This window comes from Anolis sagrei, chromosome 7 (genome assembly GCF_037176765.1).
Source record: "Anolis sagrei isolate rAnoSag1 chromosome 7, rAnoSag1.mat, whole genome shotgun sequence".
Lineage (NCBI taxonomy): Eukaryota > Metazoa > Chordata > Lepidosauria > Squamata > Dactyloidae > Anolis > Anolis sagrei.
Window position 1 is genome coordinate 41,672,649 of NC_090027.1, and position 144,179 is coordinate 41,816,827.

The 144,179-nt window shown below is 44.6% G+C and overlaps 1 protein-coding gene across 1 annotated transcript; it reads left to right on the forward strand.

Annotated features, from left to right (window-relative positions):
• Positions 1 to 19,837: 19,837 nt before the first annotated feature.
• On the forward strand, positions 19,838 to 99,689 carry TTC12 (tetratricopeptide repeat domain 12). The gene is made up of 22 exons (XM_060787678.2): positions 19,838 to 19,926; positions 25,057 to 25,146; positions 31,008 to 31,156; positions 34,235 to 34,268; positions 36,738 to 36,815; positions 38,787 to 38,908; positions 41,844 to 41,903; positions 52,121 to 52,192; positions 54,640 to 54,700; positions 56,878 to 57,066; positions 58,951 to 59,020; positions 65,302 to 65,390; positions 69,294 to 69,462; positions 77,899 to 77,991; positions 78,266 to 78,329; positions 81,289 to 81,423; positions 85,348 to 85,452; positions 88,156 to 88,224; positions 90,872 to 90,973; positions 94,858 to 94,957; positions 97,874 to 98,099; positions 99,580 to 99,689. The coding sequence occupies exons 2-22, from the start codon at positions 25,086 to 25,088 to the stop codon at positions 99,650 to 99,652; spliced, it is 2,121 nt and encodes a 706-aa protein (XP_060643661.2). The 5' UTR covers positions 19,838 to 19,926; positions 25,057 to 25,085; the 3' UTR covers positions 99,653 to 99,689.
• The last annotated feature ends 44,490 nt before the right edge of the window (positions 99,690 to 144,179 follow it).

Here is a 144,179-nt window from a genome sequence, read left to right on the forward strand (position 1 = left end):
GAAAATAGGGAGCCATCCTTTGTTCCCTACCAGTTTTCCCCATCTTCTAGGATGGCCAGCAACCCCCTATCCTTTAATCTTCTTCCCAGTTTTCACCATTTACGCTTTAGGGCACGTTTTCCATGTTTTTTGGAAACGGGAGTCCTACCGGAAGTGCCCTTAGGTCATGTGATGGTCTCTATGGGGCTTCATATCCGCAGTGCATGGAAACAGAACCCTAAAATGGTCTGATTGTGGTCCAAAGTTTCACTTATTCAAAGGGTGGGAATTGGGGAAAACAGGTGTGCATGGGCCATAGTCCTTTGGATTGAGTAATGTATACGAACATGGAGTTTTACATTTGGGCCAGTGCATTCATCTAAAATTCATTCATTTGTTTGGGCCTGCTAGTAGTAGTAGACGCTTACTTCTTGGGAGGAGAGCAATGTCCAGTGTCGATAAAATAGTAAAGAGCAGAGACATCAGACTGGCAACAAAGATCCGCCTAGTCAAAGCCATGGTCTTCCCTGTAGTCACCTACGGATGTGAGAGCTGGACCTTAGGGAAGGCTGAGCGAAGGAAGATCGATGCTTTTGAGCTGTGGTGTTGGAGGAAAGTGCTGAGAGTGCCTTGGACTGCGAGAAGATCCAACCAGTCCATCCTCCAGGAAAGAAAGCCCGGCTGCTCACTGGAGGGAAGGAGACGAGAGACAAAGTGGAAGTCCTTTGGCCACACCATGAGGAGACAGCAAAGCCTAGAGAAGGGAATGATGCTGGGGAAAGTGGAAGGTAAAAGGAAGAGGGGCCGACCAAGGGCAAGATGGATGGATGGCATCCTTGAAGTGACTGGACTGACCTTGAAGGAGCTGGGGGTGGTGACGGCCGACAGGGAGCTCTGGCGTGGGCTGGTCCATGAGGTCACGAAGAGTCGGAGACGACTGAACAAATGAACAACAACAACAGTAGTAGTAGTAGTAACTCTCCACGATCCTGGGCAGAGAATGGGCAACATCTAAACAAGATTCCCGTCCCCAGAACATTCCCTTAAGCCTCCAATTTTGTAACATTGCAGTAGCTTAAAATTTCATTTAGAAATATGACATCTAAAGATGTGTGTCTTTCATGAAACAACCAGAGCACTTCCCTATTAGGACACAAAAATGTTCATAGGGAGATAACTGCAATGTCATTTCTTGTGAGCAAAATACAGCCCTCCAAGTGTCGCTGAATTTCACTTCTCCAGCATCATTCTCCATTGGCCATTGTGCCAGGGCTGGTGGGAATTACAGCTGAGCAACATCTGGAGAGGCACACTTTGATACGCTGGTCCTCTATTCAACCCAGCTTGAGTTGGACCACACTTTGGGCCTGTGGCATTGCAAGTTTTGTTGGTTTTGAATCACAACAAACCCCCTCACGCACTTCGGCATTTGGGATATTGAGCTTCTTATGTAAGTTTGCTTCGATGAGCACATTAATCAAAGCCCTTTTTGACAAGCTCAATTATGGTCTGCTCTTCATAAGCACATCCTGGAGGAAGTTGCTCTTCATTTGAATTCTTTGGGGAGAGAAGAGAAAGGCAACCTACCAGAAAACAAGACGAAATTGACCTGATCCAGCTGTGACGATGCTCAGTAGCTCAGGATTCACGGAATATACAGTAGGTTTGGAAAACCAAACTTAAGACTTGTCAATCTTATATTCCAGTGAAATAACATTATCTGTGCAAAAATGCTACTGGAAAAATACCTAAGATGTGTGCAAAACATCACATAATGCCTAGTCTGAAAAACACTTGAAATTATCCAGTCTTGTGCATTAAAATGCAATAAAAAGGTAGATAGGTTTTGCTCTTTACTCCAGTTGGAAAAAATGGCAGAATCGTAGGAAAGCAACATAAAGACATATACGCACCACTTCAGCGTTCCCTTTCCAAGGCACCTGCATCTGCTTTGACGGCACCCACATTTCAGTGGCAGCATCTTTTCTAATGAACTCCTTGTGGCTTGCTTCTTCTAAAGATTAATGCAAGGCCCTGAGAGGCGTGTGCCTCAATTTATGGTGTTGTACATCACATGCCAGTGTGTTGAAATGATGAGTTTGCTACCTCCAGCGCCAAGGGTTGGGCTCAGTGACAACACAGGCTAAAAAACAACACGGAGTTGCTGCTTTTTGCTTCAGATACTCATCAATCTCAAGTTCCCTCTCCTGGCATCCAGACAGCAAAAGCCATTGCTCAGTGCCTAGAAAGTCTTCTCATGCCACAGAACTGATTGGGGAATAAATCTCTTCTAGGCACTGAAGGATGGATGGGTAAATAGGTTGGCAGATAACTCACTCTTCTGCCACTGGCTTAGCTGCTCCTTTTTGTAAAACGGAGGCATTTGATTAGGATCTTCTCCCGAACTTTAAATGCTAGTCTTCTTCCTTGTCTGCTGAGTTTGGTGTCAGCCTTGCAGGTCTTCCTCAGAGTGATCAATAGCACCAGCCGCTGGTAATTCCAACATCGGGAGTCAGCAAAAAGATGGAGCAAGTAACAGTATTCCCTCTCTTATCTTGGGGGTTATGTTCCAGGACCACCCCTGAAAAGTGAAAATCTGTGAAGTGGGGACACTATACATGCAGAGGCGGCCCTAGGTAATTTTCAATGGTAAGCAAACAGTATTTTAGATTCTTGTGGGGTTTTTTTTAGCTATATGGCCATGTTCTAGAGGCGTTTTCTCCTGACGTTTCACCTACATCTATGGCAAGCATCCTCAGAGGTAGTGAGGTCTGTGTCAGCAGAGCCATACATCAAGGGAACCACTGACCGCATAGGGAAGCTGATGAGGAAACACAACATACAAACAATCTACAAACCCACCAAAAAAATCCAACCAATGCTACGTTCAGCAAAGGATAAGAGGGATCCTCTCACCTCTGCAGGAGTCTACCGTATACCATGCAGCTGTGGACAAGTCTACAGAGGAACCACCAAACGCAGCAGCCTTGCCCAGACATGCATCAAGGAACATGAAAGGCACGGCAGACTACTCCAACCAGAGAAATCAGCCATAGCAGAGCACCTGAGGAACCAGCCTGGACACAGCATATTATTTGAGAACACAGAAATGCTGGACCACTCTCACAACCACCATGTCAGACTACACAGAGAAGCCATTGAAATCCACAAGCATGTGGACAATTTCAACAGAAAGGAGGAAACCATGAAAATGAACAAAATCTGGCTACCAGCATTAAAAAACTCTAAAATTACAACAGCAAAACAGCAGAGAGGAAACAACCAGGCACATCTTAACACCTCTCAACAAAAGATCCCCCCAGGCTCAGCCAGGCCTTTCAATGCTAATGAAGGTGGTCAGTTAAAACATTCACACCTAGCTCCAGCAGAGAAGAGTTCTTTGCCCCACCCCAGTCATTCCACAGATATATAAACCTTTTTTTCCTACTTCCAACAGACCTCACAACCTCTGAGGATGCTTGCCATAGATGCAGGCGAAACGTCAGGAGAAAATGCCTCTAGAACATGGCCATATAGCCCGAAAAAACCCACAAGAACCTAGTGATTCCAGCCATGAAAGCCTTCAACAATAAACAGTATTTTGGTCCCCCCCCCCCCCCCCAACCAATCACTGATATATATTTTCTGTTCATCGTGGGAGTTCTGTGTGCCATATTTGGTTCAATTCCATCATCGGTGTTCAGAATGCTGTTTGATTGTAGGTGAACTATACATCCCAGTAACTACAACTCGCATATGTCAAGGTCTATTTTCCCCCAAGAGCACCTCAAGAGTGCCCCTGGGCAAAATCAACTATGCTGCAAATGCTTACTTTGCGTAATGGGTTGAGCTACCCCTGTATACATGTATATCGCATTCCAAGGGTGAGGCAGAAGCGAGGAGAGATTTAAAGGCACTGCGCCCCTTTTCTTTTGCTAGCTATCTCTGGGTTGCTTTGCAATCTCTCTTGATTGGCTGCCTCTCTCCTGAGGGAGAGGGCGAAACCCCCTTCCACACTCCATCGTTGCCAGGAGGCGGGATTGGAATGCCGCTCTGGGCAACGGCAACCATTCATAAACTGGGAGGCAAAAACCCGCAAAAAAGTGAGTTCGCGAAAAGCGAACTGCAAAGTAGCAAGGGAACACGACATCAGTTTCAAGCATGGCACCATTCCTGTGACGGAAGAGTGATATATTAAGGTTCCACAGATTGGAAAGGAAACTTGAGAGCTTTGAGAGAAGAGACAACAAAGGACGCATCCAGCAAAGACAGATTCTGCGCAAAACGAAAACCTTGGAAGATAACAGTCTTTTCCTGAACATAAGCTAATGCCCTGGAGAAAGGTGGCATTTTCTCCACACACATCTCCCCGCAACCTCAGTTTCCTCTCTGTCAAGCAACCAGAAGGGCTTCTTGTCAACCTCCCCCCTCCCTTGGCTGCTTGTTTACTCTTTCCTTGCCCCAGAAATTGTGATTAGAAATGGAGATGAGATGGGTTGCTTGGTGCTGCCCAGTGCTCCTGAGCTCATCCGGCAACCTGTCAAGCGCTTATCTTCTACAGCTGGATGAGCTCTTAATAAGTTTTAGGAGTGATTGGCAGTCCTAATTACATACAGACCAAAGTTGTGAATGTGGCAAGGAATCGGGAGAGCTGTTGGAATGGCAGAAGGTGGATGGGTGGAAGGAAAAGGTTGTTTGCTTGCTTGGCCTTTCATTTCCAGAGATCAATACTTTTGAAGCCTGCCGTTTTCCATACACCAGCATTTCTCAACCTGGGGGTCAGGACCCCTGGGGGGGGGGTGCGAGGGGGTGTCAGAGGGGTCGCCAAAGACTCATCAGAAAGGTGGAAGGTGAACTACATCTCCCCTAAATCACTGTCAATTCATCCCAAATCCCTCCAGGACATTCTGTTGGTCATTGGGGTTCTGTGTTGGAAGTTTGGACCAATTCTATCGTTAGTGGGGTTCAAGGGACTCTTTGATTGTAGGTGAACTATAAATCTCAGCAACTACAACTACCAAATACAAAGCTTTAATTTCCCCAAACTCCACCAGTGTTCACATTTGGGCATATTGAGTATTTGCGTGAAGTTTGGCCCAGATCTATTATTGTTTGAGTCCACAGTGCTCTCTGGATGTAGGCGAACTACAACTCCAAAACTCAAGGTCAATGCCCATCAAACCCTTCCAATATTTTCTGTTGGGCATGGGAGTTCTGTGAGCCAAATTTGGTTCAATTCCGTCATTGGTGGAGTTCAGAATGCTCTTTGATTATAGGTGAACTATAAATCCCACCAACTACAACTCCCAAATGACAAAATCAGTCCCCCCACCCCACTCCACCAGTATTCAAATGTGGGCTTATCGGGTATTTGTGCCAAATTTGATCCATTGAATTAAAATACATCTTACATATCAGTTATTTACATGATGATTCCTAACAGTAACAAAATTACAGTTATGAAGTAGCAACGAAAATAATTTCATGGTTGGGGGTCAGCACAACATTTAGAACTGTGTTAAGGGGTCACAGCATCAAAAAGGTTGAGAACCACTGCCATACACCTTGTTCAAGTGGGTTGCAGTCAAACTCTCTGAAACCTGTCCCAGCGTTCTTCAAGAAGCAAGTCAACAGAAGAAATTGGGAAAGGCAGTCCTCTCTCTCGTTCTCTCTCTCAGTCATATACACAAATTCCCCCGTTACACAAAGCTGAATGGAGGGAGGGACTGTGAGTTAGGCAGTCAGAGAGAAGAGAGAGCTGGCCTCAAGGCTAGTAGGGCTTTGTAGTGTTTCCCTCAACTTCCATCCAGAATCCCTCTCAGCCAGTCTCCACTCAAGCACAGGCTTACTCAGTTGGCCACTCTTTAACCACTTCATGTTTCCATCCAGTGAGTTGTATTGTTAAGTGGAAAACAAGCTATGTGGTCCCGTGGTAACTCTGGAGGCTCCCTGCAGCTTACAAAATATATGAGAATTGCTGACCTTTAGAAATTATCAAGCAAGCAAGAGCAGACATGATCTGCCACAGGGCAAAATATGGAGAAGAAGATGCAGCAGAATGAAGGGAGAGCATTGCAAGAACCCTAGTAACTCTGCACTAAGGTTTCCCACACACAGGGTGTTGCACTTTGGCCCTGAAGCCTCTTTTCGCCACAAACCATACACTGTGCAGATAATCCAATGTAAGAGTTTATTAAAAGCAGAGTATAATAAAAGCTGGATATATGAAAAGCAAGCAAATATAAAGAAGAATCAAAGTTCAAAAGGTTATGTCCATAAAAATCAAAAGTCCAAAACTCCTTTCTGAGAATGTCTCCAAAACAATTCCACTGAGAAATGCAAAGACAAGGTGTAAAAATCCTAAACAGGAAAAACTATGCCTCACAAGACCAGGATGCAGTGGCAGCTTGAAAACGTGGTTACATGACTCTCATGGCCCATGACACCGAGAGCTCTGTACCTGAATGCAGAGTTGCTCTCACAAGGATTGTATCAACATGAACCACTTTTAAAAAGGCAAAATCCCTCCCATGAGATCATTTCTTTTGCACCTGCTTTCCCTCTCCTTATCTCTGAGCCGTTTGGAGAAGCAAGTCCTTAAATGCAGGTGCTGTTGTCTCAACTCCAATATCTGTGACCTTGACAAACATTCATCTCCCACATTTTCCTCAGTCTACCCTCTGGCAGGTTCCCATAGGACAGTGTTTCTCAACCTGGGGGTCGGGACCCCTGTAGGGGTTATGAGGGGGTGTCAGAGGGGTCGCCAAAGACCATCAGAATTTTCTGTTGGTCATCGGGGTTGTGTGTGGAAAGTTTGGTCCAATTCTATCGGTGGGGTTCAGAATGCTATTTCATTGTGGGTGAACTATAAATCCCAACAACTACAACTCCCAAATGGCATGGTCTATTTTCTCCAAACTCTACCAGTGTTCACATTTGGGCATATTGAGTACTTGTGCCAAGTTTGATCCAGATCCATCATTGCTTAAGTCCACAGTGTTCTCTGGATGTAGTTGAACTACAACTCCAAAAACTCATGGTCAATATCCACCACACCTTCCCAGTGTTTTCTCTTGGTCATGGGAATTCTGTGTGCCAAGTTTGATTCAATTACATCATTGGTGGAGTTCAGAAGGCTCTTTGATTTTAGGTGAACTATAAATCCCAGCAACTCCAGCATTACCAAATGACAAAATCAATCACCCCCAACCCCACCAGTATTCAAATTTGGGCGTATCGTGTATTTGTGCCAAATTTGGTCCAGTGACTGAAAATACATCCTGCATATCAGATAAAACACAGACATGTGCCTTTCACCTTAAGAACAGACAAACATCCCGAGCTCTGAGGATTACCTGGGAAGGAATCCCATTGGAGCATTGCAGCGCACCCAAATCCCTGGGAGTCACTCTGAACCGTTCTCTGACCTACAAGAAGCACTGCCTAAACATCAAGCAAAAAGTGGGTGCTAGAAACAATATCATACGAAAGCTGACTGGCACAGCCTGGGGATCACAACCAGACACAGTGAAGACATCTGCCCTTGCGCTATGCTACTCTGCTGCCGAGTATGTATGCCCAGTGTGGAACACATCTCACTACACTAAAACAGTGGATGTGGCTCTTAATGAGACATGCCGCATTATCACGGGGTGTCTGTGCCCTACACCACTGGAGAAATTACATTGCTTAGCCGGTATTGCACCACCTGACATCCGCCGGGAAGTAGCAGCCAATAGTGAAAGGACCAAGGCAGAGACATCTCCAGCTCATCCCTTGTTTGGGTATCAGCCAGCACATCAACGACTTAAATCAAGAAATAGTTTTCTTAGATCTACAGAGACACTCGCTGGAACACCTCAGCAAGCGAGAGTCCAAAAGTGGCAGGCTCAAACCCAGCATCTCAATCCGTGGGTGATACCAGATGAGAGACTACCTCCTGGGCACACAGAAGACTGAGTGACTTGGAAGGCGCTGAACAGACTGCGGTCTGGCAGCACGAGATGCAGAGCCAATCTTAAGAAATGGGCTACAAAGTGGAATCCACGACATGCGAGTGTGGAGAGGAGCAAACCACTGACCACCTGCTGCAATGCACCCTGAGCCCTGCCACATGCACAAGGGAGGACCTTCTTGCGGCAACACCAGAGGCACTCCAAGTGGCCAGATACTGGTCAAAGGACATTTAACCAGCTACCAAGTTTGCAAAATTTGTGGGTTTTTGTTTTGGTTTGTTTTTTTAAAAATCTGTTTGCTTGTTTTGTTCTGTTAGAAATGAAATACAATGTTCTGGTTGCGGATGACACAATAAATAAATAAATAAATATCAGATATTTACATTATGATTCATAACAGTAGCAAAGTTACTATTATGAAGTAGCAATGAAAATAACATTATGGTTGGGGGTCACCACAACATGAGGACCTGTACTAAGGGGTCGCAGCATTAGGACGGTTGAGAACCACTGCCATAGGAACAGCCTTCACCATTCTCTTGGGAACTGCCCAGAGATTCCAAAACATTTCTCTCTGGGCCCTCTGAATCTCTTCCAGACTCCCCTTCTTCATCTTCTGAACACTCAGAATCTGATCAGGCTACAACAAGGAGGCCATTAGAAAGTGAACCACCCTTCGCTAAAAGGTGCCTGTTCTCCAAAAATTTGTTTGGGTGGCTCCAGTTACAATAATAAATTGAGGGAAGGACATTTCTTGAGGATACCATTGACCCATTATGCAGCCACACATGTTCACAGTTATTTAAATACTTCCGGTCTTTTGGTTTGGATGTTACTACATTGTGCAATGGATTTTAGTAGTTTTGACTCACTGGTTCCATCAAATGTGCCTGACGAAGGACCACCATTTAACTTCCAATTTCAGAATAAATGAATGTCACCAATGTACAAAGTAGAAGAAAAGATGTCCCAGTCCTTGTCTGAGCCAAAATAAAAATGCTTCACTGCATGTTTATGAGGGGTGTATTGTTCTGTCGCACGCTGGGCCTGTAAAGAATTTCCTTTAGAACAGGACGTGCAACCTTTGCCCAGTGAGAAGCCAGGGGGCCCAAGAGAAGTTCTCAGAGGTTTTCCACCACAAATGATCTTTAGATGGCTTCTGAAGTATAACAAAGTCCTTTATGAATGAACAATCAAACAGAAACTTTTCTTGTCTTCAATAAAGTTTAACCAAATGCTTCCAGGCTTTTATGCAACCAGTGGCTTCCTAAACTTGCCCACGAAGGACAGGCAACTGTCTTCAATAACTTCTTCTTTACTTTAAAGGAAAATCCCCATTTTAACTTCTCCCAGGTTGACTGTAATCTAATCCTTACTGATGTGGGCTCTGCTACCGGGTCGAACTGCTTCTCGAGCACCGAGTGGACCTACCAGTAAAGGCTTGGATATTCTCCAGCTGGAGATCTTTGGTCTTCCAAACTGTTACCCTCCGAAATTCTTCAAAGCTTTAGGGCTGTTTCCCTGGAAATCTTTAGAATCTCTGGAGGCTCTTAAGACTGTTCTCCCCCGGAAAGTCTTAAGGTTTGAAGCTTTTGTACAGGGGAAGCTTGCACACGTCCTGTACATTAGTTTTCCTTGCTGAGACTAACTAAAAAATGGCTTCCTTCCCTTCCCAATTGCTCTGAGCAAGGAGCGGAACCAAAACGTAATGATGATGGACAGGTGACTTGCCCTATGACTGCAACCAAAGGAAGCCACCTTTCTGCAGAACCCCTGAAACCTAGGACTGCAATCAAACATTTAATACAAAGCAAATAAAGTTGGAGCTCCTGGTACAGCCGTATCACCACAGTGTATGGATGGGGGAGATGGGCAGATTTTCTCCCATAGGTAAAAATGCATTTTAAAAGCAAACAAACCACTATTACCAAATGTTTTGAATACCAGTTCCAAACGTGACTACACATCACTGCATCTTCCCACTGGTGTATATTAAAAGCATCAATATTGTGGAGTTATTGGCTTGGCTTGCCTAGTAACAGCTGTAAGGATGTTTTGTAGTCACTGAAGATGACAGAAGCGGAAACAATAGAAGAATGGGAAAGAAAAATTATGATTATGCTATTGTGGTGAAGTTAACAGATTACATTAGAGTCGAAAGAAAACTATAATAGATTTAACGGAAAGCTGGGATTCTCCGTCAGTTCCTGGAGTACAAAAGCATATGCATGATCAAACAGTAGCCATGTAATTTATTTATTACCATTTAATAGCTATACATGTACTGACACAAGAATCCTTTTATAAATTTCACTGCCATTTGGATTAGGAAACATGAAAATATTATGGCCACAATGCAACGTAGACTCTGCTTATTTACACTGCAACCAGGGACCTAAGGATGATCTAGTCAGTGCTGGAAGCAGTCAACAATGGAGCAACTGATCCACCTATATTCCGACCTATGCGCATTTTGGGAAGGTTGGTTTGGAATATTTGTAATGAGATAGAGCAGCAATCCATGGGCAAAGGCAGGGGTCATGTTCAAAGAAAGCACAACACTTTATAAACATAGAATCATAGAATCAAAGAGTTGGAAGAGACCTCATGGGCCATCCAGTCCAACCCCATTCTGCCAAAAAGCAGGAATATTGCATTCAAATCACCCCTGACAGATGGCCATCCAGCCTCTGTTTCAAAGCTTCCAAAGAAGGAGCCTGCACCACACCCTGAGGAAGAGAGTTCCACTGCTGAACGGCTCTCACAGTCAGGAAGTTCTTCCTCATGTTCAGATGGAATTGAACATGAGTTTGTAGTTTGAAGCCATTGTTCTATTGTGTCCTAGTCTCCAGGGAAGCAGAAAACAAGCTTGCTCCCTCCTCCTCCCTGTGGCTTCCTCTCACATATTTATACATGGCTATCATATCTCCTCTCAGCCTTCTCTTCTTCAGGCTAAACATGCCCAGCTCCTTAAGCCGCTCCTCATAAAGCTTGTTTTCCAGACCCCTGATCATTTGAGTCGCCCTCTTCTGGACACATTCCAGCTTAGAGTCAATATCTCTCTTGAACTGTGGTGCCCAGAATTGGACACAATATTCCAGGTGTGGTCTAACCAAAGCAGAATAGAGGGGGAGCATTACTTCCCTAGATCTAGACACTAGGCTCCTCTTGATGCAGGCCAAAATCCCATTGGCTTTTTTTGCTGCCACATCACATTGTTGGCTCATGTTTAACTTCCTGTCCATGAGGACTCTAAGATCTTTTTCACACGTCCTGCTCTCGAGCCAGGCATCATTGTCCCATTCTATATCTTTGCATTTCATTTTTCCTGCCTAAGCCAGTCAACCAAACAGAAGATGAACAGCAACAGTAAAAGATATATTTTGAACCATTAATTCCTCAATTCACACCTCAAACTTTCCATTGTATTTCTTTATTTATTTGTTTATTTTTTTCTGGTATTTCTATCCCGTCTCTTCTCTACCCCAAAACGGGGACTCAGGACTTACATAGGCAGCAATTCGATGCCGTTACACGAACAATTAATACAATAACGATTAAACAAACCATCAAACCATTAAAATACATAAAATACATAAGCCATTAATTAAACAATATAAAAACACTTGTTACCAAATAGAATCGTGTCCTCATGTAAATCGCCTTTCCAATCCATTTCCACTAAAGTGCTAATTTATGTCTGCTGACCAAAAGCCTTGTCCCATAGCCACAATTTTACTTTCTTCCTGAAAGCCAGGAGAGATGGGATTGATTGTGTCTCGCTCGGAAGCACGTTCCACAGGTGGGGGGGCCACCACTGAGAAGGCCCTGTCTCTCGTCCCCACCAGCCACATTTGTGATGTTGGTGGGAGCAAGAGCAGGGCCTCCCCGGATGATCTTAGATTATGAAGTGGGATGTAGAGGCAGATGCGTTCAGACAAGTAAGCTGGGCCAGAACCGTATAGAGCTTCCAGTGCTAATTAAGCTTTTCGCATCTCAAAATTTGCAGCTACCCTTCAGTATGAGAGACTGTGCCTCTTTGCAGGATCCAGGGACATACCTTGGCCAGGGCTGCCATCCAGTGGACAGCTATGACTTAACATTTGGCTCCACAGCAAGCTTCAAATCTCTCTCTCACTATGGCATCCATAGTGGAGCTGGAAAGGTAATATGACAAGGTGATGGCATTTAGACATATGTTGGAACACTCAATTTCTATCTGCTTACATGGAAATGAGAACGTTGGAGGTGATTATTTTGTAGACATGGAAGTCCAATCATTTGCCTGGAAGGTGCAAGAATTCAGAGTATAGATCAGGAAATGGGGAAACTTGGGCCCTCCAGGTGTTTTGGACTTCAACTCCCACAATTCCTTCAGTATGTGGATGACATACTCATAGCAGAGGTATGGGCCAACTTGGGCCCTCCGGGTGTTTTGGACTTCCACAATTCCTTGAGTATGTGGATGACATACTCATAGCAGAGATATGGGTCAACTTGGGCCCTCCAGGTGTTTTGGACTTCAACTCCCACAATTCCTTGAGTATGTGGATGACATACTCATAGCAGAGATATGGGCCAACTTGGGTCCTCCAGGTGTTTTGGACTTCAACTCCCACAATTCCTTCAGCATGTGGATGACATACTCATAGCAGAGATACGGGCCAACTTGGGTCCTCCAGGTGTTTTGGACTACAACTCCCACAATTCCTAAAAACCTCAGGACTTTCCTTTCCCCGCTCAGCCGCTTAAGCTCAGGATGGGGCTTGAAGCTGTTAGGAATTGTGGGAGTTGAAGTCCAAAACACCTGGAGGACCCAAATTGGCCCATGCCTGTTATAGATGGATAACCGAATACATCTGGAAACGGTTGACCCTTTGCTCTGGGAATTCCACTGTTGACCCAGAAGACCTTCCCTTTTGAAAGGGAGATGGCTGTGACTACTGCTGTGTGTCCGCAACGCTCATCAATTCCTACTAGAAATATATCATCGCTAGGAGGAACATAGTGGACTCTGCAATCACAACTAATGACTCATTTGGCATTCTGGCATTGAAGGTGTCTGTTTAATAGCACAAGAACATGTAAGGTGGGAGAGGAATGATTACAACTGGGATTTAACTCCGGAAGAACAGTTAAAATGGATGTTTGGGAGGACAGGCACGCGTCAGGCTAATGGGTGAGAGCTTAGAAAAATCACTTTGGCACATGGGTCTCAGTTCCCCCCTCCTCCTAATTAATAATGTTGTGCAGACTTAGATAAAGGATTCAGAACCTGATCAAAGCATGAAGAAGCAGCGTGTGAAGAATTAATGTTTCTGGGGCATCTGGGAAGAGATGAAGGTACGCTCAGGTGGGAGGATGGATGGCAAGGGGGGAAATGGGAAATCAGACCTAGAATTCCAGCTGTGGCTCCATGCAAACCACTGCAGAGTGGTGTAAGGATTAGATGACAGCTTAGAACAGTATTTCTCAACCTTCCTGATGCTGCGACCCCTTAACACAGTTCTTCATGCTGTGGTGACCCCCAACCATTACATTATTTTCGTTGCTACTTCACAACTGTAATTTTGCTACTGTTATGAATCATCATGTAAATATCTGATGTGCAGGATGGATTTGATACAAATATGTGATATGTCCAAATTTGAATACCGGTGGGGTGAGTGGGGAGGATAATTGATTTTGTCATTTGGGAGTTGTAGTTCCTGGGATTTATAGTTAACCTACAATCAAAGAGCATTCAGACCTCCACCAATGAGGGAATTGAATCAAACTTTGGCGCACAGAACTGCCATAACCAACAGAAAATACTGGAAGGGTTTGGTGGGCACTGACCTTGAGTTTTGGAGTTGCAGTTCACCTACATCCAGAGAGCACTGTGGACTCAGACAATGATGGATCTGGACCAAACTTGGTACGAATACTCAATGTGGCCAAATATAAGCACGGATGGACTTGGGGGGGGGGGGGGGGGGATATACCTTGACATTTGGGAGTTGTAGTTGCTGGGATTTATAATTTACCTACAATCAAAGAGCATTCTGAACCCTACAAATGATAGAATTGGGCCAAACTTCTCACATGGAACCTTCATGACCAACAGAAAATACTGTGTCTTCTGATGGTCTTTGGTGACCCCCCTGACATCTCCTTGTAACCCCCCTCCCCCGTGGTCCCAACCCCAGGTTGAGAAATGCTGGCTTAGAAGGTTGCATTGTGGAAGTAATTTGTTGTTCCTTGTTGCTATTTTTAATTCCATTTGAACTAGATGACCCTTGGGGTCCCTTCTAATTTCTATGAGTCTGTTTCTTTAGGCAGGCATGGGTGAAATTCAGCCCTCCCTCCAGGTGTTTTGGACGGCAACTCCCAAAATTCCTAACAGCCTTAGGCTCCTTCTTTTTCCTCCTCGGCCAATAAAGCAGAAAGGAAAGCAAGGGCATGAGGCTGTTAGGAATTTTGGGAGTTGAAGTCCAAGACACCTGGAGGACGGGCCTAAATTGGCCCAAGCCTGTTTTAGAGATTAGCAGAAATGTCAGATAGACAATGCTAAAAGTTTTTCAAAGGACCAAAAAGGAAAGGTGTGGACAAAGAAATCCCAATGTGAAGATAGAGAAGAGTGGTCTTTAGATGAGCAGACACTTCCATCTAGTGGCCTGTCTCCAAATTACATTTTACTCCTTCTCTTGTTAGAAATATTTCATCGTTTTTTTTGCAAGGGAATGTAGAGCAATTGATGCCCGAGGCAGCTCAGAAAACTGTGACCTTCTCCCAAAGTAAAGGTGCAAAGATAGTGCCCTAAACCAGTCATGTTATATTGACAGAAAACCCTCACATAAGGAACAAATACTACCATAATAAATCAAATATCTAACAGTTTGGCATCTTTGGATAATGTGAAGAATCTGCTTCTTGAAGTGGTTGCCTCAATCTGATGACCAGCAAATATAAGAGTTCTGTTATGTGATTTCAACTCTGCTAAAAATTCAGGTTCAGGGCCTGCAGCTCCAAGCTTACAAAGGACTTCATAAGACACAGAGGGGCTGAAGGCCATCACCACCCCCAGCTCCTGACTGTGAGAGCCATTCAGCAGTGGAACTCTCTGCCCCGGAGTGTGGTGGAGGCTCCTTCTTTGGAAGCAGGCATGTAGCCGGGGGGGGGGGGGGGGGGGGGGGGCTCGGGGGGCTTCAGCCCCCCCCCGAAATTTTCATAGTGGTTCGCGAAAAGGCCTGACTGGTGCATTATTTAAACTGTTATGTCTATTCATATCATGATCTGATCACCATACTCAATATATCCCATATGCATGGGGGTATTGGGGTAATGATACAAAAGGTTTGCTAGGCTAGACCCTCTTTCACTCAGACTCAGCCCCCCCCCCGAAACTCAGCACCCCCCGAAACCCCCCCTGAAAAAAAATCAGCCCCCCCCCCCCCCCCCGAAACGAAATCCTGGCTACGGGCCTGTTTGGAAGCTTTTAAGCAGAGGCTGGATGGCCATCTGTCAGGGGTGATTTGAATGCAATATTCCTGCTTCTTGGCAGGGGGTTGGACTGGATGGCCCATGAGGTCTCTTCCAACTCTTTGATTCTATGATTCTATGATTCTATGATTCCTTCAAGGTCAATCCAGTCACTTCAAGGATGCCATCCATCCTTGGCCAGCCCCTCTTCCTTTTTCTTGAGTATATGTTTGTTGTTGTTCATTCGTTCAGTCGTTTCTGACTCTTCGTGACTTCATGGACCAGCCCACACCAGAGCTCCCTGTCGGCCGTGGCCACCCCCAGCTTCTTCAAGGTCAATCCAGTCACTTCAAGGATACCATCCATCCATCTTGCCCTTGGTCGTCCCCTCTTCCTTTTTCCTTCCACTTTCCCCAGCATCTTTGTCTTCTTCAAGCTTTCCCCTCCCCCCCCCCCCCCCCCCCCCCACAATGTGGCCAAAGCACCCCATCTTGGCCTCTACTATTCTTCCCTCCAATGAGCAGTTGGGCTTTATTTCTTGAAGTATGGACTGGCTGGATCCCCCTACTGTCAAAGGCACCCTCAGCACCCCCTCCAACACCACAGCTCAAAAGCATCTATCTTCCTTAGTTCAGCCTTCCCTATGGTCCAGCTCTCACATCCGTAGGTGACCATGGGGAACACCACTGCTTCAACCATGCGGATCCCTGTTGCCAGTGTGATGTCTCCACTCTTCACCATTTTATCAAGATTGGTCATTGGTCTCCTCCCAAGAAGCAAGCATCTCCCAATTTCCTGGCTGCAGTCTGCCACTTCCCCATGCTTTTCCCCTCCATTTCCCAGTTGTCAATCATTCTTGTTGCCATAATCGTGGTTTTTTCTGAAGAACTGCAACCCAGGCTTTGCACCTTCCTCTTTCACCTTGGTCATAAGGCTCCTCAGCTCCTCCTTGCCTTCAGCCACCAAAGTGATGTCATCTGCATATCTAAGGTTGCTAATGTTTCTTCCAGCCATTTTAACCCCAGTTTTGAACTCCCCAAGCCCCGCACATTGCATGATGTGTTCTGCATACAAGTTGAATAGGTTGGGTGAGAGTATACAACCCTGCCAGACGCCTTTCCCAATCTTGAACCAGTCTGTTGTTCCATGGTGGGTTCTGACTGTTGCTACTTGGTCCTTATACAGATCCCTCAGGAGAGAGACAAGGTGACTTGGTATGCCCATACCACCAAGAACCCGCCACAATTCACCACGATCCTCACAGTCAAAGGCTCCAGAAGAGTCAATAAAACAGAAATAGATGTTTCTCCGAAACTCCCTGCCCCTCTTCACCATCCAACGGCTATTGGCAATCTGGTCTCTCGTTCCTCTTCCTTTTCTGAACCCAGCTTGTCCATCTGGCAACTTTCTCTCTGTGTATTGCTGGAATCTTCCTTGCAGGATTTGGAGCATTCCCTTCCTGGCATGAGAAATAAAGGCCACTGTACTGAAGTTTGAGCAGTCTTTAGCATTTTCCTTTTTTGGTATGGGGATAGAAATGGATTTTTTTCCAGTCTGATGGCCATTTGAGTATATAAAATATATCATATTCATCCACTAACAATGCTAACAATGCGGCCATTTTAGAGCAAGCCTTGCCAATAAGGAGTTAAGGAAGAACTGTGTTCAATGTAACTGGTTCCTTTTGGGAGTCCAAACAAGCCCGGTTACAACGAAGCCATGGATATTTACAAACATCCTAAAGAGCGAGAGTGGAATTTGCTGTTTTGGTGCAAACAGGGCCATTGTTCTTTGTTAATTGTGTAACATTAGAAAATGTTGACCATTTCCGCTACCTTGGCAGCCAAAGTCAACATCGACACCGAAATACATCACCGCCTGAGCTCTGCGAGTGCAGCTTTTTCCCGAATGAAGCAGAGAGTGTTTGAGGACCGGGACATCTGTGGGGATACCAAGGTGCTTGTCTATAAAGCTATTGTCCTCCCAACCCTGCTCTATGCCTGCGAGACGTGGACTGTCTACAGACGTCACATGCAACTCCTGGAACGATTCCATCAGCGCTGCCTCCGGAAAATCCTGCAAATCTCTTGGGAAGACAAGTGGGCAAATGTCAGCGTGCTGGAAGAAGCAAAGACCACCAGCATTGAAGTGATAGTCCTCCGCCATCAACTCTGCTGGGTCAGCCACATTGTCGGGATGCCTGACCACCATCTCCCAAAGCAGTTGCTCTACTCTGAACTTAAGAATGGAAAATGGGATGTTGGTGGGCAGGAAAAGAGATTGAAAGATGACCTCAAAGCCAACCTTAAAAACTCTGGCATAGACACTGAGAACTGGGAAGCCCTGGCCCTTGAGCACTCCAGGTGGAGGTCAGCTGTGACCAGCAGTGCTGTAGAATTTGAAGAGGCACGGATGGAGGGAGAAAGAGAGAAACGTGCCAAGAGGAAGGCGCGTCAAGCCAACCCGACCGGGACCGCCTTCCACCTGGAAACCAATGCCTTCACTGTGGGAGAAGATGCGGGTCAAGCACAGGGCTCCACAGCCACATACGAATCCATAAGGAAACCCATCATGGAAGACCATCTTACTCGTCCAACGAGGGATCGCCTAAGTAAGTAAGGGAGTCCGGTTACAACGAAGCCACGGATATTTACAAACATCCTAAAGAGCGAGAGTGGAATTTGCTGTTTTGGTGTAAACAAGGCCCTTGTTCGTTGTCCCCCTTGTTTTGTTTCTGACTGGAGTTGTCTCGCCTTCCCTGACAAATGGTTTCCCTCAAAACACATCAAGAAATGCCCAAAAGTAACAGAAACGTATCAAGGGACAGATATATTTGTATTCTAGTAATACAAATAACTCTGCAAAAAAGCAATGGAATGAACCGAATGAATTTGGCGCAAATTGTGGCACAAATGTCAGACCTGCCTACAGCTTTTTAAATCTAAATGCTGTTTGGCCCCAAGATGAAAATATAAATGTATTTTATTGTCTTTATTAGTAGTACTGATTTATATTATGCTCTCTCTGGAAGACAACACAGGTCACGGTCTCTTTCTTTTAAGGTTATATGTTTACTTTCATGTTGAATGCTTTAGTTTTACTGCTTTCAAACTGAGGCCAGCTTGGAAATTTGAAAAAATAACGGTCACACGCATGCGCAGAGCGCTCCCCCCGCCAACGGACAACCAGCCCTTTCCCTCCTTCCTCTTTCTGGTCGGCTTCATTTGCATAACCACGCCCCCTCGTGGAAGGGGGAACGCAGACCTCTTTATCTCTAGCCAGTGTCATTTGCTTAGCCACGCCCCATCTCCGCTTGACAACTTGCCTTATTTACATAGCCACGCCCGCTTTCCGCCTTGTCTTATTTAGATAGCCACGCCTCCCCTGCAAGAGGTGAACGCACAATCCCTCCTTTTTCTAATCTGCCTCGTTTGCATAGCCACGCCCTCTGCTGCAAAAGTGGGTAATGCAGAACCCCCCTTTCTAACCGTTCTTATTTGCATAGCCACGCCCCCTCGTTTGCATGGCTCGCCCCTTCAAGAGACGATTGAAGTTTTTTCTTTCTAGTCTGAGTGATTTGCATAGCCACGCCCTCCTCGCGCAATAGGGACGACCGCAGGGTTCCGCCTCATTTGCATGGCCACTCCCCCCGCAAGATACGAATGTAGCCTTTTCTTTCTAGTCTGGCTGATCTGCATAGGCACGCCCCCTCATTTGACTGGCCACTCCCACCCCGCAAGAGACGAATGTAGTCTTTTCTTTCTAGTCTGGCTGATTTGCATAGCCACGCCCCCTCATTTGCATGGCCACTCCCACCCCGCAAGAGACGAATGTAGTCTTTTCTTTCTAGTCTGGCTGATTTGCATAGCCACGCCCCCTCCTTTGAATGGCCACTCCCACCCCGCAAGAGACGGATGTAGTCTTTTTTTCTAGTCTGATTTGCATAGCCACTTCCCCCTCATTTGAATGGCCACTCCCACCCCGCAAGAGACGAATGTAGTCTTTTCTTTCTAGTCTGGCTGATTTGCATAGCCACGCCCCCTCGCGCAAAAGGGAGGACCGCAGCGTTCCTCCTTTTTCCAACAGGCCTCATTTGCATAGCCACGCCCTACAAGGGGCGAACGCCGAATGCCTCCTCTTTCTAGTGTGCTTTATTTGCATAGCCACGCCCGCCGGCGCAAAAGAGTCGAAAGCAGAGTCCCTCCTCTTTCTTCCCTGCCTCATTTACATAGCCACGCCCTCTCGCGCAAAGGGAAAGACGCAGATTTCCTCCTCTCTAACCTGTCTCATTTGCATGGCCACGCCCCCTGGCGAAAGGGGCGAATGTAGTCTTTTTTCTACCCGGCCTCATTTGCATGACCACGCCCCCTGGCGCAAGGGGCGAATGCAGTCTTTTCTTTTATTTGCATGGCCACGCCCCTTGACTGGTGTACTCTAAGGCGGTTGCCATGGAGACCCTTGGACGCTGGAGGAAGAAAGGGAGAGGAGCGGCCTGGCTCGAGTTCTTTGGAGACTCCTCCTGCGCTCAGAAGTAGGCTCTCTTGCCTCGTCCCTCTCTTCTCTGCCCCTCTCACCCCTTCTGAAGGGAATTCTAGTTCTTTTCCAAGCAAACATTGGGTCCTCAGCTCTTTTGCACTTCAACTCCCAGAAGCCCCAGTCCGTTTGGCCAGTTGCTAGGAATTCTGGGAACTGGAGTCCAAAACGTTGGAAAACAACAGGTTGGGAAGAGGGGAGGAAAGATGCTTCGGGAACATTGATATTCTGAGACCCTCGTTGTGTATTCTATATTACCTGTAATATCACTAATAATATTGCAGTCTAGTGGTTTAGTACAATATGTTAATATATAATTCTAATATTGTGCTAGCCTTATACTATAATATATTGTATGCACATATACAATACTAGCCATCCCCTGCCACGCGTTGCTGTGGCCCTCATAGGGGTTCTGTGTGGGAGGTTTGGCCCAATTCTATCATTGGTGGTGTTCAGAATGTTCTGTGATTGTAGGTGAACTATAAATCCCAGCAACCACAACTCCCAAATGTCAAGGTCTATTTCCACCAAACTCCACCAGTGTTCACATTTGAGCACATTGAGTATGTGTGTCAAGTTGGAGCCAGATCCATCATTGCTTGAGTCCACAGTCATCTCTGGATGTAGGTGAACTACAATTCCAAAACCAATGGACACTGCTCACCAAACCCTTCCAGGTCATGGGAGAACTGTGTGCCAAGTTTAGTCCAATTCTATTGTTGGTGGAGTTCAGAATGCTCTTTGATTGTAGGTGAACTATAAATCCCAGCAACTTTGTTGTTCATTCAGGTGAACTATAAATCCCAGCAACTACAACTCCCAAATGTCAAGGTCTATTTTCCCCAAGCTCCACCAGTGTTCACATTTAGGCGTATTGAGTGCTTGTGCCAAGTTTGGTGCAGCTCCATCATTGTTTGGGTCCACAGTGATCTCTGAGTGTAGGTGAACTACAACTCCCAAACTCAAGGTCAATGCCCCTCAAACACTTCCAGTATTTTCTGTTGGTCAAGGGAGTTCTGTGTGCCAAGTTTGATTCAATTCCATCATTGATGGAGTTCAGAATGCTCTTTGATTATAGGTGAACTATAAATTCCAGCAACTACAACTCCCAAATGACAAAATCAACCCCACCCCCAACCCCACCAATATTCAAATTTGGATGTATCAGGTATTTGTGCCAAATTTGGCCCAGTGAATAAAAATACATCCTGCATATCAGATATTTACATTACAATTCATAACGGTAGCAAAATTGCAGTTCTGAAGTAACAACAAAAATGATGTTATGGTTGGGGGTCACCACAACATGAGGAACTGTATTAAGGGGTCGCGGCATTAGGAAGGTTGAGAAACACTGCCCTAGTCCGTTTGGCCAACGGCTAGGAATTCTGGGAACTGGAGTCCTAAACATTGGAAAACAACAGGTTGGGAAGAGTGGCTCTTTGCAAAAGGGGAGGAAAGATGCTTAGGGAACATTGATATTCTGAGACCCTCGTTGTGTATTCTATATTACCTGTAATATCACTAATAATATTGCAGTCTAGTGGTTTAGTACAATATATTCATATATAATTCTAATATTGTGCTAGCCTTATAATATATTGTATGCACATACACAATATATCATAATAATATACAATAATGTAATATGCATATACAATAATATAATATATTGGATATACATATACAATGTATTATAACAAAATACAATTTATTTGTCGTGTCAGGGCAACCAGTCGATGATATTACATTTCTAACAGAACAAAGCAAACAAACAGACAAAATACAAGGAAATCAAATGACTTGACAATGGAACTGGACAAAGCTTGAGAATAAGGAGATGCTAATGATATTGTTTTTATTGCTCTTGTGGTTTATTTATTTGTCGTGTCAGGGCAACCAGTCAATTGTATTACATTTCTAACAGAACAAAACAAACAAACAGACAAAACACAAAATTTGCGAGTTTGGTAGTTGGTTAAATGCCCTTTGACCAGTATCTGGCCCCTTGGAGTGCCTCTGGTGTTGCTGCAAGAAGGTCCTCCATTGTGCATGTGGCAGGGCTCAGGTTGCATTGCAGCAGGTGGTCAGTGGTTTGCTCTTCTCCACACTCGCATGTCAAGGATTCCACTTAGTAGCCCCATTTCTGAAGGTTGGCTCTGCATCTCGTGGTGCCAGAGCGCAGTCTGCTCAGTGCCTTCCAAGTCGCCCAATCTTCTGTGTGCCCGGGGGGAGTCTCTCATTTGGTATCAGCCATGGATTGAGGTTCTGGGTTTGAGCCTGCCTCTTTTGGACTCTCGCTTGCTGAGGTGTTCCAGCGAGTGTCTCTATAGATCTTAGAAAACTATTTCTTGATTTAAGTCGTTGACGTGCTGGCTGATATCCAAATAGAGGGTGGGCCAGAGATGTCACTGCCTTGGTCCTTTCACTATTGGCTGCTACTTCCCAGCAGATGTCAGGTGGTGCAATACCGGCTAGACAGTGTAATTTCTCCAATGGTGTGGGGTGCAGACACCCTGTGATAATGCGGCATGTCTCATTAAGAGCCACATGCACTGTTTTAGCGTGGTGAGATGTGTTCCACACTGGGCATGCGTACTCAGCAGCAGAGTAGCACAGCGCAAGGGCAGATGTCTTCACTGTGTCTGGTTGTGATCCCCAGGTTGTGCCAGTCAGCTTTCGTATGATGTTGTTTCTAGCGCCCACTTTTTGCTTGATGTTCAGGCAGTGCTTCTTGTAGGTCAGAGCACGGTCCAGAGTGACTCCCAGGTATTTGGGTGCGCTGCAATGCTCCAGTGGGATTCCTTCCCAGGTGATCTTCAGAGCTCGGGATGCTTGTCTGTTCTTGAGATGAAAGGCACATGTCTGTGTTTTAGATGGGTTGGGGATCAGCTGGTTTTCCCTGTAATAGGCAGTAAGAGCACCAGCATGCAAGCAAGCAAACAGTATACAATAAGAGAGGAAAGAGAGAAGGAAGGAATGTCAAAAGGGAAGGAAGGAAGGAGAAGGAAAAAGAGAGGGGGAAAGAGGCAAGGAAGGAAAGACGAAAAGGTGGAATGGAAGGATAGAAGAAGAAAGAGGGAGGGAGGAAAGGAGGAAGGAAAGACAAAAGGGAGGAAAGGAGGGAATGATGAAAGGGTAGAAAGGAAGGAAGGGAGGGAGGGAGGGAGGGAGGGAAGGAGGAATGGATGAGAAGGAAAAATGGACAAAAGGGTGGAAGGGAGGGAGAGAGAAAGAGCGGAGGGAGACAGGGAAGAGAGAAGGAAGGAAAGACAAAAGGGAAGGAAGGAAGGAAGGAGAAAGAAAAAGAGAGGGAGGAAAGAGGCGAGGAAGGAAAGACGAAAAGGTGGAAGTGAAGGATGGAAGGAGAAAGAGGGAGGGAGGAAAGACAAAAGGGAGGAAAGGAGGGAAGGATGAAAGGGTAGAAGGGAAGGAAGGAAGGAAGGAAGGAAGGGAGGGAAGGAGGAATGGATGAGAGGGAAAGATGGACAAAAGGGTGGAAGGGAGGGAGAGAGAAAGAGCGGAAGAAGAAAGGAAAGAGAAGGAAGGAAAGGCAAAAGGGAAGGAAGGAAGGAGAAGGAAGAAGAGAGGGAGAAAAGAGGCAAGGAAGGGAGGACGAAAAAGTGGAAGGGAAGGATGGAAGGAGAAAGAGGAGGGGAGGTAATGAGGCTGGAAAAATATAAGAAAAGACTTGGAAAAAATGGAAAATTTTAAATTTATCTCTTCTAGGAAGGACAGCATGCGTGAAAATGAAGATATTACCAAAGATGATCTTTCTTTTCCAAAATCTACCAATAATAAGAAACCAAAACCTATTGAAAGATTGTTCAGTTTGCATTTCTGATGAAATAAGTAAAAAAGGAAGATCTCTTCAGCCAAGCCATAAAACCAGAGAAAGAGTGTCTCATATTTAATGGGGTCAAGCAAAGGGCTGGAATATAAAGGCCAACCTGCTTGAAGATTCGGTCTAGCCTTACGTCCCATATTTTATGGTGGCAGCAGGTGAGATTGAAAAATAAAAGGTCCACCCTGCCACGTGAAAGAACAAAGGAATGAGACAGGGTGCGTCTCAGCCACAAGAGCGAAGTTTCTGGAGTAGAACAGCTACTTTCAAAGTATTCTTCATTTATTTATCATGTCAGGAGCGAACCAAAACAGTTGTATTGCATTAAAAACAAACAAACAAACAAACAAACAAACAAACAAAACACTAAGTTTGCAGGCTTAGTATTCTATTAAATGTCAATAGACCAGTAGCTGGCCACTTGGAGTGCCTCTGGTGTTGCCGCAAGAAGGTCCTCCATTGTGCATGTGGCAGGGCTTGTAAGTGGTCTCTGGTTTGCTCTTCTCCACACTCGCATGTCGTGGATTCCACTTTGTGGCCCCATTTCTTAAGGTTGACTCTGCACCTCGTGGTGCCAGAGTGCAGTCTGTTCAGCACTTTCCAAGTCGCCCAGTTTTCTGTGTGCCTAGGGGGGAGTATCTCATTTGGAATCAGCCATTGATTGAGGTTCTGGGTTTGAGCCTGCCACTTTTGGACTCTTGCTTGCTGAGGTGTTCCAGCGAGTGTCTCTGTAGATCTTAGAAAACTATTTCTTGATTTAAGTCGTTGACGTGCTGGCTGATACTCAAACAGAGGATGGGCCGGAGATGTCGCTGCCTTGGTCCTTTCACTATTAGTTGCTACTCGCCGGCGGATGTCAGGTGGTGCAATACCGGCTAATCAGTGTAATTTCTCCAGTGGTGTAGGGCGCAGACACCCTGTGATAATGCGACATGTCTCATTAAGAGCCACATCCACTGTTTTAGCATGGTGAGATGTGTTCCACACTGGGCATGCATACTCAGCAGCAGAGTAGCATAGCGCAAGGGCAGATGTCTTCACTGTATCTGGTTGTGATCCCCAGGTTGTGCCAGTCAGCTTTCGTATGATATTGTTTCTAGTGCCCACCTTTTGCTTGATATTGAAGACCGCACAATTAAACAGGAAATCACACTTTCAAACCAGGAACAGAATACTTTTTTTTTTTCAAATGTTGTCACATAGTGTAATGCTCAATCACCCACAAGGTGGCAAGCTTTAAACACTGGAGAATCACTCCCTTCTTGTTCTCTCTCCATACAGGTTTCTATCTTCTGCATTTGGGGGTCAAGATGGCTAATTCGGAAATGGAGCAGGATTTGCAGCGGTTCCTTCAGAACGTAGATGAAGTTAGTGAGTAAAGCCTAATTAAATTGAAACCGGGGAATATTTTTGACAGAGCCTCTTCTGCAGGACCACACTTTCAAAGAGTGACAATTAAGGTGCAATTCCTACAAGAAGCCAAGTCTTTTCCGGGGAAGAAAGACCCCACTCGCTTCCCCCTGTTGTGCCAGTCAACCCAGAGTCACACCAAATCTATTTCCGGTGCTTAAGATCAACTGGAAGTATAAGTATACTATCTAAGATAAAGAGAAGGGCTTCTCAGCTTTTGTTTGGATTGTAGCTTCCATAATCCTGTAGCATTCTGGATAGGAATGATAGGAGTTGCAAGTCAACAGCATCTAGTTCTTACCATCCTTTGGAAGGGCCTCTTGCCTGGCGTCCAACATTGAAAAGCAAGATATATGTTGACAAATAGAATGTAGTTTTGTTTATTTATTGTGTCAAAAGCGAATTGAGGATACAGTTGTCAAGTATTTAAGAAACACAAAAGTTAAAAACTTGGCATTTATACTAGATTTCCTTTGACCAGTAGCTGGCCACTGGGAGTGCCTCTAGTGTGGCTGTGAGAAGGTCCTCCATTGTGCATGTGGCAGGGCTCAGGCTACATTGTAGTAGGCGGTCTGTGGTTTGCTCTTCTCCACAATCGCATGTTGCGGACTCTACTTTGTGGCCCCATTTCTGAAGGTTGACTTTGTATCTCGTGGTGCCAGAGCGCAGTCTGTTCAGCGCCTTCCAAGTCGCCCAGTTTTCTGTGTGCCAGGGGGGTCTCTCATTTGGTATCAGCCATTGATTGAGGTTCTGGGTTTGAGCCTGCCACTTTTGGACTCTTGCTTGCTGAGGTGTTCCAGCGAGTGTCTCTGTAGATCTTAGAAAACTATCTCTGTTCAGCACCTTCCATTCTTCTGTGCACCCAGGAGGGAGTCTCTCATCCGGTCTCAACCACTGGTTGAGGTTACAGGTTCTAGCCTGCCACTTTTGAACTCTCGCTTGCTGAGGTATTCCTGCGAGTATTTCTGCAGATCTTAGAAAGATATTTCTTGATTTAAGGCGTTGACTTGCTCACTGATATCTGAACAGAGAATGGGCCGGAGATAGAATCCTAGAGTTGGAAGAGACCTCGTGGGCCATCCAGTCCAACTCCATTTTGCCAAGAAGCAGGAAAATCGCATTCAAAGCACCCCCAACAGATGGCCATCCAGCTTTTGTTTAAAAGCCGCCAAAGAAGGAGCGTCCACTAAATTATTATTATTATAGAGTTATTATTATTATTATTATTATTATTATTATTATTATTATTTCATGCATACCCTTCCCTTCTCCCCCCAAAGGGGGACTCAGGGTGGCCTCACATAAGCAGCATATGATGCTATCAACATATAAACAACAAGAATTATAATTAAAACAGTAAAAATAATTAAAAACATTATACAAATTCATTTAACAAGTTCCTTTAACAATAAATTGACATGCCAATTAAAACCAAGACCAAGCCAGGGTAAATCCAATGTCGCAGATGTCCTAAATTTTCTTTCCAATTGCCACTGAGCTCTAATCGAACACCAGGTCCCAAAGCCAAGTCTTCAGTTGTCTTCTAAAGGACAGGAGGGAGGTGGCCAACCTGATGTTCTTAGGCAGGGAGTTCCACAGAGAGGGGGCCACTGCTGAGAAGGATCTGCCTCTCGTCTCCAGCAACCATGTTTGTGAAAGTGGTGGGATCAAGAGCAGGGTCTCTCCTGACGATCTTAAGCTTTGTGATGGTTCGTAACAGGAGATACGTTCAGACAGAGCATATCTTCTGCTGAACAGCTCTTACAGTCAGGAAGTTCTTCCTAATGTTCAGACACAATCTCCTTTCTTGTAGTTTGAAGCCATTGTTCCATTGCATCCTAGTCTACAAGGCAGCAGAAGACAAGCTTTCTCCCTCCTCCCTATGACTTCCTTTCACATATTTATACATGGCCCTCATCAGGTCTCCTCTCAGCCTTCTCTTCTGCAGGCTAAACATGCCCAACTCTTTAAGCCACTCCTCATAGGGCTTGTTCTCCAGACCCTTGATCATTTTAGTCGCCCTCCTCTGGACACATTCCAGCTTGTCATTATCTCTCTTCAATGTCAGAGCCTTGGTCCTTTCATTACTGTCTGGTACTTCCCGACTGACGTCAGGTGGCGATGAAAGTAATGAAAGTAGAGTGTAGTCACCACTGCACCACCGGTAGCCCAGTGCTTTATTCAATCCTTTTATACAGTGGAATAACAATGACAAGAAATACGCAGAACCTTTAGGTCAGCCGATTAAAATGCTCACCAATTTGACCTGTTGCACCACCATTGGACTTTTAACTGCCTTGGTTCTGTCCTATGGGACTTATAGTTTGGCAAGATACTCAAGCTCTTGGGTTGTATGCCCTTTGATAAACTGCCAATCCCTAAATTGATTCTATGGGAAATAAATCAGCTCTTTCTGCGGTTGGTGATGACAACTCTGTGGCCTCTAGTTTCCATGGATGTTTAATCATGAGTTTATATTTACATTTGTTGTATTGTTAAATAAGAATCCTCCAGCCTTTGTCTGCAGCAAATCTAGAGGGCTAGAAAACTGGCCACACAGACAATCTGCAATTATTCATTTTTCAGTCCCTCGCAAGTGGAATTTAGAGGAGGAAACGCTCAGTAAAGTGTTTTAAAAACAGGAGATGACTGATTGGAATACTGCTTTATTTCGGCATGATGGTGCAGACGTATGATAATGAATGCTCAGATATTAGATCAGAAGGAAACAAGACGATTGCCGCCGCACCTGAAAGTTCTTCTCTCCGCCATCCTTTGATTTATTTGTTTTCTGTTTTGTCAAAATTGCCTTTAAAAAAATGAAGGGAGCCAATGTTCTCCCAGCGATCAAAAATTTAAAAGCTTTCTGGGCATCTTGACAGTCATTTTCATCCGAAACGCCTTGGTGCAAATAATTCAGTGTTTACAACCTCAACGTCTCTTTGAAGTAGGTGGTCCAAAACCTGAGAGCCAGAAAAATCGCACAGAGCTCTTCAACATGCAATTGGGGTGAGGAAACGCATTATAGCAAGACAATAAAAGAACCCAAAGAATCCCCTCGCTGCCATTCTCACACGGATAGATCCATGGCAGATGTGTCAGGCCTCTAAGGCATCATATCACCCAAAAAATGTCCTCTGGTCCACGGCCCAAAGGTTAAGAACCACTGTAATGAACAGACACAAAAGCATTATGTCTCCCCAGGAATTTCTGTTTCCCACAAAGCTGTGTTGATCTATTTGCTCTAATCTGCAAGCATGCTTCCTTGCTTAGTTAAGTATCACCAGGTGCTGTTTTCCCATGAGATTTTCTCATCTATTCCTCTTTGCTAAATTCCTTATCTAGAGAGGATGATTCCAACTCCTGTGCCTGGCCTACTTCGCGTTTTGCTTTTAGTGGACTCGCTGTTTCGCAGGTTTTTTTAAAAAAAATAAAATAAAAATATATTGCTGCATTTTGCTGTTTTGTGGGTTTTTGCTGCTGCCTGTCCTGAATTGCCCTTCAAAAACAGCCTTAATACAATGTTGAAAGTAAAAGACTAATGCTTTACTTCAGCAAACACAAAGGATAAGCAAATGCCATTGAAAAGTGCAAAAGAAAGCAAGGAAGTCTTAATCCAGACACAAATTAAAGTCTCTTACGAAGTCCCAAAAGAAACACCAGTCTTCCATCAGACCACAGACGATGAACTAAGTCTTTAGCAGCAGACACAAAACAGATTCCATTGGAGTGAAAACAGCAGTATCAGGGTCATTATTACCAGCGCAAGCTGACTACTCCTGCCTCAGATTCATAACCCTGAATTCCCCACATAGGAGGTGCTAGGGCGTCTCCCAATTAGCTCAGCGTTTTTAGCAGCTATTCCGGCTGAACGCCATTTGTGCTCTGTCTCTTTTCATCTCTCTAGAAATGTGGGCACTTTCAAACCCTCATCATCTGATTCTTCTTCTCCCTCCAATTCCTGAGCACTTCCCTGCTCCCCCTTCCTCTTCTGAAGATGAGGAATCCCCAACACTGCCACTCTCCGAGGTGCTTTCCCTCCTCAGTCCTCCCTTCCTCCAGCCTTGAAGGGCATTCCCGTCCTTTCCTTCACTTTATTTTAAATTTATAAAGGCTTAAAATAGTGTATAACTACTAAAATAATGTATAAATATTAAAATAAATGTAGCATCTCTACATCGTGGTTTTTCATTTATTGCAGGAGGCCTTGGGACGTAACCCCCGCAATAAGTAAGGGAACACTGTACATTCTCAGACCCTGCATCCATGCTTGCATCCTTCTCTCAGACGGTTTCACTTTCTTGGCCTGTATCAAAATGAATCTAGGAAGTCCACAATCCTGTCTGACTCTAAGTCATCAGTGAACCCATTAGGCCTTGGTTGCTGTGACTGTTGCTGAGCTACAACAATTGCTAAACCACATAATCAGTTAAAACACTCTGGAAGCTTACTGTTATTTTTTTTTAATGGTGCCCACAGGTGCACAAATGTGATGGCGCGAGTGGCGCCACCTATGTGTAGAACTGTTCATTGCAAGATTTAAACTGTTGCATCATGCTTAATCCTGCCTTTTTACCCTGCTTATGTATGGTTGGATTGATTGGCTACTTATAGCTGTCAATCAGTATTGTTTGGCTCCAGCTCTTCCTGGAGGAGGAGAGTGCTTCCCTTTTCATTCAACCATCAGAGTTTCTCTCGGATGGATGTGAGTAAGAGACTTGGCTCTAAAAGCCCCTGCTTAAATTACCTCTCAGCACCAGTTCTGAGGTTCTTACCCTTGAGAATTATGCTTCATGTTCAGACCAACCTGAACGACGTTGGAAGTCTCAAGTGCCTTCAAACTGGTTCTTTTGGCACTAGAGGAAGATCCTGAGTCTTCAAACATAGGCCATTTGAACTGGGGTTGTGGTTTACTCTGGCATTCACAGCCATTGAGGAAAGAAGAAACAGGAAAAGCTTCTCAGCTACAAACTCCTTGGGCTTCAGAGACTGTAAAGTATATTTCCTTTATCCCTGTTGAAACATCTAGCTTATGCCTGAGAAAGATAACTCATTGTGAGCAATAAATACAATTTCGAGTTATCTGTTGTGTTTTGGTCTTTGGGAGTTCTAGTTTCCTATAGAAGGGCAAGAAGCAATCCCCTGGGGAAAGATGCCACGCCCATGCCTCTCCCATTAACAGTTATAGCCCCCAGGCACGATGGCGCAACAAAGATGACATTGAGGTTCAAGAGGATGCTTAGTTCTTCTAAGTGCGGAAGTCAAGTGTGGGATTCCTTTTCCTAATACTAAACATTTTCCAAATCTGGCTGAGGCATATCCTGTGAAAGTTGCGCTCCTTCTCCCACAGATCTGCCAGTTTTCTCAAAAGCGGGCTCTAGACATGTTTCTGGGTTCCTCAGTATTCTGAAATCAACCAGAAGCAACCCATTGTGGTCCTGGCCCTTCTGGAATGCTGCACTTGAACAAGCTCACTTTCTGATGTTCCTTTGGTGCTAGGCAAAGAGTGCTTATCCTTCCCAACATCCAGCCATGCAATTGGAATACCTTTAATCTTCCTCCTCTGTTTCTTGTATTCTTATACTTTTAGTCATCTGCCTGTTTTTTATATTTATTGACATATTTGTTGGCTTACTTGTTTTGTGCTTGTTAGTAGCTCTGAGGGCTTCATGGCAAAGCTGTGAGATATCCGCTTCTGAGACAGATAGATGGATAGATAACAATAGAAACCAGCTTGCTGGGCCCACAAGACACTGGCTCCCAATTTTGTCTGGAAGCCTATGCTGTTCCAGTGATTGGTTTGTCTTTCCTACTGTTTCCAGCCAACTTGATTCAAGCCATGAATTCGACCATCCCAGTCCAGGCGGAAGTCATCGCAGAGGCAGAGAAATTGCTCAGCTCCATGGAACTCAAAGAGGGGAATAAAAGGAAGCCGCAGGTGGACAGGACAGTCATCAACACGCGAGCACCGGTACATATATTCTCTTTCTCCCTTTTATCTCTCCATTTGTCCCTGCTTTTCTGGGAAGCCATTGGGGGGATTTGAGCAAATGCACATCCTGTCTTTTAGGGATTATATAGCAACCTGAGGTGAAACATCTAATTGTAGGCTGCCAGTTCTGTCTGTTGTCAATCTCTTCTGTGGCCGGCACGGACGTTTTGCCGCGTGTGATGATAATTGCTAGATCGTTTTGCCAGGGTGATTTCAATCTCCATAAAATTGCAAAACATGGTGACATTGCGTTGAAACCTTTTTTTCTCTTGAAAAAATAATGTGTATTACTTCATTAGACGGACAGATCCATCTAATTTTATAGCCTTTCCCTGCTGTTGGTGTTTTGTCCTCTTCTGCTTTGTCCTCAAACAGTTGAGGCTTCTCCAACACTTTTCAGGTGCAGCTGGCAGGAAACGGTGCCGCGTTTAGGCAGAGGAATCTCAAGGTGATTCTCATGGTTCTCAGCCTTTGGTCTTCCATGTATTTTGGATGTTAACATCCAGAACATAAAGCCATTGCCCATCAAGACTGGGGCTTCTATCAGAATTCTCTGCAGCTCCAGAGGTTGAGAAGCACTTCAGATTGCGGTCATTTCAAAACAATTTTTTTGATATGTATTAATTGTAAGATCTCTTGAGCCTTTGTAAAACATCTCTACCAAACATCTATCAATATCAGTGACTTCAGCCATGGGGGGTGGGTGGGGTGGGTGGTGGTGGTGTTGTTGTCGCTCCATCTCCCATGCCAAGGAACTTTATTGTTCTTAGACGCTCTCCCAATCGAGTTGCTGGCATGGCATGTCCACCTTTTATTACCTCCCCACTTTAAAGCAGTACCTATTTATCTACTCACATTGCTGTTCTTGAACTGCTAGGTGAACAGAAGCTGGGCTGACGGTTGTGAGCTCACCTCAACCTGGACTTGAGGTGTCAATCTTTCAATCGGCAAGATTTTCTGCAGCTGGCAGTTTAACCCACTGTGCTATAGCTCAGCCCCAGGAGAACATGCAGTCCAGTACATCCATAGCACACTGGCTGTCCTAAATGTTTCTTCTTCTTCTTCTTCAACCTGGGGATCACAACCAGATACAGTGAAGACATCTGCCTTGTGTTATGCTACTCTGTCGCTGAGTATGCATGCCCAGTGTGGAACGCATCTCACCACGCTAAAATAGTAGATGTGGCTCTTAATGAGGCATGCTGCATTATCACAGGGTGTCTGCACCCTACACCACTGGAGAAATTGCACTGCTTAGCCGGTATTGCACCACCTGACATCCACCGGAAGTAGCAACCAATAGTGAAAGGACCAAGGCAGAGACATCTCCAGCTCATCCCTTGTTTGGGTATCAGCCAGCACGTCAACGACTTCAATCAAGAAATAGTTTTCTAAGATCTACAGAGACACTCGCTGGAACACCTCAGCAAGCGAGAGTCCAAAAGTGGCAGGCTCAAACCCAGAACCTCATTCAAAGGCTGATACCAAATGAGAGACTCCCCCCTGGGCACACAGAAGACTGGGCGACTTGGAAGGCGCTGAACAGACTGCGCTCTGGCACCACGAGATACAGAGCCAACCTCAAGAAATGGGGCCACAAAGTGGAATCCTCGACATGCGAGTGTGGAGAAGAGCAAACCACTGACCACCTGCTGCAATGCAGCCTGAGCCCTGCCACAGGCACAATGGAGGACCTTCTTATAGCAACACCAGAGGCATTCCAAGTGGCCAGATACTTGTCAAAGGACATCTAATCAACTACCAAGCTTGCAAACTTTTTGCAAGCTTGGTTTTGTTTGTTTGTTAAATAATGCAATACAACTGTTTGGTTTGCTCCTGACACGATAAATAAATAAATATTCATACTGCTGTTTTTGAACTGCTAGGTGAACAGAAACTGGGCTAACGGTTGTAAGCTCACCCCAACCTGGACTTGAGGTGTCAATCTTTCAATTGGCAAGATTTTTTGCAGCTGGCAGTTTAACCCGCTGTGTTATAGCTCGGCCCCAGGAGAACATGCAGTCCAGTACATCCACAGCACACTGGCTGTCCTAAATGTTTCTTCTTCTTTTGTTGTTCATTCGTTCAGTCATCTCCGACTCTTCGTGACCTCATGGACCAGCCCACGCCAGAGCTCCTTGTTGGCCGTCACCACCCCCAGCTCCTTCAAGGTCAGTCCAGTCACTTCAAGGATGCCATCCATCCATCTTGCCCTTGGTCGGCCCCTCTTCCTTTTGCCTTCCACTTTCCCCAGCATCATTGTCTTCTCTAGGCTTTGCTGTCTCCTCATGATGTGGCCAAAGTACTTCAACTTTGTCTCTAGTATCCTTCCCTCTAATGAGCATTCGGGCTTTATTTCCTGGAGGATGGACTGGTTGGACCTTCTTGCAGTCCAAGGCACTCTCAGAACTTTCCTCCAACACCACAGCTCAAAAGCATCTCTCTTCCTTCGCTCAGCCTTCCCTAAGGTCCAGCTCTCACATCCGTAGGTGACTACAGGGAAGACCATGGCTTGGACTAGGCAATGGATCTTTGTTGCCAGTCTGATGTCTCTACTCTTCACTATTTTATCGAGACTGGACATTGCTCTCCTCCCAAGAAGGAAGCGTCTCCTGATTTCCTGGCCACAGTCTTCTTCTTAGGATGGATTTAACTGCAGAATGTACTGCAGCCTGCTTTATTCCTGCTTAAGGCACCAATCCAGCTTTGCAATTTGCCCAGACAAAGTGTCTTCCAGAATCCCTTTTGCCAATTTAATTGTTATATTCTATTACCTGAACTCATTTGATTTGTTTTCCTCCCTTCTTATGGCTTTTTAAAGCTATTGTCTGAATTAATTTGACAGTTTTGGAAACATGGTTCACCTTTTGGCGGTATGGGGCCATTAAGGAGTCGTGTTTTAAATGGCTTTGAAAAAGGATTCTGGTTCATTTTATGGGATTTTTAAAATCATAGACCAAGATTTCTTTAAAAGGCCAAGTCATATTGTGTGCTACATGGCACCTTTTCTTTCCCAGAACTTCCAACTAATGCCTTGTTTTGATCCACCTGTTTTAGGATTTGCCAAATCACGAGGAAATGATGACTCAAGGTAAGACGCTGATTGATTCAGTTCTTGTGGGTTTTTTCGGGCTATATGCCCATGTTTTAGAGGCATTTCTCCTGACGTTTCGCCTGCATCTATGGCAAGCATCCTCAGAGGTGAGGTCTGCTGGGAAAAAGGGGTTTATATATCTGTGGAATGACCAGGGTGAGACAAAGGACTTTTGTAAGTTGGGCTAAGTGTGAATCTTTCAACTGACCACCTTGATTGATTGATTGTTCAGGGAGATTTTGAAAGAGAGGAATCTCAGAGGCTGAATACATGCTATTTCTAAGGTTGTGCATATTTTCATTTTTAATTCATTTTTCGGATCAAATTAGTTAAATTCGTGCATACGGATAGATATTAGAAACATGCAGGAAAGGTGGGGAGAATTTAGAAATCGAAACCCTCACCAATCATTTTTGTTAAGATTCTGTAACATTCGGACGCCTCCCAAGGTCAGTTTAATTTTTAGTATAAATATTAAACAACTTTGGTAAAGCCAAGAGAACATCAAGTGTTTAAAAACCAATCTTGTTCTTCTAAGAAAGACACTGCGGGTGGGAGTAGCAAAGTTAATGGACAGAAGACTGAGAACAAAACATTCTGGGATATGTAGTTTGGGAAGGCGAAAAATGCAGAAGGCCCTGCCCTCAACTACATTTCCCAGAATGCAGTGCTCAGCGTCAGAAAGCCCCTGTGCCGGCAGGACTGAAGACCGACAGGTCGCAGTTTCGAATTCGGGGAGAGGCGGATGAGCTCCCTCTATCAGCTCCAGCTCCTGATGCGGGGACATGAGAGAAGCCTCCCACAAAGATGATAAAAACATCAAAATCATCCAGGCGTCCCCTGGGCAACGTCCTTGCAGACGGCCAATTTTCTCACACCAGGAGCAACTTGCAGTCACTCCTGACATGAGAAAAAAAATCTAGTGATCATAATAAATAAAATTATCGAATCTGTAAAGAGGACTAAAGCAAGTAAGTAATAGTATAAATCTGTGCTAAGTTGAAGTTCTGAGGTTGTGTGTCATAATGACAGACAGGCGTTCAAGAGGATTGCTTTTGTCACTTTTTTGGGGGACAGTTTTTGTCAAAACTTTTTTAAATCCCCCAAAATCTGTAAATGTTTGAATCTTTCTGAAACTTCTGGGGATTGGTGCCCTGGTTATCTTATGCATTGTAGATCAAATTCAAGTAGTAGGTTTTCTTTTAAAATGTTGTTTATAAAAACTTTGAAAATTCCCCAAAACTCCATGGATAAGTGAAACATTCTGAAATTTGGTGTGCTAACAGTGGCCAATGTGTTCTATCACTGTAGCAAGTTTTATCCCAATAGTTTTAAAAATGGAGGAAGGAGCCCCTGAAGTTTCTCTAATTATAGTAATTATGTGTAATTACTATTTATTTATTTATTTATTTTATTTACTTTATTTGTATACTGCTCTTCTCAGCCCTTAGGCGACTCAGAGCGGTTTACAACAGTTTCGGGATACACAATACAAAATCATTAGGCATTTAAAAGCAATACCATCACAAATCATTAGACATCAGCATCAATACATAAGTACATCAATATAACAAATCCATCAGGTTTCATCAATGAAATCAGAATCCAAACTCGTTATCCATTATTCCGTGTTCCGATAATCAGTCAATCAATCACACTGTTTAGTCGAATGCCTGTTCAAACAGCCAGGTCTTTACTTTCCTCCGGAATGCCAGCAAGGAGGGGGTCGATCTGATATCTGCAGGAAGGGCGTTCCACAGCCAAGGGGCCACCACTGAGAAGGCCCTGCCAGGCGTGCTTGTGAAGCCGGCGGGATCGAGAGCAGGGCCTCCACAGAGGATCTTAATGTCCTAACTGGTTCATAGGAGGAGATGCATAACAAAAATAGTAACAAAAATGTGTTACTCCCTTTATAGTAACAAATTGTTCATTAACTATACTTTAGAAACCGAGTTTTGTAATGACTTTGGAACCATTTTAATGGATCACACATCCCTAATGTTTACTGTGGCGGGACAAGGATTGGTCTCAGGATCTGCCTTCTTTTGTGCCCTTCGCTCGTCGTCTTCTTTTGTGTTCTGTTAATAGTCTGGAACATTGAAATTGCCTCTTCGAATTCAGCGACATCTTATGCAACTGAAGCAATATTTCCTTTTCAATCCCAAAATCAGAAATAGCTTTCATCATCTTCATATCCATCTCAATCAGCTCGCATCTTCACTGTGTTAGAAAGTCAGTTTATTTAAATCCCTTCTTTGTCCAGAAATTAGAGAGAGACCCAGTCCCTTGGAAACGTAGCTTTGCTCAAAGTCTGTGATTAAGTCCACTCTCAGTGTGAGTCTCTTTAAATATGATTTGGGGCCGCATTAATGAAACGTCCCCTTTCAGATTTCCATTTCTGTTAGAAATTTTTTTTGCTATGTAATTCTTTTTAAATGGTCCCATTTCCACCCTCTTAATTTGTAGATGGCTTCATGGCTGCTTTAGAAAAGGATGCTGAAGAGCGAGCGAGGAGAAGGAAGGAAAACGAAGCCTTTGCAAGTGGTAAGGGTTTGGTCATGTAGGTGGGAGGTGTCAGGAAAAGAAAAAGCAGGTACAGTGGGATTTCATCGAATCATAGAATTATAGAGTTGGGAGAGCTTGTGAAGTCAGACAAAAGTAAGCGCTAGGTTCTGTCAGAGTAGCGTTTCTCAAATTGGGGGTCGGGAGCCCAGGGGAGGTCATGAGGGAGTGTCAGAGGAGTCTCCAAAGACCATCAGAAAACACAGTATTTTCTGTTGGTCATGGGGGTTCTGTGAGGGAAGTTTGGCCCAATTCTGTTGTTGGTGGAGTTCAGAACACATTTTGATTGTAGGTGAACTATAAATCCCAGTAACTACAACTCCCAAATGTCAAGGTCTGTTTCCCCCAAACTCCATCTGTGTTCATAGAATCATAGAATCAAAGAGTTGGAAGAGACCTCCTTGGTCATCCAGTCCAACCCCATTCTGCCAAGAAGCAGGAATGTTGCATTCAAATCACCCCTGACAGATGGCCATCCAGCCTCTGTTTAAAAGCTTCCAAAGAAGGAGCCTCCACCACACTCCGGGGCAGAGAGTTCCACTGCTGAACGGCTCTCACAGTCAGGAAGTTCTTCCTCATGTTCAGATGGAATCTCCTCTCTTGTAGTTTGAAGCCATTGTTCCGCGTCCTAGTCTCCAAGGAAGCAGAAAACAAGCTTGCCCCCTCCTCCCTGTGGCTTCCTCTCACGTATTTATACATGGCTATCACTTCTCTTCTCAGTCTTCTCTTCTTCAGGCTAAACATGCCCAGCTCCTTAAGGTACTCCTCATAGGGCTTGTTCTCCAGACCCTTGATCATTTTAGTCGCCCTCCTCTGGACACATTCCAGCTTGTCAATATCTCTCTTGAATTGTGGTGCCCAGAATTGGACACAATATTCCAGGTGTGGTCTAACCAAAGCGGAATAGAGCATGGGGAGCATGACTTCCCTAGATCTAGACACTAGGCTCCTCTTGATGCAGGCCAAAATCCCATTGGCTTTTTTTGCCGCCACCCAAACTCAAGGTCAATGCTCACCAAACCCTTCTAGTGTTTTCTGTTGGTCATGGGAGTCCTGTATGCCACAGTTGGTTCAATTCTATCATGCTATTTGATTGTAGGTGCACTATAAATCCCAGGTACATCCATCCATCCATCCATCCATCCATCCATCTATCTATCTATCTATCTATCTATCTAATCTATGGCTGGATGGCTCTTTTGTCAGGAGGACTTTGATTACGTTTTCTTGTCCTAATGAAGGGAGATGGATTGGATGGCCTTAAGTATTTTCTGTTGGTCATGGGGGTTCTGTGTGGGAAGTTTGCTCCGATTCTGTCGTTCATGGGGTTCAGCATGCTCTTTGATTGTAGGTGAACTGTGAATCCCAGTGACTACAACTCCCAAATGTCAAGGTCTATTTCCCCCAAACTCCATCTGTGTTCATCTTTGGGCATATTGAGTGCTTGTGCCAAGTTTGGTCCAGATCCATCATTGTTTGAGTCCACAGTGCTCGCTGGATGTCGATGAACTACAACTCCCAAACTCAAGGTCAATGTCCACCAAACCCTTCCAGTATTTTCTGTTAGTCAAGGGAGTTCTGTGTGCCAAGTTTGGTTCAATTCCATTGTTGATGGAGTTCAGAATGCTCTTTGATTGTAGGTGAACTATAAATCCCAGCAACTACAACTCCCAAATGACAAAATCGTAGTTTTTTGAGTGATGGTCACTCCTTGTGTTGTGAGATGTTTTGTTGCCAAATTTGGTGTGATTTCGTTCATTGGTTCTTTTGTTTTTAAGGCACTCATTATGCACAGAGCATTTTTATATAGAGAGATTTGCAGCACAAATTCTAGCAATTCACTAAGAATAAATGGGCACCTTTTTGGCCTCTGCTCTGCGTTCTTTTTCCTTTCCAGATCTATAGACATAAACCTAAAAGAATTATTGTCTTGTATGATTATTGTCCCTGCAGCACTGAAAGACAAAGGGAACGATGCCTTCAGCAAAGGAGACTATGAAGCGGCCATTGAGAAGTACACAGAAGGCCTAAAAAAGCAGAAGGACATGCCCATGCTGTACACCAACAGAGCCCAGGTCAGCCCAGGCACCACAAATCCCATTCCTTTTCCAGTGAAGACCTGCACCAATGTGTATTTGCTGTTGCCCTAAATCACTTCCTTTAAGCCGCTCGTGTGCTGGAAGCAACTGATCCTGCTTCTTTATCTATTGTTGTACCGCGAAATACTGACTAATAATAATAATAATAATAATAGTAGTAGTAGAGTTATCCTTAAAGTAAGGTTGTTGTTGTTCATTCGTTCAGTCGTCTCCGACTCTTCGTGACCTCATGGACCAGCCCACGCCAGAGCTCCCTGTCGGCCGTTACCACCCCCAGCTCCCTCAAGGTCAGTCCAGTCACTTCAAGGATGCCATCCATCCATCTTGCCCTTGGTCGGCCCCTCTTCCTTTTGCCTCCCACTTTCCCCAGCATAATTGTCTTCTCTAGGCTTTCCTGTCTCCTCATGATGTGTCCAAAGGACTTCAACTTTGTCTCTAGTATCTTTCCCTCCAGTGAGCAGTCGGGCTTTATTTCCTGGAGGATGGACTGGTTGGATCTTCTCGCAGTCCAAGGCACTCTCAGCACTTTCCTCCAACACCACAGCTCAAAAGCATCGATCTTCCTTCGCTCAGCCTTCCCTAAGGTCCAGCTCTCACATCCGTTGCTTATTTGTTGTGTCAGGGCACCAGTCGATTATATTACATTTCTAACAGAGCAAAGCAAACAAACAGACAAAATACAAAATTTGTGAGTTTGGTAGTTGATTCCTTTGACCAGTATCTGGCCACTTGGAGTGCTTCTGGTGTGGCTGCAAGAAGGTCCTCCATTGTGCCTGTGGCACGGCTCAGGGTGCATTGCAGCAGGTGGTCAGTGGTTGGCTCTTCTCCACACTTGCATGTCGAGGATTCCACTTTGTGGCCCCATTTCTGAAGGTTGGCTCTGCATCTCGTGGTGCCAGAGCACAGTCTGTTCAGCGCCTTCCAAGTCGTCCCGTCTTCTGTGTGCCTAGGAGGGAGTCTCTCATTTGGTATCAGCCATTGATTGAGGTTCTGGGTTTGAGCCTGCCACTTTTGGACTCTCGCTTGCTGAGGTGTTCCAGCGAGTGTCTCTCTAGAACTTAGAAAACTATTTCTAGATTTAAGTCGTTGACGTGCTGGCTAATACCCAAACAGGGGATGAGCTGGAGATGTTTCTGCTTTGGTCCTTTCACTATTGGCTGCTACTTCCCGGCGGATGTCAGGTGGTGCAATACCGGCTAAGCAGTGTAATTTCTCCAGTGGTGTGGGGCGCAGACACCCTGTGATAATGCGGCATGTCTCATTAAGAGCCACATCCACTGTTTTAGTGTGGTGAGATGTGTTCCACACTGGGCATACGTACTCAGCAGCAGAGTAGCATAGCGCAAGGGCAGATGTCTTCACTGTGTCTGGTTGTGATCCCCAGGTTGTGCCAGTCAGTTTTCGTATGATATTGTAAAGTAAGGTTACAAGGCATGTAGCCCTTGTGGGGAATTTTCGTGGGGGAAGTCCTGCAGCAGGAAGCCAGCAGAAGCAAACGAGTGGAAGCAAACTTGTGCTCCAGCTGCACCTGTACCTTGGGAAGTCTGACTTGGCCACGGTAGTCCACACTCTGGTTACAGCCCATATAGACTACTGCAATGCTCTCTACGTGGGGTTGCCTTTGAAGACTGTTCGGAAGCTTCAAATGGTCCAACGTTCAGCAGCCAGGATACTGACAGGAGTGGCACTCAGGGAGCATACAACTCCTCTATTGTGCCAGCTCCACTGGCTGCCAGTTTGCTACCGGGCACAATTCAAAGTGCTGGCATTAGCCTATAAAGCCCTAAACGGTTCTGGCCCAACTTACCTGTCCGAACGCATCTCCTTCTATGAACCCGCTAGGATGTTAAGATCATCTGGGGAGGCCTTGCTTTTGGTCCCGCCTGCTCTCGGTCATGCAATCATGCTGGCCACATGACCTTGGAGGTGCCTATTTACAATGCCGGCTCTTCAGCTTAGAAATGGAGATGAGCACCAACCCCCAGAGTCAGACACGACCGGACTTAATGTCAGGGGAAGGCCTTTACCTATGTCCTTATGGGTGCCTTTTATTACCTCCCCGTTTAAAGCGGTACCTATTTAGCTACTCACATTTCTTTTTTTCAATCTGTTAGGTGGGCAGGGAGCTGTGGCTGACAGTGGGAGCTCACACCTGACACAGGCTTGAACTGCCAGCCTTTCAATCAGCAGGATTTTCTGCAGCTTAGGGGTTTAACCTACAGTACTATTATTATTATTATTATTATTAGTAGTAGTAGTAGTAGTAGTAGTTTTTCTTCACACATTTCCCAAAACTCGATTGGCTTACCTTGGCACTATTTCTTCATAATAGAATACCTATTTTCTCACAAAATACTCTGTGTTCCTTTTCTGAGGTCTTACAAGCTTCCTTTGTACCAGGAACAGGGCATTCTCTGGGCACCAAAGTGTTTTGTAAAGTCATGGTTCTGCAATAAAAGAAATCGGAGACTCTTTAAACAGCTTATGGTCCCATTCATAATTCATCTTGTTTGGACACAAATGACAGCTAGCACTTTTAATTGATTCTTGGTTCCTTTTGTGAGCTGCCTCGGGTCAAACTCCAGGAGAAAGATGGCATATAAATGGCATTAATAAATAAGAATAATCCTCCGGCCTTGGGCATAGCTTGGCCCACCTCTCCTTGTTTTGCCTGGCTTCCCTTTCCTGGTGTCGCTGTGATGTTAATGACACTTGGACATGGAAAGAAGGGAACGAAGAAGCAGCTGTCAAAGGCTTCTTCACCTAAACCAACTTCCATAGCTTTTGCTTTAATTAATTGGTTGCCACAGGGTTGAGTGCTTTGAGGAAGGAAAGCTGCACAGAACGGCCTTGCCTTTCCATGAGCGACTGCTTCAGCTTATCCATCTGTTTTTGGCCCCTTTCGTTTCAGGCTTACATCAAGTTGCAGAAGTATGACCAAGCCATCAACGATTGCAACTGGGCTTTAAGGGTAAGCTCTGCTTCCATTTCCATCCAAAGTGGGAAAGTAAGCAACCAGAGGAGACGAGCCGTGCTTCACGGTACGGCTGGTTTTGGATTAGACCAGAGATTTAAAGGGAAGGACATTTGCATTTTCCACGCTTTGGTTCACACATTTTGCACATCTCCATTGGGTTTTTTTCTGCCATTGCAGATGACAGAATGGGCCACACGCTTAATAACAGGGAATTGAATCTGGAATGACTTTTGTGTGAGCCCAGCCTCTGATTTGGACTCATCACAAGACACTTAGATCCTCTTATCCCTGTCTCCTATTATATGAAATGTAAATCTTGTGGCGTCCAAATGGAGTATGGATTCAAATAATAATAATAATAATAATAATAATAATAATAATAATAATAATACCTTTATTTATACCCCGCTACCATCTACCGAAAGACTCGATGCGGCTTACAAGAGGCCGAGCCCAAATACATCAATAAAACAACAACAACAATAAAGCAAAATAAATGAACTCATAAAACAAAGCAATAAACATTAACAAAACATCATGACGCATTAAAATCTGTGGCAGGGTCAAAATAGGGCATCCCCCTCACATGTTCTCAGAAATAGTCTCTACTTTGTATTATTATTACTATTATGTTATTATGAGGGTTGAATGAAAAGTAGTGCCTCCACCTTCGTAACTCCTCAACAGATGGCAGTAGTAGTATGCGGCAGGTACTGGCTTGTTCAGTAGACTCTCCTCTACTGTTCCATTTTGGTGGGAAGCCGTAGCATTGAACGGTTGTGTCGTTAAAGTGAGAAGTATGGAACCCTGCGCAGACGGTTGGTCAATGTGACTTAAGCAACGCATGTGGCAGGTACTAGCTTGTTCAGTAGACTCTCCTCTACAGTTCCATTTTGTTGGGAAGCCTTAGCATTGAATGCTTGTGTTGTTAAAGTGAGAAGAATGGAACCCTGTGCAGACGGTTGGTCAATGCGACTTAAGCAACATCTGTGGCAGGTACTGGCTTGTTCAGTAGACTCTCCTCTACAGTTCCATTTTGGTGGGAAGCCTTAGCATTGAACGGTTGTGTCGTTAAAGTGAGAAGTATGGAACCCTGCGCAGATGGTTGGTCAATGCGACTGAGCAACGTATGTGGTAGGTACTGGCTTGTTCAGTAGACTCTCCTCTACAGTTCCATTTTGGTGGGAAGCCTTAGCGTTAAACGGTTGTGTCGTTAAAGTGAGAAGTATGGAACCCTGCGCAGACGGTTGGTCAATGCGACTTAAGCAATGTATGTGCAGGTACTGGCTTGTTCAGTAGACTCTCCTCTACAGTTCCATTTTGGTGGGAAGCCTTAGCATTGAACGGTTGTGTTGTTAAAGTGCGAAGCATGGAACCCTGCACAGACGGTTGGTCAATGCGACTTAAGCAATGTATGTGGCAGGTACTGGCTTGTTCAATAGACTTTCCTCTACAGTTCCATTTTGGTGGGAAGCCTTAGCATTGAACGGTTGTGTTGTTAAAGTGTGAAGTATGGAAGCCTGCACAAACGGTTGGTCAATGTAACTTAAGCAATGTATGTGGCAGGTACTGGCTTGTTCAGTAGACTCTCCTCTACAGTTCCATTTCGGCGGGAAGCCTTAGCATTGAACAGTTGTGTTGTTAAATTGCAAAGTATGGAACCCTGCACAGACGGTCAGTCAATGTGACTTAAGCAATGTGCAGTCATTGAATTCTTGACAGCAGAAGGTGTCCACCCCAAAGGAGATTCATCAGAGAATGCAAGCTGTTTATGATTATTGTGTTGATGTGAGTACTGTGCATTGTTGGGCAAGTAAGTTTAAAGATGTTGAGGTGGGAACATCTGATTTGGCAAAAAAAGAGTTGGATATCCTGTGACAGCAACCACCGAGTTTCACAAGCAAAAGGTTGACAGATTGATTCAGGATGATTGTCGTATCACTCAGAAATTTCAAGCATAATCGGCATTTCACAAGAACGTGTGGGTCACATTATTGCTTTGCTTGGCTATCGGAAGATCTCTGCACGATGGGCTGCGGAAACAGACTTCTTCCATGACAGCTTCAGAAAACCTGTTCACTGTTGGCAGAAATGTATCCAATTGTCTGGTGATTATGTGGGAAAGTGAATAGTGGTAGTTAAAGAGCACATTCTGCGTTTGATTTATTAAAATATTCCGATCCAAACCCAAGTAACGAAGATGGAGGCATTACTTTTCATTCAACTCTCGTATTATTTGATACACAACAAGATGAGTATTTAGCAAACAAGATCACTATGTTGGCTTTTGTATTGGATCACATGTCGGACACTTCCCAAGTGTCTAGGATTGTGTGATGCATCGGCAAATAATGCATGCAGATCTGAGTCGGGTGGCCTTTTGCAGCTGACTGATGGTAATTTTGTCAGCACCAATTGTTTTTAAGTGCAGGCCAAGGTCTTGAGGCACTGCACCCAGTGTTTCGATCACCACTGGGACCACCTTGAATAGCTTGCACCAGAGTCTTTGCAGTTCGATCTTGAAATCCTCATATCGTGTCAGCTTTTCCAGTTGATTCTCGTCAATCCTGCTGTCACCTGGGATTGCAACAACGACGATCCATACTTTGCTTTTCTCCATGATTGTGAGGTCAGGAAGTTGTGCTCCAAAACACTGAATTCGGAAGTCCCAGAGTAGTTTTAAGTTTCCATAGCTCTTTTTGGTAACCACAATTTTTGGGGTTCCGATCTATAATAGCAGCTCATGACAGTTTGCTGATTCTATGTTCTTCTTAGTGTTTTAAGCCTGCTTCTTGAGTTTTTTGGGGCACTGATTCGGAAAAGTGCACTGGATCGACCACATCAGCTATAGTTTCTTAAATATGGTCATCATAGTTTTCTATGGGTGGGCAGATGGTGACTGATAGATGTCTCAAAAACTAGAGCTGATTGGGGGCAATTGGGGCCATTTTTGGAATCAGCAGGTCAAATATATCCAGAAACAGGGCTAACATTAGAGGCACCAAATTGTGTGTTGATGGATTCCTATTGAGTTCTCAGTGAGGCAGGGAGCTGTCCAAGGTGCTTGAGGAGCTGTACTCTTGCTCCCTGGCGCAGTCCTTCTGCCACTTCCAGCACCAGGGTTGGCCACATGTTGTGTACACATGGGGGGATTTGGCTGTGAATTCAGGAGAATGTACAGCTCTTGGAAGAACTTCCTGACTGTGAGAGCTGTTCAGCAGTGGAACTCTCTCTCTGCCCAGGAGTGTGGTAGAGGCTTCTTCTTTGAAGGCTTTTAAGCAGAGGCTGGATGGTCATCTGCTAGGGGTGTTTTGAATGCAGTAATAATAATATTTATTTATTTGACCAGTCATATGACCATTTCAAAATAGAACACAAGTAAAAAAAACAAGGCAAAAAGGTGAGGACAGCAGTTGACCTTCTATTTATAGTCAGAATCTTATTTTCCTGGTTCTTCTTTTAGGAAATCTGCTCTTTTCTTGATAGCTTTCAGAATAAAAAGGCTTACTCTGATGACGCTGGATCTTTCCTGCCCTTGCAAGAGGAATGTCAGAAGATCATTTTTGTTGGGGGACCTGCAGTTGGATCATATTGGATATAAATATCACTCTCGCAGTTCAGAATATGCTGGACAGCCAATTAAGAAATATTCAATATCTTCCACTGTTTATTCTCCCCAGATGCAGAATCTCTCCCTTCTTGGGATGTTGCAGTAACGCCCGGTTTGCATCATAATACCGAGTTGTTCCAACCTAGCCCTAGTATATATTCTTCTTAAGGGTAGAGGAAGTGGAATAGTTAGGTAGTGCTCTAAATGAATATTCCTTTTGGGAAGCTAAAAACCTTGTGGCTGAAGACCTACCTATGCTCTCTAGGTCCAGCTGTGCATAGACATCCCGAATGCAATTGAATGCAAATTTCCTGCTTCTTGGCAGAATGGGGTTGGACTGGATGGCCTATGAGGCCTCTTCCAACTCAATGATTCTAGGACTCTATAAGCCCTCCCATAACATCATTTCTCACACACCTGCTTTTCTGCTGCTTAGCTCTAAGCACCTCCCCCCCCCCCCCCCCACACACACTGCCACTGAAAAGGTGGCACCTGATGGTGGGATTACTACTACTATTATTACATATTAAGTTCAATACACCTTACTTCCTGGTAAGGATTGCTGCCTAAAGTGCACAACATATATACGGCAAACATTCAGTTCTGGGACATAAAACCATAAATATATACAAACATTAAAATCACCTATATTCACATTAACAGTTGCTTAAAAACCATCGCAGGACACCATTTTGCCTCATTGCACTGCCCCAAAGCCTTGGTCCCACAGCCATCCTTCTGAAGTACAGGAGGGAGGGAGGTGATTGCCAGGGGGCAATCACTGAGAAGGCTCTGTCTCTTGTCACCGCCAAACGCGTCTGTGATGGTAGTGGGACCTTTCCAGAAGATCTTAGTTTCCGCAGTGGTTCGTAAAGGGAGATGCGTTCAGACAGGTAAACTGGGCCGGGGCCGTTTAGGGCTTTATAGGCTAAAGCCAGCAAGCTTTGAATAGTGCCCAGTAGCAAACAAGCAGCCAGTGGAGCTGGCGTAACATGGGAATTGTGTGTTCCCTGTATGCCGCCCCAGTTATTAACCTGGCTGCCTCTCATTGGACTATTTGAAGCTTCCAAACCGTCTTCAAAGGCAACCCCATGCAGAGCGTGTTGCCGTAGTCTATCCTGGATGTAACGAGAGTGTGGATCACCATTCCCAAGTTGAAGGTGTTGCATCAGTTCCCAGTAATGTATTAACCTTAAACTATTTTCCTCTCTTAAGAGATCTAGACAAGCCTTCCTTAACACCTATTCTGCCTTTTGATTCAAAACTTCAATGGGAAGTTATCCACTCCGGGGAAAGGAAGGATTAACATTCATGCCTGCACAATGTGAAACTAATCTCCCAGCTTCTCATTTGTTTCAATTCAAATATTTAATCAAAGATGGATGTAATTAATGATAAATTAATTACTTTGCAGCACCCCCAGAGTTCTGTGTCAACACCTCAACTTAGTATTCTAGTTCAATTCATTCTGCAAATGTGACATTCGCTTCACGCTCGAGCAAGAAACCGCTCAACCAATGTCGCATGCTAAGTGGGTTTCAAAATCCTGATTTCCATTGAATCGGGGTCTTCCTGAAATACCTTAATGGTTTTTGTTCAGTTGTATTCATGGTCTTCTTCCGGGCTTTCATCCTGGGATCCGTCTTCAAGAAATAGTCCTTTTCTCAGTATTTGGGAGCGGAGAGAGAGAAGGCTAACTTTCTTGTTAGCAGTTGTGTTTGTTAGACACATACACACACTCAATATGAATGCATTCTGCCCTGTTGCTCTCCTTGGTGAAACCTGAGTCCTTCATTCCAACTCTAGGAAAAGAAAATGACGATGAGATGCTTTTGGGGGGATATTTATTTGTCGTGTCAGAACAACCAGTCAAATTATATTACATTTCTAACAGAACAAAGCAAACAGGCAGATTACAAAATTTGTGAGTATGAGAGTTGATTAAATGTCCTTTGACCAGTCTCTGGCCCCTTGGAGTGCCTCTGGTGTTGCCGCAAGAAGGTCCTCCCTTGTGCATGTGGCAGGGCTCAGGGTGCATTGCAGCAGGTGGTCACTGGTTTGCTCTTCTCCACACTCGCATGTCGAGGATTCCACTTTGTGGCCCCATTTCTGAAGGTTGGCTCTGCATCTCGTGGTGCCAGAGCGCAGTCTGTTCAGTGCCTTCCAGGTCGCCCAGTCCTCTGTGTGCCCAGGAGGGAGTCTCTCGTTTGGTATCAGCCATTGGTCGAGGTTCTGGGTTTGAGCCTGCCACTTTTGGACTCTCGCTTGCTGAGGTGTTCCAGCGAGTGTCTCTGTAGATCTTAGAAAACTATTTCTAGATTTAAGTCGTTGATGTGCTGGCTGATACCCAAACAGGGGATGAGCTGGAGATGTCTCTGCCTTGCTCCTTTCACTATTGGCTGCTACTTCCCGGCGGATGTCAGGTGGTGCAATACCGGCTAGACAGTGTAATTTTTCCAGTGGTGTAGGGCGCAGACACCCCGTGATAATGCGGCATGTCTCATTAAGAGCCACATCCACTGCTTTAGTGTGGTGAGATGTGTTCTTTACTTAGAGCAGAGAAGGCAATTTTGCGTAGTTGCCAGCCCACAAGAGAGGCTACTCATCCCTTTCTCCACTTACTTAAAAGGAGAATCTCACAATCTCAGTGCTTTTAGGCTGGAAAACTGTTGCCTCTGCTTTGCATTATATCTGTCTGTGTCTGACTTGTAAATTGTCCTCCAAGTGTCTTAGACTTATGGCGTTCCATGATTGTGTTTCCTGCCTTTTCCCAATTGGTACATTCACACCACGGTTTCAGAGTTGCAGCACTTGGATTTTCCTCATGCACACCTTCTGACTGTATTAGTTTTGACATTCTTTTGTGTCTCAATCAAGATAAAAGTGGGATAGTTGTTATTATTTGATGCATAACAAGATTAGTCCACAGCAAACATGAACACTGCTGGTTTTTGTATTGGATCATACGTTGGACACTTCCCAAAGGTCTAGGACTATGTGATGTATCAGCAAATAATGTGTGCACATCCGAGTCGAGTGGCATTTTGCAGCCAACAGGTGGTGATTTTGTTTTCAAGTGCAGGCCAAGGTCTTTAGGCACTGCACCCAGTGTGCCGATCCCCACTGGGGCCCCTTTGACTGGCTTGTACAAGAGTCTTTTACAGTTTGATCTTTAAATCCTCATATTGTGCAAGCTTTTCCACTTGCTTTTGGTCAATTCTGCTGTCGCCTGGGATTGCAACATTAACGATCCATGCTTTGGTTTTTTTCCATAATTGTGATGTCAGGAGTGCTGTGCTCCAAAACTCTATCAGTCTGAGTTTGGAAGTCCCAGAATAGCTTGATGTGTTCATTTTTCGTAACTTTTTCAGCTTGTGAGCCAACAGTTCTTTGTCGCTGGCAGATGGTATTTGTGGCACAAGTTCCAATGGACTTGTGACACAAATACCGCAAATACCAATAATAAGTTGACAGTAGATTCCAAGTGTAGACTCTGCAAAAAGATTGTGCAGATGGACTACAAGCAGAGGCAGAATACCATTGCTCAGATGATCCATTGGAACAAATATGGATCGTCAATGTTGCAATTCTGGTGATAGCAGGATTGAAGAGAAACAACTGGAAAAGTTGACATGATACGAGGATTTAAAGATTGAACTGCAAAGACTGTGTCTCAAGCCAGTCAAGGTGGTCTCAGTGTTGATCGGCACAATGGGTTCAGTGCCTCAAGATCTTGGCCTGCACTTAAACACAATCGGCACTTGTAAAATTACCACCTGTCATCTGCAAAAGACCATCCTACTTGGATCTGCACTCAGTATTTGCCGATACATCACACAGTCCTAGACACTTGGGAAGTGTCCGATGTGTGATCCAATACAAAAGCCAGCAGAGTAATCTTGTTTACTATGTAATGTATCTAATGATGATGATGATGATGATGATGATGAAGAAATACATCACACAGTCATAAATGTTTTGGAAGTGTTCGACTTGTGATTTTGTTATGTGAAATCCAGCATATATATCTTGTTTGCTGTGACATACTGTGTTTTTGTGTCAGAATAATAATAATAATAATAATAATAATAATAATAATAATAATGTATTGTCAAAGGCTTTCATGGTCGGAATCACTGGGTTGTTATAGGTTTTTTCGGGCTATATGGCCATGTTCTAGAGCAGTGGTTCTCAACTTGTGTTTTGGCCTACAACTCCCAGAAATCCCAGCCAGTTTATCAGCTGTTAGGATTTCTGGGAGTTGAAGGCCAAAACATCTGGGGACCCACAGGTTGAGAACCACTGTTCTAGAGGCATTCTCTCCTGACGTTTCCCCTGCATCTATGGCAAGCATCCTCACTACCTCTGAGGATGCTTGCCATAGATGCAGGCGAAACGTCAGGAGAGAATGCCTCTAGAATATGGCCATATAGCCCGAAAAAACCTACAACAACCCAATAATAATAATAATAATAATAATAATAATAATAATAATAACTGTTTCTGGCTTGGGCTGTGCACTTCCCAAAGTCAAAAGGTCCATTAGCAGCACTCCACATTGGCCAACCTGCCAGCTGAGCGTGAGTGATTGTTTCCCGTACGTCTCCCCCATGAACCCTTGCAACCGAGAGTGCCTTTGAGCTCCCAGCAGCAGTCCTTTTCCTCTGAGACGAGCAGAAAGAGTAATGTTCACTTCGGAGTGGAACTCATGAAAGCTTTCCAAAAGATTGTTTCCCTGGCACTTGTCAGGCCATAAGTGCCATTGATTATAGGGGGCTACATGCAACAGCAAGGGCAGCACAATGCCACAAAACTACAGCCTTTCCGAAAGTCTAACGGCAACCTGCCAATGTAAGCCGTGGCCTCATTTTGGTATAATTTCACCTGGGTGGTGCTTTCCATGTCCTGCAAAGGGACATAATTAGAAATCAGAGCAATCTATATTGACTTCACGTAACTCCAAGGAAAGCTTCACTGCCTTTTAATGTTGTTGTTCAGACTGTGCATTTTGTTAACAGCGCTGGAGGAAATGTGTTGTTGAAGGCTTTCATGGCCAGAATCACCGGATTGCTGTGAATTTTTTGGGCTGTCTGGCCATGTTCCAGAAGCATTCTCTCCTGACATTTTGCCCACATCTATGGCACCGGGATTGTGGCACAGCTGGCTGAGTGTCAGGTCATGAGTTCAAAGCCAGCCCAGGTTGGAGTGGGTTTCCAACCAATTGTGTAGCCTGTTGTCGACCTTTGCAACCCGAAAGACAATTGCATCTGTCAAGTAGGAAAATTAGGTACCACCTTAAAGTGTGGGGAGGCTAAAATAACTGATTTATTAGGCCATAAAGAAGACTCCAGCAAGACTCCAGTGGGGAAGCATGCGGGGAATGTGGAAGTGCTTCATCAGTGTCACAGATGGACGATAAAAGCGACAGCTCCCCTAGCGGCCAGAAAAAATTAAATAGCCTCTGTGTATGTCTGTATATGTTTGTATGTTAAAATTGGCATGGAATGTTTGCCATATATGTGTTCACTGTAATCGGCGGGATGAGAAGGGCGGAATATAAAAACTGTAAATAAATAAATAAATAAATAAATATGGCAGGCATCCTCAGAGGTTGTGAAGTCTGTTGGAAACTAGGCAAGTGGGGTTTATATATCTGTGGAATGATATCCAGAGTGGGAGAAAGAACTCTTGTCTGTTGGAGGCAAGTGTGAATGTTGCAATTGGCCATCTTGATTAGCACTGAATGGCCTTGCAGCTTCAAAACTTGGGGGAATCCTTTGTTGGGAGGTGTTAGCTGCCCCTGATTTATTTTTGTCTGGCATTTCCCTGTTTTTTGAGTGTTCTTCTTTATTTGCTGTCTTGATTTTAGCATTATTTTTAATACTGGTAACCAGCAGCCAGGCTTTGAAGCTTCAAGGCTATTCGGTGCTAATCAAGGTTGTCAATTGTAACATTCACACTTGCCTCCAACAGACAAGAGTTCTTTCTCCCACCCTTGGCATCATTCCACAGATATATAAACCCAATTTTCCAAGTTTCCAATATACCCCACAACCTCTGGGGATGCCTGCCATAGATGTGGGCGAAATGTCAGGAGAGAATGCTTCTGGAACATGGCCAGACAGCCTGGAAAACACACAACAATCAATTGAAAGTAATGTAGTACAGTAGTGCCTGGGTTTCAGCTGCCCTGATGCATATTCAAATGGAGAGAGCAAGTATTGGTAGAATATAGCCTTCTAGAGGTGGTTCGACTACAGTTCTCTGGCTCAGCTGATTAGGACTCATGGGAGTTGTAGTCCATCCACATCTAAAGGGCTGCAATTTGCCAGAGCTTGGGCTGGAATGCAGGTTCTTCAAAACTGGGATCGATTCTTCTCTGATGTCTTAGTCAACGTTTATAGTACATCTTATAGTACAGAGGAACGGTAGGTTCTGGGCAAACGCTCAAACATCAAACTGGCCCAATGATCTGCTTTGTTTATCAATTTTCTAAAATAAACGCCAAACTCACCAACAAGCAGCAGCCATTTGTGTAGACTGTATCACTTTTGGGAAATGGGTGCCTGCCTGCTTTACTCAATCATTCTGTTCATTGCAGTGCGATGAAAAATGCATCAAAGCCCTCTTCCACATGGGGAAGGCATACTTAGCCCTGGAGAAGTACAGCAAGGTAAGACCCCCATTCAAATCTCAGATTCATGCCTGTTCTTATGTTTCCATTTATTCCTGTGCCAATATGGAGGGTCTACACTCACTTAGGATCTATTAAGCCTTCTAACGCTCAGGTTGGGAGTCCTGGGTGGGGGGATCGTAAGGGGGTGTCAGAAACTATCAGGAAACAGTATTTTCTGTTGGTCATGGGAGTTCTGTGTGCCAAGTTTGGTCTAATTCTATCCTTTGTGGGGTTCAGAATGCCCTTTGATTGTGGGTGAACTATGAATCCCAGTGGCTACAACACAAAAATGTCAAGGTCTATTTTCTCCAACCTCCATCATTGTTCACATTTGAGCGTATTGAGGATTCATGCCAAGTTTGGTCCAGATCCATCATTGTTTGAGTCCACAATGTTCTCTGAATGTAGGTGAACTGCAACTCCAAAACTCAAGGTCAATACCCATCAAACCCTTCCAGTATTTTCTGTTGGTCATGGGAGTTCTGTGTCCAAGTTTGGTTCAATTCCAGCTTTGTTGGAGTTCAGAATGGTCTTTGATTGTAGGTGAACTATAAATCCCAGTAGCTACAACACCCAAATGTCAAGGTCTATTTTCCCCAAACTCCACCATTGTTCACATTTGGGAGTATTGAGGTTCCATGCCAAGTTTGGTCCAGATCCATCATTGTTTGAGTCCACAATTCTCTCTGTATGTAGGTGAACTACAACTCCAAAACTCAAGGTCAATACCCACCAAACCCTTCCAGTATTTTCTGTTGGTCATGGGAGTTCTGTGTCCAAATTTGGTTCAATTCCATCTTTGTTGAAGTTCAGAATGCTCTTTGACAGGGGCGGCTCAGACCATTACGCAAAGTAAGCATTCGCAGTATAGTTGATTTTGCCCAGGGGCGCTCTGAGGTGCTCTTGGGGGAAAATAGACCTTGACATATACGAGTTGTAGTTACTGGGATGTATAGTTCACTTATAATCAAAGAGCATTCTGAACTCCCCCAATGATGGAATTGAACCAAATATGGCACACAGAACTCCCACGATGAACAGAAAATATATATCAGTGATTGGTTGGGGGTGCGCCAAAATACTGCTTGCTTACGTTGAAAATTACCTAGGGCCGCCTCTGCTCTTTGATTATCGGTGAACTATAAATCAAATGTCAAGGTCTGTTTTCCCCAAACTCCACCAGTGTTCACATTTGGGTGCATTGAGGATTCATGCAAAATTTAGTCCAGATCCATCATTGTTTGAATCCACAGTGCTCTCTGGATGTAGGTGGACTACAACTCCCAAACTCAAGGTCAATGACCACCTTTTTTGTGGGTCATGGGAGTTCTGTGTGCCAAGTTTGGTTCAATTCCATCGTTGGTGGAGTCCAGAGTGCTCTTTGATTGTAAGTGAACTATAAATCCCAGCAACTACAACTCTCAAACGGCAAGGTCTATTTTCCCCAAACTCCACCAGTGTTCACATTTGGGTGCATTGAGGATTCATGCAAAATTTAGTCCAGATCCATCATTGTTTGAATCCACAGTGCTCTCTGGATGTAGGTGGACTACAACTCCCAAACTCAAGGTCAATGACCACCTTTTTTGTGGGTCATGGGAGTTCTGTGTGCCAAGTTTGGTTCAATTCCATCGTTGGTGGAGTCCAGAGTGCTCTTTGATTGTAAGTGAACTATAAATCCCAGCAACTACAACTCTCAAACGGCAAGGTCTATTTTCCCCAAACTCCACCAGTGTTCACATTTGGGTGCATTGAGGATTCATGCAAAATTTGGTCCAGATCCATCATTGTTTGAGTCCACAGTGCTCTCTGGATGTAGGTGAACTACAACTTCAAAATTCAAAATCAATGACCACCTTTTTTGTGGGTCATGGGAGTTCTGTGTGCCAAGTTTGGTTCAATTCCATCGTTGGTGGAGTCCAGAGTGCTCTTGTAAGTGAACTATAAATCCCAGCAACCACAACTTCCAAATGCCAAGGGCTATTTCCCCCAAATTCCACTAGTGTTTGCATTTGGGCATATTAGGGATTCATGCCAAGTGTGGTCCAGATCCATCATTGTTTCAGTCCACAGTGCTCTCTGGATATAGGTGAACTACAACTCCAAAACTCAAGTCCCAAATCCTTCTAGTGTTGTCTGTTGGCCATGGGAGTTCTGTGTACCAAGTTTGGTTCAATTCCATTGTTGGTGGAGTCCAGAGTGCTCTTTGATTGTAGGTGGACTATAAATCCCAGCAACCACAACTCCAAAATTCATCCCCTCTGCTGATAGTATTTGCATTTTTCCAAGTGGACCTTTGTATTTGGCCTAGTGTTGGCCCTGGGCTACAACCTGAAGGAAATTTAGGAAGCCAAGAGGACAGTGATACAATTTGATTGTGTGGAACTGTCACCATTGAATTTGGAATCTCCTTGATTTACTCCTCCTATCCTTGTGCTTTTTAGTCTAGAGAGTGCTACCTGAAGATTTTGGAAATCGACCCCCAAAAGGAGAAGCTGTGTAAAGGTAAGGGAAAGAGGACCTGTGCTTTTCTGTTGTTGTGGTGGTTACCCCAGGCATGGGCAAACTTGGGCCCTCGCTCCAGGTGTTTTGGACTCCAACTCCCACAATTCCTAACAGCCTACCGGCTGTTAGGAATTGTGGGAGTTGAAGTCCAAAACACCTGGAGGGAGGGCCCAAGTTTGCCCATGCCTGTGTTACCTTCTTTCCAGCTGGAAGCCAAAAAGGGCTTCATGGGTTTGAAACGTATTTATTTATTTATTTAAAGTTTTTATACCCTGGTGAAAGGTATAAGCAGCCAATAGTGAAAGGACCAAGGCAGAGACATCTCCAGCTCATCCCCTGTTTGGGTATCAGCCAGCACGTCAGCGACTTAAATCTAGAAATAGTTTTCGAAGATCTAGAGAGACACTCGCTGGAACACCTCAGCAAGCGAGAGTCCAAAGGTGGCAGGCTCAAACCCAGAACCTCAACCAATGGCTGATACCCAATGAGAGACTCCCCCCTGGTCACACAGAGGACTGGGCGACTTGGAAGGCGCTGAACAGACTGCGCTCTGGCACCACGAGAGATGCAGAGCCACCCTCAAGAAATGGGGCCACAAAGTGGAATCCTCGACATGCGAGTGCGGAGAGGAGCAAACCACTGACCACCTGCTGCAATGCAACCTGAGCCCTGCCACATGCACCATGGAGGATCTTCTTGTGGCAACACCAGAAGCACTCCAAGTGGCCAGATACTGGTCAAAGGACATTTAATCAACTACCAAACTCACAATTTTCATATTTTGTCTGGGTTTTTTTTTTTTTTTGCTTTGTTCTGTTAGAAATGTAATATAATCGACTGGTTGCACTGACACGATAAATAAATAAAATAAATACCCCGGTCTTCTGAACCTCCGAGGAGGGACTCAGGCCGGCTTACAACATAAGAGTCAATACAATAAGAAAAACGTTATAAATCATCAATATAAAATACATTAAAATACAATTATACAATTCATACAGGTTACAGCAAAAATCAGTTCATCCAAAAGAATCACAGATTCATTGCCATACGCCAGAAAGGTCAGCAGTTATTGACATAGTCATCATTCTGCAAATGCAGTATCCCAAAGCCATGTTTTTACCAGCTTTCTAAATGTCAGGAGGGAGGAGGCAGATCTAATCTCCATCGGGAGGGAGCTCCAAAGCCGAGGGGCCACCACCGAAAAGGCCCTGTCCCTCGTCCCCACCAAACACGATTGCGAAGGCGGTGGAACCGAGAGCAGGGCCCCTCCAGAAGATGGTAATAACCTTTACCAGCTTTCTAAATGTCAGGAGGGAGAAGCAGATCTAATCTCCATTGGGAGGGAGTTCCAAATCTGAGAGGCCACCACCGAAAAGGCCCTGTCCTTCGTCCCCATCAAACGCGATTGCGAAGGCGGTGGAACCGAGAGCAGGGCCCCTCCAGAAGATGGTAATAACCTTTACCAGCTTTCTAAATGTCAGGAGGGAGAGGCAGATCTAATCTCCATCGGGAGGGAATTCCAAAGCTGAGAGGCCACCACCGAAAAGGCCCTGTCCCTCGTCCCCACCAAACGTGATTGTGAAGGCGGTGGAACCAAGAGCAGGGCCCCTCCAGAAGATCGTAATACCAGCTTTATAAATGTCAGGAGGGAGAGGCAGATCTAATCTCCATCGGGAGGGAGTTCCAAAGCCGAGGGGCCACCACTGAAAAGGACCTGCCCCTCGTCCCCACCAAACGCGATTGCGAAGGTGGTGGGACCGAGAGCAGGGCCCCTCCAGAAGATCTTAATAACCTTGATGGTTCGTAGGGGAGAATCCGTTCGGACAGGTAAACTGGGCCGGAGTCGTTTAGGGATTTATAGATCAACACCAGCACTTTGAATTGTGCTCGGAAGCTGATTGGCAGCCAGTGGAGCTGGCGCAACAGAGAAGTAGTATGCTCCCTGTACCCTGCTCGTGTTAGTAATCTGGCTGCCACTCATTGTACTAGTTGTAGCTTCCGGGCAGTCTTCCGAGGCAACCCCACGTAGAGAGCATAAGGATACGAATGTAGGGTTCGTATCCTTATGCAAGCATCAACATCTCAAGCAGATCTCTGCTAGATTGAACCCCATTTGCATTCGATACACAGCTTGCACCCTCTTTCTTTCTCTGTCTTCCCACTTGGGCTTCCAGGTTGCATCGAGGAAGTCGACGCGGAGGAAAAAACGAAGCGCGAGGAGCAGAGCGCCAAGGAGGCCTTTGAATCGGGGAAGAGCACAGCGGTCTTTGTGAGCCAGTTGCTGGAGAAGCTCAGCGTGCCCGATAACAGCCCCTCCTACTACGCAAAAAGGATCAGGATCTTGACCGCCGCAGTGCAAGATTGTGAGTAACTCTTATCTTGCTGCTGCAGAGAAATTGTGTGACGTCTCCTTATGGCAATGTAAAAAATATTAGCCATGGGTTTTAGATTTGGGGAGGTGCTTTGCCCACCTGACACATATACTAGAAGCTTCAAAGATGTGTCCAGAGGAAGGTGACTAAATGATCAAGGGTCTGGAGAACAAGCCCTATGAGGAGCGGCTTAAGGAGCTGGGAATGTTTAGTCTGAAGAAGAGAAGGCTGAGAGGAGATATGAGAGCCATGGGGGACGATGAGGCCTGTTAAACATGAGCCAACAATGTGATGTGGCGGCAAAAAAAAGCCAATGGGATTTTGGCCTGTAACAATAGGAGCATAGTGTCTAAATCCAGGGAAGTCATGCTCCCCATGCTCTCTTCCGCTTTGGTTAGACCACACCTGGAATATTGTGTCCAATTCTGGGCACCACAATTGAAGAGAGAGATTGACAAGCTGGAGTGTGTCCAGAGGAGGGCGACTAAAATGATCAAGGGTCTGGAGAACAAGCCCGATGAGGAGCGGCTTAAGGAGCTGGGCATGTTTAGCCTGAAGAAGAGAAGGCTGAGAGGAGACATGATGATAGCCATGTATAAATATGTGAGAAGAAGCCACAGGGAGGAGGAGGGAGCAAGCTTGTTTTCTGCTTCCCTGGAGACAAGGATGCAATGGAACAATGGCTTCAAACTACAAGAGAGGAGATTCCATCTGAACATGAGGAAGAACTTCCTGACTGTGAGAGCCGTTCAGCAGTGGAACTCTCTGCCCCGGAGTGTGGTGGAGGCTCCTTCTTTGGGAGCTTTTAAACAGAGGCTGGATGGCCATTTGTCAGGGGTGCTTTGAATGCAATATTCCTGCTTCTTGGCAGAATGGGGTTGGACTGGATGGCCCATGAGGTCTCTTCCAACTCTTTGATTCTATGATTCTATGATTCTAAGATAGAATTATAGAATCATTGAGTTGGGAGAGACCTTGTGGACCATCCAATCCAACCCCATTCTGCCAAGAAGCAGGAAAATCGGGCCAGAGAGTTCTACTGCTGGACAGCTCTCACAGTCAGGAAGTTCTTCCTCATGTTCAGGTGGAATCACTTTTCTTGTAGTTTGATGCCATTCCTCCATTGCATCCTAGTCTCCAGGGCAGCAGAAAACAAGCTTGCTCCCTCCTTCCTATGACTTTCCCTCACATATTTATACATGATTATAGTTTGAGGGTTGGGGTGTGTGGTAGTTGTCTTAATCCAGGCATAGGCAAACTTCAGTCCTGCATTCTGATGTCTTGGACTTCAACTCCCACAATTCCTAACAGCAGGTAGCAGACCTATGCAAGTTTGAATTCCAGTAGGCTGCTAGGAGTCAGCTGCATTAAGATCACTACTGACCAAAAGGTCATGAGTTCGAAGCCAGCCCGGGTTAGAGTGAGCTTCTGGCCAAAATTGTGTAGCTTGTTGTCTACCTTTGCAGCCTGAAAGACAGTTGCATCTGTCAAGTAGGAAATTTAGGTACCACTTATATGGGGAAGCTAATTTAACTGATATACAAGGCCATAAAAATCTCCAGGAAGTATGCAAAGAATGAGGAAGTACTTCATCAGTGTCACAAATGGACGGTGAAGCGACAGCTCCTTTGGTGGCCAGAAGCTGGAATGTTAAATAGCCTCTGAGTGTTTGTCTATATGTGTTGCGTGTCTATTGCATTGAATGTTTGCCATGTATATGCATATTGTAGTCCGCCCTGAGTCCCCTGCGGGGTGAGAAGGGTGGAATATAAATACTGTGAATAAATAAAATAAATAAATAAACGCCTGGTTTTGAGCAGACAGGAGAGCCTGCCTTCCCATTATCTGAAGTGGATATCTTTCAATGTATTACAGGCACCGAGCAGACCTTGTTTCGGACAAACAATGGATTCAGTGTCATCAATGACAACGAGGTCATCAGACGGTAAGGGCTTTCATCAGCGGGAATGGTCGGGCGTTGCAGGACAAAGCAGGGAGGCAAGATGGTTGGCAAGTAACATAACCACCTGCCTGAAATTCAGAAGGCCTGATGAGCTGATAGTGAAGCAGCCGATTGTGAAGCCACCCTGACCTTTGTGTGTCCTCTGTGCGCCTACCTCAGATTTAGCCTTTTAGAGTTCCCAAACCTGAGAGGAAGAGCAGGTTAGAGACACACAACACAAATAGGATATAGACCAGGTATGGGTCCCTCAAGTTATTTTGGACTTCAACCCCCACCAATCCTAACACTAGTTTGCGTCTGGTGTTACATCTAGAGCAGGCATGGGCTAACTTGGGTCTTTCCTCCAGATGTTTTGGATTTCAACTTAAGCAGTTGAGGGGGAAAAGGAAAGGGCCTGAGGCTGTTAGGAATGGTGGGAGTTGAAGTCCAAAGCACCTGGAGGGAAGGCCCAAGTTTGCCCATGCCTTTGTCCTCTTGGAACTGGACACTTCAGTCAACCAAAGGATCATCTGCATATCCACCTTGTGGGAGCTGTAGTCCAAAACACTTGGAGGGAAGGCTTAAGCTTGCCTATGCCTTTGTCCTCTTGGAACTGGACACCAGTCAACCAAGAGATCATCTGCATACCCACCTTGTGGGAGCTGAATTCCAAAACACCTCAAGGGAAGGCCCAAGTTGGCCCATGCCTTTGTCCTCTTGGAACTGGACACCAGTCAACCAAGGGATCATCTGCATACCCACCTTGTGGGAGCTGAATTCCAAAACACCTCGAGGGAAGGCCCAAGTTGGCCCATGCCTTTGTCCTGTTGGAACTGGACACTTCAGTCAACCAAGGGATCATCTGCATATCCGCCTTGTAGGAGTTGAAGTCCAAAACACCTGGAGAGAAGGCCCAAATTTGCCCATGCCTTTGTCCTCTTGGAACTGGACACTTCAGTCAACCAAAGGATCATCTGCATATCCACCTTGTGGGAGCTGTAGTCCAAAACACTTGGAGGGAAGGCTTAAGCTTGCCTATGCCTTTGTCCTCTTGGAACTGGACACTTCAGCCAACCAAGGGATCATCTGCATATCCACCTTGTGGGAGCTGTAGTCCAAAACACTTGGAGGGAAGGCTTAAGCTTGCCTATGCCTTTGTCCTCTTGGAACTGGAGACTTCAGTCAACCAAGGGATCATCTGCATACCCACCTTGTGGGAGCTGAAGTCCAAAACACTTGGATTGAAGGCCTAAGTTTGCCCATGCCTTTGTCCTCTTGGAACTGGACACCAGTCAACCAAGAGATCATCTGCATACCCACCTTGTGGGAGCTGAATTCCAAAACACCTCAAGGGAAGGCCCAAGTTGGCCCATGCCTTTGTCCTCTTGGAACTGGACACTTCAGCCAACCAAGGGATCATCTGCATATCCGCCTTGTGGGAGCTGTAGTCCAAAACACTTGGAGGGAAGGCTTAAGCTTGCCTATGCCTTTGTCCTCTTGGAACTGGAGACTTCAGTCAACCAAGGGATCATCTGCATACCCACCTTGTGGGAGCTGAAGTCCAAAACACTTGGATTGAAGGCCTAAGTTTGCCCATGCCTTTGTCCTCTTGGAACTGGACACCAGTCAACCAAGAGATCATCTGCATACCCACCTTGTGGGAGCTGAATTCCAAAACACCTCAAGGGAAGGCCCAAGTTGGCCCATGCCTTTGTCCTCTTGGAACTGGACACCAGTCAACCAAGGGATCATCTGCATACCCACCTTGTGGGAGCTGAATTCCAAAACACCTCGAGGGAAGGCCCAAGTTGGCCCATGCCTTTGTCCTGTTGGAACTGGACACTTCAGTCAACCAAGGGATCATCTGCATATCCGCCTTGTAGGAGTTGAAGTCCAAAACACCTGGAGAGAAGGCCCAAATTTGCCCATGCCTTTGTCCTCTTGGAACTGGACACTTCAGTCAACCAAAGGATCATCTGCATATCCACCTTGTGGGAGCTGTAGTCCAAAACACTTGGAGGGAAGGCTTAAGCTTGCCTATGCCTTTGTCCTCTTGGAACTGGAGACTTCAGTCAACCAAGGGATCATCTGCATACCCACCTTGTGGGAGCTGAAGTCCAAAACACTTGGATTGAAGGCCTAAGTTTGCCCATGCCTTTGTCCTCTTGGAACTGGACACCAGTCAACCAAGAGATCATCTGCATACCCACCTTGTGGGAGCTGAATTCCAAAACACCTCAAGGGAAGGCCCAAGTTGGCCCATGCCTTTGTCCTCTTGGAACTGGACACTTCAGCCAACCAAGGGATCATCTGCATATCCGCCTTGTGGGAGCTGTAGTCCAAAACACTTGGAGGGAAGGCTTAAGCTTGCCTATGCCTTTGTCCTCTTGGAACTGGAGACTTCAGTCAACCAAGGGATCATCTGCATATCCGCCTTGTGGGAGCTGAAGTCCAAAACACTTGGAGGGAAGGCCTAAGTTTGCCCATGCCTTTGTCCTCTTGGAACTGGACACCAGTCAACCAAGGGATCATCTGCATACCCAACTTGTGGGAGCTGAAGTCCAAAACACCTGGAGGGAAGGCCCAAGTTGGCCCATGCCTTTGACCTCTTGGAACTGGACACTCCAGCCAACCAAGGGATCATCTGCATATCCACCTTGTGGGAGCCTAAGTCCAAAGCACCTGGAGGGAAGGCTCGTTGGCCGATGCCTTTGTCCTCTTGGAACTGGACACTTCAGTCAACCAAGGGATCATCTGCATACCCACCTTGTGGGAACTGAAGTCCAAAACAGGTGGAGGGAAGGCCCAAGTTGGCCGATGCCTTTCTCCTCTTGGAATTGGACACTTCAGTCAACCAAGGGATCATCTGCATACCCACCTTGTGGGAGCTGAAGTCCAAAACACCTGGAGGGACGAAGTTTACCCATGCCTGATTTAGACTCTGCCTGATTTAGACTCTGCTCTGGGCCAGAGCCAAAGCACTCAGATTGCTTTCGGCGGAAGTGTCCTTGCCAAAGGCAGCATATGCAGAGTTGCTTTACGCCAGAGGTGGATGAGAACTTCCCTTTGTGCCTTTGATAGCACCGCTGGAAGCTCTTTCCTCTCCTGGGTCTCTCTCATCTTTAGAATCAGGGGAGGAGGGGATATTCCTTCAGGATTTATCCTTTCATGACAGTCCTGCTAGTTGACTCAATTTGGCAAGTCAGGCACTGCGGCGATTCTTTAAGAGCTTTTTCAGTTCCCTAAATCTGATCAAAGACATGCTGAATTCACATCTTTGGGAAAGCGGATCAAGGAGAGAGATTTGTGGCGTGTATAAATGGGGAATGTGTTTCTGAGTGAAAACAGTCAGTCCAGAAAACAGTAATGTGAAGAACACAGCATCTCCCTTGTGAGAGCAAATGAGAAAAACAGAGGTGGAGAAGTGTCAAAGCTTAGGGGTGAGCTTCTCTTGCGCTTCTGCTGATATTTTCTTCCTGCTTTGTTCAGAAATTTGGAAAAAAGACATTCTCTGAGATATTTGGAAGCTCCTCACCACTCCTCTCTTACAAGGGCCGTTGATTAAAGATTTCTCCTGACCCACTTCTGTTTATCACAGGACGCTGAAACTGCACATGTGTAATGATATCAGTCTCTATAGGTTACATGCCAATTTACAACTCAGAACTGAGAATGGTCTTCATGTTATAGGTGCTGAAGTAGAGTGAGGTTTGAGAATTGATCCAATGGAATACAGAACAATCCTCAAGTTCCTTTACTTGAAAGGCCACACATCAAAGGAGATGTTTGATGAGAGGAAAGAGGCTGTTGGTGAGGTTTCCCCATCTTATGATGGAGTCAAGAACTGGCATTGTCAATTCCAATGTGGTCTGTCTTTGGTGGAAACAGCTCCAATTCCAGGTGACCCCACTCTGCTATTGATGAACACACCGTCCAGCAAGTGGAGGTTGCCATTTTGGGAAATCTCTGCATAACCATTCACCACCTGGCCCAAAATGTCAAGATGAGTGTGGGGTCCATGGAAAAAAAAACATCAAAGACCATTTTCACATGCATAAGGTATCCACTCACTGGGTCCCCCGGCTGCTTACACCTTTCTAGAAGCAGGAACGACTCAAATGCTCTCAGGCTCTCTTGACAATGATGTGCCATGGAAACCAGGAGGACTTTTTCAACAGATTGATCCCACAAGGTGAAAGCTGGGTCCCTCATTCTGATCCTGAAGCTCAAGTCCAGTTGATGCAATGGAACATCCTGGCTCACCTCCTCTAAAGAAGGCGCATGCCCAGTTCTCAGCAGGCAAGGCCATGCTCACAGGATTTTGGGACCAGCACGGAGTAGGATTGATGGCTTTCCTAGCAAAGGGGACCAGGATCACTGAGGCAGACAAGACTTCACTGTTGCAGAAATTGTGGGTGGCCATCAAAACCAAGTCATGCTCTACCAAAGGTGTCCACCTTCTGCAAGATAATACACCAGTTCACAACTCCCATGTGGCCCAAATGGAAGAAGCATGCTCCTGTGGCTTTGAAATTTGACCACATCCCCCTTATCCACCCAATCTCGCACCATCGGACTTCCATCTCTTTCCAACAAGGAAGTTATTTGTGAAGGGCGAGCATTTTTCAGAGCTTGAAACTCTGATTTCCAAAATCACAATGTGGCTTTTGGAGCAACCTGTCGACTTCTACAAGGGGCTTACAATTGCTTTAAAAAATGGGAGAAGTGTGTGTCTCGAGGTGGCACCCATGGAGAGAATGACTCAGAGCTGGGCCAAGTTTCATTGCTCTCAGTCCACAGGAAGTGGAGCAGGGGAACATCTTTCATTAACTCCTCTTGTAGCTTTTGTTTAAACAGGGAAGATATTACTAAATGTACGTCACAATCCCAATGATTTGGTCCTTTGGTGGACTTCCCTAGAAATGAAAATTTTGCAACACGGAATAGCTAAGTAAACAGCATCAACAGACTGAGCAATAGCGACCATACCTCGTGAAGGCGGATCTGGCCAGGGTGGTCCATGCCTTAGTCACCTCCAGATTGGACTACTGTAATGCGCTCTACATGGGGCTGCCCTTGAAAACGGCCCGGAAATTTCAGTTGGTCCAATGGGTGGCAGCCAGGTTGTTAACTAGTGCTCCTTACAGGGAGCGGTCAACCCTCCTGTTTAAGGAGCCCCACTGGCTGGCTTTCATTTTCCGATCCCAATTTAAGGTGCAGGTGCTTACCTACAAAGCCCTGAACAGTTTGGGACCTGCCTACCTGCGTGGCCACATTTCTGTATACAAACCCACACGATCTCTTTGATCATCTGGAGAGGCCCTTCTCACGTTCCCACCTGCATCGCAAGCACAATTGGTGGGGACGAGAGAGAGGGCCTTCTCGGAGGTGGCTCCTTGACTCTGGAACTCACTCCCTAAGGATATCAGGCATGCCCCATCTCTGGCAGTCCTCAGGAGGAGCTTGAAAACATGGTTGTTCCAGTGTGCCTTCCCAGAATGATGAACCCTTAGCATTATGTCCTCCAAAAGCACTTTATATCGATTTAGGACTGCTTGTATGTCTCCTTCAACGCCCCACCTTCTTTGTTTTGTTCATGCCTAGCATTATTTTTTAAACTTCAATTACATTTGGCCCAGCCATAGATTTTAAATGTACACTGTATCTTGTTTAATGTTTATGCTATTTGTGTATGATATTTATTTTAATTGCTTTGTAATGTGTCTGTTATTGCTTGTATTGCCTGTATTGATGTCCCTTGAGTTCAGGCCCTGGCTTATATAGGGTAAACGGAAGCAGAACAATGGGCCACTAATTGCTGGCCTGCACTGCTGGCTAAAAGAATGTAGCCTCGCCCCGCCTCTCAAACAAAGCAACACTCAAAGCAGCTAATTTTAAACACTTACTCAGATTTCTAGTGCCCTCTAAGACAAGGCTTAGCCTGAAGCAGAAGGGAACAAAATGGCTTCTTGCTTCCTCAACTTCTGTGATTCTATTGATTCTATGATGTGTTATGGGCTTGGCCTCATGTAAGCTGCACCAAGTCCCTTGGGGAGATGGTAGCGGGGTATAAATAAAGTATTCTTCTTCTTCTTCTTCTTCTTATTATTATTATTATTGCTATTTCGCTCCCTTGACTATCTGGCCTAATGAAGCATCTTGCATAGCCTCCATCAGTTCAAGGCCATGCCTTGCTTGTTCCACGTTTCCTTTGCTTCGTGGAACCAACACTCTTTCTAAGCTGGGTGTTTCCTTGAATCCTAATGGACCCATTTCTTTTCTAGGCTCCTCCGCTCCAAGACCAAATCACCTGCAGATGTGGAGCTGACTCTGTCCGTTCTCCTCTTATGGCAAGCAGTTTGCAAAGGGAATGGTAATCAACATGCATTTATTTCAATCTATTTCTAGTTAGACTTTGGCAGTGTGTTTGGGGAGCATTGTTTTCAGTAAGCATCACCCCTGAGTGGTTCTGATGATGTAGTCCCTTCTTTGCTCTTCTCCAGGAAATGGATTGAACAAAGAGGTCCTTCTCCAGCTATCTTCATGGGGTTTTTTCCCCATTATGCCAGGGATCAGCATCATATTTGTGTCCCTTGACTGCACCTATTCAATTTCTTCTGGAAACTCACTGTGATTTGGCAGCAAATGGCTCGTGGGTCGCAAACCACCACTTTGAACAACACTGGGGTAGAATGCATTACATTCGCTTTGTGAACGTAATGAGGCTTAATTCACTCTTCTTCCCATCTTCACTTCAAATGATGCTTGAAAGGTGGCATTACACGATCCGTGAATTGTTTCTCATTCATATACGAGGGTGGGTCAAAAAGTTTTGCCTCCTGTGTCATAGAAATGTTACGAATGAACATACAACAGCAGAAGTTGTGCCAAATCATAACCTGAATTGTCCTCTACGCAAAAATACCGTTCAACATAGTCACCATCCATTTGTACACATTTGTGCCGTTGTTTAACTTAGGCACCAAAACCAATTTGGAAAATTCAGGGTTTTGCTTAATGATCCATGATTTTCAAGTTGTTTCAACATCATTCAAGTCATTGAATCTGAAACCACGTAGGTTGTCTTACAGAGGACCAAAAAGGGAAAAGTCAGAAGGGGTGGATCCTAAGGGGACATAGATAGTGGCTAAAGGTACATTGTGACATGAATTATAAACCATACATAGAGAAATAATATCTATGAAACAAAAATAATATAATACAGCTATTCTTTGTTGAGCAATATACCCTGCAAGGAGTTTTATTCTGTGGTGAGTATAGGAACAAAATGACTCAACCCATTACTAATATAGCAAGTCCATTGGTCAGGTGATAGTGACATCATCATCAGTTCAGAATACATTGGGGTAAAACCTACTCTGTTATAAAAAGCAGTCATATGAATTGGTGTTATTTAACCCTTTTGGATGTTCTGTTTGCAGGATAAAGATCCAGAAAGATTCCCGTTGTAAAAGTTTAGTTTGGAAGTCAGTGTATTTGGGTGGAGTAACCACCTCTAAAATCTGTACTTGAAATGATTCAGGGCTGTGGTTCAGGTCCACAAAATGCTTATACAGGATGGAATCAGTAATTTTTTTCCTGATTTTACTTTTGTGCTCAATGATCCTGAGCTTGACTTCTCTGCTTGTCTCACCAATGTAAATAAGTGAGCAGGGACAGGTGATGGCATATACTACACCTTCAGTGGAGCAGGTAGCAAAGTGATTGATTCTATACTGAGTTTTAGTGTGCTGGTTCTGAAAGAACTTAGTTTGTACAAACTGTGAACATATAGAACAGTGAGGACAAGCATAGTTTCCTATTAGAATAGGTTTAGAGATCACTGGCTTAGGGTCTGTATCTGAGTGAATCAAAATATCCCTAATGTTTTGTGTTCTCCTATGAGCAATGAGGGGGGGGGGGGGTCTCTCACAACCTGGTACATCTCTCACCAATTGGAAAAAGAAAAAACTAGATCAGTAGAGTAAGGATCCCGGTCCTGGAGTTGTTGTTGTTGGCGGGATGGACTTAGCAGCTGCAGGAGAGGCTGGTGTGGCAACAGGCAATGTGGCGCTCAAGCAGATCTGCAATGAGGTGGCCGAGAAGTGCCAGAAGCTCTTCCAGGACTTCCTCGAAGAGTTCCAGAACAGTGATGGTGAAATTAAATACTTGAGAGATGCCAAGGAATTAATCTGCCCAGAGAGAAACACACTAATTGTAAACTTTCAGGATCTGGAACAGTCTAACCACCATCTAGGAGGAGTTCTACAGAATCTATCCTTTCTTATGTTGAGCTGTAAGGACATTTATCAGAGACCATGGAAATGTCCCTCCCAACAAGGACTTCTGTGTGGCTTTTCAAGACCTGCCTTCTAGGCACAAAATCTGAGAATTAACTTCAGCTTGCATTGGCTCACTAATGTGTATTAGCGGGCAGGTGGTTCGCACCCACCCTGTCCACCCGGAGCTGGTAAGTGGGACTTTCCCATTGTGGCCCCTGTGAATCGCACATATGGTATTTCTTGCGCCTGCACAGACAGTTTTGAATCTTCTAGAAAACTTATTAGACACTTTTAGGCAGTAGCCCCACCCACTCTCCCCTTGAGTGTATATATATATAGCCAGTGGGAGAGGCTACTGCCTCAGATCCTTTCATCCGCCGGCATTGCAGCAGCTAGGAATCTTTCTCTCATTTTTCTTCATCTTTGACTTTGTCATATCATGCAAACATAGTCCAGTAGCTATGGAAGAAAGAATAGTTAGAGCAATGGAGGTATTACTTTTTGACTCACCCTCGTATGAGATGCCGGGTTCTCCTTTCCCAAATGGCACGAGTGAGGCAATGGAGGAGGAATGAAGCCAGGAACAGTTTTCCTTCCCATTGCTTGAGCAGAGGACAGAGCAAGATTCTGGTCTCTGTGTGGTTTTGGGAACAGATACGTGATTGCCAACAAGGACTTTCGGAAAGCTGAAACTATCTTTCATGTGGGTTGTTGTAGGTTTTTCGGGTTGTATGGCCATGTTCTAGAATAATAGAATCATAGAATCAAAGAGTTGGAAGAGACCTCATGGGCCATCCAGTCCAACCCCATTCTGCCAAGAAGCAGGAATATTGCATTCAAATCACCCCCGACAGATGGCCATCAGCCTCTGTTTAAAAGCTTCCAAGGAAGGAGCCTCCACCACACTCCGGGGCAGAGAGTTCCACTGCTGAACGGCTCTCACAGTCAGGAAGTTCTTCCTCATGTTCAGATGGAATCTCCTCTCTTGTAGTTTGAAGCCATTGTTCCGCATCCTAGTCTCCCGGGAAGCAGAAAACAAGCTTGCTCCCTCCTCCCTGTGGCTTCCTCTCACATATTTATACATGGCTATCATATCCCCTCTCAGCCTTCTCTTCTTCAGGCTAAACATGCCCAGCTCTCTAAGCCGCTCCTCATAGGGCTTGTTCTCCAGACCCTTGATCATTTTAGTCGCCCTCCTCTGGACACATTCCAGCTTATCAATATCTCTCTTGAATTGTGGTGCCCAGAATTGGACACAATATTCCAGGTAAAGTGGTCTAACCAAAGCAGAATAGAGCATGGGGAGCATGACTTCCCTGGACCTAGACCAGTGATGGGCAACCTTTTGAGCTTGGTGTGTCAAAATTTTCCAAAACCCTGAGCATAACTTGGGTGAGGTGTCAACTTCGAGAAAAAAACCCCCATAATTTCGCAATATTTGTAGTTTAAATAAGAAAAATGTATATTCCATGCTGAGTTATGGAGTGAACAATGCTCAAATGTGCAGATGTTAAATTTGTAGAGCCTTTTACAAATTTAAGGATGGAATTAGACTGGCTTTTATACGGTGTACTTCGCTGTATGCGGCCGCATGTGGCCGTGTGTCATCAAAAATAGCTATGCGTGTCAGTGCTGACACGCGTGTCATAGGTTCACCATCACCGACCTAGACACTAGGCTCCTCTTGATGCAGGCCAAAATCCCATTGGCTTTTTTTGCCGCCACATCACATTGTTGGCTCATGTTTAACTTGTTGTCCACGAGGACTCCAAGATCATTTTCACACGTACTGCTCTCGAGCGAGTCATCCCCCACAGAGGTTGTGAGGTCCTCTGAGGATGCCTGCCACAGATGCAGGTGAAACGTCAGGAGACAATACTTCTAGAACATGTCCATACAGCCCGAAAAACCTACAAGAACCCAGTGATTCTGGTCATGAAACCCTTCAACAATACATATCTTTCCTGTATGTGTGTGTGTGTTTTGCCCTGCAGAGGAGAACCAGCGCGTCCTTCTAACTCACCCCGACGTGAACTTGCAGCTTCCAAGCCTGTTGCTTTCGGAGAGCCCCGAAATCCAAGAGCAGTGCCTGGGCCTGCTGTCTCTCTATGCGGATACCGAGAGCGGGAGGAGTTTACTGGTCCGACACCTGGACACCACCAAGTAGAGTATTGCCTTTGAAAAATTACGCATCCAGGGTAAATTATGCATCAGATGAAGGCGAGATATAAATATATCAACATAGGCATAAAACGATATGTATTGTTTCCACCAGATTTGCTGCTTCCCCGCTTCCCTCCTGAATCCTACTGTTCGCCATCAAAACAAACACCTGCTCTGGCAAACTCCAATAAGGTTTCAGGAGCCAGAAAGAGTGGCGTAGGATTAGGAGAGGATCGTAATTTTTGCCCTGGTTGGATACCAGAGTAAACAACCCTATCTTGGCCTTGTTGCTGGGACTTAACATAATTTTCCTGCTGCCCCATTTTGGGTTGGCAGAAATGGCGCATCGTATTCCAAGTCCTAATCAATATTTTGTCGCCTTTTAAGTTTACCTCTAGATTTGACTCCTGGGGCTTATGTTTCACTCCTCGGTGTTTTGTTTGGCAGAGGAAAACATTATTTATTTACTAGCCGTCCCACACGTTGCTGTGGCCCAGCCTGTGTTTTATGTGTGTATATATGTGTGTGTATATATGTGTATATATTTGTGTATTTGTGTGTTTATATGTGTACATGTATATTGTGTATATATGTGTTCTTGTCTATATGCATATTTGTGTGTATATATGTATGTATGTGGATTTATATATATGTGTGTGTGTGCATGTGTATATCATAGAATCATAGATTCAAAGAGTTGGAAGAGTCATCCAGTCCAACCCCATTCTGCCAAGAAGCAGGAATATTGCATTCTAATCACCCCTGACAGATGGCCATCCAGCCTCTGTTTAAAAGGTTCCAAGGAAGGAGCCTCCACCACACTCCGGGGCAGAGAGTTCCACTGCTGAACGACTCTCACAGTCAGGAAGTTCTTCCTCATGTTCAGATGGAATCTCCTCTCTTGTAGTATTTGTGTATATATGTATGTGTGCATGTATATTTGCATGTGTATATGTATATATGGGTATATGTATGTGTACGTGTGTATATTTGTGTGTGTTTATGCATATGTATATGTGTGTGTGTTTGAATGTGTGCATATGTATATGAGTGTATGTGTATATGTATATATGGTGTATTTTGGGTTTTTTTTAAAGTCTGTTCCACTGGGGTTTTGTGTATGTGCATGTGTGTGTGTGTTTATGGGTGATGGACACTCGTTTGGCTGTTAGGTGTATTGTGTCCAAATTTCGTGTCAATTCGTCCAGTGGTTTTTGAGTTCTGTTAATCCCACAAACGAACATTACATTTTTATTTATTTACTAGCTGTACCTGCCAAGCGTTGCTGTGGCCAACCTTCCCTTTCTCTCCTTCTTTCCCTCCCTCCTTCCTTCACTCCTTCCTTCCTTCCTTCCTTCCTTCCTTCCCGTCTTTCCTTCTTTTCTTCCTTCCTTCTCTATCTCTTTCCTTCTTTCCCCCTTTTTCTTTCTCTTCTGCTCTTTTCTTCTCTCTTTACTTCTTTCCTTCTCTCCCTCTTTCTCTACATCTTCCCCCTTCCTTCGCTCCCTCATTCCTTCTTTCTTTTTTTCTTTCCTTCTCTCCCTTCCTTCCTTCCTTCCCCCTTTTTCTTTCTCTTCTGCTCTTTTCTTCTCTCTTTCCTTCTTTCCTTCCTCCCTCTTTCTCTACATCTTCCCCCTTCCTTTGCTCCCTCTTTCCTTCCTTCTTTCCTTCTCTCCCTTCCTTCCTTCTCTAACTTTCCTTCCTTCCCCCTTTTTCTTTCCCTCCTTCTTTCTCTCCTTTCTTCCTTCTCTACCTCTTTTCTTCCTTCTCCCTTTCCTTCTTTCTTAGCCTCCCTCTTTCTTTCTTTTCTTTTCTTTCTTTCTTTCTTTTCTCCGGTTCCCTCCTTCTTTCTTCCTTTTTTCTGTATTGTCATTTAGCTTTTTGGGGCTTTTAAAGTCTCTTCTGCTGTGTTTTTCAGTGTTTTTATGAGTGAAGACATACATTGGGTTGTTAGGTGTCTTGTGTCCAAATTTGGTGTCAATTCCCCCATTGGTTTTTGAGTTCTATTAATCCCACAAACGAACATCACATTTTTATTTATATAGATTTATTTATTTATTTATTTATTCACAGTATTTGTATTTCACCCTTCTAACCCCACAGAGGACTCAGGGTGGATTACAATGCACATATATATGGCAAACATTCAATGCCATAGAGACACAACATATATAGACAGACACTCAGAGGCTATTTAACATTCCAGCTTTTTCATGAGGGTATTCTGGCCACCGGGGGAGCTGTTACTTCACCGTCCATTTGTGACACTGATGAAGTACTTCCTCATTCTTTGCATGTTTGCTGGAGATTTTTATGGCCCCGTAAATTAGTTAAGTTTGCCTCTCCACATAAGCGGGACCCTGTGGCTACTAGCACCGGGACTGTGGTGCAGCTGGCTGGCTGCACATATACATGGCAAACATTCAATGCCATAGACATACAACATATATAGACAGACATAGAGGCAATGTAACATTCCAGCTTTCCAGCTTAATGAGGGTATGCTTCATTCTGGCAATAGGGGGAGCTGCCACTCCACCATCCACTTGTGACACCGAGTCCTTGATGGAGTACTTCCTCATTCTTATGCACACTGCTGGAAAATGTTTTCTGTGGTGTCGTAAATTACTGTATATACTCAAATATAAGCCTAGTTTTTCAGCCCTTTTTTTAGGCTAAAAAGTCCCCCTCGGTTTATACTCAAGTCAAGGTTATTTATTATTTTACTCTGTTGTTGTTGTTGTTGTTGTTATCATTTCATTTATTATTTTATTCTATTTATTATTATTACATTTATCATTTTACTATTATTATACATGTATTATTTTACTGTATAATTGTTGTTATTGCTACATTCATTATTTTACTCTTTTTATTATTATTATTGTTATTATTACATTTATTATGTTACTCTCTTTATTATAATTGGAAGGATACGTAAGCACATTTACACTGAAGAAGGTAAATAATCAGAGTTGGACAGTCTTATCTTAAATTACCATTTTTGTAAATATTCAAAAATATATAATCTATTGATTTCTCAATTAATGTAATTTAATTTACTTACTTACTTTATTTCTATACCGCTTTTCTCAGCCCTCAGGCAACTCAAAGCGGTGAACAACATCAGTACAAAACATCACAAAACAAGTATAGGGCAATTAAAAACAATTATCACATAAATCATTAACATCAGTATAACAATCATTAGGTATCTATTTTTATTTTGCAATTTATCAGTAGCTGCTGCATTTTCCACCCTCGGCTTATACTCGAGTCAATCTGTTTTCTCAGTTTTTTGTGGCAAAATTAGGTGCCTCGGCTTATATTCAGGTCGGCTTATACTTAAGTATATATGGTAGTGAAATTAGCCTCCTCGCATAAAGCGGTACCTAAATTTCCTACTTGACAGATGCAACTGTCTATTGGGCTGCATAGGTGAACAGCAAGCTAGACTATTAATGGACGGGAGCTTACTCTGACTGGGCTGGTTTCGAACTCATGACCTCTCGGTCAGTAGTGATTTTAATGCAACTGGCTACTAACTAACTTCGCCACAGCTATCAATCCAGTCTTGCAAGCAGGGATGACATACTAAAGCATCTTTGGGGAAAACAGGGAGCCTGCTTTTCTTTAAATATTCTTCCTCGGCAGCCTCCTTGATCTCTCTTGCTCTCTTTCTGATAGTTTTCATGCCTTACTGCTAAGCTGGTTGCCGCAGAAAAGGCTGATAACAATTGCTGGAGGTCTGAACTGATGGTATTGCTGAGGGCTGCAAGTTAATCTGGCCTGATCTGTAAGAAAACTAAAATGCAAAATAGCATAGACCTGGCCTTAGCTTCTTCAGGAAAGCACAAACAATCCCTTTTCCCCTTCCAGCTACAGGTTTGCCAGTTACAAAGCAAGCAAACCATCCCAGGCAAAGAACAGAGCCTGCCTCCGGGGAAAACACGTACTAATTGTGTAATTAAAAACAAATGACTTTGTCCTCCTATGCCGAAAGCTTCGCCAGCAGTTAAAAAAGAGTTCACTGCATTGAAGCAGTCTTAGTCTTGCTGTTGTAGTCTGAATTTGTGCTCATTACTTTAGCAAAGCCAGTTTGAAATGTTCCACATTTCTACATCGCGATGCTGTATAGAGCGGCATTTTGCGAAAGGTATTAGTTGAGGTACGAAAACAGTTCAAAAACATGCAAATGTGAGTAGATCAATAGGTACCGCTCCAGTGGGAAGGTAAAGGCGCTCCATGTAGTCATGCTGGCCACATGACCTTGGAGGTGTCTATGGACAACGTTGGCTCTTCAGCTTAGAAATGGAGATGAGCACCAACCCCAAGAGTCAGACACGAGTGGACTTAATGCCAGGGGAAAACCTTACGTATTAGTTGAGGTGGGTGTGGATAAGGTGCGCGTTTCTTACCTTAGCATAATTCTGCAGTTGTGGCACCAAGCTATCAGTATAACTGGTTGTGATTAACATAAACTGGAGAGTAAAGGAAGCACTTGTGTTTACCTAGCTGTTGAGGCAGACCTCACATCAATGAGTCGACATTTGGAACATCAAGATCATGCTTCTGTCTATATTTGGAGACATTGACATTCAGGATAATTCCTAGAATTGTAGTGTCACCATAGAGCAGGCATGGGAAAACTTGAGCCCTCCCTCCAAGTGTTTTGGACTTCAACTCCCACAATTCCTAACAACCTAAGGCCCCTTCCTTTCCCTTTTCCCTTTCCTTTTCTGCTTAAGTGGCTGAGGGGGAAAAAGGAAGGGGCCTGGGGCTGTTAGGAATCGTGGGAGTTGAAGTCCAAAACACCCAGAGGGCCCAAGTTTGACCATGCCTGCTAAAGAGATACAAGGCAACAAAAGTGTGTCTTTACTTAGCTTTGCTACTTTGAGTGCTCAGAAGATGAGGAAGGGGATGCTTGGATAGATTCAGAGGGCCTAGAGGAGGACAAAAGTGGCCTAGAAAGAGATGTTTTGGAATCTCCTGGCAGTTCTCACGAGACTGGAGAAAGTGGCTGAGAGAAATGTGGGAGACGAATATTGTCTGGGTCAAGGCACTTGGAAATGCATAGACAGAGCATGCAACAAAGACTTGCTTTTCCCAGAGGCTTAGAGATAAGGAGCAGAAAAGCAGGTGCATGAGAAATGATGTTATGGGAAGGAATATAGAATCATAGACTCATTGAGTTGGAAGTCTCTCCCAACTCAATGATTCTATAATTCTATCTTAGAATCATAGAATCATAGAACCAAAGAGTTGGATGAGACCTCATGGGCCATCCAGTCCAACCCCATTCTGCCAAGAAGCAGGAATATTGCATTCAAATTAACCCTGACATATGGCCATCCAGACTCTGCCTAAAAGCTTCCAAAGAAGGAGCCTCTACCACACTCCAGGGCAGAGAGTTCCACTGCTGAACAACTCAGAATTGAGGTCTTTTAAAGTGGTTCCTGCTGGTACAATCCTTTGTGAGAGCAACATTGTATTCAGGTGAACAGCTCTTGGATATATTTATGGATTGACTCTGGGGACTGTATTTGAAAACATTTTGGACTCTTGGCTATCTTGGAAATCACCTTTGAACTTTGATTCCCTTTTTGAAATTTGAAATTGAAATCTGTTCTTCTTTCTATAAACTTCTACTTCCTGAATTACATGGACAGAGTATGGTTGTGGTGGAAAGGTGTTTCAGAGCTTTAGTGCAACAAATACTGACAAAGTTTCAGGAGAAATTGAGGGAGGATGATGGGAGCTATAGTTCACCCACATCCAAAGACCTATGTGTATCCTACATCCCGGGAACCATATGTACATCTCATGGGTCCCAGTTCTCAGTGTCTATGCCAGAGTTTTTAAGGGTGGCTTTGAGCCCATCTTTAAAACTTTTCCTGCCCAGGTATTTAAGTTCAGAAATGAGCAACTGCTTTGGGAGACGGTGGTTGGGCATCTGGACAATGTGGCCGGTCCAGCGGAGTTGATGGCGGAGGACCATCGCTTCAGTGCTGGTGGTCTTTGCTTCTTCCAGCATACTGACATTTGTCTGCTTGTCTTACCAAGAGATCTACAGGAGTTTCCAGAGACAGCACTGATGGAATCGTTCCAGGAGTTGCATGTGACGTCTGTAGACAGTCCACGTTTCGCAGGCATATAGCAGGGTTGGGAGGATAGTAGCTTTATAAACAAGATCCTTGGTCTCCCTACGGATGTTCTGGTCCTCAAACACTCTCTGCTTAGTTCTTGTGGGTTTTTTCGGGCTATATGGCCATGTTCTAGAGGCATTTCTCCTGACGTTTCGCCTGCATCTATGGCAAGCATCCTCAGAGGGTCTGTTGCAATTAGTACAATGGGTTTATATATCTGTGGAATGGTTGGGGTGGGGCAAGGAGCTCTTCCCTGCTGCAGTTAGGTGTGAATGTTAGCTAATCACCTTCATTAGCATTTGAAGGCCTGCCTGAGTCTGGGAAAATCTGTTGCTGGGAGTTGTTAATCTGTGCCTGGTTTCTTCCTCTCTGATGTTTAGCTGTTAAAATTTTAGAGTTTTTTAAAACTGGTAGCCAGATTTTGTTCATTTTCATGGTCTCTTCCTTTCTGTTGAAATTGTCCACATGCTTGTGGATTTCAATGGCTTCTCTGTGTAGTCTGACATGGTGGTTGTTGGTGTAGTCCAGCATTTCTGTGTTCTCAAATAATATGCTGTGTCCAGGCTGGTTCATCAGGTGCTCTGCTATGGCTGACTTCTTTGGTTGAAGTAGTCTGCAGTGCCTTTCATGTTCCTTGATGCGTGTCTGGGCGCTGCGTTTGGTGGTCCCTATGTAGACTTGTCCACAGCTGCATGGTATACGGTAGACTCCTGCAGAGGTGAGAGGATCCCTCTTGTCCTTTGCTGAACGTAGCATTTGTTGGATTTTCTTGGTGGGTTTGTAGATTGTTTGTATGTTGTGTTTCCTCATCAGCTTCCCTATGCGGTCAGTGGTTCCCTTGATGTATGGCAGGAACACTTTTCCTCTGGGTGGATCTTCATCTTTACTCTCGTGGTTTGTTCTTGGTCTTGCAGCTCTTCTGATGTCTGAGGTGGAATATCCATTGGCCTGGAGAGCCCAGTTGAGGTGGTTCAGTTCATCTTGGAGGAGGTGGGGTTCGCAGATTCTTTTTGCACGGTCTGCCAAGGCTTTAATGGTGCTTCTTTTTTGACTTGGGTGATGGTTGGAGTTTTTATGTAGATATCTATCTGTGTGTGTGGGTTTTCTGTAGACGGTGTGACCCAATTGTTGATCTGGTTTGCGGATGACTAGGACATCTAGAAAAGGCAGTCTTCCTTCATTTTCTTTTTCCATGGTGAACTGGATGTTTGGGTGGATGCTGTTAAGATGGTCCAGGAACCTGTTGAGTTCTTCATCTCCATGGCTCCAAATGGTGAAGGTGTCATCCACATATCTGAACCATATCGTGGGCTTTTTGGTTGCTGTCTCCAGGGCTTGTTCTTCAAAGTGTTCCATGTAGAAGTTAGCTATGACTGGGCTGAGAGGGCTCCCCATAGCTACTCCATCTTTCTGTTCGTAGAATTCATTGTCCCACTGAAAGTAACTGGTGGTGAGGCAATGGCACTCATCAACCAGAGGTTCCCAGAAGACATCACGGCTCTGTTTCACCATTGACTCAGACACGCATCAAGGAACATGAAAGGCACTGCAGACTACTTCAACCAGAGAAGTCAGCCATAGCAGAGCACCTGATGAACCAGCCTGGACACAGCATATTATTTGAGAACACAGAAATGCTGGACTACACCAACAACCACCATGTCAGACTACACAGAGAAGCCATTGAAATCCACAAGCATGTGGACAATTTCAACAGAAAGGAAGAGACCATGAAAATGAACAAAATCTGGCTACCAGTTTTAAAAAACTCTAAAATTTTAACAGCTAAACATCAGAGAGGAAGAAACCAGGCACAGATTAACAACTCCCAGCAACAGATTTTCCCAGACTCAAGCAGGCCTTCAAATGCTAATGAAGGTGATTAGCTAACATTCACACCTAACTGCAGCAGGGAAGAGCTCCTTGCCCCACCCCAACCATTCCACAGATATATAAACCCATTGTACTAATTGCAACAGACTGCACTACCTCTGAGGATGCTTGCCATAGATGCAGGCGAAACGTCAGGAGAAATGCCTCTAGAACATGGCCATATAGCCCGAAAAAACCCACAAGAACTGAGTGATTCCGGCCATGAAAGCCTTCGACAATACACTCTCTGCTTAATTTGGAAAAATGCTGCACTCGCAATGCCCAGGCGGTGTTGTATTTCGGTGTCAATGTTGACTGGGCTATATAGATAAGTGGATTGTATTTCTTTATTTCCTTTATTCCTTTATACTCTGCTGCAGTCGTAGGCCATAATTGGCTTGTCGTCTCTGTTTGCCAGGTGGCTGCAGCTCTTCCTGTCTTTCATCAAGCTTTCTGACAAACGGGCCCGCTACGCCATGAACCTGCTGATCGGCTTAATCGCAGAGGATAAGTAAGTCCTGCTCCTTAAATTCCACACGCCTGGAGAAGTGAGTTCAACACTTAACTCAATACATACTGAGATAGATAACAAAAACATAGGTAGTTTCCCCAGAGCAGGTTGTTTGTCCTGTGTCAGGGAAGACTGAGGTGAGACACCTTTTACAAGTTGAGAAGCAAACGATTCAGAAGAGTCCAAGATCTCGCACAGTATAGTGGAAAAGCTTTGTTTTCATGCGTCCTCCCTCTCCCTCAAATCCTAAAATCCACTCTTGTTTCACTAACAGGTTCAAAATCCAGTGCCGCATCAAGCTTTCCACGGAGGCTTTGCCACTCTTCATAGAGTTGCTGGTAGGAAAATCTCCCTCCCTGAATTTTGCTGCAGTTTCTATATCGAATCTTTATCTGGAGAGAGGAATGAGGGGAGGAAATGTACAACTGAGATGTTTTCTGTAGACAGTTTTGGATCCTCAGATCAGTCAGATGAATGGTCAAGGCAGCTACTGTGGTGATGGCTTGAGTCTATAGCAAGCTGGGAATTTGGTTTTGTTTGGTTTTGCTTTAGCCTTGCGTCGTGTCTTGAACAGTCCAAAGCCACCTGCTTTGTAGGTGTTTGACTGTGGAATTCATAATGTGGAGAGAAAGAATAACATCCCGCTCTCTGCAGTTCTGTGATTTTCTTCTGCAAGGCTTGTGGCATTGAGTTAAAGAATTGCCTCACATCCCAAAGCCTACTCTCTATCTTTCCTTGCACAGCGGCCCAACAGCTCTTCCTTTGGACTTTTAAAGTACGAAATAATATTTAGAAAACTCAGTCAAGCAATGTATAATAATAATAATAATAATAATAATAATAATAATAATAATAGGCAAAGACTCTGGCACAAACCACTCAAGGTGGTCCCAGTGGGGATTGGCACACTGGGTGCAGTGCCTAAAGACCTTGGCCTGCACTTAAACACAATTGGCACTGACAAGATTACCATCTGCCAGCTGCAAAAGGCTACCTTACTGGGATCTGCACACATTATTCGCTGATACATCACACAGTCCTAGACACTTGGGAAGTGCCCGACATGTGATCCAGTACAACAACTAGCAGAGTGGCGCCCCGGTGGCACAGAGGCTTAAATCCCTGTGCCGGCAGGACTGAAGACCGACAGGTCACAGGTTCGAATCTGGGGAGAGGCGAATGAGCTCCCTCTATCAGCTCCAGCTCCTTATGTGGGGACATGAGAGAAGCCTCCCACAAGGATGATAAAAACATAAAAATCATCCAGGCGTCTCCTGGGCAACATCCTTGCAGACGGCCAATTCTCTCACACCAGAAGCAACTTGCAGTTTCTCAAGTCACTCTCGATACGACAAAAAACAAAAAAAAAAACAAAAAAAAAAACCAGCAGAGTGTCTGCTGTGGACTCATGTGTTGTGTTTCTAATAATAATAATAATAATAATAATAATAATAATAATAATAATAATAATGTGAATACCATAGAAACACAATCCAGAGCAGAAGACAAAACTGGAGAAAGAAGGCTCTCCATGGACAGTTTCTGGCAAAAATTGAGAGCCAAATTGACAAAGGAAAAACATGGCTGTGGCTCACAAATGGAACTCTGAAAAAGGAGACGAAGGAGGGCCTGATTCCGGCCGCCCAGGAACAAGACATTAGAACCTAGGCCATCAAAGCCAGGATTGAAAAGTTGACAATAGACCCACAAATGTAGACTCTGCAAGGAAGCAGATGAAACAATAGATCCCATCCTCAGCTGCTGCAAGAAGATCGCGCAGACAGACTACAAGCAGAGGCACAACACTGTTGCTCAGATGATTCATTGGAACTTGTGCCACAAACACCATCCGCCTGCGACAAAGAACTGGTGGGATCACAAGCCGGAAAGAGTTACAGAGAATGAAGACACCTAACTCCTCTGGGACTTCTGAATTCAGACAGACAGAGTTTTAGAGCACAAGACTCCCGACCTCGCAATCGTGTTAAGAAACAAAGTATGGATCGTCAGTGTTGCAATCCCAGGTGACAGCAGGATTGCAGAGAAACTACAGGAAAAGCTGACACGATATGAGGATTTAAAGATCGAACTGCAAAAACTCTGGCACAAGCAAGTCAAGGTGGTCCCAGTGATGATCGGCACACTGAGTGCAGCGCCTCAAGACCTTGGCCTGCACTTAAATACAATCAGCGCTGACAAGATTACCATCTGCCAGCTGCAGAAGGCCACCTTACTGGATCTGCAAGCATTATTCGCTGATACATCACACAGTCCTAGACAGTTGGGAAGAGTCCGACGTGTGATCCAATACAACAGCAAGCAGAGTGACCTTGTTTGCTGTCTTGTTGTGTTTCAAATAATAATAATAATAATAATAATAATAATAATAATAATAATAATACACTCTATTTATTTTCCACTTTATTTCCCTGGAGGGACTCAGAGTGAATTACAGTTGTACATATATAAGGGAAACATTCAATGCCTTTTTACACAGTGAACAACCACATACAATACACAGACAAAGGTAAAGGTCTTCCCCTTTCCATTTCTGGCATCTGGAGGCTGTGCTCAACTCCAGCCATGGGGAGGTGCTCTTGTTCTATTTTTTAATGCTGAGGAGCCTGTTTTACATAGACTTCCTCTGATCATTATCGGCATGTTTGCATGTGGCACCCCTTTACCTCCCAAGCCAAGGCGGTACCTATTGATCTACTCACATTACATGCTTTTGAACTGCTAGGTAGGTAGAAACTAGGGCTGATAGATGGGAGCTCACCCTGACTTGAGGCTTTGAACTGCTAACCCTCCAATCAGCAGATTTCCTGCATCTAGCAGAAATCTAGCTCCAGTCAATCATGACCTTGGAGGTGTCTACAGACAACGCCAGCTCTTTGGCTTAAAAATGGAGATAAGCACCAATCCCCAGAGTTGGACACAACTAGACTTAATGTCAGAAAACCTTTACCTTTACTTTACTAGTAGTTTTAACCTCTGGGTTACCCCAAGCCCTCTTACCCCTACCCAGCAGTTGGTGGCTGGTTTCTCTAAATCTAAACCCCACTACCCAGACTTTCTTTACAAAATAAAAACCAGAAATCAGGGAATCAAAGGCAGGTTTTCTCCTCACATAATAGTCGCAACCCCCTTATGATTAAAAAAGGGAGGAAATTCGACTATTATGCAATGAAATATATTAGTTTTAATAGAGGGGATTTCCTAAAGGCAGCTGATAACTATTCTTTGAGGATATTGGTGTCCTAACAAATACCCTCTTCTTATTCTTGTTTCCAAAAGGGTTCAGTGGAGACGTTGAATGAAGTGGTCCTGGCGCAGTGCATTGCTGTAATGGGAGACCTCTGCTCCGATGTGGTCATCCAGATGCAGATGGCCGAAAGCCAGGAATGCTGGGAGGCCTGCGTGAAGTTTGTGGTGAGTGGGCATCCTATGGTTAGATCGCCTGAGTTTATCCTCAGTTTATCACAAAACATCTTGTATTTCCCTAGGCTGAAGCCTTCTTCTGCTTCCATCTTTGGTAAGTAGGGGTGGGAATGGCTGGCCTTCAAGATGTTATTAAGTTTCAATTCCCAGTGTTCCTTACCTTTGGCTGTACTGACTACTTGGAGGTCACCTCTGTAGGAGTATCTATCATCTTGTCATGCTTACAATCCTTTTCAGAGTATTCCTGGAGGGTCGCACACAGATGGTGAAGCTAGGGGAAACCTTCTCGGACCCTTGCCGTTTGACCTGTGGGGTCCCACAAGGTTCCATTCTGTCCCCCATGCTTTTTAACATCTACATGAAACCACTGGGAGAGGTCATCTGGAGTTTTGGAGTTGGGTGCCATCTCTACGCAGATGACGCCCAACTCTACTACTGTTTTCCACCTAATTCCAAGGAAGCCCCTCGGGTGCTGAACCAGTGCCTGGCTGCTGTGTTGGTCTGGATGAGGATGAATAGGCTGAGGATCAATCCTGACAAGACAGAGGTCCTCCTGGTCGATCGTAAGTCGGATCAGTGTATAGGGTAGCAACCTATGCTTGATGGGGTTGCATTCCCCCTGAAGTCACAGGTCCACAGCTTGGGTGTCCTCCTAGATTCGTCGTGAATGCTTGAAGCACAGGCGTTGGCGGTGACTGGGAGGGCCTTTGCACAATTAAAACACAACCATACCTCGTGAAGTTGGATCTGGCCATGGTGGTCCACGCCTTAGTCACCTCCAGATTAGATTATTGCAATACGCTCTATGTGGGGCTGCCCTTGAAGATGGCTCTTAAATTTCAATTGGTCCAACAGGCAGCAGCCAGATTACTAACTGGAGCAACTTACAGGAAGCGGTCAACCTCCCTGTTTAAGGAGCTCCATTGGCTACCGTTCATTTTTTGGTCCCAATTCAAGGTGCAGGTTATAATAATAATAATAAAACTTTATTTCTACCCCACCACCATCTCCCCAAGGGACTTGGAGAGGATTACATGAGGCCAAGCCCAACAAAACATCAATAAAACAAGACAGCAATAAGCCAAAAACAATACAATTAGCATAAATCACATATAAACAATAACGCACAAGATTTAACAACCTATGGCCGGGCCAAATGTAATAGTTCAAAATTAAAAAATAAACGCTGGGCATGAACAAGGTAAGATATATCTGGTAGGAGGGTTTTAAAAGAAGTTTATTTATTTATTTATTTGTCGTGTCAGAGCAACCAGTCCATTATATTACATTTCTAACAGAACAAAGCAAACAAACAGAAAAATACACAACTTGTGAGTTTGGTAGCTAGTTAAATATCCTTTGCCCAGTATCTGGCCACTTGGAGTGCTTCCGGTGTTGCTGCAAGAAGGTCCTCCCTTGTACATGTGGCAGGGCTCAGGTTGCATTGCAGCAGGTGGTCAGTGGTTTGCTCTTCTCCACACTCGCATGTCGTGGATTCCACTTTGTAGCCCCATTTCTGAAGGTTGGCTCTGCATCTCGTGGTGCCAGAGCGCAGTCTGTTCAATGCCTTCCAAGTCGCCCAGTCTTCTGTGTGCCCAGGAGGGAGTCTCTCATTGGGTATCAGCCATTGGTTGAGGTGCTGGGTTTGAGCCTTCCACTTTTGGACTCTCGCTTGCTGAGGTGTTCCAGCGAGTGTCTCTGTAGATCTAAGAAAACTATGTCTAGATTTAAGTCGTTGGTGTGCTGGCTGATACCCAAACAGGGGATGAGCTGGAGATGTCACTGCCTTGGTCCTTTCACTATTGGCTGCTACTTCCCGGCGGATGTCAGGTGGTGCAATACCGGCTAAGCAGTGTAATTTCTCCAGTGGTGTAGGGTGCAGGCACCCCGTGATAATGCGGCATTATCAAGAAGTGAGGGGAGCGCAATCCAACAAATAGTTAAAGTGCATTCTGAGGACATTTTACTGGGAATTATTTCCTTATTCAGGGAAAGCACACTGCAACAGCCATGTTTTCAGGCTCCTCCTAAAGACTGCCAATGTTGGGGTATGCCTGATATCCCTGGGAAGTGAGTTCCTGAGCTGGGGGGGCACCACCGAGAAGGCCCTCTCCCTCGTCCCCACCAGTCACGCCTGCGAAGGAGGTGGGAGTGAGAGCAGGGCCTCTCCAGATGATCGAAGCCCTGAATGGTTTGGGACCCGTCTACCTGCGCGACCACATTTCTATTTACGAACCCACGCAATCTCTTCAATCGTCCGGAGAGGCCCTGATCTTGCTCCCTCCCCCCTCGCAGGCACTGTTCTGGAACAGCTGTTCCAGGAGCTTCAATTTTATTTGCTTTAAATTAAATTTTGGTTTGCAATCCCAGGCTTGGGATTTTGCAGCAGGGTGGCTTCCTGTTATAGTTTGCAATCATAGGGCAAGCCACCTGTCTATTTTAGTTAGGATCCCTGGTTCCACCCCTCTCTGGGTTTTTTGGAGGGAAGGGGCCATTTTTCAATTAGTCTCAGCAAAGGAAGTCAATGCAGAGGATGTATACAGATGTCCTCCTGTGCAAAGGCTTCATCGCTTAAGACTTTCCGGGGGAGAACAGTCTTGAGAGTCTCTAAAGATTCCCAAAGGTTCCGGGGAAACAGCCTTACAGCCCCGAGGAATTCCGGAGGGAATAACAGCTCTAACCATCAAAGCAGCTAAGTGATTACAAGCTTTTTGATAGGTTCGCTCGGCGTTGAGACGCAGTTCAGCCCGGTAGTGAATCCACATCAATAAGGTTTAAGTTCACAGCAGCCTGGGAGGAGCTAGAAAGGGGAGTTTTCCTTTAAACAAGGTTTTTGAAGATAGTGCCTGTTCCCTGTGAACAAGATTGCAAGAGCCAAGAGACTGTTAAGAAAGCTTTACAATTCCTGTTTATTCATCAATAAAAGACTGTTATATTTAAGCTCAAGCCTCATAAAGACTGTTTAATAAGGGAAATTTCTCTAAAGGCTTCTTTTCAGGGGCCCTGGCTTCCCACTAGATCCAAGCCATACATCCTCTCTTAAAGGCACTTCATTTCAGGTCCAGCGGTGACAGAACAGGCGCACTTGGTGGGGAGGAGGGAGAGGGCCTTCTTGGTGGTGGCCCCCCGTCTCTGGAACTCACTCCCCAAGGACATCAGGCAAGCCCCCACATTGGCAGTCTTTAGGAGGAGCTTGAGAACTTGGTTGTTCTAATGTGCCTTCCCTGGATAAAGGAAACAATACCCTGATCTGACCAATTTTCTGCAAAATGTCCTCTGAAGCACTTTATCCACCCATTGGAGTAATTCCCAATATTACCCTCAAAAAACCTCTGTTTAGACATACTCTACCCAGTGTTTTAGATTTTTAATTTAGTACATTTGGCCCTCCCCACAGTGTTGGATTCTTGTATTTTAAATTTTCTTTTTTTATTGCTTATGTGTTATTTATAATATTTATATTATTATTATTATTATTATTATTATTATTATTATTATTATTATTATTATTATTGTTTTTGCTGATGTATTATTGTTGGGCTTGGCCTCATGTAAGCTGCCCCGAGGGGTGGGGTATAAATAAATTATTATTATTATTATTATTATTATTATTATTATTATTGGTTGTTTCCAGAAATAAAGTTTCTTCCTCACAAATGAGCACTCATGGCCTTGTCTTTGGATGTGTGTTTTTTGAAAGGATAGTCAGTTGGAAAAGGAACTTGGTGAGTGATAAATCAACCCAATAGAGGTGACCTCTTTTAACAAATGGACTCTCCTTTAATAGTCTCAGTCTCATCCAGAAGCTGCTTTGTGATGATTTTGTGCACACCAACTCAATTGTCATTTCGTCTGTGGGTTCCCCATCCTGCTTTAGAGAGGAAAGGAATGCATTGCCTTCTCTTGTTTGTTCAGGATGAATGCTGGGTGGAAGGCAAGATCACTCAATACCCGGAGAGTCTGTATGCAGTGCTTGGCTTAATGATGAACCTCTCCCTACAGCCCAGCTTGGCTGTTCAGGTAAAGTACCTCTGAGGATGCTTGCCATAGATGCAGGCGAAACGTCAGGAGAAAAATTTCCTCCAGAACATGGCCATATAGCCCGGAAAAACCTACAATAACCCAAAATAAAGTACTGCTTGTAAAGTCCATTTCCCAAAACAGAGCTGCATTTTAGCACTTCTTGTGAACCTCCCTGCTTCTTTGGGGCCTTTTATATTCCTACAGAAACAAAGGTAATCAATGGAAACTCAATGTATCATCATTTTGTCCTTCAATTTGCTCAGGGCGATATGCATCTTGTCATTCCTTAGATCCTTGCCACAAATCATATATAGGATAAGTTACATTATTGTTGCGCTCCAGGCCTGGAAACACCTATGACCACCACACCACACCAGAGTCCAGGGATATAAGCAAACAGTTTATTGTGTGTTTGTGTGTGTGTGTATGTATGTATTAGGCCTGGGTAACAACGGAAAAATTTGTTTCTAAAATCGATTTGTATTTGGGGTTTTTTTTTGTTTCGATATTTAAAATAATTACAAAATTTTCCCTTAAAAAAGTTCGATATTTACGAAATTTCGTAAATGTGAAAAAATTACAAAACATTAACGAATCGATTTCCGAAACAATAACGAATTGATTCGTTAATGGCGGGCGCGACCGCGAAATACGCTAAAAAACCTCCAAAAACTTCTGAAGCTTCCCTCTCCCTCTGTTGTTGACTGTTGGTGTGATATTATAATTTTTTTTCACTAATTAAACAAAAAACTTGCCCCAGACATGCGGAAATAATAACGAAACGACCTCAGAACAATAACGAAACGAATACAATAACGGAATACGAAGCATTTACAAAACTTTTTAAAAATTCGTTTTATTAAAAAAATGCTCCAGAATGGTTCGTTATCGTTTTGTAATTGAAAAAAATAACGAATTATTAACGAATTACAAATTAACGAAACGAAACCGCCCAGCCCTAGTATGTATGTATATATATATATCCACACATACACACTAGCCATCCCCTGCCATGTGTTCCTGTGGCCCAGTCTGTGTTAATGTGTTTTGTGTGTGTGTATATATTTATATGTGTGTATATATTTGTGTATATGTGTGTGTTTGCACTGGGATTGTGGCGCAGCTGGCTGAGTGTCAGCTGCAGTAAGATCACTCTGACCAAAAGGTCATGAGTTCGAAGCCAGCCCGGGTTGGAGTGGGTTTCCAACCATTGTGTAGCCTGTTGTCGACCTTTGCAACCCGAAAGAAAGTTGCGTCTGTCAAGTAGGAAAATAAAGTGTGGGGAGGCTAAATTAACTAATTTATGAGGCCATAAAAAAAGACTCCAGCAAAAGCATGCGGGGAAAGCGGAAGTACTTCATCAGTGTCGCAGATGGACGATGAAAGCGACAGCTCCCCTGGCGGTCAGAAAAAGTTAAATAGCCTCTGTGTATGTCTGTATATGTTGTATGTCAAAATTGGCATTGAATGTTTGTCATATATGTGTACACTGTAATCCGCCCTGAGTCCCCTGCGGGGTGAGAAGGGCAGAATATAAAAGCTTTAAATAATAATAATAATAATAATAATAATAATAATAATAATAATAATAATAATAAAAAATTATATATGTGTGTGTATGTATGTATTTGTGCATTTGTGTGTTTATGTGTGTATATGCATGTTGCGTATATGTGTGTGCTTTATATACATATTTGTGTATATTTTATTATTTATTATTTTATTTACATTATTTCTATCCTGCCCATATCAGCCCGAAGGCGACTCATATATATATGTGTATATGTATGTGTATATGTATTTGTGTGTGCACGTGTGTATGTATATTTGTGTGCATGTGTATATGTGTGTATATATGTATATTTGTGTGTGCAAGTGTATATGTATGTATACGTGTATGTGTATATATTTTTATATTTGTGTGTGCTTGTGCATATATATTATATATATGTGTGTGTGTGTGTATATGAATGTGTGCATGTGTATATGTATATGAGTGTATGTATATCTGTATATATGGTGTATTTTTGGGTATTTAAGTCTGTTCTGCTGAGGATTTTGTGTGTGTGTGTTTTTAGGGGTGATGGATACTTGTTGGACTGTTAGGTGTATAAACCTATTAGTATTTCAATGGGAAGTGTGGGCCTGCTTTTGGCTGATGAGATAGGATTGTTGTTGTTGATGTTGTTGTGTGCTTTCTAGTCATTTCAGCCTTGGGTTGACCCTGAGCGAGGGCTGGGTAAATGAACTTGGAGGGCCGTATCTGGCCCTCGGGCCTTAGTTTGAGGACCCCTGAGTTAAACCACCAGCCTCTAGTGGCTGATATACAACAACTATAAAGTAAGGACTGCCCTGGAGACTAGGACTCAGTGGAGCCAGGGTTTTGAATGACAGGAAAGGAGATCCCACTTGAACATTTGGTAGAACTTCCTGATTGTAAGAAGAGCTGTTCAGCACTGGAACTCTCAGCCTCAGAATCCAGTGAAGACTCCTTCTTGGGAGGCTTTTGAACAGACACTAAATGACCATCTGTTGGGGGAGCTTTGATTGTGTTTTTCCTGCATGGCAGAAGGGGGTTGGACTGGATCACCTTGGGGTCTCTTCCAAATCGGTGATTCTGTGACTATCCAACTTGAGTAGTTTTGTTTTGATTGAGAACCTTGCTGTGGGTGAGCATTCTGATCCTAACTCTTGTTTCAGGAAATTGCGGAAGAAATAACTAAGAGATGCATGTCCCTCCTCAACAACAAGGAAGAAAGAATTGTGACTGTAAGTATTACGCTGTTTGAGCATGGGCAGGACAGTGATGCGCAAGAGCGACTAGAAGGAACCCATCTTATGGGTTTAGACCTCATAAAACAAACTGTGTTCTCTTCCACATTAATACTGGGAGGAAAGCAAGCAAGTATTGTACACTGTAATTAGTTTGTGGGTTGCTGTGAGTTTTCCGGGCTGTCTGGCCATGTTCCAGAAGCATTCTCTCCTTAGGTTTCGCCCATATCTCTGGTAGACATTCTCAGAGGTTGTGAGGTCTGTTGGAGACAATGCAAGTGGGGTATATATATATATATATATATATATATATATCCATCCCAGTGGAATAATATCCAGGCTCAGAGAAAAAAACTCTTGTCCATTGGAGGCAAGTTGGAATGTTGCAATTGGCCACCTTGATTAGTACTGAATGGCCTTTCAGCTTCAAAGCCTGGCTGTGTCCTGCCTGGGGGAATCCTTTGTTGGGAGGTGTTAGCTGTCCATGATTGTTCACTGTATGGAATTCCCCTGTTTTCTGAGTGTTGTTCTTTATTTGCTGTCCTGATTTTAGAGTTTTTTTTAATACTGGTAGCCAGATTTTGTTCATTTTCATTGTTTCCTCCTTTCTGTTGAAATTGTCCCCATGCTTATGGATTTCAATGGCTTCTCTGTGTAGTCTGGCATGGTGGTTGTTAGAGTGAGTTGTTGTGAGTTTTCCAGGCTATCTGGCCGTGCTCCAGAAGCATTATCTCCTGATGTTTTGCCTGCATCTATGGCAGGTATCCTCAGAGGTTGTGAGGTCTGTTGGAACTAGGAAAGTGGGTTTATATATCTATGGATTGACCGGGGTGGGACAAACATAAACAAAATGGGGTTTATATATTTCTGGAATGATGTCCAGGATAGGAGAAAGAACTCTTGTCTGTTTGAAGTAGGTGTGAATGTAACAATTGGCCTCCTTGATTAGCATTTAATGGCCTAACAGTTTTCAAGGTCTGGCTTTTCACTGCCTGTCTCAACAGACAAGAGTTCTTTCTCCCACCCTGGACCCTCCACAGATATATAAATCCAAGTTTCCAACAGACCTCGCAAACTCTGAGGATGCCTGCCAGAGATGCAGGCAAAACATCAGGAGAGAATGCTTCTGGATCATAGCCATGCAGCTCAGAAAACTCACAGCAACCTGGCAATGAAAGCCTTCGACAACACACTATAACTAGCATTCACCTGCAGTTTAATATCCTGATTGACCTGCAACCAGTAATGTATAATACAGGCATGGGCCAACTTTGGCCCTCCTCCAGGTGTTTTGGACTTCAACTCCCACAATTCCTAACAGCCAGTAGGAATTGTGGGAGTTGAAGTCCAAAACACCTGGAGGAGGGCCAATGTTGGCCCATGCCTGTGTTGAAGCCCAAAACACCTGGAGGAGGGCCAAAGTTGGCCCATGTCTGTGTTGAAGTCCAAAACATTTGGAGGAGGGCCAAAGTTGGCCCATGTTTGTGTTGAAGTCCAAAACATTTGGAGGAGGGCCAAAGTTGGCCCATGCCTGTGTTGAAATCCAAAACATCTGGAGGAGGGCCAAAGTTGGCCCATGCCTGTGTTGAAGTCCAAAACATTTGGAGGAGGGCCAAAGTTGGCCCATGCCTGTGTTGAAGTCCAAAACACCTAGACGAGGGCCAAAGTTGGCCCATGCCTGTGTTGAAGTCCAAAACATTTGGAGGAGGGCCAAAGTTGGCCCATGCCTGTGTTGAAGTCCAAAATACCTAGACGAGGGCCAAAGTTGGCCCATGCCTGTGTTGAAGTCCAAAACATTTGGAGGAGGGCCAAAGTTGGCCCATATCTGTGTTGAAGCCCAAAACACCTGGAAGAGGTCCAAAGTTGGCCCATGCTTGTGTTGAAGTCCAGAACACCTGGAGGAGGGCCAAAGTTGGCCCATGCCTGTGTTGAAGTCCAAAACACCAGGAGGAGGGCCAAAGTTGGCCCATGCCTGTGTTGAATTCCAAACATCTTTAGGAGGGCCAAAGTTGGCCCATGCCTGTGTTGAAGTCCAAAACATCTGGAGGAGGGCCAAAGTTGGCCCATGCCTGTGTTGAAGTCCAAAACATCTGGAGGAGGGCCAAAGTTGGCCTATGCCTGTGTTGAAGTCCAAAACACCTGGAGGTGGGCCAAAGTTGGCCCATGCCTGTGTTGAAGCCCAAAACATCTGGAGGAAGGCCAGAGTTAGCCCATGCCTGTGTTGAAGTCCAAAACACCAGGAGGAGGAGGGCCAAAGTTGACCAATGCGTGTGTTGAAGTCCAAACATCTGGAGGAGGGCCAAAGTTGGCCCATGCCTGTGTTGAAGTTCAAAACACCTGGAGGAGGGCCGAAGTTGACCCATGCCTGTGTTGAAGTCCAAAATATCTGGAGGAGGGCCGAAGTTGGCCCATGTCTGTGTTGAAGTCCAAAATATCTGGAGGAGGGCCGAAGTTGGCCCATGCCTGTGTTGAAGTCCAAAATATCTGGAGGAGGGCCGAAGTTGACCCATGCCTGTGTTGAAGTCCAAAATATCTGGAGGAGGGCCAAAGTTGACCCATGCCTGGTATAACAGCATAGTCCTCATGCACTTCCATCCAAGTCCCAAAAGGTGAGCCAATCACTGACCATTTGTTTTTCGTTAAGCGAGCCGTTGGGCTTCTCAGCCGCATCCTTCCTGGCAGTCTAGTGGCGCTGGAAGAGGCCATGAAGCAAGGCGTGGTGAAGAAAATGGTCAAGTTCCTGAAGGTAATTCGCCAGTTTCGGCTTTTTACTGCGCCCACGGAAGTGTTGTTCTTGTTGCAGTGCCCTTGAAGGCTCTCTGTAGTGCATGAACAAATACTCCTCCGCATCTTCTCACCTAATCAGATACAAAGGGTTTGGAGTGCCAAATGCACACGTTGCGTGTTGTGAATCAACAGGAACTGGAATTGCTCACGAGATGTGCCCCTCATGTTCCTTCTTGGCTGGTTGCATCCCTATAAATAAAAATGTAATGTTCGTTTGTGGGATTAACATAACTCAAAAACCACAGGACGAACTGACACCAAATTTGGCCACAAGACACCTATTTATTTATTTCCTATATTTGTACCCCGCCCTTCTCCCCTCCGAAAGGGGTCTCAGGGCGGCCTCACAAAAGCATCATACGATGCTAGCATCATAAAAACAATCACAGTACAATCAAAATGTTAAAAATTGAAACAACAATTAAAACAATTAATTAAGACACATCCATTAAAATCGAAATCCAAAAATCAGTCTGGGTCAATTCATTGCCATAAGTTGTGTGATCTTCTTCCACTTGTTTCTCACTGATCAAACGCTTGGTCTTGATGTTCCTTCTAAAAGACAAGAGGGATATGGCCAATCTGATATCTCTAGGGAGGGCGTTCCATAGGTGGGGGGCCACTGCTGAGAAGGCCCTGTCTCTCGTCCCCATCAACCATGTTTGCAATAGTGGTGGGATCGAGAGCAGGGCCTCTCTTGAAGATCTTAAACTTCATGATGGTTCGTGGCAGGAGATACATTCGGACAGGTAGACAAGACCTACTAACCCAAAAAGTGACCATCACTCCCAAAAATTGATTTTGTCATTTGGGAGTTGCAGTTGCTAGGATTTATAATTAACCCACAATCAAAGAGCATTCTGAACTCCACCAATGATGGAATTGAACCAAACGTGGCCACATACACAGATACATATCTTCCCTTTTACGAGGGTTGAATGAAAAGTAATGCCTCCACCTTCGCTACTTGGCTTTGGATGGGAATATCTTAATAGAAACGCAGAAATAATCCTTAGAATGTGCTCTTTAACTTCCACTATTAGCTTTTCCACATAATCACCAGATAATTGGATGGATACATTTCTGCCAATGGTGAACAAGTTTTCTGAAGCCGTCACTGAAGAAGTCGACACTCTGTTTCCGCAACCAGCGTCTCACAGTTCTCTCATCCTGGGTCCCCATCGTGCACAGATCTTCCAATAGCCAAGCAAAGCAATAATGTGACCCACACATTCTTCTGAAATGCTGATTATGCTTGAAATTTCTCTCCGATACGATGATCACCCTGAATCAATCTGTCAAACTTTTGCTTGTGAAACTCAATGGTTGCTGTCACAGGATATACAACTCTTTGTGTATCACGCAAGTCAGATGTTCCCACCTCAACATCTTTAAACTTTCCCAACCAACGATGCACAGAACTCACATCAACACAATCACCATAAACAGTTTGCATTATCTGATGAATCTCCTTTGGGGTGACACCTTCTGCAGTCAAGAATTCAATGACTGTGTTGGGACTCAATCTGTGTATGAACCTGAGCCTGAATCTCTGATTGTATTGCTTAATGTAGATGTTAATGTTGTTGGGCCAAGTTTGGATAGTGAGGCTGAAGTGATCAATGAGGACGAGGCTCAAGATGGCGACACTTTGGACAGTAAAACCCTACAGGCTTTGATTTAGAGGCTTCAAGGGAAAAGCCAAGTTCTCATGAGAATATTTCTGTCAGACCAAGAGAAGAAAATTCACTTCCTTTTCCTCCTGGCTGAACTTGCAAGATAACTTGACACCTGGTTGGGTCAATGATAACAGCCGCAGCTCAGAGATAAGCCAGAACCACAGGGAGGCTTAATGTTTAGGTAGATCTGAGAGAATCTGACAACTGAAACCAAAGATAAGAGTTCGCCGGAATCAGTTTTTGGGATTTAAGAGTGCCCGTGAGGGGGATTTCCTCAGACCAAGCATTGTTTAGTATCAAGCACAAACCTCCTGGGTTTTCCAGTTTCCAGTGGTCTGGTCTCTACGGGAATTTCTGGCTTCAAGTGAGAGTTAGCTGGGACTAATCTGTTCATGGATTTCTATTGAGAGTTGTTTGGACATTATTGCTTTGGATTTTCTGCAAGCTTTCTGGACATTGCTGTTTGCTGTTTTGATGAAGCCTTGATGAAAATACATAATAGACATATTGGAAAATATATTTGATGTAACCATATTAGAAATAGGAGTTAGAAAATATATAGTTCACAAAGAGAAATGTATGTATGCATGGCCATTTCACTTGACTTCTTAAAAGCTGCAAAATTAGAAACGCCAGCATCTAGGAAAGGAATGTCTCAGGCCTGGCATATTTCAAGAGGCCAATAAGATACGGTACCAGGCACCTTATTGTGGGCCTGACTAATGAAGTGTCCATTAGGAGATGTCAGGAAGACCTTATCTCAGGATGGATGGAGAAACTTGCTATCAGGTCCAGCAGACATCCTGGCGCTGGGGTTCATTAATAGCCACTCTTTAGATAGAACACTAATGAAGATTGACAAGGTGTTGAATTTGAAAATATGCTATTGAAGTCAATGTAAAAGTAGAAGTTTGTGACGCACATTGTGATGTCTATATGATGCATGAATAATTATTTCAAATAGTATATAAACTCAGCATTTCCTTTGTTCTGTACCCTTCTTTCCTGGCTTACCAGGGGGTCCATATCCGGTTAGCGCCAACCGAGAATAAAGTGTGCTTTCCAGTTCTCAGGATCTCTCTTTGTCTCTTTTCCTCAAACCTTCTCCCTGCCATTTCAGTTTCATTTTGGCTTTTTTACCTTTGGACTTCTATCTATTTTATATTCATCATTCAATCAAAAGGATTGTATTTTTCCTAAACAAAGGCGTCGTTTATTAATTTATTTATTATTTATTTATTTGCTTTATTTCTATACCGCATTTTTCAGCCCAAACAGGCGACTCAATGCGGTTTACAAGGTACAAATGATCATAACAGTGTCAGTGCAATTAAAAACACAACAAATGTAACAACAGGATCAACAACACCGATCCACAACAATTAACAAACAACATGAAACAAACATAGCGCCTCAGTGAAATCAGATCCGAACTCATAATCCTTGTGCCATTCCTATTAATGACAAGAGGGCCCTGTTTCCAGCTCTGGAGTGCAACAGACTGCACGTTGCTTAAGTTGCATTAACCGACCGTCTGCACAGGATTTCATACTTCACACTTTAACAACACAACCGTTCAATGCTAAGGCTTCCTGACAAAATGGAGCTGTAGAGGAGAGTCTACTGAAGAAGCCAGTACCTGCTGCATACCAGTACTGCCATCTGTTGAGGATCTACGAAGGTGGAGGCATTACTTTTCATTCCACCCTCGTGTTATGTGTATAGAAAGATGAAAAGCTATGTTAAATGTCCCAGGAATATACAGAACAGGAGATAAATTTCCAGGGAACTGAATCATTCTGAAGCTGGCTGTTTAGACGGACTTCCTAGCCATGTGAAAATAGAGTATCTATAAACCGGAAAGACTTTTCTCCCTCTCCTGTTTAGTGTGCAGAGAAATCAATACTTTAATAGATATATTCCCTTCTCAGCAGTTCATGTATGGAAATGCCCCTGAAGCAGTGTCATGAGAACTACAGAGTTATTCTGGTGTCCGTGCTAAAAGTCATGGTGTTTGAATCCTGCACAGTTGCATGTGAACTAAAGAGGGGAAAGGATAACACACTTATGACGTGGTGCCTTTGTGTAAATCCTCCAACAAACAACTCTCTGGCTCTGCGGCCTTTTCCTGTTTGTTTTCTCTTTGCCTCTCTTTGCCTTCTAGATTGGAGAGGAGACCACATCTGGCTATGCCTTGAAGACCCTGGCGGTTTGTGTCAGAAACAGCCGGCAGGCTGTGGAGCAGCTTGTGAAGTCAGACAAAAGTAAGTGCTAGGTTCTGTCAGAGTAGCGTTTCTCAAATTGGGGGTCGGGACCCCAGGGGAGGTCATGAGGGAGTGTCAGAGGAGTCTCCAAAGACCATCAGAAAACACAGTATTTTCTCTTGGTCATGGCGGTTCTATGTGGGAAGTTTGGCCCAATTCTATCATTGATGGGGTTCAGGATGCTCTTTGATTGTAGGTGAACTTCAACTCCTACATGTCAAGGTCTGTTTCCCCCAAACTCCACCAGTGTTTACATTTGGGCGCATTGTGTATTCGTGCCAAGTTTGGTCCAGATCTATCATTGTTTGAGTCCACAGTGCTCTCTGGATGTAGGTGGACTACAACTCCAAAACTCAAGGTCAATTCCCACCAAATCCTTCCAGTATTTTCTTTTGGTCATGGGAATTCTGTGTGCCAAGTTGGGTTCAATTCCATCGCTGATGGAGTTCACAATGCTCTTTTATTTTAGGTGAGCTATAAATCCCAGCAACTTTAACTTCTAAATGTCAAGGTCTATTTCCCTCAGACTCCACAGTGTTCACATTTGGACATATTGAGTATTTGTGCCACGTTTGGTCCAGATCCATCACTGTTTGAGTACACAGTGCTCTCTGGATATAGGTGGACTACAACTCCAAAACTCAAGGTCAATGACCACCAAACCCTTCCAGTATTTTCTGCTGGACATGGGAGTTCAATTCCATCATTTGATTGTACAATCTGGGAGTTGTAGTTGCTGGGATTTATAGGTGAACTATAAATCCCAGCAACTTCAACTCCTAAATGTCAAGGTCTATTTCCCTCAGACTCCACCAGTGTTCACATTTGGGCATGTTGAGTATTCATGCCAAGTTTGGTCCAGATCCATCATTGTTTGAGTCCACAATTCTCTCTGGATGTAGGTAGACTCCAACTCAATGCCCACCAAACCCTTCCAGTATTTTCTGCTGGACATGGGAGTTCAATTCCATCATTTGATTGTGCAATCTGGGAGTTGTACTTGCTGGGATTTATAGGTGAACTATAAATCCCAGCAACTACAACTCCTAAATGACAAAATCAATCTGATCCAACCACACCAGTATTCAAATGGGGACATATCGGGTATTTATGAAAATACATCCTGCATATCAGATATTTACATGATGATGCATAACAGTAGCAAACGAAAATAATGTTATGTTTAGGGCTCATTAGGAAGGTTGAGAACCCAAGCAGATTTGCAGAACTGTGTCCCTTTTGTGTTGGCTTATTATGGCTGCCATCTGTTCTCAATATCCCAAGAAGTGGGACTTGCGTGCCTGTTTTCCATCTATGAAGTAGTCAGATTCCTGTGAGTTTTCCGGGGCTGTCTGCCCATGTTCCAGAAGCATTCTCTCCTGACGTTTTGCCCACATCTGTGGCAGGCATCCTCAGAGCTTGTGAGGTCTGTTGGAAACTAGGCAAGTGAGGTTTATTTATCTGTGGAATGTCCAGGGTGAGAGAAAGAACTCTAGTCTGTTGGAGGCAAGTGTGAATGTTGCAGTTGGCCATCTTGATTAGCATTGAATGGCCTTTCAGGTTCAAAGCCTGGCTGCTTCCTGCCTGTGGGGATCATAGAATCATAGAATCAAAGAGTGGGAAGTGACCTCATGGGCTATCCAGTCCAACACCCTGCCAAGAAGCAGGAATATTGCATTCAAATCACCCCTGACAGATGGCCATCCAGCCTCTGTTTAAAAGCTTCCAAAGAAGGAGCCTCCACCACACTCCGGGGCAGAGAGTTCCACTGCTGAACGGCTCTCACAGTCAGGAAGTTCTTCCTAATGTTCAGATGGAATCTCCTCTCTTGTAGTTTGAAGCCATTGTTCCATTGCGTCCTAGTCTCCAAGGAAGCAGAAAACAGGCTTGCTCCCTCCTCCCTGTGGCTTCCTCTCACATATTTATTCATGGCTATCATATCTCCTTTCATCCTTCTCTTCTTCAGGCTAAACATGCCCAGCTCCTTAGGCCGTTCCTCATAGGGCTTGTTTTCCAGACCCTTGATCATTTTAGTTGCCCTCCTCTGGATGCATTCAAGCTTGTCAATATCTCTCTTGGATACTTTGTTGGGAGGTGTTAGCTGGCCCTGATTTATTTTTGCTTGGTATTCCCCTGTTTTTTTTTTTTTTAGTGTTCCTCTTTATTTACTGTCTTGATTTTAGAGGTTTTTGCAAATACTAGTGGCCAGCAGTCATACTTTGAAACTTCAAGGCTTGAGGCAAGTGGGAATGTTGCAATTGGCCATCTTAATTAGCAACAATTTTTTTTGTAATTAAAATTACAACAGCAAAACAACAGGGAGGAAACACTGGGTTGTTGTAGGTTTTTTCAGGCTATATGGCCATGTTCTAGAGGCATTCCCTCCTGACGTTTCGCCTGCATCTATGGCAAGCGTCCTCAGAGGTAGTGAGGTAGGGAGGAAATAATCAGGGACATCTAATCACCTCTCAACAAAAGATTGCCCCAAGCTCTAACAAGCCACACCAAACAACTGCCAGGCCATCAAATGCTAAACAAGATGGTCAGTTGAAACATTCACACCTAGCTCCAGCAGACAAGAGTTCTTTGTCCCACCCTGGTCATTCCACAGATATATAATCCCTTTTTCCTAGTTCCAACAGACCTCACTACCTCTGAGGATGCTTGCCATAGATGCAGGCGAAACGTCAGGAGAGAATGCTTCTAGAACATGGCCATATAGCCCGAAAAAACCTACAACAACCCAAAAATAATTTAATGGTTGGGGGTCACCACAATATGCACAACTGTAATAAGGGGTCCCAGCATTAGGAAGATTGAGAATCATTGCATGAAAGAGATGGCGATTCCTTCCCTCCTGCACTGATATTTGACGGCATCTCTTTTCCCTTTCTTCTCTTCTCTTTGTCTCCCCAGAATGTAGCACATTACTGAAACGCCTGCGTTCTCAGAACGAAGGAGTGGCAGGAAACGCGGCCTTCTGCCTCGGGAAGTGCCTGGAGGTCCCTGGGACGGCCACGGTTTTGCTCGACACAAATGTTGTGAAAATCCTCTTGAAAGTGGCCGGGAGGGAGGCGGAGAAGACTGCGGTGCAAGAGAACGCTGCCATCGCTTTAGGGAAGCTCTGCACCGCCGATGCCAGGCAAGTCTTCCTACAGGATCGTGCTGAATATTTATGGGCTCCTGAGCTGATGGAGGGAGCCCACAGTTGCATACGAGAGGAAAGGGCCTGAGGCTGTGAGGAATGATGAGAGTTGCAGTCCAAAACACCTGGAAAGAGGGCCAAAGTTTGCCCATGCCTGGGTGTGTTTTTTTTTTTATTTCTCGTGTCAGGGCAGCCAGTCAAATATATTACATTTCTAACAGAACAAAGCAAACAAACAGACAAAATACAAAACGTGTGAGTTTGGTAGTTGATTAAATGTCCTTTGACCAGTATCTGGCCACTTGGAGTGCCTCTGGTGTTGCCGCAAGAAGGTTCTCCATGTTGCATGTGGCGGGGCTCAGGCTGCATTGTAGCAGTTGGTCAGTGGTTTGCTCTTCTCCGCACTCGCATGCCGAGGATTCCACTTTGTAGCCCCATTTCTGAAGGTTGGCTCTGTATCTCGTGGTGCCAGAGCGCAGTCTGTTCAGTGCCTTCCAAGTCGCCCAGTCCTCTGTGTGCCCAGGGGGGAGTCTCTCATTTGGTATCAGCCATTGGTTGAGGTTCTGAGTTTGAGCCTGCCACTTTTGGACTCTCGCTTGCTGAGGTGTTCCAGCGAGTGTCTCTGTAGATCTTAGAAAACTATTTCTAGATTTAAGTCGTTGACGTGCTGGCTGATACCCAAACAGGGGATGAGCTGGAGATGTCTCTGCCTTGGTCCTTTCGCTATTGGCTGCTACTTCCCGGTGGATGTCAGGTGGTGCGATACCGGCTAGACAGTGTAATTTCTCCAGTGCTGTAAGGCGCAGACACCTCGTGATAATGCGGCATGTCTCAATAAGAGCCACCTCCACTGTTTTAGTGTGGTGAGATGTGCTCCACACTGGGCATGCATACTCAGCAGCGGAGTAGCATAGCGCAAGGGCAGATGTCTTCACTGTATCTGGTTGTGATCCCCAGGTTGTGCCAGTCAGCTTTCGTATGATATTGTTTCTGGCACCCACTTTTTGCTTGATGTTCAGGCAATGCTTCTTGTAGGTCAGAGCACGGTCCAGAGTGACTCCCAGGTATTTGGGTGCGCTGCAATGCTCCAGTGGGATTCCTTCCCAGGTGATCTTTAGAGCTCGGGATGCTCGGGATGCCTGGGTTACATAGCACTAATTCTCAAGTGCATAGAAACAAGCCTCCATTGGAGTTGCGTTCCATTGCCAAGGCAGATGGAGAGCTTCTCCTTCAGCATCTTGAAGGCAATGGATCTCCAGACCTTTGGGATAAGCCCACAGCGTTGTTGATTCTTCCCATAAGTACAGCAAATAATCGCTCTTCTGTTTTGTTTACGAGGCACTCCATCGCATCGAGGTTTCTTACGAACCTGAATCTCACATCTCTCCCCAATTCACTCAATTCAGAAGTCCACCTCTTGGTCCCTTTTGCAATTTTCTCTCGTTTCAACTTACTTTTCCGACGCCGTGTTTTGCAGGCACACCAGTCGGTTGCGGGAGCTGAATGGGATGGCGGTCCTCAACGAAGCCATGAAGCATGTGCAGCACTGATTTTCAAGACTCTTTAAAATGTTCTACAGTTTTTAAAAACAAAAGCAAATAAAGATGTTGAATAGGATGGAAAGGAGTGATTGGTTGGTGCCTGGTAAAGTATGACAAAAATGGCAAGAGCAAAAGAAGCGCTTGGACTGAAATGTTGTGTTTCTCTCTCTCCCTCTTTTTAATATTACTGTTGCAACCCAGATCAGGAAACAAGACCATAAGATATTAATCCACCACACTTGACTGTCGGCAAAAACAATCCTTTTTTATTGATGAAAAATAGTTACAAAATAGAGGAAAAGACAAAGTCAAAAAGCCACAGTAAAATTCAGCAGTCAGGAATATCTCTGAACTAGATCAAAATTCCAAAAGTAACACTATAAAAACCTGGAACCTGTTAGCATTTCACTAACTGTACTTGGAAACTAGAAGCCTCTGGGAATGCAGGCCATGGGAAATGGGAAATCTGCCAAGGTATTGCCTCAATCGAAACGATGCTTGATCTAACGAGACAGCCCTGGGAGAGACACTTTAAACTAAAGAAACTGTTTCGGGACACGCCTCCAGGCTTTGAAGCTTGTGCCTCCCTTTCCTTTAATCTGCTTGACCTTCGCAGACTGCGATTCACTCCTGTTTTTCCAAAACTGTCCTTTTCTATCCTCATTAAAAAAAGGCAGGTGCTAGCTCCTCTGGAGGAGCAGGGCCTCCCCAGAAGATCTTAGACTCCGGAGTGGGACGTAAAGGGAGATCCGTTCGGACAGATACACTGTCCTTCCCAGCCTTGGTGTGCGACAGGCATGTTTTCTGGGGCACTTTTTACCTCCCTGCCAAAGGGATACCTATTTATCTACTCACATTGCTGTTTTCAAACTCCTAGGTAAGCAGAAGCTAGGGCTGACAGTGGGAGCTCACCCCATCTGTAGCTTGAACTGCCAACCTTCCATTCAGCAAGCACCGGGATTGTGGCGCAGCTGGCTGAGTGTCAGCTGCATTAAGATCACTCTGACCAAAAGGTCATGAGTTCGAAACCAGCCCGGGTCGGAGTGGGTTTCCAACCAATTGTGTGTAGCCTGTTGTCGATCTTTGCAACCCGAAAGACAGTTGCATCTGTCAAGTAGGAAAATTAGGTACCACCTTAAAGTGTGGGGAGGCTAAATTAACTGATTTATGAGGCCATAAAGAAGACTCCAGCAAAGCATTCCAGCGGGGAAGCATGTGGGGAATGCGGAAGTGCTTCATCAGCGTCGCAGATGGACGATGAAAGCGATAGCTCCCCGGCGGCCAGAAAAAGTTAAATAGCCCCTGTGTATGTCTGTATATGTTTGTATGTCAAAAATTGGTATTGAATGTTTGCCATATATGTGTACTAGGCTTGGGTAACCACGGAAAAATTTGGTTCTAAACTCGTTTTGTTTTTAGGGGGCCCTTGCGTTTTTTTTTTTTAATAATTCCGAAATTTTCCTTTTAAAAATTTCGAAATATACGAAATTTCGTATAATTACGAATCGATTCGTTAATTGCAGACGCGATTGCGCAATATGCTAAAAAAAAACCTCCAACTGGGACAGGGGGAACCTCTGAAGCTTCCCTCTCCCTCTGTTGTTGACTGTTGGTGTGATAAAACAAACAACAACTATAAAACTTGCACCAAACATGCGAAAATAATTACGAAATAATTACGAAATAAATTGAAAAAATTGTTTCGAATCTAATTTACTCCTCACACTATTCCTGCATGGCTCAATATTGGATCGTAAGCTAATTTAAATACGAATTGATAACGAATTATGAAATTAACGAACGAAACCGCCCAAGCCTAATGTGTACACTGTAATCCGCCCTGAGTCCCTTGCGGGGTGAGGAGAAGGGCGGAATATAAAAGCTGTAAATAAATAATAAATAATAAATCTTCTGTAGCTGGTGGTTTAACCCACTGTTCTAGCCACTGAAACTACAACACCCGCCATGCTAGCTACTGAAACTACAACACTCGCTAACTGCAGCTTCTCTGCCTCTCCCGTCTCCAGGGATGTGACCTAAATGGGGATGTCAAAGGGAAAAGGAAAGCCCAGGCAACGCTGAGTGAGTTTCCAATCTCCCTTTTCCCTCTCCTTCCTTGACATTTTCAGATAGCCATTGTGCCAAGAGCGGCAGATGTAAAATTATATGTCATTATCATCTCCTCTTAGGCGCAGCTGAGGAGTGAATTAATCTTCTCCGCTTCGGAGATGGCACTCTTTAGCACAAGTGGAGCTTTCTTCTCTTGCTCCTTCAAGCCTCGTACAATGAGGGCCTTCAGAGAGATGCTTTTTCAGCCTACCCGGACTGCAGGTCAGGCTGCGGACCTTCGTGCATCCCTCTGTTATCGGTGTACTGCTTCTGGGAACAATCACTCTGTTTATTATGGATGCAATCTCTGATTTCAGCTTTTCACATTCAGAGGGAATACACCTCAAGGTTGCATAAACACTCTTAACCTTCTTGGTCTCATGCTTTCTGAATAAGACAGAATAAGTTCTCCCAAGACCAGAATTTATTCATGTATGTATGTATGTATGTATGTATGTATGTATTTATTTAATGGCCATCCCCTGCCACACGTTGCTGTGGCCCACATGGGGGTTCTGTGTGGGAGGTTTGGCTCAATTTTATAATTGGTGGGGTTCAGAATGCTCTTTGATTGTAGGTGAACTATAAATCCCAGCAACTACAACTCCCAAATGTCAAGATTCTATTTACCCAAAACTCCACCAGTGTTCACATTTGGGCATATTGAATATTCGTGTAGAGTTTGGTCCAGATTCATCATTGTTTGAGTCCGCAGTGATCTCTGAATGTAGGTGAACTACAACTCCCAAACCAAATGACACTGCCCACCAAACCCTTTCAGTATTTTTGTTGGTCATGGGAGAAATGTGTGTCAAGTTTGGTGTTGCATCCCAGTTCAAGAAACGAGACCATAAGATTAAATCCACCACTCTGGACTGTAGGAAAAGCAATCCTTGTTTATTGATGAAAAATTGGTTACAAAAGAAAGGTAAATGCAGAGTCAAAAAGCCACAGAAAAACACAGTAGTCAATAGGATCTTTGAACTTGAGCAAAACTTCAAAAGCCACAAAACAATAACCAGGAGTCTGTTAGTCTTTTACTAACCATGAACTTGGAAACTAGAAGCCTCTGGGATTACTGGCCATGGAACACAGGAATTCTGCCAAGGCACAGCCACAGTCCCAAACATTGCTTGACCTAAAGAAGCACCCGGCAGGAACCCTCTTAAACCAAAGAAGCTATTCTTAGAAACGCCCCTTGACTTTTCTGTCTGTGCCTCTTTCTGCTGTAAGCGCTGTGACCTTCGTAGAAACTGGGAAACATTTCTATCTCTGACTATCTGTTCTCTTCGGTCCTCATTAGAAACCCCAGGTGGAGAGATATCACGGCTAACTTCCAAAACATTCTCTTTCAGCTGTTGGGTTTCGTTTTCATCCCCACTGACCTCTGCATCAACAACAGATTCCACACTGTCAGTCAGGGAGAGCTTGCTCAGTTGGAAAAACTATCAGAGAATCCTGTTCACACAGATCAGGATCAGGCTGAACCCCAACATTTGGTTCAATTCTATTGTTGGTGGGGTTCAGAAAGCTCTTTGATTTTAGGTGAACTATAAATCCCAGCAACTACAACTCCCAAATAACAAAATCAATTTTTTTGAGTGAAGGACATACATTGGGTTGTTAGGTGTCTTGTGTCCAAAGTTGGTGTCAATTTGTCCAGTGTTTTTTGAGTTCTGTTAATCCCACAAACGAACATTACATTTTTATTTATATAGATATTCCACCCTTCTCATCCCGCATGGGACTCAGGGTGGATTACAATGCACATATACATGGCAAACATTCAATGCCATAGACACACATGTATAGACAGACACACAGAGGCTATTTTACTTTCCAGCTTCATGAGGGTATGCTTTGAATTCCAGCCACCGGAGGAGCTGTTGCTTCACCATCCACTTGTGCCACCGATGGAGTACTTCCTCATTCTTTTGCACGCTGCTGGAGAGTTTTATGGCGTCATAAATTAGTTAATTTAGCCTCCCCGCATAAGCGGTCCCTACATTTCCTACTTGAAAGATGCAACCGTCTTTCGGGCTGGAAAGGTCGACAGCAAGCTAGACAAATAGTCGGGAGCTAACTCTGACCCAGACTGGCTTCAAACTCACAACCTTTCGGTCAGTAGTGACTCCCAACCAGCTGTGCCACAACCCGGTCTTTAACAAGCTAGTGCGGGCATGGGCAAACTTGGGCCCTCCAGGTGTTTTGGACTTCAACTCCCACAATTGTGGGAGTTGAAGTCCAAAACGCCTGGAGGGCCCAAGTTTGCCCATGCCTGAGCAAGTGTCTTAATAATGCCAACTACTTATTTCCATCGTGGTCAACTGTGAATTGCACATATGGTAGCCCAAGTTTGCATATATCTGAGCAAGTGTCTTAATAATGCCAACTACTTATTTTCCATCGTGGTCAACCATGAATCGCACATATGGTAGCAATGGGATGGATGGAATCCTCTAGGTCCAAACTTTAGCCTTTTGCTAACCATTTGCAATTAGGTTTCTTTTCGTTTCAGGGCTATGGAAAGCCAGCTTGATTGAAGGATCAGCCTTAGCTACAGGCATTATTTCCCAAATATTTATTATTACAGGTGCTGATTCTAAATGCAGAGCTTCACAATAAAGGAGCTGTTGATGTCCCTAGACTGGATTCAGATCTATGAAGGAAGGATTTAATGAACTTCAGGTTAAGGCAAATCTCTTAGAATTCAGAGCAAAAGGTGCTGCTTTGCTAACATCCACTGCCATGGCTCAACTTCAACTTAAGAGAGAACATGGGAAAAGGTGAAGAGCTTCTTCAAGTAGGGATTCAGTCCGAGCCCCGACATTAGCTTTAATGGGAGCTTTGTGGCTTTTGCTTCTGAAAGTTTGCAGAGCTATGATTCACGGATACTATTTGCCTTGAATAGCAAGACCATCCTGATGTTTTGTTTCTCAGGTTGAACTTCAGACAGAAATGCAAGCTGAGGTGTGGTTGATGGGGACGAGAGAGAGAGCCTTCTCTGTGGTGGCTCCCCGGCTCTGGAGTACCCTCCCAAAAGAGATTAGGTTAGGCCCCACCCTTGACTCCTTCTGATCCAGCCTAAAAACATGGATTCTTAATTTTTTTAATTTATTTACAGTATTTATATTCCGCCCTTCTCACCCCGCAGGGGACTCAGGGCAGATTACAATGTACATATACATGGCAAACATTCAATGCCATAGACACACAACATATATAAACAGACACACAGAGGCTATTTAACATTCCAGCTTTTCATGAGAGTATTCTGGTCACCAGGGGAGCTGTTGCTTCACCATCCATTTGTGACACTGGTGAAGTACTTCCTCATTTTTTGCATGCTTGCTGGAGATTTTTATGGCATCGTAAATTGGTTAAATTAGCCTCCCCACATAAGTGGTACCTACATTTCCTACTTGACAGATGCAACTGTTTTTCGGGCTGCAAAGGTCGACAGCAAGCTACACAAATTGGTCGGAAGCTCACTCCAACCCGGGCTGGCTTCGAACTCATGACCTTTCGGTCAGTAGTGATTTTAATGCAGCTGACTCCCAGCCAGCCGCACCACGGTCCCGGTGCTTAAGCAGGCTTTTGGCCTCGAGAAGGCCAACATGGGCTCATATGAGGCTGACACTCTGGCACTTTAGTTGTGAATTGATGGCAGCTAGTTTTAACTACAGGTGGTATGCTTTTTTAAATTGTTTTATTTTATTTTATTTTATGTGTTGATAGTGGTTGTTTTTATAATTTTTACGTGATATTGCTTTATACTCATGTACTATTTATGTTATATACTGCTTTTGGAGTGCCTTGTAAGCCACTCCGAGTCCCTTTTGGGAGATGGTGGCGGGATATAAATAAAAAGGATGATTGTTATTATTGATGATGATGATGATGATGATGATGATGATAGAGATAGGCCAGAGTCAACAGCTGCAGAAGAGATAGAAGATGTTTCTCTTGAGAACCGGCCTTTCAGTTCTTCTCAGCGTTCAGAGAATGGGGAGTTGCCCCATGATATGAGCTTAGGTCTCCGGACAGAGAGAGCTAAAGAAAGGTTAATGAAAAGGTCAGAAAGAATGTGCAAGAAACAGTCCTTGAAACACAGATGTAGAAAAGATGATCTCATGTTTGTTGGGTCAAGTTCAAGCTTAAATTAGGTGCTGTTTCATGGGGCTCTTCAGAGTAGACAACATCGGTTTAAAATCATGTTCATGACCCGCTCTCAAGTTTGCCTATGTTCCTGAATGGATTTTTGCCTTGCTTAAGTTCTTGTTTTCTTGCTATGGATTTTTGACTATGCTTTGACTTCTTGGATTTCCATGTACCTTGTGATTCTGGACTTCATGTACCTTGCTGTTCTGAACTTCATATATCTTGCTGTCTTGGATTTCAGGGACATTACCATTTTGGACTATTGGACTATTGCTATTTTATAGCACCTTTCTTACTGCCTTCTGGGAAATGCCTTTCCCCCCTTTTTGTATTTGCCTTTTGTAAATAAACTTCTGACATTATCAACTATGGGATTCTGTTTGATGCTGGGTGGAAAGGTGTTCCTGACCTAGTGTGCCACAAGAGCATAATCTGTCAGACCGAAGGAACATTTGTGAGACAAAGGCAACTCCTCACCAAAATTAATGTTATTCTTTCCTGGAATTTTAAGATTCAAGCAGGTACTGTGCAGAGAAAAATTTACATCTCTGAAAACATGCCAATGTTAACATGTAATTAAATTATCCATGGAATTAAAATCTGCAGAAGTAGCGCAGTCTGATAAGCTGGTACTCTGTCCCTCTCGCTGAGACGGGAGTATCGCCAGCTTATAACTCTGATCCTTCTCATTATGTAACGTGGGTATCTCTCTGCGTGAAAACTCTCGAGAGTTTCCTGGTTAGTGGTAAATCCTGACAGCACAGTGATTATTTTTCTAAAAGAGTCCCACCGGATGTCTTGCTCTGTCTAGCAAAACAGAGGTGTTAACTCCTTTAAACCTCTCTGCTTTCCTCCTGCCTATCCTCAGCATTTCATTGCACGGAGATTATAACTTTTCTATTTGGTAAAATCTTTTTAAAGCATTTCTGCTGTTTTAATCTCCGCAAATTTCGAGGGTAGTTTACAGTCAAGGTGAACGGGAACGTTTCTAATAAGTTTGTTCTGCAAAGAGAAGAAGAGACATTGTACCGTGCCTGTTTGTTGGGGATGTGCAACACAGCTTGTGCAAAATCGACCATATTTACTTGCATCTAATGCTCACCTTTTTTATTTTTTGGCTAAATTGCCTTGCCAAAATTAGAGTTTGAATTAGATTTGCATAACACAATCATCTTAGTGCTCAGCCGGTGTTGCACCACCTGACATCTGCCGGGAAGTGGCAGCGAATAGTGAAAGGACCAAGGCAGAGACATCTCCAGCTCATCCCTTGTTTGGGTATCAGCCAGCACGTCAAAGACTTAAATCTAGAAATAGTTTTGTAAGATCTATGGAGACACTCGCTGGAACACCTCAGCAAGCGAGAGTCCAAAAGTGGCAGGCTCAAATCCAGAACCTCAACCAATGGCTGATACCAAATGAGAGACTCCCCCTGGGCACACAGAAGACTGGGCAACTTGGAAGGCGCTGAACAGACTGTGCTCTGGCACCACGAGATGAAGAGCCAACCTCAAGAAATGGGGCCACAAAGTGGAATCCACGACATGCGAGTGCGGAGAAGAGCAAACCACTGACCACCTGCTGCAATGCAACCTGAGCCCTGCCACATGCACAAGGGAGGACGTTCTTGTGGCAACACCAGAGGCACTCCAAGTAGTCAGCTACTGGTCAAAGGACATTTAATCAACTACCAAGCTTGCAAACTCTGTGTCTTTTGTATGTTTGTTTGTTCTGTCAAAAATGTAATACAACTGCTCGATTGCCTGACACGATGAATAAATAAGTGCTGAGCCAAAGCCAAAAGGGAAGTTGCTTCCAAGTGTTGCACCTGGAGCTCCTCTTTGAGGGACCTTATCTCTAATTTAGGAGTCTCTGGTAGCCGCTGAGCTGCTGAACTTAGAATCATAGAATCCTAGAGTTGGAAGAGACCTCATGGGCCATCCAACCCCATCCTGCCAAGAAGCAAGAATATTGCATTCAAAGCACCCCTGACAGATGGCCATCCAGCCTCTGTTTAAAAGCTTCCAAAGAAGGAGCCTCCACCACACTCTGGGGCAGAGAGTTCCACTGCTGAACGGCTCTCACAGGAAGTTCTTCCTCATGTTCAGATGGAATCTCCTCTCTTGTAGTGTGAAGCCATTGTTCTGCGTCCTAGTCTCCAAGGAAGCAGAAAACAAGCTTGCTCCCTCCTCCCTGTGACTTCCTCCCACATGGCCCTCATCATGTCTCCTCTCAGTCTTCTCTTCTGAAGATACAGAATGGGGGAGGCCTGGCTCGAGAGCAGTACGTGTGAAAAAGATCTTGGAGTCCTCGTGGAAAACAAGTTAAACATGAGCCAACAATGTGATGTGGCGGCAAAAAAAGCCAATGGGATTTTGGCCTCCATCAATAAGAGCATAGAGTCTAGATCCAGGGAAGTCATGCTCCCCATGCTCTATTCCGCCTTGGCTAGATCACACCTGGAATATTGTGTCCAATTCTGGGCACCACAATTCAAGAGAGATATTGACAAGCTGGAATGTTTCCAAAGGAGGTTGACTAAAATGATCAAGGGTCTGGAGAACAAGCCCTATGAGGAGCGGCTTAGGGAACTGGGCATGTTTAGCCTGAAGAAGAGAAGGCTGAGAGGAGACATGATAGCCATGTATAAATATGTGAGAGGAAGCCACAGGGAGGAGGGAGCAAGCTTGTTTTCTGCTGCCCTGGAGACTAGGACGCGGAACAATGGCTTCAAACTACAAGAGAGGAGATCCCATCTGAACACGAGGAAGAACTTCCTGACTGTGAGAGCCGTTCAGCAGTGGAACTCTCTGCCCCGGAGTGTGGTGGAGGCTCCTTCCTTGGAAGCTTTTAAGCAGAGGCTGGATGGCCATCTGTCAGGGGTGATTTGAATGCAATATTCCTGCTTCTTGGCAGAATGGGGTTGGACTGGATGGCCCATGAGGTCTCTTCCAACTCTTTGATTCTATGATTCTATGATTCTATGATTCTATGAAGGCTAAACATGCCCAGCTCCTTAAGCCCCTCCTCATGGGGCTTGTTCTCCAGACCCTTGATCATTTTAGTCGCCCTCCTCTGGACACATTCCAGCTTGTCAATATCTCTCTTGAATTGTGGTGCCCAGAATTGGGCACAATATTCCAGATGTGGTCTAACCAAGGCAGAATAGAGGGGTAGCATGACTTCCCTAGATCTAGACACTATGCTCCTATTGATGCAGGCCAAAATCCCATTGGCTTTTTTGCCGCCACATCACATTATTGATTGAAAGGTCACAGGTTCATATCTGGGGAGTGGGGTGAGCTCCCACTGTTAGCCGCAGCTTCTGCCAACCTAGCAGTTTGAAAACATGCAAATGTGAGTAGATCAATAGGTACCGCTCCAATGGGGAGGTAACAGTGCTCCATGCAGTCATGTTGGCCACATGACCTTGGAGGTGTCTACGGACAACACCGGCTCATCGGCTTAGAAATGGAGATGAGCATCAACCTCCAGAGTCGGACACAACCAGATTTCATGTCAGGGGAAAACCTTTACTTTTACCTATCTCCAATTTAATGGCTATGCAACCCTGGGATTTGTAGTTTGGTGAGGCATCAACTCTCTTTGGCAGAGAAGGCTCAAGACCTTGTCAGACTACAGTTGCCAGGACTCCATGGCATTGAACCAAGGCAATTAAAGTGCATTCATTCAACCAGGAGGGCCCCACCTAGAAGTGACATTAACACTGTGGGTCTTAATATGTTCTAAAAAATTACCGTTATGACGGCTGAGAGTTGCGGAGGGAGAAGGAGACGGATAATTTAAGGGATTAGTGGCATCAGCCAACTTAACTGTTGCCTCCCCTGCTGCAGTCCTGGGCAAAATCCCTTTTGCAGGGTTAATATTCTCATTGGGAATAAATCCCCCGTTGACGTCAAGGGAGGATTTTCTCCCAGCGCAAAGGCTAACAGTCCAGAGGGAAAAGGTCTTTCTTTCCTTTCAAGGGAACAACAAGGGTTAAGACAAAAGATTGTGTTGACTCTCTCTACTTTCTTTGGATCGAACTGAACCGGTGCTTGGCAGCAGTGACAGTCCGGATGAGGGCGAAGAAATTGAAATTGTATCCCGACAAGATGAAAGATCCCCTGATCAGTCGTAAGGTGTTACAGGGTATAGGGGTACAGCCTGTGCTGGATGGGGTTGCACTCCCCCTGTTCTGTCGCCGCTGGAGCCGAAATGAAGTGCTTAGGCTTGCATCCAGCGGGAAGCCAGGGCCCCCGAAAAGAAGCCTTTAGGAAAATTTCCCTTATTAAGCAGTCTTTATGAGACTTGAGCTTAAATATAACAGTTCTTTATTAATGAACAAACAGGCTTAACAGTCTATTAGCTCTTGCAATCTTGTTTACAGGAAACAGGCACTATCTTCAAGAACTTTGTTAAAAGGAAAATTCCCCTTTTTAGCTCCGCCCAGGCTGCTGTGAACCTTACTTACTTAGGCGATCCCTCGTTGGATGAGTAAGATGGTCTTCCATTATGGATTTTCTTGTGGGTCCGTATGTGGCTGTGGAGCCCTATTCTTGCTCTGCATCTTCTTCCGCAGTGAGGGCATTGGTTTCCGGGTGGAAGGCGGTCCCGGTTGGGGTTGGCTTGACACGCCTTCCTCCTGGCACGTTTCTCTCTTTCACCCTCCACTCGTGCCTCCTCAAATTCTGCAGCACTGCTGGTCACAGCTGTCCTCCAGCTGGAGCGCTCAAGGGCCAGGGCTTCCCAGTTCTCAGTGTCTATGCCAGATTTTTTAAGGTTGGCTTTGAGCCCATCTTTGAATCTCTTTTCCTGTCCACCAACGTTCCGTTTTCCGTTCTTAAGTTCGGAGTAGAGCAACTGCTTTGGGAGATGGTGGTCAGGCATCCGGACAACGTGGCCGGCCCAGCGGAGTTGATGTTGGAGGACCGTCACTTCAATGCTGGTGGTCTTTGCTTCTTCCAGCACGCTGACGTTTGTCCGCTTGTCTTCCCAGGAGATTTGCAGGATTTTCTGGAGGCAGCGCTGATGGAAACGTTCCAGGAGCTGCATGTGACGTCTGTAGACAGTCCACGTCTCACAGGCATAGAGCAGGGTTGGGAGGACAATAGCTTTATAGACAAGCACCTTAGTATCCCTATGGATGTCCCGGTCCTCAAACACTCTCTGCTTCATTCTGGAAAAAGCTGCACTTGCAGAGCTCAGGCGGTGTTGTATTTCGGCATCGATGTTGACTTTGGTGGAGAGGTGGCTGCCAAGGTAGCGGAAATGGTCCACATTTTCTAATGTTACACCATTAAGCTGTATTACTGGCATTGGAGAGGGATTGGCTGGCGACTGCTGGAACAGCACCTTGGTTTTCTCAATGTTCAGTGACAGGCCAAGCTTCTCATATGCTTCTGCGAAGGTGTTTAGAGTGGCTTGTAGATCTTCTTCTGAATGCGCACAGACGACATTGTCATCAGCATACTGGAGTTCTATAACAGCTGTTGTTGTTAAACCTGACTGACTTGAGTCCACTACCGGCTGAACTGCGTCTCAGAACCTAGCAGATGTATCAACAGGCCTGTAGTCACTTAGCTGGTTGATGAGCAGAGCTGTTATTACCTCCGGAATTCCTCAGGGCTGTAAAGCTGTTTCCCTGGAACCCTTTGGGAATCTGTAGAGGCTCTTAAAACTGTTCTCCCCCAGGAAGTCTTAAGAGACGAAGCCTTTGCACAGGAGGACGTTTGTGTACATCCTCTGCATTGACTTCCTTTTTGAGACTAGCTGAAAAATGGCCCCTTCCCTCCAAAAAACCCAGAGAGGGGCGGGACCAGGGAACCTAACTGTTATTGACAGGTGGCTTGTCCTATGAATGCAAATTATAACAGGAAGCCACCCTGCTGCAAAATCCCAAGCCTGGGATTGCAGACCAACATTTAATTCAAAGCAATAAAATTGGAGCTCCTGGAACAGCTGTTCCAGAACACCCCTGAAGACACAACTTTGCAGCTTGGGAGTTCTCCTGGATTCATCACTGAGCCTGGAACCCTAGGTTTTGTTGGTGCCAGGGGAGCATTCACACAATTAAAACTTTTGTGCCAGTTGTGCCCGTACCTTGGGAAGCCAGACTTGGCTACAGTGGTCCATGCTCTTGTTACATCCCATATAGACTACTGCAACATGCTCTTTGTGGGGCTGCCTTTGAGGACTGTCCGGAAGCTTCAAGTGGTCCAACGGGCAGGGCAGCAGCCAGATTGCTCACTGGCACATTGTACATGCAGCATACTATCCTCATGTTAAACCAGCTCCATTGGCGGCCAGTCTGCTACTGAGCACAATTCAAAGTGCTGGCTTTAGCCTATAAAGCAATGGTTCTCAACCTTGCTAATGCCATGACCCCTTAATCCAGTCCCTCATGTTGAGGTGACCCCCAACCATAATATTGTTTTCGTTGCTACTTGATACCTGTCATTTTACTACTTTATAAATCGTAATGTAAATATCCGATATGCAGGATGCATTTTCCATTCACTGGACTAAGTTGAGCACAAATACCAAATATGCCCAAATGTGAATGCTAGTGGGATTGGGGGGGGGGGGGGGAGGATTGATTTTGTAATTTGGGAGTTGTAGTTGCTGGGATTTATAGTTCACCTATAATCAAAGAGCAATGGATTTAAACCGAACTTGGCATACAGAACTCCCATGACGATTAGAAAACATTGGAAGGGTTTTGTGGGCATTGACCTTAGGATTGGGAGTTGTAGTTCACCTACATCCAGAGGAGTGCTGTGGATTCATGCAATGGTGGATCTGGACCAAACTTGGCACGAATACTCAATATGACCAAATGTGAACACTGGTGGAGTCTAGGGAAAATAGACCTTGTCATTTGGGAGTTGTAGTTATTGGGATTTATAGTTCACCTACAATCAAACTCCATTAATGGAGTTCAGAATGCTCTTTGGTCATAGGTGAACTATAAATCCCAGCAACTACAACTACCAAATGACAAAATCAATTTTTTGAGTGAAGGACATACATTGGGTTGTTAGGTGTCTTGTATCCAAATTTGGTGTCAATTCATCCAGTGGTTTTTGAGTTCTGTTAATCCCACAAACGAGCATTACATTTTTCTTTATATAGATATGGGATGAAGCCACTTGAAGGGGATGCTTCTCAAGACTGTTATGAATTTGGCAAAAATGTGGATTTCAAGTGCCGGTTGTATTTTTTGTCCCCATCTGGCAGCATGAGGAGACAGCGGCAGAGACTAAAGGCCAAAGGGATACCCACTGAATCGACTGATCCGCCAGAAATAGCATTTTCAGTGTTTGTGGCGGATGAGTCACGTTCGGTTTGTGACCCACTTGGGGATGTGGAAACATTTGCAGGAGTTTCTCGTTCTTGAGACACCATCCTCTGCAAAGAGTTCTCTGCTCCCAAGTGAGAATAGGAAAACAAACCTTGCTTTTCCCCTCAAGGTTTGAATGATTCGCTCAGAGAATGTTTGCCTTTTTCCTCTCCATGTGAAGCAAAGAATGTGTGCGCCCAGCTCAGTGAACCTTCAGTCCCAGCTTTGGGGGGAAAAGTGAGATAGCAATGAACAATGGTGGGGGAAATGGGATTTTGGTCTGCATTAATTTTGCCCTGCCTAGTGTCTAGATCCAGGGAAGTCATGCTCCCCATGCTCTATTCTGCCTTGGTCAGACCACATCTGGAATAGTGTCCAATTCTGGGTACCACACTTGAAGGGAGATGTTGACAAGCTGGAATATGTCCAGAGGAAGAGGGTAGCTCAAAGGATCCAGGAGCTCAAAGGATCCAGGAGAACAAGGCCTATGAGGAGTGGCTGAAAGAGCTGGGCATGTTTAGCCTGCAGAAGAGAAGGCTGAGAAGAGACATGATGAGGGCCATGGATAAGTATGTGAGAGGAAGTTCTAGGGAGGAGGGAGCAAGCTTGTCTTCTGCTGCGCTGGAGACTAGGATGCAATGGAACAATGGCTTAAAACGACAGGAAAGGAGATTCATTCTGAACATCAGGAAGAACTTCCTGACTGGGAGAGCTGTTCAGCAGTGGAACTCTCTGCCCTGGAGTGTTGTGGAGGTTTCTTCTTTGGAGGCTTTTAAGCAGAGGCTGGATGGTCTTCTGTTGGGTGTGCTTTGAATATGATTTTCATAGAATGCTAGAGTTGGAAGAGACTCCAATGGGGTTAGACTGGATGGCCCACAAGTTCTCTTCTAATTCTATGGTTCTATGATTTTATAAGTTGAATCTACTCCAGGTTATAATATACTTCTGGTTTTAAAGGAGCTATCCAAAGTTCTGAAGGGTAGCTCTCTCATAGGTTGAGGACTTTGGATAGCTCCTGGGAGAGCTGTTCATCAGTGGAACTCTCTGCCTGGGGTGTGGTGGAGGCTCCTTCTTTGGAGGCTTTTAAGCAGAGGCTGGGTGGCCATTTGTCGGGGGTGCTTTGAATATGATTTCCCTGCTTCTTGGCAGAATGGGGTTGGACTGGATGGCCCACGAGTTCTCTTCTAATTCTATGGTTCTATGATTCTATAAGTAGAATCTACCCCAGGCTTTAATGTACTCCAGGTTTTAAAGGAGCTATCCAAAGTTCTGAAGGCTAGTTCTTTCATAGGTTGAGGACCTTGGATAGCTCCTGGGAGAGCTGTTCAGCAGTGGAACTCTCTGCCCCGGAGTGTGGTGGGGGCTCCTTCTTTGGAGGCTTTTAAGCAGAGGCTTGGTGGCCATCTGTCAGGGGTGCTTTGAATGTGATTTACCTGCTTCTTGGCAGGGGGTTGGACTAGATGGCTCACAAGTTCGCTTCCAATTCTGTGGTTCTATGATTCTATAAGTGGAATCTACTCCAGGCTTTAATGTACTCTAGGTTTTAAAGGAGCTATCCAAAGTTCTGAAGGCTAGCTCTCTCATAGGTTGAGGACCTTGGATTGCTCCTGGGAGAGCTGTTCAGCAGTGGAACTCTCTACCCCGGGATGTTGTGGTGGTTTCTTCTTTGGAGGCTTTTAAGCAGAGGCTGGATGGCCATCTGTCAGGGGTGCTTTGAATGTGAGTGTCCTGCCTCTTGGCCGGAAGGGGTTGGATTGGATGGCCCACGAGGTCTCTTCCAGTTCTACGTTTCTATGAATCTATATACTTCAGGTTTTAAAGGAGCTATCCAAAGTTCTGAAGGCTAGCTCTCTCATAGGTTGAGGACCTTGGATAGCTCCTGTGAGAGCTGTTCAGCAGTGGAACCCTCTGCCCCAGAGTGTGGTGGAGGCTCCTTCTTTGGAGGCTTTTAAGCAGAGGCTGAGTGGCCATCTGTTGGGGATGCTTTGAATACGAGTGTCCTGCTTCTGGACAGAATGGGGTTGGACTGGATGGCCCACCAGGTCTCTTCCAACTCTAGGATTCTATTATTCTAAATTTTTATCCCATTCAGAGAACTCTGTGTAACTCTGTGTAACCTAAGAGAATCTCAAAGTCAAGAAGAGCAAAACTGTAAACAAGTCTTGTGTGTCTTGTGTGTCCAATTCTCCCCTCCTCTTTGGTTTCTTGTTCCTAACCAAGCGTCTTCCAATTGGTGGGTTTCCTCTCTTATCTTTCTCCCTTTCTCTGAGGTATGTTGACATGAGTTGCTCTCAGATCTTAAAAGCGCTCGCCAAGTGCGCAACTCCCTATTCCTGCCTCGCCAAGCCCAGCCTGCCAATGCTTTCGATAACGGTCCCAAAGATCTCTCCATCACCTGCATGAGCCAAAACTGAAGCTCAGGATGAAGGAGGGCGGCCTCCTTACATCCTTGCTGTTATTTACCTGTTTTCTACATCTAGCAGGTGAGTGAGCAGGTGAGAGTCCTGCGTTCACCCTTCTTCGTTTTCTCCCACTTTTTTCAGCATTTAGGAACAATTCACCTTGGAGCAGACTGAAAATGGGACTTTTGTGAACTTCTGGGAGTTGTAGTTCAAATCAGGGAACTTTTCCCAAACCTGGTTTACTTCTACAGTATAGAAATAAATAATGCAATGTGGTGCCATTCAAACCACCATGGCGCAACGCTATAGGGTCATGGGAGTTGTGGTTTTACAAGGTCTTTAGTCGTCTCTGCCCAAGAGTGCTGGTGCCTCACTAAACTATAACTCTAGTAGTTCCACAGCATTGAGAAGTAGGCATTAAAGTGGTATCAAACTGCATTAATTCTATTGTATACCTCAGGGATGGGCAAACTTGGGCCCTCCAGGTGTTTTGGACTCCAACTCCCACCATTCCTAACCATGAATGGTGGGAGTTGGAGTCCAAAACACCTGGAGGGCCCAAGTTTGCCCATGCCTGCTTTATAGACATTATTTTCTAGATTGGACTATTGCAATGCACTCAACGTGGGGCTGCCCTTGAAGACGGCTCGGAAATTCCAATTGGTCCAACAAGTAGCAGTCAGACTACTTATTTATTTATTTGTCGTGTCAGAGCAACCAGTCCATTATATTACATTTCTAACATAACAAAGCAAACAAACAGAAAAAATACACAACTTGTGAGTTTGGTAGTTGGTTAAATGTCCTTTGACCAGTGTCTGGCCACTTGGAGTGCTTTCGGTGTTGCTGCAAGAAGGTCCTCCATTGTGCATGCGGCAGGGCTCAGGTTGCATTGCAGCAGGTGGTCAGTGGTTTGCTCTTCTCCACACTCTCATGTCGAGGATTCCACTTTATAGCCCCATTTCTTAAGATTGGCTCTGCATCTCGTGGTGCCAGAGCGCAGTCTGTGCAGCGCCTTCCAAGTCGCCCAGTCCTATGTGTGCCCAGAGGGGAGTCTCTCATTTGGTATCAGCCATTGGTTGAGGTGCTGGGTTTGAGCCTGCCACTTTTGGACTCTCGCTTGCTGAGGTGTTCCAGTGAGTGTTTCTGTAGATCTTAGAAAACTATGTCTAGATTTAAGTCTGCTGGCTGATACCCAAACAAGGGATGAGCTGGAGATGTCTCTGCCTTGGTCCTTTCACTATTGGCTGCTACTTCCTGGCGGATGTCAGGTGGTGCAATACCGGCTAAGCAGTGTAATTTCTCCAGTGGTGTAGGGCGCAGTGGTGTAGGTGGTGTAGTCTGTATCCAGACTACTAACTGGTGCAAATCACAGGGAGCGGTCAATCCCCTGTTTAAGGAGCTCCATTGGCTGCCATTCATTTTCCATTCCCAATTCAAGGTGCAGGTTCTTACCTACAAAGCCCTGAATGGTTTGGGACCGCATTTCCATCTACGAACCTACACAATCTCTTTGATCTTCCGAAGAGGCCCTTCTCTTGCTCCTGCCCCCCTCGCAGGCGCAACTTGTGGGAACGAGGGAGAGGGCCTTCTCCATGGTGGCCCCTTGGCTCTGGAACTCATTCCCCAAAGATATTAGCAAGCCCCCACCCTGTCAGTCTTTAGGAAGAGCTTGAAAACTTGGCTGTTCTAGTGTGCCTTCAATAATTGAATGTACAATGTTGTGTTCTTGTGTTATATTATTTTACTGTATTGCTGGGCTTGGCCTCATGTAAGCCGCCCCGAGTCCCCTTGGGGAGATGGTGGCGGAGTTTTTTTAATTCTAATATTATTTTCCTGGGCATTCATGGGTTTCTCCATCTGCGGTGAACAGCTGCAGACTTATTTCCTAAATCCAGAAGGGAAGCTGTGCCCGTGTGGCTTGGACTTTGATCCGTGGCCCTGCTTTCAGCCAAGGTGTCTGGCCCTGGAGGTGAAATGGCCTGATGCTCTGTTGGTTTTGGAGGCTGATGCCTGACCTCTCTTCCAGCCTTTTGCATAATACATCGATCCTGCTGTCTCCTCTTAACCGCCTTTGCTTGGCTTCCTGGTAGCAAAACCTTGGCCAAATATATTGAACTTCTTTCGCTCACCTTTTACAGGCACTGGGGTGAAGATAGTGGGGTGAATCCAGGTGTCCCTTGGGCAACGTCCTTGCAGATGGCCAATTGTCTCACACCAGAAGTGACTTGCAGTTTCTCACATTGTTCCTGACACACACACACACACACAAATTCAAACATAGGCATAGGTTGTCATGGAATTGTAATATCAATATTATTAAAAACAACTTAAAACATTCAACTACAAAAATAAAAGGCAGCTTGGGAATAGCAGGGTGGAAAACAGTACAGTTATAGGAACTTAGCCTATGTTTAGTTCTGAGTGGCAGGTCTTTAGGGAGCAGATGGTACTTATTTTCATTTTCATGTATTGTGCTTTTAACTCAGCCATTAGCTCTGGTTTCCCTAGGCGTTGCAGTGTCTGTAAGAAGTACAACACATGTAATTTACTGCATATGAGCGTGGTTGATTTCAGATCCCACCTTTGACACAAAGCAGCCTTAAAACAACCTTATCTGCCAGTTTTAAAGCAAATTTAAAACTTTGGGTCTCCAAAGCGGAGCAAGGAGATCTGATCAATGTTTGGAACAGGAGCATCATCATGGGTGAAGATTTACTGCAGAAGATGGGTTTTTTTTTCTATTACCTGATTATATGTTACTGCAGCTGAAAAATTCACCGAAGTGGCAGTCAAGATGATTTAGGCATCATGGTCTAATGGAGTTATTATTATTATTATTATTATTATTATTATTATTATTATTAGAAGACCTTGATTGGGCAGGATTAGATAAAACATGGAGCACAGACCCTTTGGTGTGTGTTTGACATAAATGTCTCAAGTTGCAGTCACTTAAAATGTCTGTTGAGCACTTGGAAATAGAGTTTAGGCATCTAAAGAAAAGGGAGCAAGCAAAGGGACCAAAGGAATGCAAACAGAGCAAAGAAAGGCATTGCAGGTGTGAACGTGCAAGGTCTGGTTTCAATGTTATGTCAGAAAGAGAGACCACAAATTCAGGTTTAAATTGCCTTCTTGTGACATCAACTGACCATCCCAGATCACTGTAAATGCATTAACCCATTGGCTTTTCCTGCCCTTTAGCTGCTCCCAGGAGTGAACCTTGGTCCGGTGACTCAGCCGATGAAAGCTTCCTTGAAGAAAGCCTGGTGACCTCCCAGAGCCACCTCATTTCTGGGAGAGATGATCACACAGGAGAAGTGACTCTCCAGTTTGACAGCTGGACCTCGAACCCTGCTGATGAAGACATAACTCACTCACATGGCGTCACCGGAATGGAGGCTCAAAGCACCTTGGAAGAAGAAGATGGAGACCAGGCGTTTACAATTCTAGCTGGAGAGGCTGAGAGCCCTGAGCCGACTGTCATTGACGGACATCAGACTGATGCCCTGGTCACAAACAAGACCTCGATCACCACTGATGTCTCAACATCACAATCCATCAAGACTAAGCAAAACCATTTGGCAACATCTCTCTCTAGTGAAGAGCAATTGGGTAATACTACGACCCAGGAAGTCAGACCGAGTGAGGAGTGGAGCACCTCTCCCTCAGGTAAAACAGAAGAAACAGAGTCATCTGCAGGATCCTTGGAGAGCACTGGGCAATGGACGGTATTGTCCACCGTCCTCTCTCTCGTAACAGCAAACTCCAGGAGTATCCCCACATTGGCTTCGGGAAAGAGTGAAACCGAATCAGAAGGACAGTTTCTTGAAACCATACCAACTCCCAGAAAACAAGAGATGGAAAAATTAGTAACAGCTATTCCTGAAGCTAGCCAACAGCCACAAGGTATGAGTCAACAAACCACATTGATTAGCAGGACATCAGATGTCAGCAGAAGTCCAGGTACCCTGATGGTGGTGCAGAATACATCTGTTAAGAGTAGCTCCACATTTCAGGAGCAGCTTTTTGAACAAGATGGTGTAACTATTCCCATGTCAAAGATGGAGCAGCATGATTCTTCCCTGGATCCCTCTACACATGGAGAGATGATGAGGGATGAGACCACTGAACTGACATTGACTGAAAAGCCTACGCTTCAGACTTCTCCTCAAAGCAACACTCAGCCCTTCCCGCCCTTGTCAACTTCAAGAACTTTCTACTCAGCAACTTTTCAGAAATCTTCCAGAAAGGATGACATCAGCCATAGCTTCCAGTCCAAAACTTTATTTCCTTCCCAGTCCCCTCTTTCCAGGACATCTGATGTATCCAGCAAAGCAGAAGAACATCTTCATGAAGGAATGAATTCTGTGTTGTTTCATGCAGTTGACTACCAGACAACCACCCAAACACCTCTTTTCAATCTGTCCCAAATGGCTGTAAGAGAATCATCTCCTCTAGTCAATCTGCACAAAACTTCCATCGAGGATCAGCCAAGTTCCATGGCCTATTCTGTCCCTCAGCCATCAAGTGTTCCTCCCTTTGTTTATGACAGGTCACAGGTAAGCATAGCAAGCACTTTCTCACTAGCTGACTCAACATCATCTCATGGTAGGAACACAATGTCAAGCTTTGAGACTTCCTCCCATGACAATTCTCCATCAACAGCTATGTCTGAACCTGCTAGACACAGCACACAAGGGATGTCTGCGTTCCAACAACTCTATATGCTTTCTACGGTCCATGGAAAGCAAACATCTGTTCCATCTATTATTGATCCAGAAACCTTGCTCACCTCTTCTGCTCTTGTACCTACAACATTGCAAGAACCTGATGTCTACCTTACACTAGGGAAATCAGATCTCCTTCCTCGATTGGAACCACAATATGACTCCGATCCAACAGATATTGCTGCAGCTCTCACTAAGACCACAGCACTTAGCAGTTTGGCCTCTCCACATGTTGGGCTGAACTCATCAGTTGCAGCTTCATCAACTCACTCAACGACCAGAGTACTACTATTGCCAACTCTTGCAAATGGAGAACAGGGAACAGAGTTGACTAGCCTCATGCCATCACAAGTCAATGAGCAAATACTCAGCAATACGGCTTCTTATCATACTAGACCTACTTCTTCTCATGTGGAAGAAGATGTTCCATGGACATCATCGATTGCTGGCTTGGAGATTTCAAGCCCTTATTTCTTTGATCGCACCAAAACAAAGCTCTCTCCACGTGTCACTATCTCTTTTTATGCTGAGACGCCACTTCTGCCAGGCCAAGACCTCACCAACTCACAACCACCTAACATCAATCCTCCTGTTAAAAATGAGCATCCATTAAGCACCTTGAGTACAGTGATGTCTTCTCATACCAGCTCTCAAGCACCAGGTGATTCTGTCACTGTTATGGATGAGTCTCATCTTCATGTCACATCGACTCCTGTCCATGCCATTACAGAGACAAATGGCACTGCAGCGGAAGGAGGGCTGCCAGTTGATGCTGAGCCACACACAACAGGTATCTTTACTACTTCAAAAGCTCAGTCACAAGCTTCCTCTCCCCATCTCTTCATGGAACATACAATATTGGATGCATCTGCTCACCCAGGAGTCCAACCCCTGACTCATAATGAGACTCAGACACCAAACCCATCTTTTTCTGGCCAACTCCAACTTGATTCATTTAACACAACTCTCAGTGGCAGCATCAAACCACACACATCACTCACCTCTGCTTTTGTCCACACTAAATCCCAGGCATCCGCTGCAGATATTGGAGACCAGATACCAAGCCTGTTCGCAACTATCTCTCCTCATTTACAGTCTCAAGCTACACCTGTTCTGCTCCTAACACCTTACACCTTTGAGGAAATGAAGGAAGGAAAAAGCTCTTCACCAACCAGCTCTCCAACATCACCGGCTGGGATTTACAGAATGTCTCTGCCAAGTGTTGCAACTTCTGATTCCTTAAGGACAAGTCCTTCCAGCTTTGCCACTCCAGCCGCTCTGATCAGTCATCACAGCACAATGGATGTCTCTCCTCTGAGCTCAGTTCACATAGAAGACGACGGTGTTCTCAGAACAGTGTCAACACTGGCTGTTTCTGAAGCTCACAATCCCCCCCAAAGTTTCCTTGGGCTCCCCCAGTACCTCAACCGGTCATCAGGTGAACTTGGTGCCTCAAGCCTTAACTCTCTTGTGGTGAACAGCATCCTTGGAACATCACCTTCCCTTCAGTACATGTCCCTCTTGGTCCGGAGTGCAGAAAACATGGTGTGCTTACAGCGCATGCAAAATTCGACTCCACTTTCTGAAGAACCAAATACTGATGGGCACGGAGTTACTTCCGCTCAGGAAGCTCTGCATTTGTCTTCTGCTTTTGGTTTGCCACACCTTGGAGCTTCAAGCTTGATCCAGATGAGCCCATCTAGTGTCATTCTGGTGAAACCTGTGTTTGTCTTTTTTCCAGCTGAAACACCCAAAGTTCCTGCACCATCCTTCATGGAGGAGGAATGGAAACACAAAACCAATCTTTCACTCACCCACAAAGCTGTTTTGGGGTTATCCCCTTATACAAACAACCAGGAGCAACACGTGAGAACCAGTCCAACTATGTCCACCACTCAGCATTTGAAACTTCTTTCCTCTCATGCTTTTTCAACCGATAAGCAAAATATTTCAGAGACAATCCTCAGTGGTCTACCAAAATCAACAGAAAGCAATCTTACTAAATCTGACAGCTCAACATCTCATCCATTTACCCAACCATCAAAGGGAACTAGCACGAGAACAACGTTTATAGGGACTCCAAATCAGAATGGTGGGGTTCGGTCATCTGCTCTTCTTTCTCAAAACGTGGGAAGGAATCAACCGATTGCAATATCTGTTGGAACTACTGCAGATCACCACCATATCTCAGGTGCTTCAACTGTCATGTTGCCTATCCTGGAAAGACCCGAAACATTACCACCCTCTGCGGAACTATTGAATATGCCCTTCAAGACATCTTCTTTGCCTTCCTTAGTTGGACCTTCTGCTTCTCAGATGCTGAGAAGTTCCTTTCAGACATCCAGGGCTCTAAATATTCCTCAACTGAACACTACACTAATGTTTCACACTGAAGGTCATCAACAAGATTCATTGACCCCCATTACTCCGGTAAGTAAGAACTTTGAAGAGTCCTTGAATGTATCCTCAGCTAGGAACATGAAACTGCCATTAGAGGTGGGACATTTCACTCCTGCGAGTCTTTCATCACATAGATCCTTGAACACTGAGTTGATTGGAAAGGAGTTGCTTTTGGCTCCTTCAAAAGTTCAATATGTACCCAATGAGGTGTCAAGTTACCAGTTACTCCCAGTTGGAAAAGAACATGAAGTGTCTGCATCCTCAAACGACTCCTATTTAGAAGCAGTGGGTGCATTTCCTGTGTCCACAGCGTCTTCCTATCACACCAGCACCATCTTCTCCAAACTTTTCCATTTTCATCCTATCTCTCCCAAGTCCATCATGGGAAAGAAGAACCCAATAACTCTACTTTCACCTTCTGCCTTATTCCCAGTGGATCCTCCAGCATCATCAACTCCATCAGAGGAACCACTGGAGGCTCTCATGAATCATCAGGAATCATCTGGACTCTCTACCAACATGCCTTCACAGGTATCATCATCACACTCCTTCTTTGCCAAATCATTGATGAAATACAATCCAACCACTCGCCAGATGGTCAGAAAAAGGGCTTCTCTTTCAAGTACTCAAGGATGGCCAAAACCAAGAGTGAGCACTGGAGAACACAATTTGAGTACAAGGAACATTGATGCTCAGCATCAAGTGGAAGCAATCCACATTGTGCCAGTTTCATCTGGTACAGAAGCCAGGAACCTCTCTGTGTGGCTGGCCACCACAGACTTCAAACCAACCTCAGTCCCACCAGATGATACTGTGAGATCTGTAGGTCTTCAAGGTTTGTTCCAGAATTTACCACCACGTACTGTCCTTGCAGGTGCATCCATTTCACATCTTCAAGGTACAACTGTTTTGCCTGTAGGTGGTGGAACATCCATCATGGCAGCATCACAAAGTGTTTGGAATAGGTTGATGCAGCCCAGTGGAAGTGAAGGGTTTTCTTCAGCATCACCAAGACAGGGTCAACATCTTGAACACAAGAAAGGAGGGACTGTAGGGACTGAAGATGAATTTCTGGTTAGATCTAGTTCTCGGACAGGACAAACAAGCTTAGAAGGTGAACATCTGGGTGACAAATGGATACAGGATGTTGTCTCCTCCTTTTCAACTCCTTCTCCAGTGTTTTCCACCATTCTCAATGGACCGAGATTGTCCACATTATCCTCCAGTAATGAGGGACGTGATGGTAGAGGTCTCCTGAGACAAAGGTCCTATTGGCAAAATCCACAACTACACATCTCTGAGAGCTTCCCAAGTCTTCAAACACAGGTCCAGCCAAACCCAGGAAGCTTTGAACCTCCTTACAACCTTCAGACCAATGGAGACTTCTTAGTAGACACTGCTAGCAGCACTGGAGCAACCAGTGAATTACACTCGCACACATCTGAAGAGCAGGTTGGTCTCACAAGAGATCCTGCAGGAGAAGGGGATGGAGATGATGGAGAAATCAATGAAGATAATGATGATGATGAAGATGATGGTTCGCTATCTGACTTGCCACCATGGGACTCCAGTACTGATTTGTTTGACTGGAGAGCACAGCACCATCGGCGACAGATGCGTTCAGATGATGTTTTTTTAAATGGGTAAAAACAGGGATGGGAACTGGATCATAGAATCATAGAATCATAGAATCATAGAATCATAGAATTATAGAATCATAGAATCATAGAATCATAGAATCAAAGAGTTGGAAGGGACCTCATGGGCCATCCAGTCCAACCCCATTCTGCCAAGAAGCAGGAATATTGCATTCAAATCACCCCTGACAGATGGCCATCCAGCCTCTGTTTAAAAGCTTCCAAAGAAGGAGCCTCCACCACACTCCAGGGCAGAGAGTTCCACTGCTGAACGGCTCTCACAGTCAGGAAGTTCTTCCTCATGTTCAGATGGAATCTCCTTTCTTGTAGTTTGAAGCCATTGTCCATTGCATCTTAGTCTCCAGGGAAGCAGAAAACAAGCTTGCTCCCTCCTCCCTGTGGCTTCCACTCACATATTTATACATGGCTATCATATCTCCTCTCAGCCTTCTCTTCTTCAGGCTAAACATGCCCAGCTCCTTAAGCCACTCCTCATAGGGCTTGTTCTCCAGACCCCTGATCTGCTCCCTCCTCCCTGTGGCTTCCTCTCACATATTTGTACATGGCTATCATGTCTCTTCTCAGCCTTCTCTTCTTCAGGCTAAACATGCCCAGCTCCTTAAGCTGCTCCTCATAGGGCTTGTTCACCAGACCCTTGATCATTTTAGTCACCTTCCTCTAGACACATTCCAGCTTGTCAGGATGGCAGATGTTATTGGACCCCATCTCCCAGAATTCCTCAAGATTGTTTCTATTAGCTTGTGTTGCTAGGAGATGTAGTCCATCAACATTTGGTGGGTCATGGGTCCTTCTTTCTGTAAGACATATAGAGGTGAAGTGTCCTATGAATTTCTGAGGCAAGGAATACTCAGAAGTTGTCGAAGGCTTTCATGGCTGGAATCAATAGGTTCTTGTGAGTTTTTTTGGGCTATATGGCCATGTTCTAGAGGCATTGTTCTAAATGCCTCTAGAACATGGTCATATAGCCCGAAAAAACTCACAAGAACCTATACCCAGAAGTTGTTTGCTATTGCCTCTGGAATATAGCCCATAGCACCTGATATTCCTTAGTGGGTCTCCTTCCAAGTACAAACCTGACCCAATTTTGCTTAGCTTCTGAGATCGGATACAATCTGGTACCTTTGAGATTTTGAAGTTCAGATGTATTAACTTCCAGGGTACTCCACTGTTTTATTTTCCATACTCACTATTCGATAGCTGGTCAGTATGATTGTACTATTTTTGTGGGTTAATTTTTTAAATAACTTCTCAAAAACATCCTTTTTCAAACCACGGGTCACCTGGTTTGTTCCTCCACGGCCGCATCTTGGCCCTAGTCAGGTCGCCATGCTCCAGATGACTTTGTTCTAAGTGTGATGATGATTTTATCCTCTTATTGATTTACAATTTATGCGACAGCCACTTAGGGGACTCAAAAGCCAACTTCTAAACATGTTAATAAATAACAGAGTGCTAAAAAAAGGCAGAAGCTGCCAAGAGTCCCCTCCCCACCAAAGGAAAGTGTGCTGTTTCTAAGCATTATCTCGCAGTGAACAATACAAAGATGTTGAATCATTGATTGCAGATCTCATACTGGAATTTTAATGCAGAGGGATGTGTAATGCATTCACTTTTGTCATTCTTTTTTGACACCTTTGCTCTGATGGAATTTAAATTACAAGTTGGTTCCTGTGATGGCAGAAGGGACCAATTTGCCCTTGACCTCCAACTGAAAAGATTTTGGTCACCAAATGTCAGTGTTGCCCCATCCCTTCTTGATTGGATCGGAAACATGGCTCCTCTTCATAAAGAGGGGTTCGGGGGTGGTTAGCGCACAGCCAGAAGGTCAGTACAATTCTAATCCTGATGTCCTTGAGATGATCTTGGTTGGGCTGAAAAAGGAAGTTGGGACTCTTTGAACAACTTCTAACACTCCCTTGAATACATCTTGACCTCATCTGTCCTTGGAAGCTAAGTCAAAGTTTAGTTAGTCCTTGGATAGAAGACCACCATCATGGATCTCCAGGTAGGGCTAGAAGGAGACCTCTACCCGAAAACCTGGAGAGACAATGCTGCTAGTTAGAGCTGATACTACTAGGCTGGATAGAAGAAGGTTCTCGCTTCATATGGAGACATTCCCAGGTTCTGCTGCCATCCTATTTAGGAAAGAATCCTTCCTGAAGTTCTGCAGATCCATGGCTGATAGTCAGAGGTGATAGTACTGAGCTATATGTACTTATGTTATCACTAGCTGTACCCACATTGCTGTGGCCAACCTTCCTTCCCTCGTTCTCTTCTTTCTTTCTCTCTCTCTCTCTCTCTCCTTCCTTCCTTCCTTCCTTCCTTCTTCTCTCCCTCCCTCCCTCCCTCCCTCCTTCCTTTCCTCCCTCTTTCTTTCTTTCTTTCTTTCTTTCTTTCTTTCTTTCTTTCTTTTTCTCTCTCTCTCTCCTTCCTTCCTTCCTTCCTTCTTTCCTTCCTTCCTTCTTTCATCCTTTCTTTCTCTCTCTCCTTCCTTCCTTCCTTCCTTCCTTCCTTCCTTCCTTCCTTCCTTCCTTCCTTCCTTCCTTCCTTCTTCCCTCCCTCTTTCTTTCTTTCTTTCTTTCTTTCTTTCTTTCTTTCTTTCTCTCCTTCCTTCCTTCCTTCCTTCCTTCCTTCCTTCCTTCCTTCCTTCCTTCCTTCCTTCCTTCCTTCCTTCCTTCCTTCTCTCCTTCCTTCCTTCCTTCCTTCCTTTCTTTCTTCCTTCCTTTCTTTCTTTCTTTCTTTCTTTCTTTCTTTCTTTCTCTCCTTCCTTCCTTCCTTCCTTCCTTCCTTCCTTCCTTCCTTCCTTCCTTCCTTTTCTTCTTCCCTCCCCCCACCTTTTCTTTCACTTCCCTTTCTCCCCTTTCTTCCTTCTGTACCTGTTCTTGGACTGCAACTCCCAGCAGTTCTCCTGGTCGATCTACCTACTTACCTACCTACCTACCTACCTACCTACCTACCTACCCATCTCTATCTAATCTATCTATCTGGAGGATTGCTGGGAGTTGCAGTCCAGGAATAGGAAATTGGAAATATGCAGGGATTGGGATGCTCTCAAAGAAACCCAAGGAGAAGAAAGCTTGCAGCTTGGAAGCAGTGCATTTGGATCATCCTCTCCTAAAGGGCCTGATCTAGGGGAAGCTGGGAGTTGTAGTTCAGAAGAGAGTGTGGATATGCTTTTGTCTGTTTTGTTTGCAAGATGGAGTCGCTTTGCTCATGTGCTGCAGCATCTTTTTGCTTTTTTGGCTTTTTAAGTCCCTTCTGTTATGTTTTTCAGTTTTTTTTAGGAGTCATGGTCACTCGTTGGCCTGATAGGTGTCTTGTGTCCAAATTTGGTGTCAATTCATCCAGTGGTTTTTGAGTTATGCTAATCCCACAAACGAACATTACATTTTTATTTATATAGATAATAAAGACTAGTAGAGAGTCTGCCCATTATCCCATAAGAATACTCTGAGCTTCCAACACTTAAGAGTGCTAAAATAGAGTTTTGGTGCTGACTTCACCTGTCTGGATCTAATGTTGGTCATGAGGTGATCAACTAGTTAACCAAAGATTATTAAAGGAACCTTCAGACAGATACAGATTAGCTGACAACCAGCATTTTAAAAGCAAAAAGAAAAGCAACAAATATCAAACCCTCGGTCCCTTAGTCTAAAGAGATGGGTTGGGGAATTTAGGCTATCTCAGCATCATATAGAATTTTGCCTTGCTGAATTCTTCTCCTCCACTTTTTTCTGGCTTTCTCAATCCCTTAATCTCAGTTTGGCCATTGTATCTGATGATGTCTGCAGTTCTGGAAACTATACCACGGAAATGAGACTCCAGCCTGCAAATCGGGGAAAGACTCTGTATCCTCCTGGCAGTTTCCTGGCCCAGATCGTTCTTCACGACAATGGAAGTCGACCGACTTTGAGTGTCAAGTCGTGTTGTGTGACTGCCACCGCCCGGCCAACCGGACCAGAGGCTGCCTCCTGCTGCCATTTTCCCAGGTGAGGAAGCAAGCAAAAGGTATTCTACTTGTATTTGGGATAAATCTTGTAAAGTTTGGACTACAACCCAGAGCAAATTCACTTTTCAACTAATATGGACACCACTAACATCGATGGACTATAAACCTGGTGTGTGTTAAAGTGAAATTCAACCCCAATGGTGGTAGCCAGTTTTGATGAACTTTAAAGGAGACCTTGGTCTATTTGGAGGAGGGAGTTTAAGTACTTTGGGTTGCTCTTTCTGAATTTGAGCTAAGGTCTAAAATTGAGTCACTGAGCTAGTGCTATTGGAGCCACCCATTTTTTTTGGAGGGGTGGTGGTGGGTGGAATTAATTGAAAATAGGTTGTCAGCACTCAGAATATTCCCTTTTTCTCAACTGATACCACAATTGGGGGCCACAACTAGATACAGTGAAGACATCTGCTCTTGCGCTTTGCTACTCTGCTGCTGAATACGTATGCGCAGAGTGGAACACATCTCACTATATTAAAATGAGACATGCCACATTATCACAAAATGTCTATGTCCTACACCACTGGAGACTGGCACAAGCTGACTGGCACAACCTGGGAATCACAACCAGATACAGTGAAGACATCTGCCTTTGCGCTTTGCTACTCTGCTGCTGAGTACGCATGCCCAGTGTGGAACACATCTCACCATGCTAAAACAGTGGATGTGCCTCTTAATGAGACATGCCGCATTATCACGAGGTGTCTGTGCCCTACACCACTGGAGAAATTACACTGCTTAGCCGGTATTGCACCACCTGACATCCGCCAGGAAGTAGCAGCCAATAGTGAAAGGACCAAGGCAGTGACATCTCCAGCCCATCCCTTGTTTGGGCATCAGCCAGCACGTCAATGACTTAAATCAAGAAATAGTTTTCTAAGATCTACAGAGACACTCGCTGGAACACCTCAGCAAGCGAGAGTCCAAAAGTGGCAGGCTCAAACCCAGAACCTCAATCAATGGCTGATACCAAATGAGAGACTCCCTCCTGGGCAAACAGAGGACTGTGCTCTGGCACCACGAGATGCAGAGCCAACCTTAAGAAATGGGGCCACAAAGTGGAATCCACGACATGCGAGTGTGGAGAAGAGCAAACAACTGACCACCTGCTGCAATGCAACCTGAGCCCTGCCACATGCACAATAGAGGGCCTTCTTATAGTAACACCAGAGGCACTCCAAGTGGCCAGATACTGGTCAAAGGACATTTAATCAACTACCAAGCTTGCAAACTTTGTGTTTTGTCGTGTCTGTTTGTTTTGTTCTGTTAGAAATGTAATACGATGGTTTGGTTGCCCCTGACATGATAAATAAATACTTAGAAGTCTTCCCATGGAGCTTGGATGGTGACCTTTCAGTGTTTTTGGCTGTGTGTTCCTGCACGTTGGACTGAGTGATCTTGGAGTCTTTTCCAACTCTCTAATGCTATGAACCCTGTTAACGGGAAGAGAGCATTGCATCCAGGCCGATGATTCCGGGATTATTTCACAGCCAAATCCCCCCTTACAGTGTCAAACATGAGTGCTGAAAGCTAGCCAGCGTCGAGGGTCACCTCTGTGGCGTTCGTGACACAGTTTGCTCCACACGGATCAGAGCCAACCAACCCTCGTGACATCGGTTTGGGCCAGCTTAAAGGAGTCACCTTGCGGGCTCGGTTCTTTTGAAAAATGCTTGTATTCAGCACTGGAAACAGAAAGCTCATTCCTTTCAGTAATCCTAGGAAGCATTGATGTAGCTTTCCCTCTTGGCCTCACATTGGTGTGCTTTTGGCCTACCTTTGAGTGAAAGGACACTATTGTTCCGCTCCTCCTGGAAGCTGCCTGAGCAAATGAATGGACTGCCAATCTTGAATCAGACCAGCAACAAAGCGGAAACAAGTAACCACACTCTTCCTTTAACTTGATTTCTACGAAATGCTTCTCTGGCACATGGAGGCACTTTTACCTAATTCAATAATAATAATAATAATAATAATAATAATAATAGTAATAAATTGTGGCAAGTTCTTGGTGGGATGGGCCTCCCAAGCCCCCTTCCCTCTCTCCTGAGGAATCTGGACAAGGACCAAGGAGCAACAGTCAGAACTGACCACGGAACAGGAGACGGGTTCAAGATTGGGAAAGGCGTACGGCAAGGCTGCATCCTCTCACCCAACCTTTTTAACTTGTATGCAGAACACATCATGCGAGGATGTGCGGGGCTTGAGGAATGCAAAGCTGGGGTGAAAATGGCTGGAAGAAACATTCACAACCTCAGATATGCAGATGACACCACTCTGATGGCCGAAAGCGAGGAGGAGCTGAGGAGCCTTCTAAACAAGATGAAAGAAGAAAGCGCAAAAGCCGGGTTGCAGCTAAACGTCAAAAAAACCAAGATTATGGCAACAAGAATGATTGACAACTGGAAAATAGAGGGAGAAAATGTGGAGGCCGTGACAGACTTTGTATTTCTAGGTGCAAAGATTACTTCAGATGCAGACTGTGGCCAGGAAATCAGAAGACGCTTCCTTCTTGGGAGGAGAGCAATGTCCAGTCTCGATAAAATAGTAAAGAGTAAAGACATCACAATGGCAACCAAGATCCATTGCCTAGTCCAAGCCATGGTCTTCCCCGTAGTCATCTACGGATGTGAGAGCTGGACCTTAGGGAAGGCGGAGCAAAGGAAGATCGATGCTTTTGAGCTGTGGTGTTGGAGGAAAGTGCTGAGAGTGCCTTGGACTGCGAGAAGATCCAACCAGTCCATCCTCCAGGAAATAAAGCCCGGCTGCTCACTGGAGGGAAGGAGACTAGAGACAACGTTGAAATACTTTGGCCACATCATGAGGAGACAGCAAAGCCTAGAGAAGACAATTATGCTGGGGAAAGTGGAAGGGAAAAGGAAGAGGGGCCAACCAAGGGCAAAGTGAATGGATGACATCCTTGAAGTGACTGGACTGACCTTGAAGGAGCTGGGGGTGGTGACGGCTGACAGGGAGCTCTGGCGTGGGCTGGCCCATGAGGTCACGAAGAGTCGGAGACGACTGAACAAATGAACAACAAAATAATAATAATAATAATAATAATAATAATAATAATAATAATCTTTATTTTTACCCTGCCACCATCTCCCCAACGGGACAAGATATTACAGCAGTGGTTCTCAATCTTTCTAACACCGGGACCCTTAAATATGCTTCCTCATGTGGTGGTGACCCCCAACCATAAAATTATTTTTGTTGCTCCTTTATAACTGTAATTTTGCTACTGTTACGAATTGTAATGTAAATATCTGATAGGCAGAATGTGCTTTCATTGTTACAAATTCAACAAAATTGAAGCATTGTAATTAATCAGAAAAAAATATGTTTGGGGAAGTATGGAAAACAGATGATTGGATTTGCAGGACCTTCAACCGATTCAGCTCTGACTTCCACAGACCACTGAGACCTCCACAAAGAACTCCCATGTCAAACAAAAAATACTGGAGGGGTTTGGGAGGAATTGACAGGGATTTAGCGGAGATGTAGTTCACCTACCTCTGGAGAGCATTGTGAACCCAAACAACTATGGATCTGGACCAAACGTGGCACAAATACTCAATATGCCCAGATTTGAACACTGATAAAGTTTGGGGGAAATAGACCCTGACATTTGGGAGTTGCAGTTGCTTGAATATATAGTTCACCTGCCATCAAAAAGCATTCTGAACTCTGACAATCATGGAATTGATCCAAACCTGGCATACAGAACTCCCATTACCAATATGAAATACTGGAGAAGTTTGAGGAAAATATACATAGGTTCTTGTGGGTTTTTTTGGGCTATAAGGCATTTTCTCCTGACGTTTCGCCTGCATCTATGGGAAGCATCCTCAGAGGTAGTGGGGTCTGTTGGAACTAGGAAAATGGGTTTATATATTATTTATTTATTTATTTATTTACGGCGCTTATATGCCGCCCTTCTCACCCCGAAGGGGACTCAGAGCGGCTTACAATATATATTTTCATACAATATATTATATTATTAGCAAAGTACAATATCAGTATATATTACTATATTGCACTATACCATTATATTGTAATATTATTAGTAATATTACATGTAATTAAATATATATTTATAATTATAATATTGAATTATTATTACTAGTATTATATTGTATTACATTATAATATTATAAATATTATACATATATACAATATACTATATTATTAGTGAAGACAAGATGGCAGTGTCTTCTGCTCCCCTCTGTCTTCTCTCTGGCCAGGGCAGTCGTTGATGCCAGAAGGGGGAGGGGCCTCTGAAGTGATGATATAGGCAGAAGACAAGATGGCAGTGGAATGACTGGGGTGGGTTCAAGAGCTCTTGTCTGTTGGAGCTAGGTGTGGATGTTTCAACTGACCACCTTGATTAGCATTTGATTGCCTGGCAGTGCCTGGAGCAATCTTTTGTTGAGAGGTGATTAGATGTCCTTGTTTGTTTCCTCTCTGTTGTTGTGCTGTTCTAATTTTAGAGTTTTTTTAAATACTGGTAGCCAGATTTTGCTCATTTTCATGGTCTCTTCCCTTCTGTTGAAATTGTTCACATGCTTGTGGATTTCAATGGCTTCTCTGTGTAGTCTGACATGGTGGTTGTTGGAGTGGTCCAGCATTTCTGTGTTCTCAAATAATATGCTGTGTCCAGGCTGGTTCATCAGGTGCTCTGCTATGGCTGATTTCTCTGGTTGAAGTATACATACCTTGACATTGCTTGGTACATTCTGGAGTTTGGGCCCAGATCCGGCAGGGAGGCACGTGCCTCCGGCAAGCCCGGCAGGTGGTGAAAGCCGGCACGGGAGGATCCCCCACGTGGCCTGGCCTTACGTGGAGCCTCTTGCCTGGTTCACATCCCCGCCGGATGGCACGAAGGGGTCCTTGCCTTCCCCTGTGCCCCTGCCACTCGGCAGGAGCACGAGGGTGGTGAGGGAAGCTTCATGCAAGGCAAGGCCTTGTTCGAAGAGGCCCTCGCCATCTCCCACACCCCTGCCACTCGGTGGGAGCACGAGGGTGGCGAGAGAGGTTTTGTGCAAGGCAAGGCCTTGCGCAAAGGACCCTCGCCTGCCTTGCACCCTTGCTGGCCGGTGGGAGCGCGAAGGAGGCCTCGCGGCCAACCAAGGTGCCTTCGAGACCCCCAGAAAATGGCCCAGCGACCCCCCTGGGGGTTGCGACCCCCAGGTTGAGAACCGCTGTATTACAGCAAAAATAAAACCAAAACATAAGCAACAAGCAACAGCATCAAATCCACTTTGTGTCTCAATCAAGAATTCAAGGTATAAATATAAATATAAAAACAACAACAGCAGCAACTACTACTGTGTTGTGCCCCAGCTGTGGGTTACCTTTTCACTCAGGCACCACACAGGGATGAGAGAATCCATGAAATAAAGTTTATTAATAAACATATAAGTTGTGCTTGGTGGGGACAAGAGACAGGACCTTCTCAGCAGTGGCCCCTCAACTGTGGAACGCCCTGCCTAGGGATATAAGATCAGCCCCCTCCCTCCTTACTTTTCAAAGGAAGGTGAAAATCTGGCTTTTTGAGCAGGCTTTTCCAAGTACAGCATAGCTATACGAACTCGCGGAACGACTGACGATGAAACTGAAGAATGACTTGACATGGAGACGCTCACGATAATGTTTTTAATGCTTGTACTATTTTTAATATTTTTCATATTTTAATACTCTTACACTGTACGTTAAATGTTTCAATGCTATTTTATGGTTGTTTTAACTGTTATAATTGTTGTGGCATTGAATTGTTGCCAATTGTGAACCACCCTGAGTCACCCTGGGGCTGAGGAAGGTGGTATATAAATATCGTAAATAAATAAATAAATAAATAAATATAAGAGACAAGAAGAAGCACAATCAAAAAGAACAATCAAAAACCCAAAAGACAAATCCAGAGATTCCAGAGTTGTTGAGTATAGGTGGCACTCAGTTTCAGGAATCAACCCAAAGGAATTCAAAACCTTTGAACTTCACTTTGAGTCAATACAGTGAAACAATGCAAACTCCATACACTTGAATAAAATTATATCCAGAATTTTAGAACAAATCAGAGAATAAACCAGACCAAAACCCATGACACAAACAGGAATTAAAATTCAGAAACTTGAAGCTAAAAGAGGAAACATGCACGAGACCCAAAATCCAGAAACTTGAACACTTGAAGCAAGGCCATAGAACTTAAGAGTTGTTCCCACTTGAAATGCAACATTGTTCTCAGAAAGAGTGGTCCTCTTGGAGCCTACTCAAAAGCCTCAATTCTCTCCCATGACATCACTCCGCATACACCTGGTTCTTTGCTGCTTATCTTGAAGGTTCTGGGAAAAGCGAGTTGTGTCTCTCTTTCACGCTTTCTTGGTGCAGCTGCAGCCACTCTGACCTATGGAAAGACTCACACTGTCCCACATTCCTCTCAGGAACAAACTTTGGCAGATTCTCATAGGAACAGATTTTGCTTTCTCTAACATCCTGAGAACTACCGGGAGATTCACTAACCCATCTTTCCATGTCACTTCCATCCCCATTCCCGATACCCCACAAATCCAGCTACCACTCTCCCTATCCACGTTTCGTAAGGAACTAAAGATGTGGATAGAATCATAGAATCAAAGAGTTGGAAGAGACCTCATGGGCCATCCAGTCCAACCCCATTCTGCCAAGAAGCAGGAATGTTGCATTCAAATCACCCCTGACAGATGGCCATCCAGCCTCTGTTTCAAAGCTTCCAAAGAAGGAGCCTCCACCACACTCCAGGGCAGAGTTCCACTGCCGAACGGCTCTCACAGTTAGGAAGTTCTTACTCATGTTCAGATGGAATCTCCTTTCTTGTACTTTGAAGCCATTGTTCCTTGTCCTAATCTCCATGGAAGCAGTAAACAAGCTTGCTCCCTCCTCCCTGTGGCTTCCTCTCACATATTTATACATGGCTATCATGTCTCCTCTCAGCCTTCTCTTCTTCAGGCTAAACATGCCCAGCTCTTTAAGCCGCTCCTCATAGGGCTTGTTCTCCAGACCCTTGATCATTTTAGTTGCCCTCCTCTGGACACATTTCAGCTTGTCAATATCTCTCTTCAATTGTGGTGCCCAGAATTGGACACAATATTCCAGATGTGGTCTAACCAAAGCAGAATAGAGCATGGGGAGCATGACTTCCTTAGATCTAGACACTAGGCTCCTATTGATGCAGGCCAAAATCCCATTGGCTTTTTTTGCCGCCACATCACATTGTTGGCTCATGTTTAACTTGCTGTCCATGAGGACTCCAAGATCTTTTTCACACTGATGTTCTGCTGTGCATTCGATTGACAATTACCATGACAAGTGGTCCCTAACCATGGCCTAAAATAAGTCCCTGTATTTGATTGCTGCACTTTTTAAGGTAAAATGACCCTGTACGACCGCTCTATCCCAACATTGCTATATGATCTATGCACCTTATTGACCTAACTCATTTGCACACCAGCCCCACCCCAAAATGAGACTTGAAGTATTTCTGGTTGTTGCTTATGATGCTTGTTTTACTATTGTTATAATGTTGTTTTTAATGCTGTTTTAATATTTTATTTCCTATGTTTTTAACTGTATGTGTTTGGGCTTGGGCCCATGTAAGCCGCCCCGTGTCCCTTCTCCTTCCTCATCCTCCGAAGCATTAGATTCTTCACAAACCACAACATATTTATTTATTATTTATTTACACCATTTCTACCCCGCCCTTCTCACCCCCAAGGGAGGACTCAGGGCGGCTAACACAGGCAGAAATTCAATGCCACAATATCAATAATAACAATGTAAAATCATAATACATAGCAGATTAAAAACAGTAACATATAATTACATAATCACATAGTCACATAGCCGCTTCCAATTGTCACAACAGTCTTCTGGTCTGGGTTCAGGGTCTAAAGTGCAGCTGTGCCCAATAATAATAATAATAATAATAATAATAATAATAATAATAACAACAACAACAACAAAAATAAAACTTTATTTGTATCCCGCTACCATCTCCCCAAGGGACTCCGTGCGGCTTATATGAGGCCGAGCCCAAACACAACAATACAGGCAATAATCACAACAATACAAGCAATGAAAATAAAACATAAATGATAAACATATAACATTATCAACCACGTCTTCAAGACTGGAACAACCACGTCTTCAAGCTCCTCCTGAAGACTGCCAGAGTTGGGGCCTGTCTGATGTCCTTAGGGAGTGAGTTCCAGAGTTGAGGGGCCACCACCGAAAAGGCCCCCACCAATCGCGCCTGCAATGCTGGTGGGATCGAGAGCAGGGTCTCTCCAGATGAACAAAGAGATCGTGTGGGTTCGTATACAGAGATGCGGTCACTAGCCAAAGGCCTGGCTCCAAAACCATGATTTTAGTTTTTTCCTAAAAGAAAGGAGGGAGGACGCTGATCTGATCTCGCTTAGGAGCGAATTCCACAAGTGGGGGGCCACCACTGAGAAGGCCCTGTCCCTCGTCCCCACTAGACGCATTTGCAAAGCTGGTGGGACCGAGAGCAGGGCCTCCCCAGTAGATCTTAAATTACAAGGTGGAATGTAGAGGGAGATACTGTTACTCCTTTCTCTCATCTCAGCCACCGACTATCCTGCTCTTTCCATTTGTGTCCCATTGACTCTTCATTTTCAAGTAAAGAAACCAAGGATAAAAGAAAACTTCTTAAAAGTTCCTTCTCCTTTAGTGACAATGTTCAGCTACAATCCTCTAGTCAATGACAACCTAGGCTGAAGTATTACAATAATTGTGACCCAAAAGTATAACCATTGAACCATTGATGAGGAAACTAACATCTCCAGCTGTGAATTTCCTATTAAGCTTTGGATTGTCGACATTCGTTGGATTCCCAGCATCCTGAGCTTCTCTCTCTTCCATTTTCCCTTCCTTCACAGGTCACTGCTGGGGTGCAAACATGTCCAGATTCACCAGAACAGCAAATCCAGCATTGCCAGCTTTGCCATCCAGCTTTTCCGGATGCTCAACCATTCTGTGGCATACCTGCATTGCGAGCTCAGTGTCTGTCTCACCGGGTTGGCTGGATGTGAAGAGGTGTGATAGGATTGAAAATGGATTACAATTATAGACTGATTACTTACCTTTTTCTTAAAGAGTAAGAAATAACGATTGGGAATTAGAACTTCAACAGGCAGTCCTCAAGTAATGAACAAGATAGGTTCTGCAGATTTGTTCTTAAGTTGAATTTGTTTGTAAGTTGGAACAGGTACTATGTAACTCCATAGATAGATAGATAGATAGATAGATAGATAGATAGATAGATAGATAGATAGATACGCTTTGGATAGCATAGTGAAGGATTAACACCTCTGTGGCATTTGTTTTGTTTTCTGGGCCCCTGTTCAGAAGATTTCATAGAATCATAGAATCCAAGAGTTGGAAGAGACCTCATGGGCCATCCAGTCCAACCCCCTGCCATGGAGGAGGAAAATTGCATCCAAAGCACCCCTGACAGATGGCCATCCAGCCTGTGTTTAAAAGCTTCCAAAGAAGGAGCCTCCATCACACTCCGGGGCAGAGAGTTCCACTGCTGAACGGCTCTCACAGTCAGGAAGTTCTTCCTCATGTTCAGATGGAATCTCCTCTCTTGTAGTTTGAAGCCATTGTTCCGCGTCCTAGTCTCCAAGGAAGCAGAAAACAAGCTTGCTCCCTCCTCCCTGTGGCTTCCTCTCACATATTTATACATGGCTATCATATCTCCTCTCAGCCTTCTCTTCTTCAGGCTAAACATGCCCAGTTCCCTAAGCCGCTCCTCATAGGGCTTGTTCTCCAGACCCTTGATCATTTTAGTCGCCCTCCTCTGGACACATTCCAGCTTGTCAATATCTCTCTTGAATTGTGGTGCCCAGAATTGGACACAATATTCCTGGTGTGGTCTAATCAAAGCGGAATAGAGCATGGGGAGCATGACTTCCCTGGACCTAGACACTAGGCTCCTATTGATGCAGGCCAAAATCCCATTGGCTTTTTTTGCTGCCACATAACATTCCTGGCTCATGTTTAACTTGTTGTCCACAAGGTCCCCAAGATCTTTCTCACCCGTACTGCTCTCGAGCCAGGCATCGTCCCCCATTCTGTATCTTTGCATTTCGTTTTTTCTGCCTAAGTGGATTATCTTGCATTTGTCCCTGTTGAACTCCCTAATCTGTCAAGATCGTTTTGAATCCTTTTTCCCGCACTTCCTGCCCCTGAGATAATTGGATTTTGAAAAACGTAGCTTACCTTTTTGTAGAATTTATTTATTTATTTATTTGCTTTATTTTTATACCGCATATTTCAGCCAGACAGGTGACTCTATCAGAGACCCCTTTCTCCCATGATAATAACTCTTTCAGGGCTGAATTTCCCTTCTGATGGGCAGATTTCTCTCACTTCTGGTTGTCTCACCCCAGTTCTTAACTATGAGTCATTTCTAAGTTGGATGTTTGTAACTCGGGGACTGTCTGTACTTTTTTCTTCCTAGAACTGCTTGGAAAACAAAGAGGGGCCTTCCAAGCTGAGCGACAGGAGGAGTTATGAGACACTACACAATGTGATCTCCTTTGGTCCAATCCTAAGAACGGAAGCAGAGTCTCCACTTGGACCTACTTCAAGTGAGTTTCCAGAGAAAGAAGGAAAAGGGGAAAAGTCCTGGTTTTTCAAGGATCACAACATGGTGCTGTCTCCATTTTCTCTTTCCAGGTTCTCCTCTCTCCATGATGTTCCTGACCTTCCTACTCTCGTTGACCGGCACCATTGGTGTAATGGGGACCATTGTGGTTCTGTGGGTGCGTTGGAGGGGGCAAGCACAAAAGGGACCTCCCTTGGCTCCCCTGGCAGGAAGCGAATCCCCTTGAGACCCCCAAGCGTCCATCCCAGTAGTCATCGCTTGGGTGAATTGGGACCACTGCTTTCCCTGCGGAGCGGCTCTTTCAGTAGGAAGACTCCAACCTCTGCTTCTCTATTTCTCTGCCTTCGGGAGAGAGGCGTTAAAACCATAGATAGGGGATGGAGAAGGTTGCGGAATCTGAAAGAGGGAAAGAGTGGGCTTTGGGAAGAAAAGGAAAGAAGGAAGAAAAGAAAGAGAAAGAGAAAAGGGGGGGAGGAAGAAAGAAAGAGAAGGGGAAGGAGGGAGAGAAGGAAGGAAGGAGAGAGGGAAAGAAAGAAAAAGAGGGAGGGAATAAGGGAATGCAAAAGAGGGTAGTAAAGAAAAAGAGGGAGGAAGAAAAAAGGAGTAGGGAAGGAAGGAAGAAAACATGAAAAGGGAAGGGAGGGAAGGGAGGAGGGAAGGAAGGAAGGAAAAAAAGAGGGAGGGAAGGACATAGGAAGGAAGGAAGGAAGGAAGGAAGGAAGGAAGGGGGGAAGAGAGGAAGAGAGAGGGAAAGGAGGGAAACTAAAAAGGAAGGGAGGAAGGGAGGGGGGAAGGGAGGGGAAAGGATGGGAAGTAAGAGAAAGGGGTGGGAAGAAAGGAAAATGGAGTGAGAGAGGAAGGAAGGAAGGAAGGAAGGAAGGAAGGAAGGAAGGAAGGAAGGAAGAAAAAGGGAGAAAGGGAAGAAAAAAAGAAAAAAATGAGAAAGGGGGGCGGGAGGGGAAGGGGCTGGATGTGCAGAGGAAGTCATGCCAGTTGCAAATCTCACCAGGGAATAGAGTGAACATTCAGAAATTGAGGCTACAAGGAAAGCAAACCCCTTCCTCCGAGGTCATTGCAGCTTTATTTAAGAAGGAAATCCATAGAAGTGATATGGGCCCTACTAAAACATTTATATTTCATCCTAGTGGGATTGACTATAATAACCTTTGGTAAATGAAATTATATATCAATTTGTTCATTTTCGCTGCAGCATGAGGATTCTTGCCCTGAGGTCTCGGGATATTTGTTATTATCCAGGGCTTGGATGCATCAGGAGAGGTCTGCCTAGGAATAGGAAGTCACACAGAGACATAAAGGTGACATATTTTGACATATTTGGAGGCAATATGACCGGAACTAAAACTCCTCCCAGAATGGTTCTTTCTCTATTGTTGCTGTGAAATACTTCAGGTGAAATTCCAGAAAGGGTCTTTGCAGCATTCTGTCATGGAAATAGATTGCTCTCTGAATATGATTTGCAAAATGCTACTCTATTTGCATGCATCCAATTATTGACTTTTTCTTCATCCTTCACCTAAATGAAGCCCTTAGAACTATAGAATCGTAGATAGATGCTTCATATATTAAGATACAAAAATTAGGAGATATTCTGCCTGATTTGAGCACACAGAAACAAAGATAGAGTCCTTTAGAGAGTGAAATTTGCATTAAGCATTGATTCCATTTCCCTCTTAACTTTCTGGGCTTTGGTGTCACTTTGGGCCATCAAAAAGGGGCAGGAATTACATCGAAATAGGATGAGATTTGAGACTTGGGTCCAATGAAGAAAACCCTTCAATTTGAAGATGCAACTAGGCTATTCCAGCATTGCTCTCTGTACTAGATCCTGGAAACATATGGCATAATAAAGGAAAACAATAGCCTCTCTGTCTATGCGAGTGGACGTCTGTTTCCTTCGATACAACACACATGACATTTAAGCATTTCTATTACTTCTTTCGAATGGAGACCAATATATAATTGCTATGTGGGTAAAACCATAGAATTAAATTAATACTAAATCCCACCTGATCATGAAAGCTAAGCAGGGTCAGGTCTGGTTAGGATTTGGATGGGAGACGAGCAATCGATGATGTCTTGGACTTTAAAAAAACTTCCCAGGGATTTTGAAACAATGTTAAACTCCTCTGTTTTTAAATAATCCCCTTCTTTTATGAGTGTTGTTGCGTTTGAACTGTTAATGGCCATTTTGCTGGTTGTAACTGGCTCCTCGTGAAAGGATTGATCAGAGTCAGTGGGTTCTCTCTATAAGCAGGAAAAAAAGGAAGATATGGATTTTTTCTTTGGTTGTTATTGGATTTTGCATCTCTGAATAAACAACAGGCGCTGATTAGCCCAGGAAAGATTTCAGTTTAATTGTCAGACATTAATCAGAAATAACGACGTACACCTGCAGAGAAGGGATGGCTGTCTATGCGCCTCTATCTATCTACTATCTATCTATCTATCTATCTATCTATCTAGGTAAAGGTAAAGGTAGTCCCCTGACATTAAGTCCAGTCATGTCTGACTCTGGGGTGTGGTGCTCATCTCCATTTCTAAGCCGAAGAGCCGGCGTTGTCCGTAGACACTTCCAAGGTCATGTGGCCGGCATGACTGCATGGAGCGCCGTTACCTTCCCACCGAAGCGGTACCAACTGATCTACTCACATTTGCATGTTTTCGAACTGCTAGGTTGGCAGAAGCTAGGGCTGACAGCGGAAGCTCTATCTATCTATCTATCTATCTATCTATCTATCATCAAATAATCTAGCTAGCTATAATCTATGTCTCTATATTTCTGCCATCTCTCTACTATCTCTATCTGTAACCATTATCTTATCTGTTATTTCTCTCTTTCTCATCTATCTCTATCTATCTATCTATCTATCTATCTATCTATCTATCTATCATCTAATCATTTAGCTAGCTGGCTATCATTTTTATAATCTGTTTTTCCATTATATCTCTCTCTCCTCTATCAATCTCTCTTTCTCTACCAATCTGTCTATCTATATTCTCTCTCTCTCTCTCTCTCTCTCATCATTTAGTTAGCTGGCTATCATTTCTGTCATCTGTCACTCTACTTTCTCTCTCTCTCTTTCTCATTTGTCAGGCTCTTCGAGGAGAAGATGGGGCAATGCTGACAGGGGATGAAAGGGAAAAGGCAGAGCTACTTAATGCCTTCTTTGCCTTGGTCTTCTCACAAAAAGAAAGTAATCTTCAACCTCAGCAAGATGGAGTGGATGAGGGATTAGAGGACATCCAACCCCAAATTGGGAAACAAGTCGTACAGGAATACCTGTCCGCTCTAAATGAGTTCAACTCCCCTTTCAGGGCCAGATCAACTACACCCAAGAGTAATGAAGGAACTAGCGGAAGTCATTTCGGAACCATTGGCAACCATCTTTGAGAGTTCTTGGAGAACGGGAGAAGTTCCAGCAGACTGGAGGAGGGCCAATGTGGTCCCAATCTTCAAGAAGGGAGAAAAGGATGACCCAAACAATGACCAAGGTCCGGTCAGCCTCATGTTGATACCAGGCAAGATTCTGGAAAAGATTGTTAAGGAAGTGGTCTGCAAATACTTAGAAACAAATGTGGTCATCGCTAATAGTCAACATGGATTTATCAAAAACAAGTCATGCCAGATTCATCTGATTTCTTTTTTCAATAGAGTTACAAGCTGGATAGATACGTGGAATCCCGTGGATGGAGCGTGTCTGGATTTCAGTAAGGCCTTCGACAAGGTCCCCCATGACCTTCTGGCAAGGAAACTAGTCCAATGTGGGCTAGGCAAAACTACGGTGAGGTGGATCTGGAATTGGTTAAATGGACAAACCCAGAGGGTGATTCTCCCCAAGGCTTCCTCTTCATCCTGGAAAAAAGTGACGAGCGGAGGGCCACAAGGTTCCGTCCTGGGCCCGGTCCTGATCAGGATCTTTATTAATGACTTAGATGAAGGGTTAGAAGGCAGGATCATCAAGTTTGCAGACAACACAAAATTGGGAGGGAGAGCCAAGACTCCAGAGGACAGGAGCAGGATTCAAAATGATCTTGACAGATTAGAGAGATGAATGGCCAAAACTAACAAAATGAAGTTCAACAGGCACAAATGCAAGATACTCCACTTTGGCAGAGAAAACGAAATGCAAAGAGACAGAATGGGGGACGATGAGGCCTGGCTCGAGAGCAGAATGTGTAAAAAAGATCTTGGAGTCCTCATGGACAACAAGTTAAACATGAGCCAGGAATGTGATGTGGCAGCAAAAAAAGCCAATGGGATTTTGGCCTGCATCAATAGGAGCATAGTGTCTAGATCTAGGGAAGTCATTCTACACCTCTATTCTGCTTTGGTTAGACCACACCTAGAATATTGTGTCCAATTCTGGGCACCACAATTCAAGAGAGATATTGCAACTCAGTTTTGGAGCTGCCGATGTACACTGAGAAGAAAGTGAGAAAATGGGAGAAGGAAGAAGTTACTCCAAGAGTATTGTCGAAGGCTTTCACGGCTGGAATCACTGGGTTGTTGTTGTAGGTTTTTTGGGCTATATGGCCATGTTCTAGAAGCATTCTCTCCTGACGTTTCGCCTGCATCTATGGCAAGCATCCTCACAACCTCTGAGGATGCTTGCCATAGATGCAAGCAAAATGTCAGGAGAGAATGCTTCTAGAGAATGCCTATATAGCCCAAAAAACCTACAACAACCCAGTACTCTGAGAGTGTTTGCTTAAGGACATCCCAAAAGCAATGGGCGGCTCTTGTGTCAGTGGGACATTGAGTCCAGTCTGGGTTTTAGTCTGAACTTGAAAAGTTGTAACAATGTGAGTTTGTGCAAGCTTGCCTTAAAGTCTTACTGCATTCGTGTTTGTCTGAATTGTACATAATAAGGGTTATTATGAGTGCCTCACCGGTGCGCTTCTCAATTCTTGTGTCCCAGTCTGAACCAGGACTCTGAAGGGGGCCATCTTTCTCCCTAATTAAAATGTCATAATTTCCCAGCCTAAATTACTTTGGATCCTCGCTGGGCCTCCAGCTGTTTGATTGCGGCCAAACTGCCAAAAACGG

Excerpts from the sequence above, each read along its gene's own strand:
- TTC12 (XM_060787678.2), top strand. The coding sequence starts at position 25,086 with ATGGCTAATTCGGAAATGGAGCAGGATTTGCAGCGGTTCCTTCAGAAC. Across the intron at positions 57,067-58,950 it reads GACCGCCGCAGTGCAAGATT|GCACCGAGCAGACCTTGTTT; the intron begins GTGAGTAACTCT and ends AATGTATTACAG. Across the intron at positions 88,225-90,871 it reads AGGAAGAAAGAATTGTGACT|CGAGCCGTTGGGCTTCTCAG; the intron begins GTAAGTATTACG and ends TTTTTCGTTAAG.